The sequence below is a fragment of the Syngnathus floridae genome, chromosome 21 (assembly GCF_059516105.1).
Source record: "Syngnathus floridae isolate MCC-2025c chromosome 21, RoL_Sflo_1.0, whole genome shotgun sequence".
NCBI lineage: Eukaryota > Metazoa > Chordata > Actinopteri > Syngnathiformes > Syngnathidae > Syngnathus > Syngnathus floridae.
This window is the reverse complement of record NC_142433.1, coordinates 8,469,360-8,587,173: the sequence shown is the minus strand read 5'-3', so window position 1 is coordinate 8,587,173 and position 117,814 is coordinate 8,469,360. Positions and strand designations below refer to the sequence as shown.

The following is a 117,814-nucleotide window of genomic DNA, read 5'->3' as shown; positions in this document are numbered from 1 at the left end:
CCATTTCAGCAACACGGATGGACAAGACAGGACTAATATCAAACACTAGGACGATGGACGTATGACGTGACAAACCTGGACTCACCCGACAGGGTGACGCACTATGTGGATGACAACCAAACATTTGAAACTTAAGCTTGCTTGTGGCAAGAGCGAGCTTGGCTTTGTTTTTGTGCATCACTTGACTTATTGCAGCATCAACCCCCAGCCAAGGAGCAGATTGCCGGGTGTTTTATAACTTGTATTAATTTTGCAGGTTGTCGATTGCAGTCTTGGAGAGTTTATGTTGAATTCACGTGAAAATACCCCTTTGATTTTTATGATGACTTTGTCAATGATTGATGAGTGATTGATGATTTTCAGGACAGAATCGCTATGATTCATTGTGTGTCTATTTTTATTTTGATACTCGATGCCTGTGTAGCTTTTGTGAGTACGTCCGCTGTCAGCAGGGCTGTATGCTCACTGGCAGGGGTGCGATGATTTTTGTTTGTGTTGCCGAATGTGGGGTGGACAGTCAATTTTCAGGAACTTGGGGATGACAGTCCTGGATGAGTGAAAAGTTCGACAGGGCTGGCTGCAAGGCATATGATGATGTGGTAGGACATTTTGCCGGTTCCTTTTTGAATGCCTAATGACACATTGGGGGAATGTGTCAAAAGGGGGTGGGGTTACATTTGAATGAGTAAGGATATATAAAATTTAATTGTGACATTCAATGTTTTTTTGGATTCACTTATTTTTTTAGGCTTTAACAGGACGTGCCAGAATTCAACAGGCAGTGATGGAAGGAGCAGAAGAAGCATCTCGAAAGGAAAGGAGTTAATGGGAGACAACAATCTTGAATGGAATGGATGCAAAGCGTGGTAACAATCCAACGACAGTAACGGTTATGGTGTTTCAACGGAAAATCACGAATGATGACAAATCATACAGCTAATAGGGATTAGACTGCGGCACAATAGACAACAAATGTTCGGAAGGTAATTAAATAAAATAGGAAACTGGACCAGAAACAAAGAATAGGGAACATTTCTTAACATATGAATGCATTAAAGCTGCTATTAAAGGGAAAGTATTTAAGAATACATGTTAAGAGAATTAATTTGCATAACAAGTATTGAAAAGAGTTGAATAGTTAAATCATTTAGGGAAGATTACAGGTCCATTGCTTCAAAAGATGGACTGATTTGAAAAGTGAAGTGACTTGAAGGGGAGACAAAGATAATGTACATAGACAAATTGGTTGAACAAAACTGATGGGACTGGGTCCCATTTGACAATACTGAGAAAAAGTTAAATCAAAGAGGAAATTCGGAGTGAAAATTAGTATTTGGACTGGGAAAGAGTGATTGCCGAGACGTGATTGACAGGACTTCAGACAGTGACAGCTGCAGCAGGAAAGGCTAACTTGAACAAGTAGAAGTTACTCTGCAACAGGAGGGATCTTGCAAGACTGACAGCACGACGAGAAATAAGGGGGATAAAATTCATAACTCCTGGGGGGAGTGTTGTTTGTTTGTTTGTTTGTTTGTTTGTTTGTTTGTTTGTTTGTTTGTTTGTTTGTTTGTTTGTTTGTTTCAAGGATCACGTGGGCCTCTGGATCATAGGAGTAGATGCCGGGAGCGCTCGGAGGTTCCACTGAGCACTGAGCTACCAGTCATCCCTGTGCCCCAATCAACCCCAAAGGAGAAGATTTTGTTTGCTGACAACTGGTTATGGAGATGTCGTCTACTAGGGGTGACCGAAGGGGGCCGGGAGGACTTCCGGCCTACGTTGGGCATTGCTGCTTTTTCCATTGCAACTCAAGGTTTTGTGCTGTTGTCATCGTTCAATCCTGGCAGTGGCTCTCAATTATTGCAGAACCCCTGGACGCTGACCGGGGCCTGGAAAGGGACTCTGAGGACGGTGAAGTGGACATAAAGATTGTGGATGGACAGCAGGCCCTGGGCAGTGATCCCGGCGCAATTCACTACTGAGCATTCAGTGGACTGGACTTTGCATCGGCAGTCACTTACATATGCAAGGAGGGCAACACTGAGGGCGCTTCAACGTTGCAGTATGCTGTGATATTGCGTCAATATTATATCCTTCATTACTTTATCTAATAACTACATGCTGCATTACTTTATCTCATTCGTTTACCTCGTCACATATTAACATTATGACGATGCAGTTTGACTGTTTAGCGGTCGGTGGACATGTCATTTCTTTTCCTTACTGTTTTGAGAGCTCATACTGTTTTGTGGATTGTGATATGTGCTAGGACTCCTTGTACCTGGCTGACGCCAGGTGGAGGGAATCACTGGGGATGTTAGAAAGGGCCTCCCTCTTTTTCCTTGTCATTAGACTGGCAGGGTTTTTTCTCGAGGGAGGGCCGGCAACTTTTTGGGGCTTCTAACGGACCACGCCAAATTCCTTACTTCACAAATTATCAACGTTGTTGAGGTATTACCTCAGGGGGGGTGGTTATCGTCATTTGGATAATGTGGACTTCAATTTTCTTTACTTGTGGTTCCTGAGAGGCCTCAGATTGCTGTCAGGGAGCAATTGGATACCTATATAGTTTGAGCTGTCCTAGTTAAAATAACCTTAAGTAGCATGCCTTGAACGTGATTTAGGCTGAGAATTTATAGGCCAAATTGTAGACGTGACCATAAAATTTGGTTGGGGGAAGATTTTTGGATGTTTACCGATGTCATCTCTTGTTGGACTGTTTTCGGGACAATTATAAAGTCCCGAAGGGGGGAATGCGGTAAAATTTGGACTGCATACGTCTTTGTATGTTGCCTTAGATGGTCAACTAGCAGCAGTGAGACTACCATAACCTATTTTTGCTGGACAGAGAGGCTTTAGTTTCAGTAATGTGTTGGTACCATTTGTTGGTGACCAGGGCAGAGCCTAGTACATGCCCTTTTAGGGGCATCGAAAGCAACCAGTAGACTGAGACTCGAACCGCAGCTGTTGTCTTGCCAGGTATAAAAGATGTGGGGCCTCGCAGACAAGAAGGTAGGAGGGGCTGCTAACATCTCTGCTTTTGGGCAACTCGAATATTTGGAGAAACTCTACTCTGACATCGGTTGAATAAAATCTTTTCCCAATCAGCCGTGTGTCACTGGAGTGTTCCTTCTCTGAGCCAGCCATCGTCCACCAAGTATTTTTTGAAGACCAGCGAAGCAACAAAGACAATACACCACACTATCTAATGCAGGGGTCACCAACCTTTCTTAAACCGAGAGCTACTTCCTGGGTACTGATTAAGGCAAAAGGCTACCAGTTTGACACACACTTCTGAAATAGCCAATTTGCTCAATTTGTTATTATTGTCATTTCCAGTTCACATGTAAGTGTGATTTTAACAAGAATAGCAAAAATACAGTCAAACCTTAGTTTTCGACTACAATCCGTTCCAGAAGGCGGTTCGAGAAGTGAATCGGTCGAATTCCGAATCTATCTTTCCCATTACAAATAATGGAAAAAAAATTAATCCGTTTCAAGACCCCCCCCCCCCCCCCCACCCCCCCCCCCAGGTTTGACTGTAAAATATATGATGCAGCTCACTGACAAGTGCCGCTATTTGAGCTAAGTTTAGAAAAGCTCTGCGGGCGACTCATGCGTGTCACGTCGGTTAGTCCTTCTGTTATTTCGTTAAGTCATGTCAGTTTGCCGAGTCTATTAGTTTGTTTTTCTAAATAAACCCTGGTCCAAGCTGCATTTGGTCGCCTTGCTCTATCCGATCCCTGACAGAATGATCCGACCACTTCAGCGACCAGCGCCTGGACCAACCCTCCACCATCAGCACCCGCTGCGACGCCCGATCCACGTCTGTCGTCCGAGCATGTTCCAGCGCCATGGGCTTCGCGGCCGCCATCAGACTTCGCTCCCGCGACGCCGGACCCTCGGCTGCCATCGGAGTGCTTCTGGCGCCAGCGGCTCTGCGGCCGCCGTCGGACTTCACTCCAGCATGTACACTAGCTGTTTCTCTCCACACTGTTTCCACCCTTATCCTCTGAACCCCCATCACTTTCTCCCCATTCATTCATTCATTCATTCATTCATTCATTCATTCATTCATTCATTCATTCATTCATTCATTCATTCATTCATTCATGCCTACCTTTCAGGTGAAAGCTGAAGTGTCATAAATGTTGCCAGAATCAGATGTTGTTTGATAATTTTTTGTTGCAACAAAGTTCTTCTCCGCCATGCCAGTCTTCTTTGTAGTTTCCTCAAATGCTTTTTGTATTCATATGTAACTCTATTTTCACTTGTTTTGTGCGCTAATTTCACCAGAAAACACACCAGTGCAAGCACAGCAGCAGACATTTTGCTCCAACTGAAAACTACCCAGAATGCAGTGCAGTGGGAGTGTGAGAGCTCTAGAGGACCTAGTGTGAACAGAAAGAGGACTGAGGCCCCATCAAGGCTGAACTGAACCAGAAAGAGAACTCGGTCCTCTTTGAAATACACTCACAATGTGAACACAAAAAGAACTGAGTTTGTTTCCTCTTGGTCCACTTTTTGGTCCACTTAAAGAGGCCTGACTTTGGTTCTTTCAAAAGGGTCCAGGTGTGAAAACACCCTTAGTTTGTTTTGCTGAATAAACCCTGGTCCAAGCTGCATTTGGTCACCATCCGATCCGTGACAATGCGGTCCTCACGGGCACCGTGTTGGTGACCCCTGAGCTAATGTATTTAATTCAATCCCCCACATAGTCAGACAATCTACAAGTAGACGTATGGTTAAAATTAATAATGATTGTTTAAAATTCTGTACATTATTTATACAACTTACAGCTGGTTCAGAGTTTTATATTTTGGAATATGATCATATTTGATGGATTTAATTTTGTCGTCTATTTTAGGTTATTCCATAGCCCTAATATCAGGTTGCCGAAATAACCACACTTCACACGGATCAATGGTTAACCATTTAACAAGTTTAAAACAGAGCATCAGAACTTCTGTAAAATATCAATAGTGTATAAATTTATACAACTTCCCATTCCTTTTCAAACAGGTAGGCTCTGCCCATTTTGTGCAGTGGATTTTTTTCTGTTTGTATCTGTTGTTTGTACAGAGTCATAGTTTGAACGACTTTCACCTTGCTTGTGCTTTTGAGTGTATTTGTCTTCATTTGATTGGTTATCAGGGATGAGAATCTTCAGCGGATTCGCAGATTTTCGTGTTTTTTTCCGTCGGGAGTATCATTTTCGTGAATCGTGTAGATCCGTTGAGAAAATTGTTTTTACATATGTGGGCGGGGGTACTGGGACAACAGCCGCCTTATTTTCGGCAGCATTTTGGCGCTACTTCCGTCACATCATTTTCCTACTCATTTGCCTAATTAGCAAAGGTTTTAGCCAGCATGGCAAAAGTTTTAGAGAAAAAAGACGAGGGAAATAGACAAGTCAAACGAGATCAGGAACTGCTTCAGATGGGCATGGCTCAAGAGCAGCGTCATCTTACAACTCGGAACACAGTCCGTAACCACCTGCCTGATGGAACATATCCGTAAATTAGATGTCCCGGGGAAGGTTTTTTTGCATTCTTTGACAAGATGTGATAAGCTATGGAGGTCGCGGCGCTTCGAACATTAACGAGCACATAAAAACACACACACACACACACACGCACACACACACAAAGACACGTTTTTACTTTTACAAGCATGTGGCCTAACATGATGTTACATGTAAGCTAATGTTAGGCTATTGTCATGATATCGTTAAAGAATAAATCGTTAATGATAGATAGATAGATAGATAGATAGATAGATAGATAGATAGATAGATAGATAGATAGATAGATAGATAGATAGATAGATAGATAGATAGATAGATAGAAGTTGGAAAAAATTACCGTATTTGCCGGTGTACAGGTCGACTCGGTGTATAAGTCGACCCCCTAAAATTCGACGGAAATTTACGATTTTATGATATATCCTTTGTATAAGTCGAGCTCAATTGTTGCATTGTATTAAACTTCAAAATTCAATATGCGAAATTTATTGACGAAATGTGTTCAAATTCCGGGAGGCCGTGCGCATGCGGCTGTTTATAAGCACCGCGGAGGAGATCGTGGCCGGCGAGCTCGCGCACGCCGCCCGGCACCAACGGGAGGCCGGAAATAGCTCCAAGCCGAGCGGATCGGCACTTTATAAGCACCGCGGAGGAGATCGCGGCGCCTCATTGGACTTCCAGCGGCCGGCGAGCTCGCGCACCCGCCCGGCACATCCGGGAGGCCGTGCGCACGAGCCAAGTGGCCGAAAATAGCCCCCGCCGAGCGGATCGGCTGTTTATAAGCACCGCGGAGGTGGTCGCGACGCCTCATTCGACTTCCAGCGGCCGGCGAGCTCGCGCACCCGCCCGGCACATCCGGGAGGCCGTGCGCACGAGCCAAGTGGCCGAAAATAGCCCCCGCCGAGCGGATCGGCTGTTTATAAGCACCGCGGAGGTGGTCGCGGCGCCTCATTCGACTTCCAGCGGCCGGCGAGCTCGCGCACCCGCCCGGCACATCCGGGAGGCCGTGCGCACGAGCCAAGTGGCCGAAAATAGCCCCCGCCGAGCGGATCGGCTGTTTATAAGCACCGCGGAGGTGGTCGCGGCGCCTCATTCGACTTCCAGCGGGCCGCGCACTCGCGCACGCCGCCCGGTTCAAATTTTCTAAGTGCAACGCACAATGAGATGCATGAGAAACGGCCTTGGTTACCATCACATTTGAAGCGATGAATACGAAGTTAAATTTTATGACTCGGTGTATAAGTCGAGGTCGATTTTTTTCGGTCGGTTTTGGATCGAAAAAGGTCGACCAATACACCGGCAAATACGGTAACAGTTTTCATCAAAAGGAAAAACTCCAGAATTGATTGTGCTATTTTGATGTATTATATTCACCTTGGTAGCCCACCAAGCAGGATTATCTTTTTAAGAAAACTGTTGAAATTGAGTGATGAAATTAATGGTTTTAGGGTTGCTATACTGCCAAAATCCAGGAGTTTCCAGGGAGCTTTGCCCCCTGAGCCCCCTGCGGCCCCCAATGGGAGCCTGTGGGCCCTGTGGCCCCCAATAGGGGCCTGTGGCCCCTGGAACACTGCGGCCCCCATTGGGGGGGCTGTGGTCCCTGGCCCCCTGTGGCCCCCAGACCCCGTCCACTTTTCTGTGTTTTTTTCATTTGCCGTTCTCATCTCTGGGTTATGAGTGGTTTGCCTGTTTGAAACGAATGAATTCAATTCAATTTTCAGAATGATTTTGGGTTTAATATTTCATATTTGATGGATTTAATTTTGTCGTCTATTTTAGGTCTATGTGTAGACCTAAAATAGACATGTTTAAGAGTCTAATGGTCGTGGGGAAGAAAGAGTTCTTGAAACAGGAGGTTTTACGTTTTACACTTCTGTGCCTCTGACCTGAGGGGAGAAGTGTGAACAGTCCATGTCGGGGGTGGGTGGGGACTTTAAGGATGGACGCCACTCTCCTGTGGACCCTATGGTGGCGGACAATCTGCAGAGAGGGCAGCGGAGTCCGGGTGATTTTCTTGTTGTGTGGATTAATGCATCCAACAATGGAACATCTCTAGACTTATACCTTCGGCATCCTTGAGTTTGGACTACAAAAGTTGTTCCGAGTAATAAAGATGGCGGATTTGCAAAACCGTTTGGCCACACCCATTACCTTGTTTGGCAGTGCTGCCCCAAAGACTGTGACATAATAGTTAAAATTACGCAATAGAAAATGGATAAGATTGAACGGAGTAAAAATTATCCCTCAAACAGATGATAAAATATCTGTGCAGCAACTGGAAGCAATACATTTTTCCACAATCCTGGGGACTCCAGGTGCTCAATAAAATGTATATAAAAGCTCAAAAGGTGGATTTTGTATGACATGTCTCCTTGAAATACATAATAGCCACACACTCATCAAATAGACCTCAGCTTGCTTGCTTCACTGCCACAAAGAGCGCTGCAAAGCTTGCTGAGAAGTTCCGCATTGCTTGAGAAATGGACGCATCATCCATACGCTAGAACACGGGTCTGCAACCTTTATTATCAAAAGAGCCATTTTGCCCCCTCGTCTGCCCTACAAAATAACAGAACTTGTAAACTTTTAAAAGTTCTCATCTTTTTTTTAATTTTAGCTGTTATAACCACTGAATACAACAAAAAGTAGCCCACTTTAAAATAAAACATTTAGCTGAGCTTTAAAAATAAACATAAAATTAGGACCGTCCTTGACAAGTCCATGTCAGTGCTCTCCTGTCCTCTTCTGGATTTTTGCTCAGCCAGCAATAAACTGAAGCATCTGAACATACAAAAAAAATCTACATCAGCTTGGAGTCTGATTTTTTTCCCAGGAAAAGTAATAGCTTATTAAATTATATTTAATTCTTACCTGTTTAATGTGACTTCTGTGTCTGAACTTCACTGCAGATCTTCCCTATGTCAGGGCTGTAGGATGTGACTTTGATCTTCATACAGGCCTGTAGGATCTCATCTACGAGGCGAGAACGGTGTTTGTTCTTTATGAAGTTCATGCTTGAGAACAATTGCTCGCATAAGTATGTTGAGCCAAAGATGGACAAGACTCCGAATGCATACTTTTTCGTGTTAATATACATGTCAGGAATGGCACTCCATGTTTTAAAAACAAGTTTGTCGGGGTGGGGGAGTTTCTCCATATCACTCCATTTGTGCTCTTTAACAAGTGTAGCCTTCTGACGGGCGACTTCTTCAATATCCGCCGTCAGTGATTTGAACTTATTCACCCATAAATCTTTATCCGCTATGTCGGCCAGTTCAATTTCTAGATCAGGCTTACTTACTCCGGTGAATACAACTGTGTTCAGGAGGGATGGGTCGATGTCCAGCGGTGTGACAGGGAAAGAGAGGGTAAGCTTCTCCTTTCTGAAATCACTGAATCTTTCTCCAAATGCAGCTTGCATTGTAATGATGGCACAGTGGAAATAATCATAATTTATTTGATTGTTCGCTTCTTTGAACTCTCTTAGGGAGGGAAAGTGAGAGAGCGTACCTTTTTGTGCATCTCTTGCAAACACTGTCATCTTGCGCTCAAATGCCAAAACATCTTCCAGCATCTGCAGGGCTGTGCTTCCCTTTCCTTGGAGATTTTTATTCAGCGTGTTCAAGTGACTTGTCGTATCCACCATGAAGTAGAACTTACTCAGCCAATCGAGGTCTTCCAGTTCAGGATAGCTGAGGCCTTTGCTTTCCAAGAAGGTTTTCACATGCTCCAGACAGGTAGCAAAGCGTTTTAGCAAGTCAAGTCAAGTCAGGTCAAGTTTATTTGTATAGCCCTAAATCACAAACAGTCTCAAAGGGCTTCACATAGCCAAAATTGACAATTATTCTCAAAGCATCCCCTGATCTTAAGCTCCCAAAAGGGCAAGGAAAAACTCAAAAAAAACCTGCCAGGGGAAAATAAGAAACCTTGAGAAGGGACCACAGATGGAAGGATCCCCCTTTCAGGATCACCAGGTTGTAATGGATGCAGAGAGGGCACAAGTAATACATAATATGAAAATCAATGAAAAAATGGATGTCGGAGGTGCCCTCGATAGTCCTGGCAGTGTCTTCAAGGAGGTTGAGCTGCAGTGCAGGGCTCTCCCCTAGACAGCCACCAGACTTTGTTGTGCAGCAGGAGATCCGAATATGCATGGTCGACTTCTTCTAACAATGAACAAAACTGTCAGTGGCTTAACCCGTTCGCAATTATTTTGTTGACTATCTTGATAACAAGGTTCATCACTTCCACACAGTAAGGGGGGAAAGTTTGTGCGGACAGCGCTTCTTGTTGGAGGATGCAGTGAAACGTCATGAGCTCTTGATCCAGTGACTTTTGAAGCAAATTCACAAAGCCCTTATGAACTCCTCTCATGCTGGGTGCCCCATCAGTAGACACTGACACCAGTTGAGTGGTGTTTATTCCTTTCGCTTCGAGACAACTCAAAACAGCATCACAAATGTCCTGCCCTTGTGTTTGGCCCTTTAGTGGTATGAGTTCAATCAGATCTTCCTGCGGCCCATCAGAGTTTACATATCTGCATAACAGTGCTGTCTGTTCAACATCGTTTACATCACTTGAGTTATCACAGGCAATTGAAAATGCTTGAGCTGAATTGATGTCAACAATTTGCTTACCGCTGATGTTTTCTGCCATTTTAATGGTCCCGTCTCACTTTGCGGAGAGAGGCATTTCTCTAATTTTCTGAATAACTTCCCGTTTGCTTTTAAAGTCGGAGAATAGATGCTCTGATACTGATATTTTCATGAACGACTCCTTCATATACTCTCAATCTGTGAACGGCTTCCCCCTCTTTACGATCTCCAGAGCTGCCACAAAGCTAGCAGTGCTAGTTGACTGTGGAGAACTGATCCACTTCAGCTTTTCGTAGCAGTTCTGAAATTGCTCTCTTTCGCTCAGCCTCGGTTGAGTGTTTTTCAGCGAATGCTAAGTATTTGTTTTGAAAATGTCTTTCAATGTTACATTTTTTGTTGTTCGATATTTTCTCAATACATATCAAGTATACAGGTAAGCCAGCATCGTTGCCGGTGAATGCAAATAAATAAGTCTACGCTGAATTAAACTCTCTATATTCTTCCGAAACTTTCCTTTTTTTTTTTTCATGGCTATTCAGGGTTCACAACTTCACACACAGGTTCTCACGGGTTCACACGTTCTAAAAGCTGCCAGCTGGTAAAGGCGCGGGATGTTGACGTTGATGTTGACAAATTATGAATTACAAATAGGTCTAGCTTTTTAAAAATTGGATTGTATCAACTCAAACTCCAAGATGACTGAGCAACAAAATAAACTGAATACAAATGACTTAAGAAACACTCTTTATTTATGTTCGTTTTTTTTTTTTTTTGTCAAGGCCAAAGGGAGCCGCTGAAGGAGGCTGAAAAGCCGCATGCGGCTCCGGAGCCGCAGGTTGCTGACCCCTGCGCTAGAATCTTCGTTGAATTCCTCATCAAGAGGCACAACTCCAGGATGTATTTTTCTCTTCCGAGGCGAAATAATAAATTCTTGAAACTGTTCCCTGTCAGCCATAGACGTCTATTAGACGTCTGGTCTATGTATAGACCTAATTTGGATGTCTACAATTGGTCTCGGTATAGACCCAAAATAGACGTATAAATTAAAAACATCAAATATGAGCATATTTCGAAATTTTAAAGTCTCAACCAGCTGTGAGTTGTATAAATAATGTACAGAAATTAGTTGGATTTGTGTTTAACAAGCATATTGATCCGTACGTGAATTGGTTATTTCTGTAACTTGATATAGATGTCTATTTTAGGTCATTTAAAAACCTAAAATAGACGTCTAAATTAGGTCTATATATAGACCTAAAATGGACATCTAAATTAGGTCTATATTTAGACCTAAAATGGATAACAAACCCCTCCACCACGGTAAGGTGATGACTCAGTGAGTTGTCACCTTACCGTGGTGGAGGGGTTTGCGTGTCCCAATGATCCTCAGACATTTTGTCTGGGGCTTCATGCCCCTGGTAGGGTCACCCATGGCAAAAGGGTCCTAGGTGAGGGGCCAGACAAAGCACAGCTAAAAAAAAAAAACCTTATGATGAAAAATATATATGGACTCAGATTACCCTCGCCCGGACGCGGGTCACCGGGGCCCCCCTCTGGAGGCGGGGCTCGAAGGCGAGCGTCTGGTGGCCGGGCCTTCGCCCATGGGGCCCGGCCGGGCACAGCCCGAAAAGGAAACATGGGCCCCCCTTCCCATGGGCTCACCACCTCTGGGAGGGGCCAAAGTGGTCGGGTGCAATGTAAGCTGGGCGGCGGCCAAAGGCAGGGACCTTGGCGGTCAGATCCCCAGCTGCAGAAGCTGGCTCTTGGGACATGGAATGTCACCTCTCTGGCTGGAAAGGAGCCCGAGCTGGTGTACGAGGCAGAAAAGTTCCGACTAGACATTGTCGGACTTGCCTCCACACACAGTTTGGGTCCCGGTACAAGCCCTCTCGAGAGGGGCTGGACTCTCTTCCACGATGGAGTTGCCCACGGTGAGAGGCGTCGAGCAGGTGTGGGTATACTCATTGCCCCCCACGGATTGTCAATAATGAACACCGTGTTCAAACATAAGGTTGTCCATGTGTGCACTTGGCACCAGAACACCCTGGGCTGCAGTTCGATGATCGACTTTGTAGTCGTGTCATCGGATTTGCGGCCGCATGTTTTGGAAACTCGGGTGAAGAGAGGGGTGGAGTTGTCAACTGATCACCACCTGGTGGTGGGTTGGCTCCGATGGTGGGGGAAGATGCCGGTCCGACCTGGCAGGCCCAAACGTACTGTGAGGGTCTGCTGGGAACGTCCGGCAGAATCCCCTGTCAGGAAGAGCTTCAACTCCCAACTCCGGCAGAGCTTTTCCCATGTCCCGGAGGAAACCGGGGACATTGAATCGGAGTGGACCATGTTCCGTGCCTCCATTGTTGAGGCAGCCGACCGGAGCTGTGGCCGTAGGTGGTTGGTGCCTGTCGTGGCGGCAATCCCCGAACCCGCTGGTGGACACCGGCGGTAAGGGATGCCGTCAAGCTGAAGAAGGAGTTCTATCGGGCCGTTTTTGCCTGTGGGACTCCGGAGGCAGCTGACAGGTACTGGATGGCCGAGTGGAACGTGGCTCCGGCGGTTGCTGAGGCAAAAACCCGGGCGTGGCAGGAGTTTGGCAAGGCCATGGAGAAAGACTTCCGGACGGCTTCGAGGAAATTCTGGTCCACCATCCAGCGTCTCAGGAAGGGGAAGCAGTGCACCATCAACACTTTTTACAGTGGAGATGGCTTGCTGCTGACCTCGACTCGGGATGTCGTGAGTCGGTGAGGAGAATACTTTGAAGACCTCAATTTCACCTAGACGCCTTCCATTGTGGAATCAGGGCCTGGAGACTCTGAGGCGGACTCTCCAATCTCTGGGGTTGAAGTCACTGAGGTAGTTAAAAAACTCCTCGGGGGCAAGGCCCTGGGGGTGGATGAGATCCGCCCAGAGTTTTTAAAGGCCCTGGATGTTGTGGGGCTGTCATGGCTGACACGCCTCTACAGCATTACGTGGACATCGGGGACGGTGCCTCTGGATTGGCAGACTGGGGTGGTGGTTCCCCTCTTCAAGAAGGGGAACTGGAGGGTGTGTTCCACTTACTGGGTAATCACACTCCTCAGCCTCCCTGGTAAGGTCTATTCAAGGGTGCTGGAGAGGAGGGTCCATCGGGAGGTCAAACCTTGCATTCAGGAGGAACAGTGCGGCTTTCGTCCTGGCCGTGGAACAGCTCTACACCCTCGGCAGGATCCTCGAGGGGGCATGGGAGTTCGCTCAACCAGTCCACATGTGTTTTGTGGACTTGGAGAGAGCGTTGGACCATGTCCCTCGGGAAGTTCTGTGGCGGGTGCTTCGGGAGTACGGGGCGCTGAGCCAACTGATATGGGCGGTTCGGTCCCTGTATCACCGATGCCAGAGTTTGGTCCGTAAGTCGGATGCGTTCCCAGTGAGGGCTTCCCTTTGTCACCGATTCTGTTCATAACTTTTATGGACAGAATTTCTAGGCGCAGCCAAGGCGTTGAGGGTGTCCGGTTTGGGGACCTCAGCATTGTGTCTCTGCTTTTTGCAGACGACGTGGTGCTGTTGGCTTTTTTAAACCGTGATCTCTAGTGCTCACTGGAGCGGTTCACAACCGAGTGTGAAGCGGTCTGGATGAAGGTCAGCACCTCCAAATCCGAGTCCATGGTCCTCGGTCGTAAACAGGTGGAATGCCCTCTCTGGATCGGGGATGAGATCCTGCCCCAAGTGGAGGAGTTCAAGTATCTTGGGGTCTTGTTCACAAGTGAAGGCAGGATGGAGAGCGAGATCGACAGGCGGATCGATGCAGCATCGGCAGTAATGTACCGGTCCGTCGTGGTGAAGAGAAAGCTGAGCTAAAAGGCAAAGCTCTCAATTTACTAGTCGGTCTACGCTCCTACCCTCACCTATGGTCACCAGCTATGGGTCGTGACCGAAAGAACGAGATACAAGTGGCAGAAATGAGTTTCCTCCGCAGGGTGTCCGGGCTCTCCCTTAGAGATAAGGTGAGGGGCTTGGTCATTCGGGAGGGACTCGGAGTAGAGCTGCTGCTCCTCCACGTTGAGAGGAGCCAGATGAGGTGGCTCGGGCATCTCATCAGGCTGCCTTCTGGACGCCTCCCTGGGGAGGTGTTCCGGGCATGTCCCACCGGTAGGAGACCCCGTAGACGACCCAGGAAGACGCGCTGGAGAGACTATGTCTCTCAGCTGGCCTGGGAACCCCTTGGGATTCCCCGGGATGAGCTGGATGAAGTGGCTGGGGAGAGGGAAGTCTGGGAGTCCCTCCTAAAGCTGCTGCCCCCGCAACCCGACCCTGGATAAGCGGAAGAAAATGGATGGATCGATGGCTGGATAGATGACAAATGTAAATCCATTAAATATGAAATATTAAACCCTAAACCAGGTGTAGGTTGTATAAATAATGAACAGAGGTTGCATTGCTTTGTTTTAAACGACCATTCATCCGGGTGAAGTGAGGTTATTTCTGTAACCTGATTGGCGTCTATATTAGGTCTATATGTAGACCTAATTTAGATGTCTATTTTAGGTCTATAGAATGACCTAAAATAGATGTCTATTTTAGGTCTACACATAGACCTAAAATAGACAACAAAATTAAATCCATCAAATATGAAATATTAAACCCAAAACCATTCTGTAAATTGTATACATCAGTGGTCCCCAACCTTTTTTGCGCCACGGACCGGTTACGTGTCAGAAATATTTTCGTGGACTGGCCTTTATATAAATAAATAATACATTTCCATGAAGAGACAATACATTTATAATAAATGTATAAATACGATGAAATAAAATGACACGACTGGCATAAAAACAAGTATAAACGACATAAAAATAAAACTCACCATTACGTTGAATTAGTGGGAGCACTGAGCTTGTTTGTCAGAAAGGAGCCGGTCCCATCTAGGCGTAATCGGAGACAATGACACCCAATGTGGTTAAGGTTTGTCTTTTAATACAGGATGCTTGGTCTCCATGTGCCGAAGCAGTTTTGAAGGCTTCATTGCCTCATTAGCTAGCCTGTCGCCACATATTATGCAGAGTGGGCTTGGCGCGTCAGTCACCTGTGGCGATAAATCCATATTTTAAGTAGGACTCCAGAAATTTTCTTTTAAATGCAGCTTTCCTTTTTCTTAGAAGTCGTAGCCTCTTCTTCCGTCTCCTCATTGGGCTTTTTTCCCTTTCCGAAGAAGCTTTCCAAACATCTGTTTCTTGCTCATATTTGCTTGCTTCGCGGGCTCGACTGAGGTGACCGATACGAGCGTCTTGACCTGAACCGACGGATGTAACTGGGAGAGAATAGCCATTTTTTAAAATATATTTTTCAAAATATATTCTTACTCATTTTTGCTAGCTTTGCGGGCTCGACTGGGAAAACATGTAACGTGACCGGGACGTGCGTCTTGACCTGAATTAATTGATCGTCGATAAAAAAAAAAAACTTTTTTTTTTTTTCTGTGTGGCTTGGCGGCCCGGTACCAAGTGACCCACGGATCGGTACCGGTCCGCGGACTGGGGGTTGGGGACCCCTGCCGTAGACGTTTAAAATACTTTCACATATAGACGTCTAATAGACGTCTAATAGACGACCATCCCGTAGACGGCTATAGTATAGACGTCTACGGCATAGACGTCTATTTTTATTCCACTTTATACATTTTTTTTAGACGTGTTTAGCCGAGACGTCTGGGTAGCATATAGACGTAAAAAAATGATCGCAGAATTCTGGATCGTAATGCTCGTGGCACTAGTTTGACCCTCGCGGTTGCCGTCGTTCTATCAGTCATGTGACCCAGTCAACAGACGAGCCAAACACGGCCGTAGTTTTGCGGTACCTCTAGCGGCATTTACCTCGCCAGCTCACCTTTCAGGCGACATGGACCACCGTCGCGTCGACAGGGTGGGCATCCTGTCTCCCTTGGAGGAGTCGAGCGCTGAAATCAGCAGGGACAGCGGCATCGTGTCACAGAGCGCCAGCAGCTTGTCCATGGTGAGCGACATCCTCAGCAACGGCACGGTGTCGCAGAGCCCCAGCTTCGGCGCGGCGGCTAACGTCGTAGCGTTGCCCAGTCCGAGCCTTTACCAAGCGGCTGCAGCGGCGTCGTCCCAGCACGGCCCAGAACCTCACGACGCGGACCTGATGCACGCAACCCTCGCGTACTCCTCCTACGTGAGGGCAACAGCGGGAGAAGAGGTGATCATCTGACCAAAAAATAAAACAAACAGCTAGCTTTAAACTGGCTACTTGTTTTGTTTATTAATTGCAGCAATGTCTGACAACAATTACGGTTCATGTTAAGTGCAGTTTAAAACAGGGGTTCTTTAACTGCCACTGTTTTGCTTAGCAACGGAGAACTCTCAAACATTTCCTGATTTGAATCAGTTCTGTTTATTTTTTTTTTCTTAAATCGAGGATGATGCACCCTTTTCTTGAAAGGGGTTACAGCTTAGGTTACGGGGTTTTACATAAGATGGTTAATTATGTACATTTCATTTTGACATTCTGTGTTAATAGCGGGAAAGCCCATACTGGATGGAATGAAGCGCAGTATCAGTGTGCAATGTTAAGTGAATGTGAGTGATGCCTGCACGTGTGTAAATGCCTCCGTTTTATGTGGGAAGTCAGACAAAGGCTTTTGTTTGTGTGGCTGTGTGCATTTCATCTTCCTGGAGAAAAATCTAAATGTAATGATTGAATTTCTGCTACTTATCTGACGCAAACTATTTCTCCTCCAGATTCTGTGCTTGGAGAAAAGCCTGGAGGAAATGTTGACCAGAGTGGACGAGTTTGTCGGCATGCTGGATATGGTACGGTAGAGGCACTTCAGGTCAGACCTCACAGATGGGTGTCGTTTCTACTATTTTATTGATTTATGTTTGTATTTGTCTACAGATTCGGAACGACACATCACAGATCGTGAGTGAAAACCTACCTCAGATTCAGCACAAGTCTGAGGAAATGAGACAACTGTATAGGCGCATTGACAAGTTAGAGGTAAGCGATGGCTGTTGTTTAGTATTAGCTTTTTTATTTTATGCATTGTCTCCTTAGATGTGCTAAGATGAGGGCTAAAAAGTTGACTTTAGGGGCAGTGTCCATCAAAATGTTCCAGTGTTAGCATTTGCTCGCAGGGCTTTGTCAAGATGGTGGGAGCCAACGTTGGAGCCATGGAGGAGCAGTTGACCCAGGCGGAAGGAGAACTCGCCACGCTACCGGGTGCCTTCAAGAAGATCTTCCGCACAATGAGTGTGCCCGGCTTCTTAAATGTAAGGCTTGCAATTCAAACCCTAGGGCTGTTTCCTCTTATTTACTTTAGTCATTAAACATTGGCACTTTTGGGTGTATTTGTTTGTATTCTGCCCTCCCTGGACGAAAATGATTTCCACAATTATAGTAATTGGAACATGGAAAATGTTGGTCTTTGAGCCGATTCAGTGATGTAATTTTTTTTTTGGGGGGGGGGGGGGGGGGGGCTTTTGTCATAGAAACCAAACAGCCCACGAAGAACAGCTCTACATCAGCAACATCAAGAAATCCCTCGAGTGTTCAGCACGGACGACTACATAGTCACGTCGCAGCAGGCCAAGCAGTGACACATTGCAGGGGCGTAAAGTCCACAGCCAAGCAATATAGCCAACAAGTCACAGGTGGCCTGTCAGCTGAAACTGGACTGTAGCAAAAAAAAAAAAAAAAAGTGATATTTTTAATAAGTGCCTGAACGCTCTTGTTTTCTGCTGGTTGTTAGCTTTGTAACAAGCCGCCTGATGCATCTTCCCACCCAAGAAACTTCTTTTGGATGGTTTGCTGTGTGGGAAAAAAAAGGCATGCTGTTGTAAGTCGATTAGTCTATTTAATCACCACAAGCAATATGGACCTCAAGTATTACATGTACAAAATACAGCCGTTCAAAATCCAAGCACTTGTTTCCAGGTTGCCTATGCATTTTTGAAGCAAGACTTGTTTATCAGACAGGAATATTGCAGCCAAAATGACTGGGGTGGAAAATACATTCTCATTTCAAAAAGGAAAAAAACAAATTTGCTTTGGTCGCAATAAATTTCTGTAGTCAGAGTAAAAGTAAATTTTTTTCGGGAATATAAATCATTATCTCCAAAATAATGATTAATATTTAAAAGAACTTAAATTCCAATGAAATCAACAGAGATCATATTGTTTAATATTTGTAAAAAGTAAAACACCTGATTTAGCACAGAACTAGCAATCCATATGCATCAAGTCTTCTGCACTTAATACAGCAGGAAAAAAATAGTGTGAAAAATAAATACATACAATAAAATCACATTTCCGTACAGAATTGCACTTGGATAACTGCACGTTTAACAAGACTAAATCAACTCATCCGCCTCTTTTCTTTGGCCACGGGACGCCAACAAAAAACAAACCCCAAACGTACCCCAAAGCCGCGCGCAACGCTTGAAAAACTTAAATATACACATCGGACTATTTACAGGTGCAGGATTGTGGTATCAGGGGACACGAAAGCTTTCACAGTAAGCAGTGAGCGTGCGAGACGTGAGCGAGTGGTGTAGCCAGTGAACGCTGGTGCCCTCCAGTTGAACCCCAAATATACCTGCGGGCGCATATTGTGCAGAGATTTGCTTTGTGAGTTTTGTCCATCCGCCACACCACGTTGGCGTCTCATTAAAAGTCAGTGGCGACAGCGGTCTTCTGCCGTACACCCAAGCCAATCATTTCCCCCGGCACTGCGTTCAGTTGCTCGTAGGCTAGACGGCCCTCCTCGCCTGCAACCCAAAAAAAATGTATTCACTTTCAGAGCATTTCTACACTTGTGTTATCAGCAGTGGAACAAAACGGGTGCACAACATGCAGCTGTTTTTGCCAGTGGAAACTGGGCTGATCTCATATTGAACTATTATGACTGTTGTTATAACTATTGGCATGGACGCCACCTAGTGGTGGTTGTGCTATCAAGTGGCATGGTGGTACAAGATGGTGTATATATGGGTATCGAATTTGGCCTAGGCACATTGGCTTTCCTAAAACATGTACTACAGTCAAACCTCGGTTTTTGAACGTCTCGGTTCTCAAACAAATCGGAATTCGAACAAAAAATTCTAGATTTTTTTGCTTCAGTTGTCGAACAAAATTCGGAGGTCGAACCTCACGAGATGAGCCGGGAGGACCCGAGAAAGCCCGACCGCGCGACCCGGATGCCGACTGACTCCGTTCGTTGTTATTGTGTTTTCGTTACTTTGAGGATTGTATTAATCATGCCTCCAAAGAAAGCAAGTTTTAGCAGTAAAGCCATCCTAAAACACAAAACGCTCTTAAAGCAATGCGACAGTGAGCGCCCGGTGCGCTGCGGTTGCGTGATCTGACCAAATTAAGCTCCCTGCGCACTGAGGTCCACTTAAAATTTTGGAAAGTACATTAGGACTTTAAAAATATTTTATTACTTTAAAAATATTTTCTAAATTTCAGCGACGGCTCTATCACAATAATGCAACCAGCGCGGTGCAGTTGCGCGGTTGGCGGCGCACTACGGTTGCGCGTTCGGCGGTGTGCTGCAGTTGCGCAATCGGACAAAATTAAGCTCCCTGCGCACTGAGGTCCACTTAAATTTTGGAAACAACATCAGGACTTTAATTTTTTTTTTTTAAATTTTAGCGACGGCTCTGTCACAATATTGCGACCAGCGCGGTGCAGTTGTGTGGTCAGCGACGCGCTACGGTTGCGCGTTCAGCGGTGCACTGCAGTTACGCGATCGGATGAAATTGCGCAAATGAAAAAATGCTTTAAAAAGGCGGGGTTTTTGTCTTGGAACGGATTAATTTTTTTTCCATTATTTGTAATGGGAAAAATAGATTTGGAATTCGAACAATTCGCTTCTCGAACCGCCTTCTAGAACGGATTGTGGCCAATAACCGAGGTTTGACTAGTTCCAAAATTCCACCAGGTGCTGGTGTTAAAGCTTGACATGGGTGACCTGATGGAAACTAACAAATCTAATACAGTGGAGCCTCGGTTTTCAAACACAATCCGTTCCAGAAGGCTGTTCGCGAAGTGAATCTTTCGAATTCCGAATCATATTTTCCCGTTACAAGTAATGGGAAAAAAATTAATCCGTTCCAAGCAAAAAAAACTTTAAAAAAATGCCTTTTTTAAGCATTTTTTTAATTTGCGCATTTTTGTCCAATCGGGCAACCGGAGCGCACCGCCGAACGCGCAACTGTAGTGCGTCGGCGACCGCGCACCTGAAATTTAGAAAATATTTTTATAGTCCTGATGTACATTCCAAAATTTAAGTGGACATCAGTGCGAAGGCAGCTTAATTTTGTCCAATCGCGCAACTGCAGCGCACCGCCGTACGCGCAACCGTTGCACCCCGCCAACCGCGCAATGCACCGCGCTGGTCGCATTATTGAGACAGAGTGGTCACTAAAATTTAGAAAATATTTTTAAAGTCCTAATGTACTTTCCTAAATTTAAGTGCACCTCAGTGCGCAGGGAGCTTAATTTGTTCCGATAGCGCAACCGCAGCGCGCCGGGCGCTCAGTGTTTAGGAGCGTTTTTGTGTTTTAGGATGGCTTCACTGCTCCCACTTGCTTCCTTTGGAGGCATGATTAGAGTTGATGCAATCCTTAGAGTAACGAGAACGTAATAACGAACGGAGTCAGTTTGCATGCGGGTCCTCTCGGCTCGTCTCGTGAGGTTCGATAACCTAATTTCGTCCGACATCCGAAGCAAAAAAATCTCGAATTTTTTGTTCGAATACCGATTTGTTCAAGAACCGGGACGTTCAAAAACCGAGGCTCCACTGTAAATTAAATTGTCAGCAATTGGGAGGACGTGACCTGTTGAAACGCGGAGGAACACAATATTGGAATATGATTTTGCTATGCCATAATTTTAACCTACAACAGTTTGAGCAAAATCAATATATATGTTAAAATTAGAAGAACCCATTATTATGGCTAAGTATGATTATATGTTAAGTTGATCATTACTAGACAAGATATATGTTAATAATGTTGCAATGTTTTATCCAACCTACATTTAACATTGGTGTTCCATCTATACATGAATGTATTAAGTTGAGAGGAGACATCAAGGGTTAAAGTGAAAGAACGAGCAAAACAGGAAACAGCTGCAGAGAAGAGTCATGCGCAATGGTTGCTGTTTTGCTTTGGCAACCAGGGTTCCCAGCTGAAAGTCAGGTGAAGAATGCGCAACCCTCACATACAGTGACGTGCGGTGAGGTTCATGACTGGGGAGGCACTAACGTCAGCGGTAAAATTTGTCCGGCACCTAACCATGTCACAAAAAAAGGTTGGGGAACGCTGCTCAAGTGTGGCTTATCCTTTAATTTGAATTATTTTAATTAAAATCTTATATCAGCAGTCTTCATACATAAATACACTCAATAAAGCACACGGAATAAAAAAATTGTTTTCGATCGTGCGTACCACACCGTTCCGAAGTCCTGTTGTCCGAATCAAACCTTTTAACTCCGGAGTTGCTCTTCCTTTACTGATGACCTCCTGCTTCGACCGAAAATCCATAGTTGAAAATTGTTTGGATATATAATCCTCCATTGTAAAACGAAATGTAAAAACTAAAAAAAAAACGAAACAAAACGAATGTAAAACGAAATAAACGGACGACTGCTCCTCAGTTGTTCACTGTAAATCTGAAGTGGAGGTCTCTTATTCTACAGGTAGGAGCATGAAGCATCCCGGGATCACTAGCACCCCCAGCCATAAGGCCGGAGAACCTTTTTTTTCGTAGCCTCCGTAAAGTCTCTTTTCAAAGTCGTTTTGTTAATCTAAAGAAACACGACGTTACGGACAGATGACAAAAAACTCTAGATATTATATACATCAGTTTAACTACAGAAATTAGTTAATATAGCCACAGTGTTTGAACACTTAAATAGGGACATAAAGACAGAGAGCAGTTCTAACTGCATAGCCTGTCAACATAGCCAGCCGCGTGATTACGCAATCCTCAGAGGAGGCGAGACAGGAAGTTGGTTCTTCCGAGCGAATCGTCTTCGGTTTTAAAATAACTATAAAAATTCAGCAATTTTGGTTCAAAAGGATACAAAACTATTGAAATTAAAAGGAAAATGACTTCATAATGAAAACAACTGAATTTGTTTTTCTCCTTTTCATGATGGCAGGGGAGGCGTAGCCGCACGTCCCTGCTCACATATGAGCTGAGAAATCCGCCGAGGCACATTAAAATATCAGCTGGAAAATTAGCTGAGGTCATGCATTCCTAGCATACCAGGCATTCCAGACATTCCACACGTTCCGATGAGGTGATGCCAGAGGAGCTGACGAGCCTATAAAAGCTTGGCTTCGGACGAGAAAAGGGCTCTTCCTGGTCAGGGCGATGGCCCTGACGCTGCCCGGAGTAAAGAACGCCGTTCAGACGAAACGAAGATGGATTTTTCATTATTTTTGAGATTGGACCAAAATCTACTAAGATGAATTTCCAGAGTCTTCGAATTGAACTTTGTCAAATTTTAAGCTTCAAATTAGACTTTGTCAAATTTTAAGCTTCAAGGAAGGCAGAGGAGACAGCCACTTCTGGCAGCTAGGGGAAGACGCCAATGTAACGGCGTTGGCTAATCTCCTCACAGGCAGACCTTTCCTCTTTTTAAATAGAATTCGGATTTTGGAACAAAGGAGAACTGATCACTCGACTTGTTCAATCAAATAGCATTTTAGACCTTTTTTCTCTTCTTTTGTTCTGAGATTGGTGAGTGGAATTATTGTTGTTTGTTCGACTTGTAATTCTTTTTCTTGCCTATTCATTAAATTTCTTCTTAATCCTTAATTCGGCTATTAATTATTTCGTATTAACTATGTTGAGCATGGTTTTATATGCAGTAATTAGAACTTTAAATTTTCTTTATTTCCCTTTCATAGTCATTCTTTAAATCCGTTCAATTCTTTTTAAAATGAAGACAGCTTTAATCCTTAACATCAGGTTTTGTCAGATCTGGTTCAAAATGGTTATCTTAAGGTCAGCTAGGGCGAATGCACGCTAGTGTAAATAACGAATCCCTGAGGTCTTAACAAAGACATCTAAATATATCCAAGATTCAACAAAAGCCCAAAATCAGACAGAAGAGAGTCACCAGTGGAGCGCGGTCTGATGACGTGTCTCGACCTTAGTTACCCTGCACGAGCGTCGCTTGACTAACGGGATTGGCGTCATAAAGAGATTAGATTGATTCCTTCAGAATTAATTTAATAAAGGTGGTTAGCAACTCAGACGAGTCTTTTCACCCTGGCTCATTTAACCCTTTAATGGGAAGCCGATCGCTTAAATATAATAAGTGCGGATTTGACAGTGCATTAAGTTGGAGATTGACACCTCGCCATCCATCCACGTTAAAAAACACAAGCTGATCTGAAATGAAGACTAATAAGCATTTTCCGAGAAATGCAATTGTCAGGTTAAAGAAGCAAGATACGACAATGAGCTCTTTTTTACCCATAAAATGATATGAATAATTCTTTAGGCCACCCGACTGCAAGGGCACCATTGACTCTTGGACTGACCGAAGGTGAGCAGCGTTTCTATGGCGACGTGGCGTAGCTCCTCGTCAGCCGAGTTGCACAGCGCCGCCACAACTCGGACGCTCTCCGCCGCCTGCAAAGTGAAGCACAACTTGCACATTTTTGGCTATGATAATGAAATACGGTCGCAAAACATGGGAGAGAGCCGTCAATGACCTGTAGGCAACCGAGCGCAGCGCACGCCGCTCTCTGGCTGTGGACGCCCGCATCAGACAGCGCCTCCGCGTAACACTCCAGCGCCTGGTGGGACACAAACATTTGGCGTGAACACGCTTCAAACCAAACGACGAATCTGACAAAGACAGAAAAAAAAGCAGACGATAAAAGCAAGTGACAAGAGTGACCTTGTTTCTAAAATGGGCATGCGGCGCGGCGGCTGCGTTAGCAAGGTAGTCGGCGGCCGCCTTGTTCACAACGATGTCGTGGGTGGTGAGCAGCGAGGCCAGCGTCCTCAGGGTGGCGCTGTGGGGCCACAGGGCCCAGGCCGGCACCTCTTCCAGCACCGAAATATCTCCGCCTCCCAGGCGCTCCGCAAATGACTCTGAAGGTGATACGCACACACATTAGTTCTTCCAGACTTGTGTCATATCGTTTTCATGTGTTTGCTTGTGCTCGTTTTTTTCCCCCTAAAATGTGTGTTTTTTCCTGCATTTTAATGTTTGCAGAATTTGTCCAGTTTTTATTTGTAGAAATTATTTTGAAAAATATCTGGATTCATAAAAGGCATTTTTCCTCATGAAATTTATTACGTTATCTAAATCGATTGCAATTGTCAGCACATCATGAGCTAAAGCAACTGACCTTCTGCGGCCAAGTGCAGCAGGTGCGCCTCCATGTCGCCAACTTGATGTTTCACCACGTACGCGTGAAACTGGAAAACGGTCATGACCTCCTGCCTCGGGATGTTTGACTCGGGAAGGTCGTTTGCGTCCACCATCTCGCGCGCCACCAAAGCGATCACTGCAACGTGATGACAAAAACGCTCCATGAGGGGGTGGGGCAACATCTTATGCAAGTCAAAAAGAAAAAAAAATGACATGAACAATATAGCCTCGTTATGACATTCTATTTGACTGCAACAAGAACAAACTGTGACCTGCTTGGCAGTTTTGCGGGTATTTCTCTGATAGCGTTTGCTGGTAGCGCCGCGTCATGTGACCGGCCACTCGTTCCAGCGTGGTGTGGAAGAGTCCAGAAGAACCGCTGCACTCTGTCCACAGCGCCAGCACCCCGTTGTGCTCTGCCAGGCCCAGCGCCACTGCAATGGCATGGGAGCGTCATGCGCTCCGCCAACGGAGCATCAGATGTCGCAGCTTGGGCACGCACCCTTTGCTGGAGACGACAGCGCCCCCGGGTGGTCTGCGATGCTCTCGGCCAGCTCCTCCAGGAGGGCCGTTTGAGACGCCATCTTGATAAGGATGCCGCGACGGCGCCACGGGCTCACGCTGTTGCTCAACACCTGCACAACAAAAAACCAAAGTGTTTCTATGCGTCACTTTATGGCCGGGCACTCGACGTCCGTGCCTGGACAAGTCGTCGGCAGTAGCGCAGGTGCGTGGCGAGGGCGGTGTCCAGGCTGTCGTTGGTGGTGGTGAGCGGTAGGGGGCTACCGGCCACGCTGTTCCCCACCCCCGTGTCCTCCGTCAGCGCCTCACTGAAGTGGCCTCGCGCCTCCGCCTGCTGCTGCTCCCTGTTGACACACAAAAATAACAGGTCGAGAGAGAAAAATGAAATCTAAAAAAAAAAAACGGACAACTTCGCATCATTGATTTATAATTATCTGCAATTCAAAAATTATTCTTGCAACTAACCTGACACAATAGAGGAACACATGAGAAGATTTCAACCTCACCCGATTGGGCCAGCGTCGATGTCAAACGGCGGCGGCATGGCGAGGACAACGGCAACCGTGTCGTCATCGTCAAAATCGGACGTGTTGAGGAAGTCAAAGCTCTCCAGTGCGCTCTCCACCGTCAGGCTGAGACTGGACGAGCGTCTCCTGTGGCCCGACAGGCGGCACTAATGGCGGCAGCACACCCCCAAAAAAATAAAGGTTGGGGGGGGCAGCATAATTCAAATGAGAGGCTGGGGCTCACCTTTAAGAGGTCCTCCAGCCGCATAACCACCTGCTCCAGGTCCTGCAGCTCTCGGCATCGGTGCGTCAGCACCTCCAGCGTCAGCAGCAGCCCGTGGATGGCTTCCTCCAGGCCGCCCTCCGCCAGCAGCCCTTGGTCTGCCTCCGCACCACCCCCGTCCGCCTCTGACGTCAGACGCTTAACCAGCTGCCATGTTAGGTTGCCGCCGCCGTCCTCGTCCTCTGTGGTCATTCATTGTTGGATTAACAGTGATTCTTTTGATTATTTCTGGGCTTGTGAAAGTGCCATTGTGAGAAAGAAAAAGAAAAGTTTGGATTCCAAAAAAAATTGTCACTTTACTGTGCTGTATGAGAAAGATCAGTTTACAAGTAAAATCCATCCATCCATTTTCTGAACCGCTTAGTCCCCACGGGGGTCGCGGGCGTGCTGGAGCCTATCCCAGCCGTCATCGGGCAGTAGGCGGGGGACACCCTGAAGTGGTTGCCAGCCAATCGCAGGGCACACAGAGACAGACAACCAATCGCACTCACACTCACACCTAGGGACAATTTGGAGTCTTCAATCGGCCTACCAAGCATGTTTTTGGAATGTGGGAGGAAACCGGAGTGCCCGGAGAAAACCCACGCGGGCCCGGGGAGAACATGCAAACTCCACACAGGGAGGGCCGGAGGTGGAATCGAACCCGCACCCTCCTAACTGTGAGGCGGACGTGCTACCCAGTGCGCCACCGAGCCGCCTACAAGTAAAATATTGAAAATAATTTTTTTTGGGAGGCGAAAAAAATCTGTTCACAAAAAATACTTGTTTTTGGGGAAAAAACATGATTTCCTAGAAAAAAAACGTGTTTTTTGCTCGAGAAACTAAAAAACTGAAGCAAAAAACTGAAAAAAATAAACATGCCAACTGACAAAAAATGCTGAAAACAGATTAACTTAGTGTTGAAGTGTTGCAACCTTGTTCTAGCTGGACAGGCTTGAGGTGCTCAGCGTGGTCCAGGAAGACGTCCTCTGGCGCCACTGTGGGCGGGCGTACGATGCGCTGAGACTCGGTACGTTCCCACTCAGAGTCCTCCAGGCTGCCGCTCGTCCCACTGCCTGTCTCCTCGCCGCTGCCACCGTCTCCCTGATTATCCTCGTCCTCCTCTGCAATGGAGCCGTCCCGCATCCTGGAGGGCGAGGCGCACGTGTCCGTGTCGGGCGGCGTGACAGTGATCTCCGGATTGGACAGTGCCGGCGAGTGGGAGCTGGGGGCCGGGCTGGGGCTGGACGCGTCCGAGAAGGCGAAGGACAGACGCTTGCCGTTTTCAAACACATCGTCCGCGAGAGTCGACTGAGGGAATGAAGAGGAAAGGGGGCAAGTGGGGAGGTGGGCCAGGGTCAGAACTACTCTGAAAAACGTTGCCGTTTGACAGGCAATGAATACACTTCAGGAAAATTAGGAATTTTTTGTCAAGTTATTTAATTTAAAAAAAAATTTCATGCCAATATATTTTAGGAAATATTCTTGATATGAATATTTATCCATCCATCCATTTTCTGTACCGCTCTGTCCCCAGAGGGGTCACGGGCGTGCTGGAGCCTAACCCAGCTGTCATCGGGCAGGAGGCGGAGGACACCCTGAACTGGTTACCAGGCAATCGCAGGGCACACAGAGACGAACAACCATCCGCAATCGCACTCACACCTAGGGGCAATTTGGAATGCTCAATTGGCCTACCAAGCATGTTTTAGGAATGTGGGAGGAAACCGGAGTGCCCGGAGAAAACCCACGCGGACACGGGGAGAACATGCAAACAGGGAGGGCCGGAGGTGGAATCGAACCCGCACCCTCCTAATTGTGAGGCGGCCGTGCTACCCAGTGCGCCACCGATATATGAACACAGACAAACCTCGGTTTTCGAACGTCCCGGTTCTCGAACAAATGGGAATTCGAACAAAAAATTCAAGATTTTTTTGCTTCGGTTGTCGAACAAAATTTGGAGGTCGAACTTCGCGAGATGAGCCGGGAGGACCGGATGCCGACTGACTCCGTTCGTTGTTATTGTATTTTCGTTACTTTGAGGATTGTATTAACCCTTAATGTTGCCTCCAAAGAAAGCAAGTGGGAGCAGTAAAGCCATCCTAAAACACAAAGACGCACTTAAAGCAATGCGATAGTGAGTGCCCGGCGCGCTGCGGTTGCGCGATCGGACGAAATTAAGCTCCCTGCGCACTGAGGTCCACTTATATTTTGGAAAGTACATCAGGACTTTAAAAATATTTACTAAATTTCAGCGACGGTTGTGTCACAATAATGCGACCAGCGCGGTGCAGTTGCGCGGTCGGCGTCGCGCAACGGTTGCGCCTTTGGCGGTGCGCTGCAGTTGCGCGATCGGACAAAATTAAGCTCCCTGCGCAATGCGGTCCACTTAAATTTTAGAAACTACATCAGGACTTTAAAAATATTTCCTAAGTTTCAGCGTCGGCTCTGTCACAATAATGCGACCAGCGTGGTGCAGTTGCGTGATCGGCGACGCGCTACGGTTGCGCATTCGGCGGTGCGCTGCAGTTGCGCGATCGGACAAAAATGCGCAAATGCTTAAAAAAGGCGTTTTTTTTAGTCTTGGAACGGATTTTCCATTATTTGTATTGAGAAAAATAGATTCGGAATTCGCAAGATTCGCTTCTCGAACCGCCTTCTGGAACGGATTGTGGTCGAAAACCGAGGTTTGACTGTATCTAACTGTCCAAAAATGTATTGAATTAAGTTGAAAAATGGTTTTGTTTTGAGTGTGAAATAAAACACCACACATTTTATCCATCCATTTTCTGAACCGCTTAGTCCCCACGGGGGTCGCGGGTGTGCTGGAGCCTATCCCAGGCGTCAACGGGCAGTAGGCGGGGGACACCCTGAACCGGTTACCAGCCAATCGCAGGGCACACAGAGACAAACAACCATTTGCACTCGCACTCACACCTAGGGACAATTTGGAGTGCTCAACCAGCCTACCAAGCATGGTTTTTTGGGGGGATGTGGGAGGAAACCGGAGTGCCCGGAGAAACCCCAAGCGGGCCCGGGGAGAACATGCAAACTCCACACAGGGAGGGCCGGAGGTGGAATCGAACCCGCACCCTCCCAACTGTGAGGCGGACGTGCGACCCAGTGCTCCACCAAGCCAAAAATCTATTTGGAGAAAAATGTTTTTTTGGCAAAAGAAACATTTAAGGAAAACCCGTTTCACTTCAACTCAAAAATTAATTTGTACTCATAACAATGAAACTTTATTTTCTAGATGTACAAGATTTCTAAGTTGGGGAAACAGTTGCCATTTTGTGAGAGCAAAGCACAGCGAAGAATGAAATGCGGAAATTTGGAGCCATTTGCGCAGCGCATGCAGATACACCGAAGCGATGGAGGAAGTTGCTGCCAAAAGTGGGCGGACTTTGCAAGGGGGGTACGGGGGACAGGACCAAATGCCACGCCAGGCCACACGCACTCACGTAGACCTCCAGGCTGGACTTGGGCCTGGGTGCAGACGGGTCGCCGAAGGAGCGCGCGCGCCGGAAGGTCTCCAGCAATGCGTCTTGAAGTGCGTGCAGAAAGGACAGAGGGTGGCGCTCCGCGGGGGGGCGGCGCCATGTCTTTGGGGGCCGCAGGCGTGCAAGCGGTCAAGGGTGGGCGGGGTTAGTCAGGGGGACAGGTGTGCAGCAGATCGAGGAGGTGACATACTCAACATGCAACGACGCCATCCGGCGTTGCTATTGAAGCCCTGGCAAGCGCTACTCACAAAGAACGAGGCATCCTGGAAGGTGGGCGTGTCGGGGGTACCCTGGCTGTAGATGGACACCCGTCTCTGCAGCGCTGCTGCCTTGCTCACGTTGCCCGACGAGAGTGTCAGGTCCTCCACGTCGAAGGGCCTGCGGAACACAAAAAACATCACTGCTTCCCACCACCATAGCATCAAGGGGACACTCGATTAGGCATGCCAGAATGCAATTGGGTCTTTATGAAAGAAAAATGTTGGAGAGCCACTGACAAGACATTCAACTACAACTGAGGGAAAAAACAAATGCCTTTCAGTCAAAAATAAAACAGTTTTAAAAATGCTCCAAAAGCAAGGAAATATATTGTAAATTAAAGTATATACATGAAGAAAATTCAATCAACATTAAACTAAATTTAAAAAAATAAAATGTTGTACAAATTCAATCAGATGACAATAAAAAAAAAATGTGACCTCAAAAAATATGTCATCCCATATTCAATAAAAATTATGATGCAAGTACTTACGACCAGGTGACCTCCAGGTTGAGTTTGATGGTGGCCAGGTCATTGATGTCCACGGCCACCACCTGCGGCATGGCGGTGAACAGCTCCTTGGTCTCGCAGATGACGCTACCCACCAGCAGGTGGGTGGCCAGACCCTTCAGCTCCGTCACCTGCCGCGGCGCCCAAAAGCAATCAACCAACCTGCCTTTTCGCAGTCTTCCCGCAGGACAAACCGCTACCTTGATGTTAATCAGCTCGCTAATGAGTGGCACGAAGATCATCTGATCGCTGTCCCAACTCTGGCGGGAGTTGACCTCGATCCTCCCCTTCAGTTTCCATCGCTGCCGACCGTAACGCATGAAGATCTGCCACACAGCGTGGATACGTGGAAACATACAAACAGACCATAATTCAAAATACTTGTCAGAGTTGGAAAGGGCACTTAAAAACACTTTTATTACAAAATATGCACACTGTATGTATTTTGTGACTAATACAATGACTTTTACATTTAAAAAAAAAAAAAGGGGGGGGGGGTGACTTGCCTCGTACTGGTCTCCCGGGCAGAGACGGGCAAAGCCTGCCAAACCTGACAGAGAACAAGAAGACAAGAATTCAAATTGATGAAAGGGGGGGCCTGGCTTCACTTTCAAGTTCACATAGTCGCTACAGCCAAGTAAAAAATAAAAAAAGTCATACTCACCTTTCATCTTGATGTGAAATTCCCCAAGCAGGTTCTCCAGATCGCCCTCAAACGCGCTCATGTTCTGAAAGACAACTGTGCTGATGAAACCTCAAATTCCTCCATCTATTGTACCTAAAAATGGCCACCTCAAAACAAAATGGCAGACTTGCCATGCCTTTTTTGCAACGGCTCCTAAGAGCAGCCTAAAATTCAAAGTTAGAAAGAATGTGAGCACCTCTGTGTATTCTTTGTACCGGCGGTTGACTTCGGCGATGCTCTCCTTGGTGGCCTTGGTGGAGGGCGAGCAGGTGAAGGCCCGCTTCATGCGGCTGGCTCCTTCCCGCAGCCGACTCTGAATGCAGAAGGCCTCGTACAACTCGTCCACCTGCGCACGCACAAGATTTCACTTTCAACTATGGTGATGATGGAAGCCTTTCATGGAGGTGCTAAAGTGATGACTCAGTGCTTATGTAAGAAAAAGAAAATAAAGTGGCTAACCCCCTAGCCTGGATGGCAGCTGCTGTTCGGCTGCCATGTCAAAAAATGAACATTAGCACTTCATTAACTTTGATTTGGACTTTATTTTTTTTAACTCAAGTCCAAATTTTATTTAACTATTTTTTTGGCTACTTTATTTTGTAGAACTTGGGAACGTTTCACGACCGAAACTTCGCACAAGTTGTCATTGTTTTATTTTTGTGCGCCGCAAAAAACAGACAACGATTAATTGGCGGGCATTACAAAGCCTTTCAGTGTTTGTTTTAACACTGGCTGCCACCTTGTGACCACACACACACACACACACACACGTTCTCAGAGCGCCTCCAAGAACTCAATTTGGTCCTGACTCACATCCTCAGGAAGCCTGTGTGTGCGTGTGCGTAGGTGTGCGTAGGTGTGTGTAGGTGTGTGTAGGTGTGTGCGCGCGTGTGTTTATATTGGCTGCCGGGTGCTCATTGGACGTCTCCATTGGTGCGATGGCCTCTTGTAACCATGGCAACGTGGGGAGCAGCACGAGTGCGCTACGGTCACATGTGATTGGACGTGCGGCGACAACGCGCAGGAAGAGAATTTGCACGACCTTGAAGATGACGAACGCACATTGTCGAAGAAGACGAGAGAAAAACAAAAGAAAGAAAACAAGACAACCAGAGCATCCTCAGTGGGAGTCTTTTTTTTTTTATCATCTAACAGGAGTTGGGAGCCTGATTTCCTTTTGGGCCAAGTGGGGAGCAGTTGTAATTGACTTAAATTGGGGGATTTAATTAACAATGTTGACATATCTAAAGGCATTTCTCGAAATGAGCCATAAAAAACACAAAAGGTCCAAAACGAGAAAATAGTTTGGCTGCGTTTCTGTTTGCTTACCTTGCTGATGTGAAACTCCAGCCGTCTCATGTACCTCTCGATGGCTTTGATTTGCTGCAGAGAGCAAGGCGGGGATTACACGTGACACGCCTCGGCAAATGAGTAGTTACACCAAGCGCTGCATACATGTCATTTTACAAAATATACTTCAAATCTTCTTCTGCTTTCATCGTCCGCCCAGCATTTTTTCCCCCTCCCTTGCACGCCGTCCTCACTCACCTTGTCCAGATCGTAGAGAACGCCCTGCACACCAAGAAACAAACAGAAGAAATCATTTTTGTTCCTTGTGCACTTGAGCCATCATCGTGTTTAGAATTTCTTGGAACTCACCAGACGAGAGTTCCTCTTCATGTCCTTCATGAGCAAGGTCAGCTTGTCCAACTCGGCCTGGTGCACTTCCAGATATTCGCTGACAAGTATACAACGTTAGGCACATCATCACTACACTTAAATGTGAAAAATGACATGTTACAACACTGAAGGCGCGCAAATCTTGCTCTGAAAGAGCCATAAAGAGAAAGACTGAGTGTGAATTAGCGCGGCTCAACTTTCAAACTCACTCTAGGCCTTGTTTGAGTGCGGTGTAGATCTCCTCCAGTCTTCCGGGCTGAGGGTCTCTGGAGCTGGCGCTGCCGCCGCCGCTCCCCTTGTACCCGGACAGGTGAGGCTTTTTGGGCTTGGACACTGGCTTCTTCTGCGCCACTGAGTTGCCCATGAACGAGTTACACCTATGCAAAAAAACACACACGTGTGCGCACATGTTGAAATTTGGCAGATACTCGATCAAAAAGCTACTTGAGGCTAGTGACGAGTCTGACGCCTAAACGGCGCAATTGTGCGTTGCGTTATGGCCATTTTGGAGGCTCTCCGTGTGAAGAAGTGAGGCCGGTATGCATGGCGTGTTGTGCACGTGTGCTGACAGCGAAATACGATGTGTGCGTGATCCCCTCAAGGCCGACCTACATTTGAGGCAGCTCGGACCGAGTCAAGAGCACGTCCACACTGCCGCCTCCTGACTAGTTTAAGGTGTCGGAACGGCTCTCGTCAACGCTTTAGGAAATGTCAGCTCCAACGGAAATGAGCGCGAGGGGAAGGGAGATGAGCGTGACCTAAAACGCGACGATGAGAGGAAGGGAATAATATTTCAATATTCATGTCTCTGCCAGGAAAAAAAAAACAAAAAACATGCGCGAGATATAGATTTCATTTAGATAATATTTAAAAAAAAATAGATTTTTATGTTTTGTTTATAGGAGGTATCAGGAGGTATCAGGACATATTTTTGGGATTCATCATCATTGCTACCTTGAGCTCCCGGTCGGCCGGGATGAACGAGCGTGGGCGATTTGAGCCTTACCGCGAGCGACGCTCCTGTAAGGTGCTGAAGCCGGCGAATGACTGACTGCGGATGATCCCATTGGGCCCTCCCGGTGAGTGCATCCCGGCGGCCATGATCTCCGGCTTGCGCGGTGACACACCTGCCGACAGACGCATCGTCACAGTTGAGACATTCTAAGCAACGGCCCAAAGATTTTTTGCATGATGGTCTCCTCCTATAAATAAAGCACCGGTCGCTCCGGATTTAGCTGCAAGCGACTATTTTAAGAAAGCGCAACCCAAAGCCGATGACACTTGAGCAAACATGCTGAAAATAGATGAGAGACTTGAACTCGCTTTGCAGCAAAGGACTGCAGAATCTTCAGGAACATCCGAGAGTGATCGGTTATTCAATCGTTGAACTAGTTTCCCAATTAGTCGTCAATTGCCTTGATGAAGCATTCAAGAAATCTTAGTCCAACAGTCTGCAATTTTTTTACTGTCTCGGATTGTAAAAGAAAAGTGAGAGCAAAGACCTTTTGCCTCCGTGCCCTTTATCGATTTAACTCATTCATTTATGTTCATTTCTCATTGAAATTAACTTTGTCCTTTTCCAATATCGAATCAAGGAGCCATTTTTATACGGCATCATCAAATTTGGGTTGTTGGCTGCACTAAAAGCGCTGAAGCGCAAGTGTGTGTGCGTGTGGGTCAGCGTTCTTTTTACATAAGCTGCCTCATCCCATTTTGTCTCTGGTTGCCATGGCGAGGCTAATTCATACAGGCAGAAAGATTTAGCAGCCTTGTTCAAGCGTGCGGGTGCGCGTGCGCACACACATACGCGCGTGCGCGCGTGCGCACGCACACACACACGCGCACACCCACCCACACGTGCACATATACACACACACGCACATGCACATACACACGCGCACACGCACACGCACGCACACACACACACACACACACACACACACACACACACACACACACACACACACACACAGGATGACTTGAGGACGCATCTTTCAGTTTGTTTCACTTTTGGCCCTCCACCATGTTCTGTAGGGAAGAAGGTAGAAGCCCAAAGGCGGCGATCGCTCTCCCAAATTGAGAATCCGGGTCTTTTGCTTGGCCCCGGAGAAACAAGCGATGGCTGCGTAAAACCTGCTCGCTAGTCCCCCACGGAGCCAGGAAGAAACTCTCGTCACACCTCCTTGGAGGCTGTCTCAGGACGCCTTTGTGCACCGGCGGCCCTGAAAGGACTGACTAGCAGCCTCATTCAGCCGCGTGAAAGGCCGCCGGCCGACGGGAACGCCGAACGAGAGCGCGCCGCCATTGTTGAGGCGAGGGTGCGACGTGGTCGGCATTGCCAGGACTCCATCTTAGTTTGGAGACCATGGGAAATGCGCCTTTCTAAACAACACACTCATAAATATATTCTAAATATTGGACCAAATTAATCATAATCACTGCAATCAATATCGTGTCGATACAGTATTAGCTACATGGAGATAATGACACCCCCCCCCCCCCCCGACACATGTGTGTGTGCAATTGTGTTTCAATTGTAGGTCACGTCACGAGCGTCAGCATTAGTGCTGGCCATGCGCTGCCGGCTGAGCAGATCCAGTCAGGCGTGGCCGGACCACGACCGCTTATGACATTTTCCTGCCTGCCATCGTTCCTTTTAAAACAGCAAAATGGAGCTCGGGTCAAAGTATGGTGGACGGAATGAACGCAAAAATCAGGGCTGCATACGGGTCGGCTACCCGCTGGTGGAAAGACCTGTGGCTACGCTGGAATGCGGCCACTACGCAAACAGGGATCAGATCGGTTGTTTCGGCCTCTTTTTTAGCCAGAGAACACGAGCATTCCTTTCACTGATAGCGGCCAGTGCTTGTGCCACACGTAGCATGCCTGACATTTTGCTTCACTGTTAGCTCAATGCATTCCTCGCCAAAGTCATTGTACGTGCAAGGTTCAATTAAATTGGTTGAAAGTGACTCTGAATCATTTGCATCTGAAAAATACTTGGTCGGCAACACGTATAGTCTCTCCCAGCTGCTGCAAAAGGGAAGAAAATAGCAAAACAGACAGATTATCAGCTTAGGCCCCTAAAACGCTTATGGCATTCGTGGTCGGCCAGCTGCTGCTCGCCAGAGGTGCGCCTCAAAGTATCATGTGACGGCAGGGGAGTGGTGGACCATGTGCCATGTGGCACATGCCACACTCGCCCCCCCCACGCCCTCATACTGTAAAAGCGAGCTGGCGGGGGGGGGGTTGAATAGCCTCCGTAGTTTTGCTAGGAGATAACAGGAGGAAGGGTGAGGGAGGGTTCAAGCGCACCCCTTCCTGTCCAACACCCCCTCGGGGGCCAAACAGAAGGGGAGGGGCGGCAGATAGCCCAGTATGGAAGGAATGGGGAAATAGAAAGTAGGCCAAAATCACGACAGACTGGAATGGCACTCAAGTGAGAGCAGACCTCCAAAGAGGCTGAAGAATCTGACCTCCACAAAGTTAGACTATATGTCCTTTTAGCAAGTGTTCTATCAAAGGTTTAAACAGTTCAAAAAACATTTTGGGAATAAAAAGAGAACACAAGCACTCCATTAAAGATAAATCACGCAATTATCAGGGATGAGAACGGCAAATGAAAAAAAAAAACACTGAAAAGTAGCCGGGGTCTGGGGGCTGCATGCCCCACGGGGGGGGGGGGGGGGGGGGGGACGAAGGCCCCACGAAGGCCCCCATTGGTAGGCCCACTTGCAGCAGTGGGCCAGGGGCTGCAAGGCTCACAGGCCCCCATTGGGGGCCGCAGGGGGCCAGGGGCAACGCTCAGGGGAAAAAGCTCCCTGGAAACTCCTGGATTTGGGCAGTATAGCAACCCCAAAACTATTAATCACTCAATTTCAACAGTTTTGTTAAAAAAATATTCCTGCTTGGTGGGGTACCAAGGTAAATATAATACAGTCAAGCCTCGGTTTTCGACCACAATCCGTTCCAGGGGGCGGTTCCAAAAGCGAATCGGTCGAATTACGAATCTATTTTTCCCATTACAAATAATATATTTTTCTAATCCGTTCCAAGACTTTTTAACGCATTTTTTAATTTGCGCATTTTTGTCCGATCGCGCAACTGCAGCGCACCGCTGAACGCGTAACCCTAGTGCGTCGCCGACCGCGCAACTGCACAGCGCTGGCTGCATTATTGTGATAGAGCCGTTGCTGAAATTTAGAAAATATTTTTACACTCCTGATATACTTTCCAAAATTCAAGCGGACCTAAATGCGCAGGGAGCTTAATTTTGTCCGATCGCGCAACTGCACCGCTCTGATCGCATTATTGTGACAGAGCCACCGCTGAAATTTAGAAAATATTTCTAAAGTCCTGATATACTTTCCAAAATTTATTTAGACCTCAGTGTGCAGGGAGCTTAATTTAGTCCGATCGCGCAACCGCAGCAAGCCGGGCGCTCACTGTCGCATTGCTTTAAGAGGGTCTTTGTGTTCCGAGTTGTAAGATGACGCTGCTCTCGAGCCATGCCCATCTGAAGCAGTTCCTGATCCCGTTCAACTTATCTATTTCCCTGGCACGATTCTCGTCTTTTTTCTCTAAAACTTTCGCCATGCTGGCTTAAACCTTTGCTAATTAGGCAAATGAGTAGGCAAATGATGTGACAAAAATGCGCCAAAACGCTGCCGAAAATAAGGTCGGCAATACTGCTGCCAGCCCCCCCCCTATAAAAACAATTTCCTCAACGTAGCTACACGATTCACGAAAATGATACTCCCGACGGAAAAAAACACGGAAATCCGCGGATCCGCAGAAGATTCTCATCCCTGAATTATCCATCCATCCATCCATCCATCCATCCATCCATCCATCCATCCATCCATCCATCCATCCATCCATCCATCCATCCATCCATCCATCCATCCATTCTCTACTGCTGAGCCGGAGTCGGATCCCGGGGGCGACCGGTTAGCATTTCACTTTGTTTTATCATTCAAGTTTACTTTAGTCAAAAATGTGTGCATATGTTTTTAAGACGGTTTTATGATATATTTTGCCCCCCTCACCCCCACCCCCAATTCACTTGAAAGTCATTTTGGAGACTGTAGCAAAACGAGCTGTTTTGACGATTCAAAGACAAGCATTCATTGCCCACTCACAATTTGGAGTAGTGTTAAAGCGACTTTTCCAAGGAGCCAAACCTACCCCCAAAAAACAACAACAACAAAAAAGGTGGCTGAATTTCCTTCTAAGCATGCTGTGGGCATAATTCCTTTAATGAGACTTGGGTGAAAAGCTTGTGTGGAAATGAGCATGTGGGCTACATGCCAGGGGATGAAAGGACTGTTCCGGAAAACGCAGAGCAAGCCAGCCACAGAAAGAGAGTCTGGGAACAGAGTCTGCTTTGCATCCCGACTCGGCCTCTTTCTAAAGCCACTTCAGCGCAGCCCAAACAAGCTGGCAGGAGAGGCAATGCGCAGCCACTTAACCATATCAAACCCGGCCGGTCAGCCAGCCGGCTTGCTGCTACATTCTCAGAAACATTTTGCCTCCAACATTTTGTGTTGTCCTCCTGTCGACCAGTCTGCCCTGAGCGCGCAATTTACACAAAAGCCATAGATGGGCAGCATAGCAGCTACTTTTCCAAAATTTACCGGCAAAGGTGACTTTTGGGGCGCGCCGGCTTATCTCTACAGCAGACACATCCACTATGGGTGGTATCACAACACACAGCGACCTTTCGCCTTTCCCCAGCACAGTGGTCACTTTACGGACACAATGGAATGAAATTAGCTTTTTTTCTTTCTTTATCCAAACAAAAACGTGCCACGGGATCCCAAATGCAACGCCATCCAAAGTATGTGACTCAAGAGGAACACAAAACCACCTCAAAGGATGTCAGCCATTCAATACATAATCATGTCACAACTCCTGCCTTCAGGGGGGGAAGCGCACAAAACTAACAGTAAGAAAAGACCGTTGTCTTTGTTGTTGCTTTCAAATCATGACCAGAAAATAATTATTTTGATATTTGCTTGTGCACCTGCTAGCTAGCAAGCTTTGACATTTCTATGACGTAACTGATCAAAATGGATACTATGTTCAAGTTTCAGTGGCAATGAGGCCACTGAGCACTAACTAGTGGGCCTTCCAAATCCTTTGTTATTAAATCAACCAAACTTTAGGGTGCACATATGACTTTGTCCAGAAAGTGCTTCCATCTGCACCTGCTTGCTTTTAACATTTGGAAAACAGGTGTCTAACGTTTTAGTGTGTTTGCTCACCAGAATGTCATGGGAATCGAACCTTAAAAATGACTAGTCCACGTTTGAAAACGTGACAATACCAGAAAGACACGCCAAGTAAAGCCCATAATCGCCGTGTCGTATGGAGCCACACACCTCCTCCATAACTAAACGTACATACACGCACACACCATGACCTCATGTCACTTGTCGTTTGACATTTGAAGACACAAAGGGAGGGGGGGGTGGCCCTCAAGATAAAAATAGAAAGCGGAATTCGTGTGTAACTCGTGTCCTCAAACGCACCATCATAGTGATACAAGTGAAAATGCTGCTTGCTTTCGCCCGCGCGTCTCTGAATGCCACCGTGGTCCACTGACCCACTGTGAAAAAACACAGCCATCGCAGTCATTTTCAAGACCAAATAAATGTCTGCAACTCACCTCTGCCAATGTCTATGTCTGTTTGACGTGACCTAAAGTCAATACAGCGATATTTTTTAGGCTCGTCTACCTGCTCCCCTCACTGCATCCACCCGCTCATTCATTCATGGGTCACAAAAAGATACTTGGCCCCCAGGCTCGGACGCCGCCATCCGAATGATTTTAAAAAGTGCAAAATACGATAAAAATTGTGGTTAAAATGACTAAATCTCAAGTGTACATCCGTCGAGCGTGTCGTTCCGACGTTGAGCGTCCGCTACTAGTGCCCACTCTCATGCATCGCAGTGAGCGATCGCTCGCTCCTCCTGGGAGACTGCCAGCCAATAGGAGGGCGAAGGGGGCAGGGCTAGACAGAATTGGCTTCTGGGATTTGGACGGCAAACGAGATGGAACAAAGTAATTCAAGACGTATTTTATTTAGGAACGTCATCACAGAAAATGTATATAAAATCTGCTGGACCTTCAAAATTCGAAACTCTCTGCACGCATCATAAAATTTTGCGAATATACATGATTAGTATTAAAAAAATAAAACCCAACCCAACTTTTATCCTGTACTCAACATATCTTAGTTGACATGAACTAATACACAAAGGGAAAAAAAACTAGCACGTCCAAGAAGTCCTAAATAAAGGTAACTTGCCATGTTTAAAAAAAAATTAAACAATGTCACTGATACGGATTCATGTGAGGGAATTATTTAGAGGGAATGATTATTTTGAGATACATTGCGTTCCACATTTAAATTAATTTGGAAGACCGTTGAATTCTGCTGTTTTGGTTAGTAAAGAGGTTAAGAATTCAATACATTTTGTGAACTGACTAAATGATTCGAAAACCATTCAAAGAGAAATAACCTTATATGTTCCTAATCAATGACTTTTCAAGTACATTCCTCTTCGTGCGAGGGACGCCATGGTCACGGTAATTGGCCTGCGTAAGTGGACCTGCTGTTCCACCCGGTGCGTCCAAATCCAATTGTGTGCGTCCTTCCAAGAAGCAAAGGGAGCAGAAAATGCTTTTGTCCTTTTTCATCCATCACTCGACATTAGAAACGCCGGGAAGAAAAGGGATCCCGTTAGCAACATTCTTATTTACGCAAGGACGAAGAAGATTTCGTTTTCAAGCAGTCACCTTTGAGCTTTCATCCCCAGAAAAGAGAAGCCCCACAAAAAGCCTGCCGTAATTTGGGATTAGTACCTGTAGTAGTGCCACACATTAACCAGCAGATGGCCCTATGATGAAAAAGTTTGAAATTGTTAAAATTAATATTGTGTACAAATCATGACATAGATATTTTTGTAAGGTATTGCTGAAATCCAGAACTATTTTTGGGTGAGCAGTTAGTCAGACTCAGAAGGGCTCGGGCTTGCCCAGCTGCTGTAAACTTGATCCTGTAATTACGTCTGTCATCGACGTCAGGCCCCAACTGCTGGCTGTATTTCCCACCGTGCACGTACATGTAGATGTAAAAATACGTGTTTGGCATGTCTCACCTACTCGTCCTTTTTTGTTAGATTTGTATGGCTTTTTTTTGGGGTGGTTTTTTTTTGGAGGGGGGGTCTTCCTGGTGTAAAAGAAAGTCTGACGTCAGAGCGGCGTCAGCTTCCTGCAAGTGGCCTCCAAACGTGACCCCGCTGAGGTTTGTAATGACAGCTTGTTGCTGTTGTTAAGTTCCTCACAAGAGACCTGCGGGAAAGTGTCTGGCCTGCGGAATGGAATCGAGAGCCAACCAGTCTGACTCATTTGGCAAATTCCGCTCGTGTTTGGCGTTTTTAGAATCGTTCAGCTTCAGTGCCATCATTGGAATGCAAGTTCTGCAAGACAAACACACAGATGGGGTGCGCTAAGTCCCTACTGGGGATGCGCCGGGATCAAAGAGTGAGAAAGAGTCCACTAGCAAACTTCAGATTGAAGAAAAACAAGAAAGTTAGATGAAACATATGCACTGCATCTGATTAAAATTGAGGGCTTCACCCTTCAGAAGGTAATGCAAAGAGGCGACGAACGCAAATAGAACCATCTTCAAAGTGGAAGAGAAAAAAATATGATATAACAGGAAAACGGTGTGCACCATCTTCCTCAAGCAGGATTCCCCAAATGCTGTTGGTGTATCAGGATAGTCATTGGAATTGAGTGGGGAGCACAAGGTGGGAAAAGATGCAACAGGAGAAAAACAAGATGTGATGACATAAGGAGAAGAGGTGCAAAGCCTGTTTAAAGCATGCAAAAACCAACTGGGAGAGAATGCTCATGTGACATTTGCCAATGCCCCCCCCCCCGCACTACTTTGATAGCAACCTATTTAAGGAAATATGCAACCCTGAAACTGAGAGCAAGACATTTAAAAAAAAAAAAAACATCTGCTTAAAAAAACAACAATGGCCCACATGAGCAAATTTCTGCTCAAAGTGTTACACAACTGTGTTTCTTTTTTTTGTGCTTCCTCTTTAACTTTAAATAATCAGTCACCATGTCTAATGTTAGGCTTCCATCCCCAAAAGCGCCGCAATGGACGCCCACTCATGGGATCACAGGAACACGCGCAGAGTGAAGGCGTGCCACTTGCTAACACTATTTTCTCTCACACAGTCAAACAAATGGCCAAACTCTCCACCAAATTGGGCACACACACTTAATTTCAACTCCTTGCATACTAGTTTCTTCCACAAAGACAAATGCATGGCAAAAGCCTCTGACAGATTTGGGGTCCAACTTCAACTCAAACCCTTCTTACCAAAATAGCCCATATTCTGAAGTTACACCACTTTTGCAAAATTGGTTCAAAAGCAACAAATGCTGTATGATTCACAAACCCATCAACGAATGACAACACGTTCACCAGCACGCATACAGCCGATCGCATCTCCGCCCAACATGCAGGTCACCCGGCACATCCCCGACTGGCCTACCACCCTCGTGGAAAACATCCTCAGCCTCCTCGAGCATCATCATCATATCGTCCGGGTCATAATCCATGGCGGCCATCACTCACTCTTCTTCTTCCTCTTCTGGCAGTGCGATGGTATCTCAAGGCCAGCAGAAAAGATAAAGCGAGCGTGTGCTGACTGCCATGCAGTGCGCGCAAGCCAGCCAGCAACCCTTTGCTAAGTTTCACCAACTGGGCGGATCGTTTCGTAACATCCTGTGCAAAGATGAAGTGAGACTGGGCGTGTGTGTATGTGAGTGTGTGTTGCTGAGAGCACTTGTACAAGTAAGTGTGTGTGAGTCAGTGAGTGGAGGGGCGAATAGGAATAATTAGTGTTTGAAATCAGGCACAGATGCTGTCAAAGTGTGCAGGTGTCATTCCTTCGCGGTTGACATGGATTTTTTTTTCTAATCTTCTGCATTTCACTCGGCCTAAATCGAAAGGCCTCAGTGCAGCGGCTATTAATATCTCACGTGGTCGCCATGGCACCCATCTCGAAATAGTACACCAACAGACACTTGATTAGGTACACGTACGTGCACATGCGCAAAAAAGGAAACATGAAGAAAATGCTCATTTGTGGGATTGGTACATTTTTGTTTTCACAATATTTTTTTCAAAATTCACTTTTATTTTGTAAATGTTTTGGTTGCGCTGAAATTATTTAGTTGGGGGTTAATAATTTGGTTAATCATTTATGTACAGTCTTTAGGTTTTTGCTCAACAAAATGTATATACTTTTTAAACAAAATATAATAATTTAGAAAAGAAATCATTTTTATGAATTGTTTTGGGTTTTTGGTGGGCTGGAAAGGGGGTAAGCATTAGATTTAGTTTTTCATCAATATGATACATATAAAAAGGATACTTTTGGGGATAAATTAGTTTCTGATTTGGTATTGCCAATATTTGGAGGTTTGTTTTTGCTTTTTTAACCTTGAACTTGTTCTATCTTGCATCATTGTGTGGTTTCCTGAGTCATTTCCTATTTACCAAAATGGAAATAGAAAGTAGGGCTGGTGTGGATTCATTAGCACTTTTCCTTCAGACTTCCTCTCAGGGGTTTCCCCCTGAGGACAAACTCATTTCCGCCTCCTCTAACATGCATGGATAAAAGTATTGCGTCATCCACGTTCCTTCAAATAAATCTCATTTTGAAATGCATCCATTAAACAACATTGGGAGGGATTGAGCAATGCGAGCAACTTTCCCACCCCAAAAAGGGAAATTGCAACAAAAGTGGCGAAACTCTAACTATGATGTTAAGCCAAACCCATTTACAATGCGACGTTAGACAAATTCTTGTTGCTCAAAGCAAAAGAGAAAGGGGGTGCAACTTCCAATGGCATCCCATTGCTAAGGTTGCCTGGTTACCGTAGCAACAATAATGGGGACATGGGATCCTTAATCGCATTTGTCACGCCAATCCATTGCGCATTCTGTGCGTGCATCACCTAACACAAACTTCGGTCAGCACACAAATGATCAAGCGCAGATAAACTTCAACTGTTCTAGCAAAAAGTACATCTCAAGCAGCATTTGATTTCAAATCAAGGAAAGTAATACGTACTGTAGTAGTAGCCATATCGTTTTATCCATACATGGCTTAAAGTCTTAACTCGACACTCCATTTTGAAGAAGAATGCCGACAAGAGTTCCTCAAATGACAGATTTCTCATCAAGCACTCGTTTTCCCCAATTGCCTTTGTCTTTTATCTCGCCCCTCCCACAATTGTCTTTTTGTCTCCAAAGAGGGCACAGCGGGCATGAGACAATGGCGACTGGCACCATACACAATTGATTGATTATTAAAGGTTTGTCTCTCAGCAAGAGAGTTTTGTTTTAGGGTGGAGACGGGTTGCAGGACAAAAATGGTAACCAAATATTGGGTGGCAATATGGTTTGTTTTTGTTATTTTTTTTGGGAGAAGGACAAATAACTTTTGTTTTAGAAATTGTCTCATTTTTGAGTGGTTGAAATGAATTCATGATTCAGCTCACTTCCTGTTTTGTGCTGTACACGAGTACTAATTGGTGTTGGCCAAGCTTCCTTCCGTGTCGGCCAAGCTTCCTTCCGTGTCGGCCGAGGGGTAATAAAATAGGCCACTTCTCACTTTCTTTCACTTTCTCCAGGTGATGGGATGCGTTTGGGTGGCGCGAGACAGGAAATTGTTTGTTTTCCGGCCCCACCCTGCTGCCGGGCATGATTACATCATTGCCAGCAACTCGTTTATCGGCTCTCATTCACAAAATGTTTGACGGAATTCTCTTTGGTTTGAGGCCTGACCCCTACGCTATAAACAATAAAGCGACAATAACGATTCATGTAAGTAGACATTTTACATTAAATGAAGTGCGATACGACTCAGCTAAGACGTTTAGCCAGTTTTCCTTTCGCACAATTGTGACATTGCTTCCTGGCTCATCTGCGCCTGTCATTGGCGGAAGACCCCGTGAGCTTTCGCCAGCATCTTTCTTTCTGTTCACGCCAGATGACACGCACAGACTTCCAGACCACCGGCGTGAACACTCAAAGGCAAAAACTGGCAACGGTGACGTGGGAATGAGTTAAAAGAGCCGAGTCAGCCATTTCCAGCTTGACAACCTCATGTTACCATGCTAGAATTAGTTGCCGACAATCACATTAGCATTTTTTTTTTCATCCTCTGGGCGCTCTTAAAGACCGTAGTGGTTTTTGCCGTTCTGCTGCAGAGAGAGAAGAAAAAATGCTTGCGGGAAAAGCAGCTAATGTGCTTAGCCGTTGGGCTGATGCACTTCCATTCATCTTGAGACGATAAACCAGCAGACATTACGGCCGTGATAAAATGCAGATGCTTTTTTAACCAATTAGCAAGTGATCTTGAGGATATTTGATTGCACTTTTGTTTGGTGATGACAGCCGCCTGCTCTGATGGACTTTTAAAGGGAAGCAATCTTTTACAAGTTGTGTACAATTCGGGGGGGGGGGGGGGGGGGGGGGGGGGCGTCAGCCAAGTTGTCTGAAACACGCCTATCCCTACCGGGTGAAACGATCATGTACAAGCCAACAGAGTAAGCAGGCATGTTGGAAGTACTGATTAGCGAAGGCTAAAAGTATTAGCTTCGGCAAAGTCTTGTCGACTAAATTTTTGATGATGGAACTTTATTTATCCCACAGCGGGGAAATTTACTTGTCTTTGTACTCACAAAAGAAAAAAAAAATTTTTTTTTCGTCATTCTGGCTCACTGACAGGTCACGCATGGCCTTTTTTCTCAATGAAATGCTACCGAAATGAAAGTGATAAAAAGACTTGTTACACTACATTTTTAGAATGAGCTGCCATCAACCTCAAAAAGCCCCCCCCCCCCCCCGAATTGTTTTGTTCCAACCAGCAGCCCGCACGGACACGGATGCGCGCACCCACGCAAGCAGCCTTTTATTCTTGAAAGCTTCCAGCTGAGCCAGAAAATTAAGAGGCGAGGCAATGTACGATTTTGCCGTTGCTATGGAGTGAGAAGATGTCACGTGCTAGTAAAGGTTCTTCTCAACACACGGAGAGCGGATTTTATAGAAAGGCAAACTGATGTCACCATAATAACAACACTAAAATTGATAATACGACCATCGGAAAAGTCACACTGGGTTTGACATGTGGGGGAGGTAAAGAGAGCCTGTTATATCAAGTTTTGGAGGACCCCTTTTGGTCACTGCTGGGATAACCAGGATCAAATCGAATAAATCAATCAATTCTAAAACTAAAAGAAATAATACGAGTGTTACATCAAAGAGTGATATGAACGGTAAAGATTCATAATGATAAATACATTAAAAAAATGTTTACTACTTGTATGGTATAGTTGTATTCTTTTAAAATGACAAAATTCAATCAGACTAAAACCAAAACTCTGATAAATTGTACTAAGTGAAAAGTTAGTAGCGAAAAACTTTAGCGTGACTCTTCAGCTGTGAGTACGTGTGCGCGCATCACAGAACATGACACAGGAGATGGAGCTTCTTTTTTTTTGACTGCCTGTGTCAAACAGACAAAGAAATAATGCATCCATTTTATTTTCCCTTTGCGTACCTTAAGAGAGAAGATGGTGTGAAAGGTTGAACCGATGCGTTCGGAATTTACTGACAGCAAAGCCTGTAGAGAGTAAAGAACGCCACACTTACGGTTGAACTCTCGACGACGTACGTGAGGCTTTCGGGGTCGCTTCCGGAACCAGTTGAGACGCCCTGGCAACTCCATGCTTGCTTGACGACCACCACCGAAAGCGTCAGCCGCCGCTACAATCTGTATCCATGCATTGTGGGGATCAGAGCATTGGTGGGCGAGGGGCAAGCAGGGTCCCCCTCACCTTGGGCGCCCTGCCGAGAGACATGGTACAGGGCTGCCTTCATATTTTATTCAGGACTGAGTTAGTGCAACTAAACTCCTGTATGTGTAACTTGCCTGCTCGGGGAGGAGAACCAATCACAAGGAAGCTTGTGTGTAATATGATGCCCCCCCATGCATCAGGATCCTTAAGGGGGGGTTCAGTACATTATACATCTGGGACTATGGGGGGATTCCACCCGTGGGTAAATAAAATCAAATGTACACAAGTGTAATACTAAAATGTACTAAAATCAGAGGCAAAAAAAGGGCATGAGCACAGACGTCACCGCTGCAAAAAAGAACGCAACTTTATTCACATTTATAGCTATAAAAACAAACAGCACACGCGGTCGGTTTGTTCTTAATAAAAACATTTGGCACACACACAACCCCGACTATACAAACGCATGTTTGGTGTCAACAAGGAAATACATTAGATGGACAAGCAAATTAAAACTCTTGAATTGTAAATTCAGCTCTTGGAAGAGGAACAAAATATTACATATAGTAGATATATTTCTATACCAATTTTACTCACCCAGGATAATTATACACGCCAACAGCTACGTGTGATATTTCATGATCTTATTTTGTGTGGTTCTGCTGGCTAGTGGTACTTGAACAACATTAAACGACAGAACTAGCCTTGCAAAAGGGGTAGGAAAAAAAAATCCAATTACATTTTTCGAAATTCTCAGTTGAATTTCCAATGCAAGTTCCTGTTGAATTTTGAAAATACTGAATTCCAATGCAGAACATTCCCATGTAATTTTGTTTTGAAGTTCCTTATTGAGAGCCAACCTGCCATTTGATAAATTTAGTCGTATAAAATTCCGTCAGTTCCCATGGAAAGTGGCCAACCTTCGAAATTGAAGGAATTTTGCATACCTATCTAACTTTGACAATCCCAAAATGTACTCTGATAAACATTAAGGCGAGCACAAACTTGGCAGTAAGGCACACGATATGATTCATGAAGCGCGTTAAAAGCCAATGCGTTTGAGCGCCCATCCCCTTCCCATGGCACGCTGAGAATGTGCAATGTCAACTAGCCCCCCCCCCCCAAAAAATCAGCATTATGTCTTTTTTTTCTGAGAAATAAAGACTTGTTAAGTATAACACCATAATATTACAGGGGGATACTATTTTAACAATATTTGAATTTTTGGCATGGATAAAAGTAATCACAAAAGAATGAAGTATGATTTTTTTTTAAAAACAAATAAAGATGCAATGCTATGAGTCTATTTTTGTAATTTTGTACAATTTTAAAATGGAAAAAATACTGATGCCATGATTTGATTTTACATCCGTATTTGTGCACCATTTTGGACCTTCATGTGAAGAAAGTAAGCAAGTTCCGAGACACCATTTGAGCAGTACAGGAGACTCATCCAAACCATGTGATCAAGTGACGCCAGTACAATCTAAAATGAAACCTGATGTAACAGTTTTTGGCGATCAATAGGGGACGCTACAAACCAAACTTGTTCCCAGTGGTACATTCATTATGGCTCGCGGCCTCAATGGCAGCAACGATATGAGGTGTGAACCAGTCAAACAATCCCAACTCGCATGGAGGGGGGAAAAAAAAGACCATAACAATGTAAGATGTGCAACTTGAAGGCTTGTGGCCATTTTTCACAAAATGGCGGCGGGCCGTGTAGAGGCAACATGTGTCGAGTGTGCCGGTATTACTTTCTTTTTTATCCTCCTCTTCAGAGTAATATCACCCAAAAAATAAGGGATTGTCTTGAGCAGAGGTCCTTCGGTACGTTTTGTCGTTCTTTCACTCCATCTTGTCAGGGTCGATGTTGTCCAGGTCAATGTCAGGCGAGGCCACACAGCAGTAGCACAATTTTTGGGTCCAAGACGACAGCGTGTCTAAGAGGGAAAACAAGCACATTCGGCCACTGATGGACACTAACAAAGTACAAAACAAGTACAAGCATGCTTTGGTGCTTCTCACTGTGACTTTAAGCACATATGAGCCAGCCGATGCAAAAAAGACAAATAGAGAGAAACTCCGGCCATAAGCAAAATAAGTACATCTCTCACAGATGATTTTGTTGAGGAAGGCAGGCCTGGAGTTACGCGGCAGGTGGAGACATAGGAAGTAGACTGGCACGCCGGACAGCGCCACGCCGATGCCCACCAGTGAGTTGATGGTGTCGCTGTACAGCGGCACCACCACCAAGAAGATGCTGCACAGGCTGTACACGATGGGGAAGAACAAAGACAGCTGTGGGGGAAACAAAGGGAAAGAGTTGGCTATTCAAATCGGGGATGGGGGCACTGGAATGGGCAAAGGGAACGCCGACCTTGATGGGTCGATGCAAGTCAGGGGCCTTGAAGCGAAGGTAGATGAGGCTGACAATGGACAGGCCAATGAAGAGCCAGTAGTTGAAGCTGAAGTAGTTGATCAGGCGAAAGACGTCAGGCACCGACAAATACACCAGAGACATGACTCCCTAGGGGGAAAAAAAAAGAAAAACTCCATCAATTGCAAACATAAGAAATAGGCTCAAAATGATCCATTTGCTCACTTCAAAAGTTATCATGTGCATGCTGTTCTGAACTTGAGGTCTCACGCTTTGTTTTGAAGGTGACACTAACGTTAAAAAGCAGAGCGGGGATGGGGGTGAAGCGCTCGACGTGGATCATGGACAGGACGTTGGGGAGGTGGCCTTCCCGGGAGCCCACAAAAAACAACCTGAGGAAAAAAAAAAACAACAACATTATTCAATTGAGTAAATAATATACAGCGAGTGAAGAACACCATCCATCCATCCATCCATCCATCCATCCATCCTTCCATCCATCCTTCCATCCATCATCTTCCGCTTATCCGGGGTCGGGTCGCGGGGGCAGCAGCTTTAGGAGGGACTCACAGACTTCCCTCTCCCCAGCCACTTCATCCAGCTCATCCAGGGGGATCCCAAGGCGTTCCCAGGCCAGCTGAGAGACAATCTCTCCCGCGCGTCCTGGGTCGTCCCTGGGGTCTCCTACCGGTGGGACATGCCTGGAACACCTCCCCAGGGAGGCATTCTGATGAGATGCCCGAGCCACCTCATCTGGCTCCTCTCAACGTGGAGGAGCAGCGGCTCTACTCCGAGTCTCTCCCAGATGACCGAGCTTCTCACCTTATCTCTAAGGGAGAGTCCGGACATCCTGCGGAGGAAACTCATTTCGGCCACTTGTATCCTGGATCTCGGTCTTTCGGTCACGACCCATAGCTCATGACCATAGGGGAGGGTAGGAGCATAGATTGACCGATAAATCGAGAGCTTTGCCTTTTGGCTCAGCTCTCTCTTTACCACGACGGACCGGTACAGAGTCCACATTACTGCAGACGCTGCACCGATCAGCCTGTCGATCTCGCGCTCCATCCTGCCCTCACTCGTGAACAAGACCCAAAGATACTTGAACTCCTTCACTTGGGGCAGGATCTCATCCCCGATCCGGAGAGGGCATTCCACCCTTTTCTGATCGAGGACAATGGACTCGGATTTGGAGGTGCTGACCCTCATCCCGACCGCTTCACACTCGGCTGCGAACCGCTCCAGTGAGAGCTGGAGATCACGGCCTGAAGAAGCCAACAGCACCACGTCGTCTCCAAAACGCAGAGACGCGATGCTGAGGTCCCCAAACCGGACACCCTCAACGCCTCAGCTGCACCTAGAACTTCTGTCCATAAAAATTACGAACAGAATCGGTGACAAAGGGCAGCCTTGGCGGAGTCCAACCCTCACTGGGAACGAATCCGACTTACTGCCGGAAATGTGGACCAAACTCTGGCATCGGTGATACAGGGACCGAACCGCCCTTTATCAGTTGGCTCAGCACCCCGTACTGCCGAAGCACCTTCCACAGAACCTCCCGAGGGACACAGTCGAACGCCATCTCCAAGTCCACAAAACACATGTGGACTGGTTGGGCGAACTCCCATGCACCCTCGAGGATCCTGCCGAGGGTGTAGAGCTGGTCCACTGTTCCACGGCCAGGACGAACGCCACACTGCTCCTCCTGAATCCGAGGTTTGACGTCCCGACAGACCCTCCTCTCCAGCACCCCTGAATAGACCTTACCAGGGAGGCTGAGGAGTGTGATTCCCCTGTAATTGGAACACACCCTCCGGTCCCCCTTCTTAAAGAGGGGAACCACCACCCCAGTCTGCGAATCCAGAGGCACCGTCCCCGATGTCCACCCAATGTTATAGAGGCGTGTCAGCCATGACAGCCCCACAACATCCAGAGCCTTTAAGAACTCTGGGCGGATCTCATCCACCCCCAGGGCCTTGCCACCAAGGAGTTTTTTAACTACCTCAGTGACTTCGACCCCAGAGATTGGAGAGTCCGCCTCAGAGCCTCCAGGCCCTGCTTCCACAATGGAAGGCGTGTAGGTGGAATTGAGGAGGTCTTCGAAGTATTCTCCCCACCAACTCACGACGTCCCGAGTCGAGGTCGAGGTGAAGAACACCATGTTACACTTAATAATTTTCATAGAAAAATAAATCTAAGAACCAAAACACAAACTGTATTGTTTGGACTTGATTTATGCATCTTAGCCACCGCCCCTTTTTTTTATTGTTTTTACAGAATAATGATATGAATGTTACGGCACTTGAGAAAGTTTATCTTTCGACTTTTGGAATTTGTGAGTTCAATTCAGTCAAAACGTTTGACTGTGTCTGAACTCTTGGCCACCTGGGGGCAGTATATATGAGCCAATCAAGACTGCTCGGTAAGGATAAAAGTCTCTTACCACGGAGGAAGAACAACATGCCTGTAAGTATTGTTATATTGTCTGCCCACGTGCGCTGCTGCACCTCCTTTGCTCACAAAGAAAACAAAGTCAAATGAAATGTCCTAAACAAGTGTATCAATGAGCTCATCAAACTGTGACCTGGAGGCAGCGATGATGGAGGAGTTGAGCCCGCCGTAGCAGGAAATGGCCACAGACAGTGGGATTAGCCAGCGGGCCCAGCCCAGAACCTCGTCTGCAAACGTCTGAGGAGAGAATGGTGGCGCCATTTGTATTTGCGGTCAAAAGGAAGGCAGCAGCTGGCCATGTGCAAACAATTACGGTGCACTAATCGCATGGCCGGGGCCGCGAAAGTAATTAAGTTGACCGGCAGACTTTTCGATTGGAAGTTGAGCGGACCGGCTGCAATACTAAGTACACCTGCGCCTCCGGCGGCATCCAGACCGAGAACAAGATTCAAAAGCTCCGCTTTGATTGTGGAAAACGTTGCGCGAGCGGCGTGTGAAGTACTGACCACGGCGACGGCGTCGCTGGCGAGCACCTGGTCAACATCCATGACCACGTAGTAGGCCACGTTGGTCAAGATGTAGATGATGGTGACGATGGGCATGGAAATGGCGATGCTCAAGGGGAGATTCCTGCCAGGAGAAAATCAAGTGCTAATAATTTGAGGACGAGCGGGCGACATGACATGGTTTACTCGCTTTTCTTTCTACCTCTCCGGGTCCTTGATCTCCTCTGTGATGAAGTTGAGCGTGTCCCAGCCGGAGTAGGAGTAGAGCGCCGAGTAGAGCGCCAGTGCCATGTCGCCGCCGTTCAGCTTGGAGCCTCGGAACGAGTCCTCAAAGTTTTGATTGAAACCTGTCGGCAAAGCAAGCGCAGGCGGATGACGGATGGAAGCAGATGGAGCGAAGGAAGGCGATACGTCGCCGTCCAATTGTAGACTTGAGCGAACGCACTCGACAACTCGTACCTTGGCCCAGCTTTACAAAGCCGGCGATGATGATAACAATGAGCGCCAGCACTTTGGCCACAGTGGAGATGACCTGAAGAACGGCTCCCCACTTCACCTTCAAACAGTTCACGCACGTCAGCAGGCCTGAGGAAAAGGCGGGTGGGCGGAAGGCATCAGGGCAAAGGAGGTCACTGGGGCAAAAGTGAACTTTCACAGTGCGTTTGTCAGGCACATAGCAGGTACATGCCTGCTTGAATCAAACCAGACATACAAGCCATGTTGGCAGCAACATGTGCCCCGTGAAAATTATCCATCCATCCATCCATCCATTTTCTGAACCGCTTAGTCCCCACAGGGGTCGCGGGCGTGCTGGAGCCTATCCCAGCCGTCATTGGGCAGTAGGCGGGGGACACCCTGAACCGGTTGCCAGCCAATCGCAGGGCACACAGAGACAGACAACCATTCGCACCCACACTCATACCTAGGGACAATTTGGAGCCAAATTAGCCAACAAAATTTGACTCCCGAGGTTAGCAAGTGCAAAAGCCTCCTCGGAGAGCGGTCACACAAATGCGGCTGAGCTCGGGGAAGATCGACCCGTTGGAGTTAGCGACGGGGGTCGGCCGGCTTGATTTCGCAAGGTCCGCGTACATTTAACGAGGCCTGACCCGCCCGGTTGGAGGTGTTATCAGCTCTGAGCAAACAAGCGCTTTGGTCTTAACACACTCCAACCCAGACGAGATCAGATGAACGGGGGGAAATGTTACTTGGCACTTGACTGGACATTTGTAAAGCGCTGCAGTGCTACACTAAACTATGAACAAGGAACAGAACCCGTCACTAACCATCAGAACCATTTTGAAATACAATCTAATTGTGATTTTTTTTCCTTAAGCATTTTAACCTTCATAGGTAAAAAAAAATCTGAATTTTCAATCAGATATTTATTTACAAAAAAACAGTGAATATTTTGCAAAATTCTGTCATGGGGATTTCGTCGAAACAAATTTTATAAAGCAGAGAATCATTTTTTCACTACTGAAGTGTTTTAAGAGAAATTTTCGTGACGTCTCACCTGAGTTTTAAAAGACTGACACATGAGAGGACGGAGGTTTGAAAACATTTTCCAGTGAAGTTTGACTCTGCTGCAAAACTCACAAATAATGGCAGCGGCGATGAGGCGCACGGCGTAATAGGGGGCGGAGCATGTGGTGAAAAAGGGCTGCACCAGGTAACTGGAGAAGGTCAAGGCAATCACCGCCTGGCATGCCGGTTCCACAATCAACAGTGACGTCCACAGCCTGCCAAGGAAGAAGAAGAAAAACCAGACGGGACGCGTGAGTGACGGGAGGCGTGTGCTGCCGAGGCCGTCGGACAGGTTAGCGTACCGGATGAATGCCAGGAAGCTCCCGAAGGCCTCCAAGATGTACGCATAGGAGGCTCCTGACTTGCGGATGGTGGTGCCCAGCTCAGCGTAACACAAGGCGCCGAAAACGGAGAAGACCCCTCCGACCGCCCAGATGACCAGCGACATGCCGAAGGAGCCGGTGTACAGGAGCACCCCCTGCGATGGTGGAGAAACACGTTGGGTCAAGATAACAGGCATTCATTGGATTTTTTTGTATGAAAATTACAACGTTGCAAATTGGTTGCAGTTGGTTTCTTTTTTTTTGGTGTGCTCTTGACCTGCATTTGCCTTTTGTTTGAACAAAGTTGAAGTTAATGTGTAATTGTTGGACTCCAAAATTGTCATCTCAAAAGGAACAAGTTGCAGTATCAGCTTAGCAATCTTTGCGCTAGCAACGCAAGCATAGTCTGACGCAATCACGAGCCCCCACCGCTCCTCTTACGTCACCTTGGGCGACACGAAGATGCCGGAGCCGATCATGTTGCCCACGATGAGGCAGACACCGTGCAGCAGGGAGATCTCCTGCTTCAGGCGTACGCCGCCGCTGCCTTGCGACGTCGGGTGCGCCTCCTCCGCGACCATGCTGATGGGCTCCTGGCTACCACCTCCAATAAGCACAGAGTAAAAACGCAGCCAGGAGAGCTGGAGGGAAGAGAAGAGTGGGTTGGGACTAGAGAGAGGGTGTGGGACAGGGAGGGAAAGAGAGACACGTGAGCGAGCGAGCGAGCGAGCTTGTTGCTCATATATAATGGCAGTTGACAAGCAGTTCCACTCAAGAGTGATACGAGAAACGTTGTGGCGTGGCAATCATTCAAATTCACAGCCGCGCGCAATCACGACAACTGAAATGTCTCACAATTTAGTGTTAGCAATTTCTTTAGTAGACATTGTTGCAATTGGTAAGCAAGAGTTTGCTTTTGAAATTAAAAAAAGGCAACACGAGTTCTTGGCATTTTTTGGGTGCTGCGTTTGGCCTGAGGTCTTTGTTGACTAGTTAGGATTTGCAACAAGGCGAGACCTCAACGAGGCATGAAGTGCAAATTTGAGCTCGTGCACTTGCGTGCCAAGAGTACATCACGGAGAGAGTGACAGAAGGTGGTACCAGGCGTTGTGAGTGTGTGTGTGTGTGTGTGTGTGGGGGGGGGGGGGGGTATGAGGTCTCAGACTTTCACGTGTCATTTCCATACAGTCACATTCCTGAGGCTGGGGGGTTAAAACAAGAAATGGGATTAAAATCCGGTGGTCACCTGATGCCGTCTGCTTAAAACGCTTATCTTGAAAACCAGCATTTTGCTTTTACTTTGCATACCAAATGATTTTACCAAAGAGGCGTTAAACAGTGTGTAGGTCAAAATGCTGGCATGAATGTTATCTGGCAGCTATGTCAACCATCTAGACAGGGATGAGAATGGCAAATGTGAAAAGGCACGGAAAAGTAGCGGGGATAGATATAGTGTATATCAGGGGTCACCAACACGGTGCCCGCGGGCACCAGGTCGCCCGTGAGGACCGCATGAGTCGCCCGCAGAACTGTTCTAAAATTAGCTCAAAATAGCGGCACTTGTCAGTGAGCTGCATCTATTTATTTTACAGTCAAACCTCGGCTTTCGAACGTCCCGGTTCTCGAAATAATTGGAATTCGAACCAAAAAAATTCGAGATATTTTTGCTTCGGTTGTCAAACAAAATTCGGAGGTCGAACCTCGCGAGATGAGCCGGGAAGACCCGAGAAAACCCGACCGCGCGGCCTGGATGCCGACTGAGTCCGTTGTTATTGTATTTTCGTTACTTTGAGGATTGTATTAACCCCTAATCATGCCTCCAAAGAAAGCAAGTGGAAGCAGTAAAGCCATCCTAAAACAAAAAGACGCTCTTAAAGCAATGCTACAGTGGGCGCCCGGCGTGCGGCGGTTGCGCGATCGGACCAAATTAAGAGCCCTGCGCAATGAGTTCCACTTAAATTTTGGAAAGTACATCAGGACTTTAAAAATATCTAGTAAATTTTAGCGACGGCTCTGTCACAATAATGCGACCAACGCGGTGCAGTTGCGCGGTCGGCGACGCGCTACGGTTGCGCGTTCGGCGGTGCGCTGCGGTTGCGCGATCGGACCAAATTAAGCTCCCTGCGCCCTGAGGTCCACTTAAAAGTTTAAAAGTACATCAGGACTTTAGAAATATTTTCTAAATTATAGCGACCTCTCTGTGACAATAATGCGACCAGGGCGGGGCAGTTGCGCGGTCGGCGACGCGCTACTGTTGCGCTTCGGCGGTGCGCTGCAGTTGCGCGATTGGACAAAATTAAGCTCCCTGCACACTTAGGTCCACTTAAATTTGGGGAAGTACATTAGGACTTTAAAAATATTTTCTAAATTTCAGCGACGGCTCTGTCACAATAATGCGACCTGCGCGGTGGGCGACGCGCGACGGTTGCGCGTTCGGCGGTGCGCTGCAGTTTCGCGATCCGACAAATATGCGCAAATGAAAAACTGCTTAAAAAAGGCGGGGTTTTTTTTGTCTTGAAACGGATTTAAAAAAACAAAAACATTATTTGTAATGGGAAAACCAGATTCGGAATTCGACCAATTCGCTTCTCGAACCGCCTTCTGGAACGGATTGTGGTCAAAAACCAAGGTTTGACTGTATTTTTGCTATTCTTGTTAAAATCACACTTACATGTGAACTGGAAATGACAATAATAACACATAGTAAAAGCCAAATTAAGCAAATTGGCTATTTCAGAATTGTGTGTCAAACTGGTAGCCCTTTGCCTTAATCAGTACCCAGGAAGTAGCTCTCGGATTAAGAAAGGTTGGTGACCCATGGTGTATATAGATATATCTACCCCCCCCCACACACACACACACACTTAATTAATTTCAGACAATTTAGGCACTGCGTTTCCTTCACGTGTGTGCAAGAACAATCATTGTTGCAGATGTTCTTGCAGCCATTTATTGAACAGGACAAACGGTCAAAGGTACGATACAAAATACAATTAAATGCGCTTGCAAGAAGATCGGCCACAACTCACACCTCAATATAATTGTCATTGGCTTGGTCGCAGAACGAATGAAACTTTTAAAGCAGGAAGCACTTTTAGTTATACCCTAAAACCGCTCCCAAATGTGAACTATCATCAGCTCTGTGCTTTAATTTGCATTGCTCCAAATAATAGTGAAATGAAATCCGGTGACGACGACCTCCCCTAATCATCGTTGGTCAATGACGTCACGGGCAGCGTTTTCTTCCACTACTTGAAAATGTTTGCAGTCGTCGATGAGAAAAATACGACTGTTGCTCACACTGGCCGATAAGAACTATCAAGGAGGAAAACGGGTGTCGTGCCGCAGTGACCAGTCAACACGTCTTTGGAAAGCTAACGAGAAGCACAAGCATGTTGCTCGTGCTAACGTTTAGCATGAGGTGACGCCATATGCTAATGTAAAAGGATGCTGCTGATGCTAGCCTGCCAAATGCCCGCCTCGCTGTCTCCCACTTGGCTTCTTTTGCATTGCTCCCATCCCCTCCCTGGCTAATAATCAATTACAAAGGGGAAACGTGTAGGGTGGGAAGGGAGAAAGAGGAAGACATGTTTAAGGGTAAAAAAAAACGAACATGCATACCGGCGTGTGCAGCCACCAGGAAGAATGCGTGAGGCGAGACGCGCGGCTTCTTCGGGGCGGTTGAATGAACTAGCCTGCCCACATCTGTCGTTAGCTAGCCGGCTAAGCTCCTCCTCCCCAATTCAAAAGTCACCAAGGATGCTTCCGTGGTCGATTGCAAACTTGTCTGTCCGGCCGACACATTCACAGCTGCACCATTCATAAACCGTGACATGGTTTTCTTGTTTTTTCATTTCCAGCGGAACCCCGTAGTAGTGACTTCGCGCAGGAATTTAGTGCAGCCGGAGGGGTATGAGTCGCCATGTCATCAGGTAATTAGGATCCCTCCGCCCGAGGTGAGGTTAGTCCATTCACTCGGGTATTAAATACCCACGTTGTAGCCTCCTGTGATAATAAGACATCAAATAAATCATTGTGCCCTCAATTTGCATCATAGGTACTATCTGTCAGCACCATTGATTCAATAAAATAGGAACCCAAATGGCACCCAATTAGGTCCAAATGCAGCAATTTTTGGAGGTTTCATATGGAGCATTGTGGCTTTCATTTGGAGCATTATTTTACCAGCCGCATTGGTGTTTCATTCATGGATTTTATCGAGGGCCATTTGGGGTCCTTAGTTTGATTTTATTCTGAAGGGCCAGGCGGCACACGCACACCCCTGCCACCTGCTTCCTGTAGCTCATAACGAAGTAGCAGGCGGACCGGCAGCCCCCTTTTAGCTTTGCTGACTCAGTGCCTTGGCAGCAGTTGTGCCCATCCCTGAGAACGAGCAGCAGCAGCAGCCCCGCACCGTGCAAATGGCCAAGACCGCAATTGGTGAGCTTTGGATTTTTCTCACCATCATTATCACCACCATTCAGATTCTCAGGACGATGAGCATTGCATGTCTGCATGAGGATGCTGGGAAGGGATGCGGCGACAGCCAACGCACAAAATGCTGAGGACAGACAGGTTAAGTAGGAGCGGCTCTGCATGTTCTGCGCACCCAAAACCCAAATGTTCATATTGTGTGTGTGTGTGCGCGCGCGCGCGCGTGTGTGTGTGTGTGTGTGTGTGTGTGTGTGTGTGTGTGTGTGTGTGTGTGTGTGTGTGTGTGTGTGTGTGTGTGTGTGTGTGTGTGTGTGTGTGTGTGTGTGTGTGTGTGTGTGTGTGTGTGTGTGTGTGTGTGTGTGTGTGTGTGTGTGTGTGTATGTGTGTGTGTGTGTGTGTGTGTGTGTGTGTGTGTATGTGTGTGTGTATGTATGCATGTATGTATGTATATAGGGGGGCAAATTCATATTTTGGATGCAAAACCTTTTTTCTCCTCCTGAATCAGAACCCTTATGAAGCACGGCTCCGTTTGCGAGCCACGTTTGATTAATTGTCTAACAAATCAAGTTTTTTTTTCTCCGCTTACACGGGCGTTGCAGTAGTGGCTGCGCCTGACTCACGGCCACGCAGCATAATGCAGAGCCAGCGACCCCACCCAACATCGTTGGTGGCCCTCCTCAGCCGCCACTCCCCACCCTCCTGCTCTTTCTCCTCCTTCACCCTGCCATCTTCATTGCAAATTTGCTCTTTTTAGGTCACCGTGCGTTTTCCGTTTTGCCGGGAGCAATTTCTATTGTGCATGGGTGTCATCGTTTTGTGGCTGACTGGCGAGAAGGTGATGAGATTATTGGCAACGTGCGAAAATGTGCAAAATGGAATACAAGGGCATGCGTTTTCGGCCTCTGCATTGGTTTTGGTCTGAGCATTAGCAGCACAGATTTATTGTCAAAGCGGCAGTCTTGTTTGTGTTCTGCTCAAAGAAGTGCTTGATGGATGGGGTGTGCGCGCAGACAAACAGTGAGGAGGGGGGCACCGGCGTCCATGGCAATTTATATATTTATTTGCGACCACCGCCCTCCATTTTGCCCCATTTCTTGGCCAAAAATGAAAAGGGCAAGGCAGGTTTCTAGCTGCTCCTCATTATTTCACACAAGTCCTCTTGAGGCTCAACTGTAAAGCGGTGTGCCGTCTTGCACCACTTTCAGCATGGCTACAGAGTGTCGACTAGAAAGTGATTTGCCAGAATTAAAACACTCGAAAATGTCCATGTTCATCTCCTGAACAAATCCTCCAAAGTGACTCTGAAGTAAAGCCTTTGACTTCCCAACAGCATGTAGACAAGAAAGTGTGGCGCCTCCCACCAGACTGCAAATGAGAAAGTAACACGTCCATCCCAACCAAGCAAACAAGCGTGTGGCCCTTGCAGCCCCGCCACTTCAAGTCATGTTGTCCCTTTATTGGGCGACAAAGCGGCACGATGATGGTGGCCTCTTCATGGCGGCACATCCGGCGTCTGCCCTTGCCCAAGGGAAATCGGGCCCACACTCGGGCGCCTTTTTCTCGTCTATTGTCCAAATACGTGTGGCCGGCACCCCCCCCCCCCCCCCCCCCCTGTTTCCCTTCTGTCACCGTGCATTTGTCAGCGAGGCGCACCGCTCAAATGGCTCGGATGGCTCAGATGACGATTGCTCTTTAAAAGCAACCTGAGAGGAACAAATGACATCAGATGATGAGCGGGATGTCAACCAGCACCCCACCCCACCCATCAAGGTCCCCTAAGTAACACCTTTTTGTTTTTGACAGTGCTTACAGTAATTTAGATAATGGACCAGTTCTAAGTACGACTATATTTGTAGTGGTGATAGAATAAGTAAAATAAATGACCACAGACCAAGGTTTGAATTGAACTGCCGGCTTATTTTAGTAGAGAAAATAGTTGACATACAAATTACAAACAATAGACATACAATTTACATTTAAACTCAACATTAGTTGAAGAAAATAATTTCCCTTTCAGTTAAACTTTTCAGTTTAAGGAATTTTAGTTTCAACCCGGGTTGTTTTATTAACTCTAAGGTTCAATCTGTTTAGTTACCTCACTTTGTGTTGTTTGAATAACATTCAGTACAGGTAAGTAATTCGAAAGTCATAGTAAATCTAATTTGAGTTCAGTTAAAGCCACTTTTAAATTACCACCATTTCACTAATTTTGTTCAAACCAATCAATATTTCAATAACACCCTTACAGCATCATCACATATATAGTTAACAAAAATAAAAGTGACAAAATGTACAAAACTCAAAACAATTCAGCAAAAGACTGAAAAACTTTCAATATCCAAATGTGTCTATATCCCTTCACTTGGCTTCTCCTGATTTTCCTGAATAGACAGTCAATCCTTTCCGTATCCACTTCGGTGTAGCACAGGAAAAAAATAGATAGATCCTACCAGGTTCGATAAACAACGTCCAGCGAGTGCTCTCCGCACCTGCGTGAGAGACCATTCAAAGGCCTCTTTGGTGGCTCGCCATCTTGCGACTCGCACAAGAAAATCAGCTTCGTTATTAGTTCAGATGTTTCTGAACCAACTCTCGTGAATCAAGTCCCGTTCCGCACTTAGTGCATTACCAAGGTGAAAAGAAAGTTTAAAAACTGAAAAATATGTTCATCAAATACAAAAAAACTTTATATAATCCTGTTTCACTCTCTCTCTTCCCTTTAGTTTAACGTCCCGTGTTTAGGGCACCTTCGTCGTCATCCCGAAAAAGAACGGCGGGAAAAAAAAAAAAGTAGAGTTTGCATTTTTGGTCACATGGGTCTTTTCATTACGTTATCATGTCTCCTCCAAAATAAAAGTGCATGTTCACACTTTTATCATTTTAACAAATACAAAACATGAATAAAATAATGAATTTGTATTGCTTTAATTTAAATGCTTTTAATCTGTGTTGGTCTGTTTAGAAGATATTTACAATGTACTTTCTTTATGACTGTTTTTATTAACAGGCTCTTATTTTACAAGGCTATGTTAACCTGGGTTACACCCTCCCTGGTTAAATCTATGCAAGTCCTTTTGCATAATGCATAGTTTAGAGTACTTTGATCTCATGGTTCTCCTCATGGTTCTCGGTGTAATTTGTTACTTAAGCTCTGGAACAAAGATTGAACTATGCTCACAAGAGGGGTTCCTAACTGAGGGTAGGTTAACCTTTTGGGTTTTGTTCTCTCTCGAGAAGATCTTCTGACAACTTGGTCAGATTCTGGGACATTTTCTTCATTGTCATCTGTCACAGTTTCAGTGTCATTTACTTAAGTTTTTCTTGTTTCCTCATTGTCAGTCTGGTTTAAATCCGGAGAATTTCCCTTTTCACTCAGGTGAGTACTTGATTCTCCTTCCTTTTCAGGTGATTTTTCCAGTTCCGGCAATTTTTCAGTTTCAATTGAATCCTTTGGAGCATTATCAGACAACATCAAAGGCTCTGGAATTACATCATTATCTGGTTTAGTCTGTTCATCACCAAGATTGGAATGTGGTCTGGGAAGAACTACCTTATATTCCTCAAGTGACCTTGAGATCTCCAGTGGAGGACCTGAAGAGTAGTATAAAGGGTAGTGTTGGATTTTGTCCACAATTTAGGGAGCGCGTTATCTGCGCCTCACGGCAAAAGCCTTTGCCAATCACCTGTTATTCAATTTACTCACTGCGTGCTCGTTTGATTTCTTCAGATTTAGGAAAATGCAAAGACACTGAAGCAGAAATTAGACTTAGACAGCTTGGTTGAGTTCAATCACAATTCTTGTTCAAAAAGCTCTGTTTTCAGGAAAGTGCAATACAGCGCTGGGCCCTTCAAGAGCGGAAAGTCTCCATTCAGAAAAGGGCCCGGTCCAAGGTTGTTAGATCAGTTTTATATTCAGTAGCACATTGTGGGCCGGGATTGATGGGCGATGAGTCTTCGGGGTGGGGCAAGTTCGAAGGAGAGTCTGCTTCCATGCGAGTGGTGCTGGTTATGGGCGATTCGGTGTGTTGGTGGGGGCTGTTGGTGTGTGTGTGTGGAGGGGGTTGTTGTCTTCCATCCCGTATCTCGGCCTTGGCGATCATCTTTGGCCGAGTTCTCGGGTGGCTCCTTCTGGCACCAGCTGGTTTTATCTCCACGTGACCTTCCTGTGAACATTCTCCTCCAATCTCGGACATACACTGTCGTACCGCATTCAACCGTATCTTTTTCTTTGTGAGGCCAAGATATTTCCCTCTGTGCAGAACGTTCAGTAGTAATCAAAAACTGGCGTCTAGCATTAGTCAAAACATAAGATACAATCAAGTACTGAACGGTCAAGACGACTGTGGCCGTGTCCATGATTCAGAGAAAAAACATCAGGCATGCATTCCACAGTTCCTTAAGGGTCATCAAGGTATTTAGGCAATATATCAAAAGTCATTTGTTATTTCAAAGTCCTCAGAAATATATATATCAGATCATAAAGTTATAAAAACCTTTCTCATCACCACTTATCAAAAATGTCTAGTTATGTCTTCTTTATTGATTTGGTGTGTAGGTATAATTATATGCTTCAAATGTTTCTTTTATTTATTTAATATGTGAATATACTTGTCTGCTTATGTACTTTATTCAATGAGGTTTGAGCATATCTGTTTTTGTAGCGAGGCAGGACTTTTTGTATTTCGACCTCATTCCTTCAGTAGTTATCCTCTTCCTCAGAGTTGTAGTCAGGTTCAGGTTCTTCAGAGTCTGGTATTGGATGTTGTCGTGTGATTGATCGACGGGGCTTCTCTTGTACTGCAGGAGAATTTACAGGGACAGATGGCAGAAATCCGCATGGTAACAAAAGGTCTCTGTGCAAGGTTCTAGTAGGACCATTTTGATGTTCTGGTCTTACTATATACACAGGTAAGTTGTCCGTTTGACTCACAACCACATGAACCGTGGACTCCCATCTATCAGCCAACTTGTGTTTCCCCCTTATTCGGATATTCTTCACAAGCACACGATCACCAACAGTTAAGGCAGATTCAGTTACATGTTTGTCATATCTGCTTTTGTTTTGTTCAGCAGCTTTAGCAGCATTTGTGATAGCCAGTTGGTAACTCTCTTGGAGGTGAGATTTGAGAGCTTTGACATACTGTGAATGAGATTGTCGCTGACGTTGGTTCCGAGGAAGATTTAAGGCAAGGTCTATTGGTAGTCGAGGTTGTCTTCCAAACATTAATTCGTAAGGTGTAAACCCTGTGCTATCGTGTCTGGCACAGTTATACGCATGCACAGGTGGTTTTACAAAGTCATGCCAATGCCTCTTGTCTTCATCTTTGAGTGTACCTAACATGTTTAGTAAGGTACGATTGAATCGTTCTACAGGGTTTCCCCTGGGATGATAAGGTGAAGTCCTAACTTTTTGTATTCCAGCCAAGTTACATAGTTCTTTGATAGTTTTTGATTCAAAGTCCGCTCCTTGATCACTATGCAACTTCTCAGGAAAACCATAGTGGATGAAGAAGTTTTCCCACAGGGCCTTCGCTACAGTTCGAGCTTTTTGGTTAGGCGTTGGAGTTGCAACAGCGTACTTTGTAAAGAAGTCTGTGATTACAAGGACATCTTTTGTAGAACTGCGGTCTGGTTCGATCGACAAAAAGTCAGTACATACTAACTCCAGGGGTCTGGTAACTTGTATGTTTACCAAGGGTGCTGCCTTCTCTGGCAATGTTTTTCGGCAGACGCACCTTTGACAACTTTTGATCTTTTGCTCTATGTCTGCGGCCATTTTTGGCCAGAAGAATCTGGCTCTGATGAGGTCAAGGGTACGGTCAAACCCAAGATGGCCTATGTCATCATGGAGACTTTTCAACGCCATGGGTCTGAGACTTTCAGGAAGGGCAAGTTGATACTGGGTTTCACCAAGTTTCCTCTTCCGGTACAAAACACCATTCTGCATCACAAGTTTGTTTAGTTCACGCAGAAAGATGGAAAGTTGTGGAAGGTCTTTCCGTAGCGTAGGAGAAGATGTTTCAGCCGTTTCAAGCTGGTGTATGATTTCATTTATGACAGGATCATTTCTTTGACTTTGTCTTAACTCCTCTTCCGGGATGCTTGGAATTTCAGGGAGAATGTCACACTGGTGGAAGCTATCAGGAACAGCATCAGCGGACATGGACAAAGACGTTACAAGTGGATATGTAAGAGCATCGTGGTCTGAGTCGAGAGATTGGAGGACTCGGTGTTTTTCACAGATTGCTCTCACTGCATGAGGAGGACCATGAGTGAAAAGATGGGCTCCAGGTAAGTGATGTTGGACAAACTGGCGAATTCTCTCTTGTTCTTTTAGGGAAACACGGTCATTTATTGGCTCTGTGTGTGGACGGCGTGATAATCCGTCTGCATCAGCATTTTGGTTTCCTGCTCTGTACCGGAGGTTGAACTCGAAAGTAGAGAGGGCAGACAACCAGCGATAGCTCGTTGCATCTAACTTAGCGGTGGTCAAAATGTAAGTTAGAGGGTTGCTGTCAGTTATTACAGTGAAAGGACTGCCATAAAGGTAATCACAACATTTTTCCGTGACAGCCCACTTGAGGGCAAGAAACTCAAGTTTGTGAGCGGAGTAACTGCTTTCACTTTTTGATAGTCCTCTGCTCGCGTATGCAATTACACGCATCTCTCCATCCTGCTCTTGATAAAGAGCTGCCCCCAGCCCGGTTGTACTTGCATCTGTATGTAATACATACGGCAGCCTGGAGTTGGCAAAGGCCAAAACTGGGGCAGAAGTCAGTTTGTTTATTATTGTTTTGAATGTGTTAGGTTACGGATTCTAGTTATTGATCTGACTCCAAATTGCGATCAACACTTAACACATAAATTGCTATGTCCTAATCCACACACTGGCGCACCTAACAATTTTGCGAGTTCGTTCTGTCAAAGAGAAGACCAGTAGATCAATCAGACCAAATTTACCAATTGTTTATTCCTGACAAAGCGCACTAATACAGGCCTGGGTCCCGGGTCCCTCACACTAAAACTCGTGCGTTTTTGTGACCACCAAAAGACGACACATTCTTCCGGGTTGCCCAGTTTTAAAGAAACACAATATGAATATTAAAGCATGCAAAATATTGTGAGATGATTGGTCGATGGCCATCTCCTCCCCGGTCCAGGTGTCGCTGAGGTCAGACGGTTGGGTTTTCCCCTCGAAGCCGTGTCTCATAGACGTGCTGTTGTTCTTGTTCCTCACCGACCTTGAGGTGGTCTCCTCCGGTACTCCCTATCCGGGCCTATTCCACAACACTTCGAAGAAAACAAGTTCATGCAGTTTGCCTGCACATTCCTCGGCCCCCACCAATCCACACGAGCACTCCAATACTAGATATTAATATGATTATAAGTTTAACACAACCTTAAAAATATGTTTGCAAACTCCCAAAAGCACATTTCCCTTTAAATGCTTGCTGGCAACATTCTGTCCATCTTTCCCCAAAAGGAGATTTCGGCTGAAAGTACTGGATTTTATTCGACTTTGAGACATTTTTCTTCCTCAGCGGTGGATATCCAGCAAGACCAGTAAGACTGGTAAGAGGTTTGACAATTTTAGAGAAGTCTTTGGTAAATCGCCTGTAGTATCCTGCGAATCCTAAGAAAGAATGTAGCTCTTTCAAATCTTTGGGACTTGGCCATGTTTTTAAAGCTTTAACTTTCTCAGGGTCTTTTAACACCATGTTGGGAAACGATGTGGCCCAAGTACTTCATGGATGTTTGGAAGAACATGCATTTTTTCAAGCGAAAGTTTTAGGCCATATCCTTTGAGACGATTGAGTACATGGAGAAGTCGGGTTTCATGTTGTTCGAGTGTTTCTGAAAACACTATGAGGTCATCTAGAAAGATGAGGACTTCTTTCAGATTGATGTTGCCCATACATTTCTCCATCAGCCTTTGGAATGTGCTGGGCGCATTTGTAACACCCTGAGGCATCCTGTTATATTAAAAAAATCCCATCGGGCATGTAAAGGCTGTCTTGTGCTTGTCTGTCTCATCGACTTCGATTTGGTAGTATCCGCTGTTGAGATCAAGGACCGAGAACCATTTCGATCCTGTGAGTGCAGAAAAGGTTTCTTCCAAATTAGGAAGTGCATAGGCGTTGTTGGATTTTGTCCACAATTTAGGGAGCGCGCTATCTGCGCCTCACGGCAAAAGCCATAGCCAATCACCTGTTATCCAATTTACTCACTGCGTGCTCGTTTGATTTCTTCAGATTTAGGAAAATGCTAAGACACTGAAGCAGAAATTAGACTTAGACAGGTTGGTTGAGTTCAATCACAATTCTTGTTCAGAAAGCTCTGTTTTCAGGAAAGTACAATACAGCGCTGGGCCTTTCAAGAGCGGAAAGTCTCCATTCAGAAAAGGCAATGTTCAAGGTTCTTTGGTCAGCTTATATTCAGTTGCACATGCCAGTGTGGGCCGAGTTTGATGGGTGATGAGTCTTTCGGGCGGGGCAAGTTCACAGGAGAGTCTGATTCCATGGGAGTGGGTGCTGGTTCGTTGAGAGCTGGTTCCGTAGGGTTGGGTGCTGATTATGGGCGATTCGATGTGTGGGGGCTGTTGTTTTCCTTTCCGTCTTTCAGCCTTGACGATCATCTTTGGCTGGGCTGTCTCCCTCTGGCACCTGCTGGTTTTATCTCCAAGTGACCTTCCTGTAAACATTCTCCTCCATTCTTGCACATACACTGTTCCACCTCATCCATTCATCATTCTTTCAATTTTGTCATTTTGTACGGAATTATGTGAGTTTTTGGCTGTGACATCATCTACATATTTATTAATGTTCCCTGACTATGCAAAGTTTGTACTCACCACTTACCATGTTTTTGTTTGTTTGTTCTTTTGATCTCCATGTAGTTGCTTACGTCATCATATTCTTAGTTTAATCACGCTTTCAACCATATCTTTTCTTTGTTAGGCAAAATATTTCCCTCTGTCCAAAACGTTCAGTAGTAATCGAAAACTGGCGTCTAGCATTAGTCAAAACATAAGATACAATCAAGTACTGAACATTTTTAGACGACTTTGGCAGTGTCCGTGATTTAGAAAATCATCAGGCATGCATTAAACAGTTCCTTAAGGGTCATTAAGCTATTCAGGCAATATATCAAAAAACATTTGTTATTTCAAAGTGCTCAGAAATATATATTAGATCATAAAGTTATAAAAACCTTTCTCATTACCACTTATCAAAAATGTCTAGTTATGTCTTCTTTATGGATTTGGTGTGTAGGTATAATTATATGCTTAAAATGTTTCTTTTATTTATTTAATATGTGAATATACTTGTCTGCTTATGTACTTTATGTTAGAGATTTGCTCACTCAAACAATATTTTGCAAGAACCACACGGGAGACAAGCAAGTTCTTTTTGGACACCTGCAGGTGGAGAGTTCACTCGCTCCAGAATGAAGTCTCCCCCTTCGTTCCTGCGATGGGATATTTATTAAGAGAAACAGAGTGGGGGTTTGGGTAAACTGGCTAAAGCCCTTGTCCTCTAGTCTAAACATGTCAGGGGATGTTTTACGACCTTGTGATAAGGAGGACAAGGTAAGGTATTTATTACCTGTTGCATTCCAACATAATCCTATGATAAAGATAACCTGGAAAACCCTAACATCTCCCTCCTGTTTTATCATATGATTATGCTACCCCAAACAACAAAGACAAGTAAAAAAAAAACATATATACGTATAACGAAAGTAGAATGGTAAAAATAAAAACAACAAACAATGATAGCAACACTTTCCAGTGAAGATGAGGCATTACCTCAATACCCCAAATCAAACTTATTGTGTAAGCAAAAAACCTGCTGGCCAGATGCTATTAGCAGGAAAATTCTTACACGGTCCCTTTGGCCTAGGCGACCAGAATGCTATCAATAAAAAAGAAAAAAGAAAAACAAAGAAACAGTACATCAGCGTATCCATTACTTGCGAAGCATATTTGATGGTCAAATCAACAAGATTCCGTAAAACATGCTCAACAGAACAGCATCTACGCAATCCACGTCTCATTATCATTATCACATCTGACACGTCTAAGAAGTTGTATATGTGCTCGTGTTTTCGTCAGCTGATGATGTTCTAGTCTGTAGGTGTGTTCCGTCACACACACTGGCGCACACGCTCGTGTCCAGTGGGCAGGCAGCATCGGACAACTCGTGTGACCACAAAACCACGATCCGTACTGAACAGGCACGTGCACTCATAGGATGCAGGTGAGGCAGTGCCTCTGAACTTCTGGATGAAGTAGGTCCCGTCCGATGGTGCAGCCATGTTGGTAGTAGAGCCCTTACACCTTGAAAACGGCTCTCTCATCCTGGCACACAGCGGTGATGTCCAAAGCTCCCATCCAGTTTCCTCCTGGAGAGCAGTCGTCGTTAATGCATTTGTGGGTGCTGCAACCTTGGATGCAACATGTGTAGTCAGCAAGACTTGGAATGGTCCCTCCCGTCGTGGCTGGCCCAGTTCCTTCTTTTGATGACCTCGATGTAGACCCAGTCTCCTGGATTGATGGGGTTGTCGACCTGTGAGGAGGAAAGATCAGGCAGCAGTAAATTTGTCTTTGACACAGTTTGAGCGTCCTGATCATATAATCTGCCAAGGACTGCTCTTTATCTGTTGCTTGCAACTCTCATAGTCAATTGTAGTGCCCATTTAACTGGTAAATAGGAGTGTTTGCAGGAAGAGTTTGAACACCTCCTAATGATTCCCTTTAACCAAAAACTATTTATGACAGGGGCGTTCCCATTTATTGCCTCCTGGTTTGAAAGAGATTGTCTTACCCATGCCTTCTTTCTCCTCACACGCTCGCACCCACACAGGGTGTGAACACACACACACACAGACAAATGGATTCTAATCCATCTCTCATGTAGCTTCTTTTGATAGAATCTCCTATTGGTAACTGTATAGCAGACGTTTTAGCATATAATCCCATACTCTGCTCTCTCGCTTCTACTTTTTCCTGTCGGTGCAGTCGTAGGTGGCCCCTATTGCAGTCATTGTCTTGTTAACTGTCACCGTGTGACTCCTATGCATGATTGTGTGAATGTCAAAAATTGAACGTACCTAACTTTCTGACCATCAGACCTCCACTGTGGTACAAAAAACCTTACTGTTGTATTGAGTAGGTACATTGAGCAACCTAGCTCCCTCCTGACTGCCAAATGTCCTGTTCTAAAATTTATATAACTCGACCTCTACGTCTTAAGCTTGATGAGCCAAAATATCAGATCTTGCTCTTGTTTCCTACCGTTTTAGCCTATTTGTTTTATCCAAATCCGTTCAATCTCTGATTATAATGCTTTTCTCTGTAGCCCTACGTATTTTTCAAATTTTTATTTATTTATTTATCAAATCTCCTCAGTTCTGTCAAACTCAGTGCACAATGAACCTCCCTTCCACTTTGAACCAAGCTTCACCAAATTTGGTAACGCCGTAGCAAGGAGTGCGATTTGGTTGTCGGACACTCCAAGTCCATATCTTTTTGCCGCACTTCACCCTCTCAAGTTGAGCGACCCCATCCATCACTCTTGAATGAGTCCATTGTTCAAATGAGTCAATTTTCATCATTGTGAGTTCCTCCGCTTTTCACTGTCTTTTCCGTCCCCGAGGATGTTGTCTGTCCTCCGGAGTGTACTTGTCGCCCTCCAAGCACAACAGCAGTCTTTTCTTGTCCTTCGCCAAAGGTCAAAGGTGCTTCAGAGCCAGGCACCATTTTGTAGTTGTTCACGGCTGCAGGCGAAGTCTCGGATTGGGTTTCAGGGACCCTGACACTGAGAATGACAGGCTGGGACATCAAACTTGTAAGACTATCTCCAAATGTAGCTGCTTCCATCAATTTGCTGGTAACGTTTGTTTACCAAACTTCAAATTCTTCTAATAACAGCGGTCTCGTTTTTATATCGTAAATCCTGCAACTCATCCTATTTTTGAGCTACATTTTATCTATAGTTCCAATTTAATCGGACAGTATGTTGTCTTCAGTATCATTATTGAAAATCAACTCATCGAGGTCTGCTTTCCACATCAAGCCCTGATTTGTATGTCTTGACCTCTCACATGTTATTGTCATGCTTGCTCAAAAATGTGACTTAGAGTATGGTGCTGTGAATTCTCAATCTCCCCAATGAAATTGGATCCCACCTCGTAGTTCTTATCATTCTCATGTTCCTGTTAGCCTGCAATTGTCCAAATCAAAAATGTTTTCTTTTAACTGTCTTTCTTTTGAACCTCTAAATCTCTCGTGTTGCTAACCTATCTACACCAGAACAAAAAATTTTTTACCACAGTATAACACCAAATGTATTCGAAAATTCATTGTCATAAAGTGTTGTATTCTTACTATCTTCCACTATCTGTCCTACTCACTCCCTCCCTTTGAGGCTTGGCAACGCCCATGCCTCACACCTTGACAAACTTTTTGGGAGAACGCGTTCTGTACTACATACGATTCCATCATCATTTAATTTCCAAAACGCTTCTCAAGTTCTCAGTTCACACATCTTCTACATGTGTTACTGGTTCTCCAGTTTTTTTTCTAGTTAATTATCAATCCAAAAGCTACGTGTTTCTTTCTAACATTCAACCTGCTCAAAATCACTCTTTCATCAAAGTTGTTCTACTAATTTTCCATAGTAGTCGCCAACGACTTCAACCATTCAACCTTTCATTCAGGCAATCATTCATCAATGCTCATCATATGCATCTCACACAGTCTCTAAAAAGGAGTCATACTATCACATTGGTCCCAATTCATCCAAGCTCACCACACAACATTCATATATCATTTTCAACTCAGGTTTCCTGGTAGAACAATCCACCAGTCCAAAAAAACTTAAGTAAAACAAACAACTGGCAAATTAATCTGAATTTTTTCTTTGTTTTTAAATTTGAAGAACTCAATCTCTCAGATTTAGCTTGCATTTAGAAGTTTGTATAATCTTATAACACAACCAATCAATTATTCCTATTAAATGTAGCATTGCAAAATCTTAAATTCACAATTTAGCTTCTTCCAATTCCTGAAAGCATGTTCTGTCAGGCAATCATTCATCAATGCTCATCATATGCATCTCACACAGTCTCTAAAAATGAGTCATACTATCACATTGGTCCCAATTCATCCAAGCTCACCACACAACATTCATATATCATTTTCAACTCAGGTTTCCTGGTAGAACAATCCACCAGTCCAAAAAAACTTAAGTAAAACAAACAACTGGCAAATTAATCTGAATTTTTTCTTTGTTTTTAAATTTGAAGAACTCAATCTCTCAGATTTAGCTTGCATTTAGAAGTTTGTATAATCTTATAACACAACCAATCAATTATTCCTATTAAATGTAGCATTGCAAAATCTTAAATTCACAATTTAGCTTCTTCCAATTCCTGAAAGCATGTTCTGTCGTTTTTTTTTTTTTTTTCTTCATCGAATTTCTCATGTGAGCTCGACACTTAACATGCACTAGTGTGGATTAGTTTCTGCTCGCAAACAGACTTCTCTCTTTTCTTCTCATTTTTATCTGCCAAAATTGTTTCTGTTCTGCGGTGTAAATTGAATAGACAACAGTCTAGCAAATTTCTTTATACTAAAAGTTTAGCCAATCTTCATCAATTTGGGACTTTAACTTTAACACATACGCACACACATGCACAGTTTTCGCGTGCGGAAGGTAGGTCTCAGCAACAATGATTCGTCACAGGCTGGCCATTTCCTGTGGTCGATCATGAGCTGGTCCCTCCCATGCACACGAGGACAGCACATTCTAATTTATTTATCTACTAGAAGCAAGTTGCATTTCTTTACCACGTGATTTGTATATTTTAACTTTAGTGTAACACAATTTGAGCTCTAGTCATTTGTAATTTGGGCATACAAACAGCATTGTCATACTTCTTGGATGGACAAGACTTCTAATAATCTAAAAAAAATTCTAATAATCTGACAATGACATGTTTTGCTGTCATATGGGCATCTATTCTTTCTTTCTCTGTATGAGCATAAGCGGTCAAAGAGGAGGAAGCTTGTCATGCTAAAAATTTGGCTTTTCCTCTGCCCCTTCCTGCACCCTTTGATTGATATTGCTTTGCAGAACGACACTCTCGTGCAAAGTGTCCTCGTCTCCCACAGTTCCAACAGTTGTCTGAATCTGATGGGGGTTTTGATTTGATTGGTGGCTTGCGACGTTGTTGGTATCTAACTCTTCCTCTGCCTCTTTGGGAACTTTGGTAGAAGATTGTTGTATCTTCATTTAGATCATTATCATCATCTAGATGAAATACATCAAAACTTCTGCCTTTCTCAATCCCTTTGTCAGCGTCTCTGGGCCACTGCATGTTTTTTGTAAACCAAGCAGTGTCCGCTTCCACCAAGTGTTTTCTCACCCAACTGCCCAAGTCAGGGGGGAAACCAGTGAGGAGCGGAATTTTAAGATGTTGCTGATAAGCACTCTCATCTGCATCATTGAATGGGATGCCACTATGTACCCAGAATTCTTTTTCAAATCTCAATTGAATGGCGGCTTCATCACTTTTCAACTTTCTATCTTTTGTCTTTTGGATTTGTTCTCTTCTTTCTTGTGAAGCTTTCAACCACATTTTAGCACAATCCAATTCTCTCTCTTTTCTTTTCTTTTTCAGCCCATTTTTCTTTTTATTCACACTCTCTTCTAAAACATCAACTACTTCCACACTTCAACTCTCAACTTCCCTTCTACTCCTCTACTCCGGCATATATTGCATACAATTAAGAAATCTACTCGCCATGTACTTCTCATCTCCGTCAAGAGGTAGAGATTTACCGTTTTTATTTCCCATCTTAATTCTAGTAGTTTAAGGTTTTACAATTTTTCTTTCAAAATTTTTTTCTTTGAGGATCCTCAATGCAGGTTTAAATTGACCTTTCAACAGATTACTAGCCTGTTTTATTGCCGTGGATCAACGCTAGAACTGCTTTTTAGTCAATTTATCCTACCAGTCACACACTCAATCACACTAACTCCAGCGCTTTTTTAGGCCTCATGGCTCGGACAAACCAAAGCCGTATCCCATAGCTCGGACAAACCAAAGCCGTATCTCATAGCTCGGACAAACCAAAGCCGTATCTCATAGCTCGGACAAACCAAAGCCGTATCTCATAGCTCGGACAAACCAAAGCCGTATCTCATAGCTCGGACAAACCAAAGCCATATCTCATAGCTCGGACAAACCAAAGCCGTATCTCATGGCTCGGACAAACCAAAGCCGTATCTCTCGTGCACACAACTTAAGGCCTTTAACTTACTTGTTCCCTTGGTTCGTTGCACTGCCGGGTCCCGTCAATCCACCTCTGTCAGACGAAGGCAGACCTAAGATGCTGGCCCAGCGAAGAATTCTCTTCCCAGGACTTTCTTCTCCAGGTCCTCCTAATGGACACTGGCTTGTCGACAATGCAGCACGTCCTCCTTCGTCAGCCAGATAGCGGGTATGAGAGGTCCCGGGTTTCGGCACCAAAATGTTAGAGATTTGCTCACTCAAACAATATTTTGCAAGAACCACACGGGAGACAAGCAAGTTCTTTTTGGACACCTGCAGGTGGAGAGTTCACTCGCTCCAGAATGAAGTCTCCCCCTTCGTTCCTGCGATGGGATATTTATTAAGAGAAACAGAGTGGGGGTTTGGGTAAACTGGCTAAAGCCCTTGTCCTCTAGTCTAAACATGTCAGGGGATGTTTTACGACCTTGTGATAAGGAGGACAAGGTAAGGTATTTATTACCTGTTGCATTCCAACATAATCCTATGATAAAGATAACCTGGAAAACCCTAACACTTTATTCAATGAGGTTTGATCATATCTTTTTTTGTAGCTAGGCAGGACTTTTTGTATTTCGACCCCATTCCTTCAGCGTCTTTGATCGTGTTTAAATTCAGCTTCCGGTAATCGACACAAAGTCCCAGTTTTTCTTCCTCATCACAACTATTGGCGAGGAAAACGGTGATTCGGACTCGCAGATTATTCCTGTTTCCATCAGCTCTTGCAAATGCTGACGTACTGCATCGATGTCTTGTGGTCGTATTGGTCGGGGTCTGTGTTTGAAAGGAGTTTCATCACTTGATTTGATTTGGTGCTTGACTTTGTTAGTGCAACCGAAATCTGTGTCATGTAGTGCAAATACTTCTGGCATAGCACTCAGCTTCTGCATGATTCGCTCCTTCCATTCAGCAGAAATTGGAGAATCAGAAAATTTAGATTTAGCTCCGTGGACTTCAAGTTGGATTTCTGCTTGGTTTGCATCACATCTTGCACAGCATGCATTTCTGCAATGACACTTTTTGCAGGAATACTTATGTCATGTTCACTTCCATTCCTTAGGACTACTGCAAGCTTTTGTGAGCGGTTTTCAGGAAGGGTAAGTAAACAATTGGTGATTACGACACCACCAGGCAAGGAGATGAGGAAGGTGACTGGACCACTATCCACTTCCCTGGCATTTCAGTGTTCACATGGACTACTCCCTCCAAAACTCGACTTTGACCAGCAGGAAGTAATTCAGGTTCTTTTCCCGACAGTGTGACAAGACCAAGACTGCCGTCATCTTTCATTTTGTGTCTCTGTTGTAACATGCTCAAGACCACTCTGTAACCATGTGGGAGGACACGGACATCTGTATCAGTCAAGGGAAGGCTTTCAAAAAGAGGGTCAAGCGTGTTAGTGCCAATCAGGAGAGAAGACAATTAGTGCAAGGGAGGACACAGTGAGTTCAGTTCCAAAACAGTCTTTTGGAAAAGTGATATCAACACCAATGTAGCCTGAATATGGAACATTTTCACCATTTGCAGCTTCGACTTCCAACAGATCTTGTATTGGATGGATTGTCAGGTGGGAGAAATAGCTTTTGTAGAAAGACTGGGACACTGTGGTTACTTGCAATCCGGTATCAAGAAGACAATGGCAAGCTTGTCCGTTGATTTGTACTTGAGCAGTGTATTTAGCTCCAATCAGACCTTTGTGAATTTTCACAGTGGCGAAGCGGTTGTGGAAGAATTGTCTTTTGACTTTTCGTGAATGTTCAGTGGGACTAGTTTCCGTTTCAGCACTCATTTGTCCCGCCATGAGCGCTACTTTCAGTTTAAAGGTTGGGTCTGGTTGTTTTGCTTATCCCAAAGTGACTGTTTCTCTCTCAGCTGTTTCTTTTTTTTAGCAACTAAGGATGGATTTGGCTCAATAGTATATGTCGAGATGATGTGACCATCTTCCCCGCAAAGGAAGCAGTACCAAGGCTTTGGTCTTTTACTTGCAGCTTGAGGTGGCAAGGGAGCTTGTTCGGATACTTTGTGTTCAGGGTTTGTCTTAGTATCAGATGACGGTTGATTACCGTAATTTCCGGACTATAAGTCGCGTTTTTTTTTCATAGTTTGGGTGGGGGGGCGACTTATACTCAGGAGCGACTTATATATGTTTTTTTTCACAAATTTTTACTTGATCATTAAGACATCACTTACAAGTATAGTTGACCACTTCCCATGTTATTTTTAGTATAGTTGATCACTTCACATGCTTTTATATCTTTATCTTGAACATATTCAAAACATAAAAAATAGAGAAAACATCAAATAAAGCAATTAACACTTTAAAGCACCATATCCAAGTCCACTGTCTGCTGTATGTACACTTGCTCCATTTTTGCTCCTATTATATTTATTATTATTATTTATTATTATTTGTTTATTTGTCATTTATTCAACACTCTTATTTATTCATTGTTTGTGCCTTCTTGTTTTTTTTGTGTTGCTTGTATGCACATGTGTACTATCTCACCAAGGGATAGTGGAAACGTAACTTCAATCTCTTTGCGTGTCTTAGTACATAAAAAAAAAAAAATCAACGATAAAGCAGACTTTGACTTTGATAAAACAACCAAAAAAAATTATATTTTCAGACGAAACTGGATGAGGGCGCTCTAAATTTCACCGTTGGCCGTGACTCATCAACTGGGTGGGCTTAAGAAAAATGGCACCAAAAAGAAACTCATATTTTGCACGTTCCAAACTTCAAGTTGTAAAATATGCAGCTGAAAACAGTAATCGAGCAGCAGAAAGAAAGTTTGGAGAACCGTGATGTACCAATGGATTACTATTTCAAGTGACGTCAGTAGCACGGCGCGGCGGTTGTTTACATACAAACGTGCCCACACAAGGACATCATTAGCGGTGATCATTTCTAAGTGACACGGAGGACAAAGAGTTTGAAGGAATTAAGGATTTGGAGTGACATAGAAGGTTTGAAAAACTATTATGGCTTTTACGCACGCCCGGTCCGACTCTACTGAGTCGGGGGCCGGCGCTCGGCCGAGTGGTTGTCCGCGAACGGTGCGCGGGGCTTGGACATGGCCATTACGCACGCCCGGTCTGTCTGGAAGTCCACGCCGCCACACGCTTGGAAGTTTGTTTTGTTTAATAAAGAGCCGTTTACCAAACCCACGTCTATCCTTGTACTTTGTTAACGCTACAATATAGTTATATAGTAGATCTGTGGAATAAAGACGAGGCTGACGTCAGGGCGCACGCGCGGCGATGTTGACAAAGGACGAGGAATTTGATCGATGGATTTAATGGAATTAAAATGCACGGATGGTTTGATAATATTATTGGCTTGTATTATAGTTATTTGAAATATAGTTTATCTATCGTTATATGAGCCTGTGGAATATGTGGAATATTTTGAAATGCAAGCGTCCTCAGCCGTGCGCACCCATTGTTGACAAAGAACGATCGATGGATTTAATGAATTGAAGTGACACCGATGGTTTTATAAACATGTTATTCATGTAATAGTTGTCCTTAATCACTCTATATGTTACGTCAGGCCCGTTCTCAGCTCTTTGTTTGTGTTTGTCACGTTAGCACACCTATCGTTTAGCCTGTTGTTGCTATTTAATGAATTGGAGTGACATCGATGGTTTTATAAACATGTTATTCATGTAATAGTTGTCCTTAATCACTCTATATGTTACGTCAGGCCCGTTCTCAGCTCTTTGTTTGAGTTTGTCACGTTAGCATACCTATCGTTTAGCCTGTTGTTGCTATTTAATGAATTGGAGTGACACCGATGGTTTTATAAACATGTTATTCACGTAATAGTTGTCCTTAATCACTCTATATGTTACGTCAGGCCCGTTCTCAGCTCTTTGTTTGAGTTTGTCACGTTAGCATACCTATCGTTTAGCCTGTTGTTGCTATTTAATGAATTGGAGTGACACTGATGGTTTTATAAACATGTTATTTATGTAATAGTTGTCCTTAATCACTCTATATGTTACGTCAGGCCCGTTCTCAGCTCTTTGTTTGTGTTTGTCACGTTAGCATACCTATCGTTTAGCCTGTTGTTGCTATCGTTTAGCCTGTTGTTGCTCGTTCATGACTGTTTTTGGTGTGGGATTTTGTCGAATAAATTGCCCCCAAAATGCGACTTATACTCCGGAGCGACTTATATATCTTTTTTTTTCACTTTTTGGGGCATTTTATGGCTGGTGCGACTTATACTCCGGAGCGACTTATAGTCCGGAAAATACGGTAAGTCTTTTCTTGCTTCTTTGTGGCTTTAGCTTAGTGATGTGGCTCTGGAGTTCAGGGATTTGTGCTCTTAATTCTTTGAAGATGTCATTTTGTGGAATTTCCGTTGGTTGTCCTTTTTGAGGTTTCAGTCGTGTCAGTTGAGTTTGTAGTTCAGCTATCTGGGTTTGCATTTCAGCAAGGTCAGTTTGCATTGGAGGATCTGAGATGTTCGCGCGAGCAGCAATAGACTGTGCTGTTACTTTTGGTCTGGTTGCAACAAAATGTTGTTTCATCCTACTTTCCTTTGCAATATGGTTGTCTTCTTCTACTCTCAACTGTAGAAGTAGATTAGTGAATGTAGGTGGTTTGTCTTTCAATTTTTCGAGCTGAAGGTCTGTTAACAGGGCATTATTCCAACAGCCGCAGCAGAATTGACGCAGAAGGTGTCGGTCAGCTTCACCGGCTACGACTCCACCTCTGTTCAAGGCTTTGGAGAGCGCTGTTTGCAAACGAAGGAGATAGTGTGAAGGCTTTTCACCTGGGTCTTGAAATGTGTTGAGAAATTTGGCAAAGAGCTCATCGCCGTCTTCCACTGTGCCAAAAGCTGAGTTCAGCAGTTCAAGATAGGCAGATGGTAAGGCATTAGGCCAAACCTGGGCAAATTACGGCCCGCGGGCCACATCCGGCCCTTTGTGCATCCCTGTCCGGCCCGCATGAGGCCAATCGTAATTTTAAATAAATAAATTAGTGTCGTGCGTACAATACAACTGTTTCGCTTTTATTTTGAAAGGCGTCGCACTTCCGTGTAGCGTACGTGTATGTGAGCTGTGCGTGAAGGTGAGCAGTGCGAAGTAATGCTGCCCGAGAAACGTGTGCTGACCCTCAGAAAAGAAAAGTTGACAAGGAGCGCCGTGTTTTCAACAAGACATGGACTGCCAAGTATTTCTTTACAGAAATGAAAGGTAAAGCCATGTGCCTGATTTGTGGTACACAGGTCGCTGTGTTTAAAGAATATAATTTGAGTCGCCACTACACGACCAAGCATGAGAAAAAATACATCTGTCTTATAAACAGGGCGCATCAGAGGCTGATGCGTTGCTAGCAAAACTGCAAGCCCAACAAGGACTTTTTATCAAACTTCACACCCAGAGATGGAGCGGCTTTGTCATTTGAGGAAACGTTAAAGAAGTTAAGAATAAATTGTACTGATTAATAATTATTTTTTTATTTGACCTTCACACCAGAATTTCACATAGCTTAATATAAATATAAACAGAATAATTGTATTCTTCTAATTACCAGTACCAACTATTTAAAATAAATAATTTAGTGCATTTTACAATGGAAGAAAATTGAGCAGGTTTAAGTTATCGTAGGTGTGGCCCTCTGACACGACTCAGGTTTTTCATGTGGCCCCTTGGAAAAATTAATTGCCCACCCCTGCATTAGGCCCAAGAGGTTTCACCAAATTTGCAGCAGGTGATACAAGACTGTCTAAGATCTTCCGTGAACGATGCAAATCAGATAAATCAGGATCTTGCAGTATGAGCTCAACACTGTGACGCCATGTATCAAAATCAACCTCATGACTGGGATAAGGTATTTTATCTGAAAACTGTCTGAGGCGGAAAGAATAATTTATCTGTGAGGCAGAAGCTTCACTTCGCACTATGTGTTCCACAACAACTTTTTGAACCTCTGGATGAGTTAAAAAGCGTGCTGGTATGTGAGATGGTTGATCACTTTGTGGTTGGTTAACTGTTACAGGAGAACTGAAGCTTATATTCGGATTAATTGGTTTCATAGTTTCATTTTGAGATTGGTCAGTGACTTCTGGTGGTCTTTCAACAGTGGTTGTTGGCTCATTTTGGTTCTCTGAGACGGAACTCATATCTTTGGGTGTTTCTGGGTTGCTTACAATTGACTGAGCACATTTGGAAAAGTGTTCATGCAAAACATCTTCGAAAGATTAGCCACTTATTTTGCCAATTTTCTGCAGTTCACTGAAAAAGCTGTGGGTGGCGCTGTTCATAACAGTTGATAGGTACTCAGTTGACAGAGCTCTGATGTGGTAGGAGACTTCATTGGAGCATTCAAGTGTATGGGGCAGTAAAGGTTCAAGTGCGGTCAAGGCAGCGCTGCTCTCATATTCCACAATGACATTTTTGTGGTAGGAAGACTGGGGTTCATCTATTTGAATTGTTATAGCAATCTGCCCGTACCTACTCAGGAAGTCAGTGGGATCACTGACACTGATGTTGATGAATAATTAACTAACTATAACTGAGTTTGGGGTTTTAATATTTTCTTTATCAATGACCTCCATTTTTTTCCGGCTTGGTCTATTTTAAGGTCTGGGTCAGGTAATAATATTTGAATTAACCACCACTCCTGGCTGGCTCACCACTTCTGTAACACCTTTTTGTTTTTGACAGTGCTTACAGTAATTTAGATAATGGACCAGTTCTAAGTTCGACTATATTTGTAGTGGTGATAGAATCAGTAAAATAAATGACCACAGACCAACGTTTGAATTGAACTGCCGGCTTATTTTAGTAGAGAAAATAGTTGACATACAATTTACAAACAATAGACATACAATTTACATTTAAACTCAACATTAGTTGAAGAAAATAATTTCCCTTTCAGTTAAACTTTTCAGTTTAAGGAATTTTAGTTTCAACCCGGGTTGTTTTATTAATTCTAAGGTTCAATTTGTTTAGTTACCTCACTTTGTGTTGTTTGAATAACATTCAGTACAGGTATGTAATTCGAAAGTAATAGTAAATCTAATTTGAGTTCAGTTAAAGCCACTTTTAAATTCCCACCATTTCACTGATTTTGTTCAAACCAATCAATATTTCAATAACACCCTTACAGCATCATCACATACGTACCGTAATTTCCGGACTATAAGCCGCGACTTTTTTCCAAAATTTTGGACCCTGCGGCTTATAGTCAGGTGCGGCTTATATAAGATTTTTTTCGTGATTTTTGTGATGACTTGATCACTTTTACTCTTAACACTATTATATACAGTAAAAGCTACAAAACAAACTGACAAATAACTCGTTTTCAAATCAGACGAGTAAAAACTGGTCAAATATTTTAAAAAAAGATATTATTAAAAGTGAAGACAATTTGCAATTCTAGTAATGACACACGAATTTGATGCACAATTTGTCTTCACGGGCCACATAGAATGATGTGGCGGGCCGTATCTGGCCCTCGGGCCTTGAGTTTGACACCTGTGCTCAAAACCCTTTCTCTTACTCTGCCATATTACTCAGAGATTACACAAAGCAGTGGCGCTGTTTGGACCATCTGCATTGTATTAAAACCCAATCAATCAGCATTTAAATTCAATTCTTCTGACATTTTGCTCACCAAAAACAAGTTGTAATGAATGTGAACTTTTAATGCATTTTATTCAGAAGGTTACTTTGAACCTTAAACGGCGGCACGGCGTACTTATGGATTTTTTACGGCCTCCGGCCTCCAGGGGGCGCTCCAGCAGGAAGCAAGAGCGAGACAGGCGAAGAAGAGATAATGCGCCGAAGAAGACGCGCTAGTTTGTGTTTACATTTCGCGCATCACGCAGAACGCGATCATGACGGACATTACTGAAAGGAAGCCTTTATACACAAACCGTCATTATGGGGGACAAAAGAAATGCATATGATGCCGCTTTTAAGCCAAAGACAGTCGATGTTGATGACATTATCTTGTGTCTACTCTGGAGCGTACTTATGGATTTTTACGGCCTCCGGTCTCCAGGGAGCGCTCTAGCAGGAAGCAAGAGCGAGACAGACGAAGAAGAGATAATGCGCCGAAGAAGACGGTCTCGCGCATCACGCACACACCCGCATTCACACAAAGACAGGAAGCTTTTATACACAAACCGTCATTATGGGGGATAAAAGAAATGCATATGATGCCGCTTTTAAGCTATACGTGTCGCTCGCTAGTTTAATGTAATTTAGCGCTTCGTGCATGAATAAGATTAGCATGAACAGACCCTCTTCACACTCGAAGAAATGCATAAAAGCGACGACGAAAGAGAGACTGAGAAAGTGTGAGGCGAAGGATATCTAACGCTATTCCAATCGGACACAAAGGAGGAAGACTTCGATGGTTTCAGTGCACAGGAGGAAGATGAAGACGGCTCTTTTTTTTACTTTTACCGGTATGTTTTTTTTAACCAGCCCTGTTAGTGCTGTGCTACCGTGTAGCTGCTTTGTTGCTGCTGTGTTACCGCCGCGTCTCAGTGACTTTGCTGTGTTACTTCCGTGTTGCTGCGGTATTACTGCCGCGTCACAGGCAGTGTTTGGAAAGAAATGTTAAGGTATGTTATTAAAGCTTTAAAAAAACTTTGTGTCCAGTCTTTCTTTGCTAATAACTTGCGTGCACACTTCCGCGTTGTTGCGGTACTACTGCTGCGTCACAGGCAATGTTTAGAAAGACATGTTCAAGTATGTTATTAAAACGTTAAAAAGGCTTTCTATGTACTGGCTTTCTTTGTATAAAACTCGTGTGCACGTGAGGCTTATAGTCTGGTGTGGCTTATGTAAGAAAACAATTGAAATATCCCCGAATTTTAGCTGGTGCGGCTTATAATCCGGTGCGGTTTATAGTCCGGCAATTAAAAAAAGTCAAAGTCAGCTTTATTGTCAATTTCTCCACATGCCAAAGACACACAAAAAAACTGAAATTTCGTTCCCCGCTATCCCACGGTGACAAGACACGGCTCACAATAGACAATCAAGTAACAAGTAAACAACAGCGTGCTGAATAAATAACACAACAAATAAATAACTAAGAGGAGCAAAAAAGGAGCAAGTGAGCGTACAGCAGACATTCCAGCAAATAGCGCAACAGTGCCGCACGCTACGCAGAAGGTGGTAGCGAGTTCAGGGTCCTAACAGCCTGGAGAAAGAAGCTGTTGGCGAGTCTGGTGGTGCGGGAGCGCAGGCTCCTGTACCTCTTCCCAGAGGGCAGAAGGTCAAACAAAGAGTGAGCTGGGTGACTCACATCACTCGCAATCGTGGTTGCCTTGCGGGCGAGATGGGAGGTGTAAATGTCCTTCAGGGAGGGGAGCGAAGCACCAATAATCTTACCAGCCGTATTCACTATGCGCTGCAGGGCCTTCAAGTTCTGTTCAGTGCAGCTACCACCACAGACAGCGATGCAACTGGTGAGGACGCTCTCAATTACGGTATATAGTTCACAAAAATAAAAGTGACAAAATGTACAAAACTCAAAACAATTCAGCAAAAGACTGAAACACTTTCAATATCCAAATATCTCTATATGCCTTCAGTTGGCTTCTGATTTTCCTGAATAGACAGTCAATCCTTTCCGAATCCACTTCGGTGTAGCACAGGAAAAAAATAGATAGATCCTACCAGGTTTCGATGAACAACGTCCAGCGAGTGCTGTCCGCTCCTGCATGAGAGACAATTCAAAGGCCTCTTTAGTGGATCGCCATCTTGCGACTCGCACAATAATATCAGCTTCGTTATTCGTTCAGATGTTTCAGAACCAACTCTCGTGAATCAAGTCCCGTTACGCACTTAGTGCATTACCAAGGTGAAAAGAAAGTTTAAAAATGGAAAAATAAGTCCATCAAATACAAAAAAAACTTTATATAATCCTGTTTCACTCTCTCTCTTCCCTTTAGTTTAACGTATTTACTCCCGTATTTAGCGCACCTTCGTCGTCATCCCGAAAAAGAACGGCGGGAAAAAGAAAAAAAAGTAGAGTTTGCATTTTTGGTCACATGGGTCTTTTCATTACGTCATCATGTCTCCTTCAAAATAAAAGTGCATGTTCACACTTATCATTTTAACAAATACAAAACATTAATAAAATAATTACTTTGTATTGTTTTAATAATTTAATTGCTTTTAATCTGTGTTGGTCTGTTTAGAAGATATTTACAATGTACTTTCTTTATGACTGTTTTTATTAACAGGCTCTTATTTTACAAGGCTATGTTAACCTGGGTTACAGAAGCCTTTTCCAATGGCAACTAGCAGACCTCACTTTCTTGACACGTGTGCAGCCAGCACTTTTGTACGCACTGAAGCTAACAGCTAGCTCATTTAACGCCCAAGTGTCACGGTAATAAATTCTACTGTTTTACGGTTTAATAATTTAGTTGTGGTCCACATAACAGTCATGCTTTTGTCTGAATTCCTCGTTCTGATACCATTACAGGTCCCTATTTTCCACTTGTTCTGAGGTGCAGCTCAGAGCAAGCGGTTTTGGTGCGGTCTCTTTAAATGCAAATGAGATACTTCACACCGCACCCTTTTGGCCGCAAGATCTACGCCTCCCTTTCCGGTCGACATTTGTAGTTTTTTTTAGACTAGGTAGTGTTAATTTTTAAACGTTTACTTGCGCCGCAAATGTGTGTGCGTGTATGTGTGTGTGTGTGTGTGTGTGTGTGCGCGTTTGTGCGCGTGTGTGCGTGCGTGTGTGTGCGTGTTTGTGCGTGTCGTGTCCGCCGTCTGTGCCCATGTGTACTGGGAGGCCAAAAAGCTCTGGGTGCTGTATCCGTGTTCTGATTGAGCAGTTATGTTTATGTAAAATAATAAGAGGATTTGCACACATATGAACATGAAAAAGTATGAGTTTGTCTAACTTAACAAAATATGTACACGTTGCTGTTTTTCCCACTTTACTACGAAGTAGGGTGGGCTGGCCAGTCTCCACTGAGTGTTTACGAGCAATGCCAAAACGAAAATGCACGTTCACAGAAGAGTTGAATAAAAAATGTCCATGCTTTCGCCAGAGTTGTGATCCTTTTGAAGCTGAGTGCTTGACATGCAAGGTAGGCACTTATGTGTCTGTGGCAAGTAAAGGTGCCAACGCACCCCGCAAGAGGAGGACTGAAGAAAAGCCCTTTTTTTTTTTTTTTAAATGCACCGATGGCCGTATTTCTTTTGTCTTTTTTTACTTAGTGTACTACTACAAAACTAGAAGATGTCGGTGTACACATATGTTTTTGTTAGTGTAAATATATTTTCATCATTGTATTTATGTTGTTTTGTGTTATTCGGGCCAATAAATGGAATTGCTATACCATGTCATTTGTGTCATAACATGACACAAATGCCCCCCCCCCAAAAAAAAAAAAAAAAAAATGACTGCGCCCCCTCCAAAAAATGACCGCGCCCCCCTCCAAAAAAAAGGTGCCCTCTTTTTCAGAAACCCAAATCTGGTCACTCTAGAGAAGCTAACGAATGCATTGAACATATTAGTGTTCCCCAAGAATTAGGGTGACCAGATTTAGGTTTCTGAAAAAGAGGACAACTTTTTGGGGGGATGTAATTTTTTTGGGAGGGGGGGGGTCATTCTTTTGTTTTGTTTTTTGCGGGGGGTTCATTTGTGTTATGACACAAATGACATGGGGTCTGTATAGCAATTGCATTTATTGGCCCGAATAACACAAAACAACATATATACAGTAACAAAAACATATTCACACTAACTAGTTTTATAGTGGTACACTAAGTATAAAAAGATATGGAAATACGGCCATCGGTGCACCATTTGAAGAAGAAAAAAGGACTCCTCTTCAGTTCTCCTCTTGCGGGATGCGTTGGCACTTTTATTTGCCACAGACACTTACGTGCCTGCCTTGCATGTCAAGCACTCAGCTTCATAACGAGCAAATTAGCAAAAAAAATTTTTCTTTCATAAATAAGCCGCACCACATTAAAAGCCGCATGTGCACGCGAGTTATTTACAAAGAAAGATGGTACACAGAGAGCCTTTGTAAAGTTTTAATAACATACCTTAACATTTCTTTCCAAACAGTGCCTGTGACGTGGTAGTAATACCGCAGCAACACGGAAGTAACACAGCACTAATAGGGCTGGATACAAAAAAACATACCAGTAAAAGTCACTGAGACGCAGCGGTAACAAAGCAGCAACACAGTAGCACAGCACTAACAGGGCTGGTTAATAAAATATACCAGCTAAAGGCACTGAGAGCCGTCTTCATCTTCCTCCTGTGCACTGAAACCATCGAAGTCTTCCTCCTCAGTGTCCGATTGGAATAGCGTCAGATATACTTCGCCACACACTTTCTCAGTCTCTCCCGTTGTCGCTTTTATGCATTTCTTCTAGCATTTTTCATGATGAGGGTCTGTTCATGTTAATCAAGATGACCGTTCCAATCGCTCATTCGAGACCGCCGATTACCGGCGCTGACGATCATGCAATAACGCTATCAAATTTTAAAAGTGTGTCCCTTGAAAGGCTTACGCAATTGGTTAGTGCGGCTAAACAAACAACATGTTTACTCGACCCGCTTCTATTTAAAGAATTATTTCAAATTTTAGGACTGTCCGTCTTAAATATAATTAATCTGTCTGTCTCCTCTGGTATAGTGCCAACAGACTTTAAAACCGCTATCATTAAACAGCTACTTAAGCGACCAAATCTCAACCCGGACTGTCTCAGTAATTACCGTAATTTCCGGACTATAAGTCGCGGTTTTTTTCATAGTTTGGGTGGGGGGGCGACTTATACTCAGGAGCGACTTATGTTTTTTTTCACAAATGTTTACTTGATCATTAAGACATTACTTACAAGTATAGTTGACCACTTCCCATGTTATTTTTAGTATAGTTGATCACTTCACATGCTTTTATATCTTTATCTTTAACATATTCAAAACATAAAAAATAGAGAAAACATCAAATAAAGCAATTAACACTTTAAAGCACCATATCCAAGTCCACTGTCTGCTGTATGTACACTTGCTCCATTTTTGCTCCTCTTATATTTATTATTATTATTTATTATTATTTGTTTATTTATCATTTATTCAACACTCTTATTTATTCATTGTTTGTGCCTTCTTGTTTTTTTTTGTGTTGCTTGTATGCATATGTGTACTATCTCACCGAGGGATAGTGGAAACGTAATTTCAATCTCTTTGTGTGTCTTAGTATATAAAAAAATAAAAAATAAAAAAATCGACGATAAAGCAGACTTTGACTTTGATAAAACAACCAAAAAAAATTATATTTTCAGACGACACTGGATGAGGGCGCTCTAAATTTCACCGTTGGCCGTGACTCATCAACTGGGTGGGCTTAAGAAAAATGGCACCAAAAAGAAACTCATATTTTGCAGGTTACAAACTTCAAGTTGTAAAATATGCCGCTGAAAACAGTAATCGAGCAGCAGAAAGAAAGTTTGGAGAACCGTGATGTACCAATGGATTACTATTTCAAGTGACGTCAGTAGCGCGGCGCGGCGGTTGTTTACATACAAACATTCCCACATAAGGACTACCGGCATCATTAGCGGTGATCATTTCTAAGTGACACGGAGGACAAAGAGTTTGAAGGAATTAAGGATTTGGAGTGACATAGAAGGTTTGAAAAACTATTATGGCTTTTGCGCACGCCCGGTCCTACTCTACTGAGTCGGGGGCCGGCGCTCGGCCGAGTGGCTGTCCGCGAACGGTGCGCGGGGCTCGGACATGGCCATTACACACGCCCGGTCTGTCTGGAAGTCCACGCCGCCACACGGTTGGAAGTTTGTTTTGTTTAATAAAGAGCCGTTTACCAAACCCACGTCTATCCTTGTACTTTGTTAACGCTACAATATAGTTATATAGTAGATCTGTGGAATAAAGACGAGGCTGACGTCAGGGCGCACGCGCGGCGATGTTGACAAAGGACGAGGAATTTGATCGATGGATTTAATGGAATTAAAGTGCACGGATGGTTTGATAATATTATTGGCTTGTATTATAGTTATTTGAAATATAGTTTATCTATCGTTATATGAGCCTGTGGAATATTTTGAAGTGCAAGCACCCTCAGCCGTGCGCACCCATTGTTGACAAAGAACGATCGATGGATTTAATGAATTGGAGTGACACCGATGGTTTTATAAAAATGTTATTCATGTAATAGTTGTCCTTAATCACTCTATATGTTACGTCAGGCCCGTTCTCAGCTCTTTGTTTGTGTTTGTCACGTTAGCATACCTATCGTTTAGCCTGTTGTTGCTATTTAATGAATTGGAGTGACACCGATGGTTTTATAAACATGTTATTCATGTAATAGTTGTCCTTAATCACTCTATATGTTACGTCAGGCCCGTTCTCAGCTCTTTGTTTAAGTTTTTCACGTTAGCATACCTATCGATTAGCCTGTTGTTGCTATTTAATGAATTGGAGTGACACCGATGGTTTTATAAACATGTTATTCATGTAATAGTTGTCCTTAATCACTCTATATGTTACGTCAGGCCCGTTCTCAGCTCTTTGTTTGAGTTTGTCACGTTAGCATACCTATCGTTTGGCCTGTTGTTGCTATTTAATGAATTGGAGTGACACTGATGGTTTTATAAATGTCAGGCAGGGAACAAGGCGGAGGACTCGGATGCAGTCTTTCTTTTCACGGATTTATTCCAACAAAAAGATGACCAAAAATACAACTCAAGGCGCCTCTTGCGAGGGAAACACGCGGCAAAAAGTCCAAACAAAAAGCGTCGCACTCGGGCGAGACAAAAAGGGCTATGGGGAACAAGGCACTAACAAAAAGCGTCACTCGGTGGCGAGACAGAAAGAAGGAATCTTACTAGGAATTCGGACGTCAAGGAATCGCTGGTGGTCGGGACGAGGCAAGACACACTGGCACAAGACAAGGGGAAGACACTCAAATACACACAAAAGGGCTGGGACGCAGGTGCTGACAATTAGCGTCAACCACACAGGTGCACACAATCGGGATCAGGGAATACAAGACAACAGAAACAGAGGAAGGAACCACGAACTGAAACGGAAGGGATGACAAAATAAAACAGGAAGTGAAGTTACGGCACAGACAAGACAGAAATCCGAAAAATAAACGTGACCGCATGACAATAAACATGTTATTCATGTAATAGTTGTCCTTAATCACTCTATATGTTACGTCAGGCCCGTTCTCAGCTCTTTGTTTGTGTTTGTCACGTTAGCATACCTATCGTTTAGCCTCTTGTTGCTATCGTTTAGCCTGTTGTTGCTCGTTCATGACTGGTTTTGGTGTGGGATTTTTGTCGAATAAATTGCCCCCAAAATGCGACTTATACTCCGGAGCGACTTATATATGTTTTTTTTCACTTTTTGGGGCATTTTATGGCTGGTGCGATTTATACTCCGGAGCGACTTATAGTCCGGAAAATACGGTATAGGCCTTTTTCAAATCTCCCATTCATAGCAAAACTTCTTGAAAAAGCAGTAGCGCAGCAGCTTATTGATTACATGGTCGCCAATAATCGATTTGAATCTTTTCAGTCTGGTTTTAGAGCTAATCATTCCACCGAGACAGCACTTGCTAAAGTAACTACTGATCTCCTCATAGCTATGGATTCTAACACTTCATCGGTATTATTATTACTCGATCTTAGTGCTGCCTTCGACACTGTAGACTTCGATATTTTATTAAAGCGCCTTAAAAGCTGTGTTGGTATTTCAGGGTCAGCACAACGCTGGTTCTATTCCTATCTATCAGACAGGACTCACCGAGTAGTCCATGGTAATGTGACCTCTGAGCTTTATAACGTTACGTGTGGTGTCCCGCAGGGATCAGTCCTTGGACCAATTCTATTTAATATTTATATGATTCCGCTTGGGGACATAATACATAAATATAACATTAGTTTTCAATGTTATGCGGACGACACTCAATTATATATGCCGTTATCGATGACAAATCCGCGGGACTGTTGTAATCTTGAGACGTGCCTTGCGGAGATCAAGCACTGGATGTCATTCAATTTCCTCCGTCTTAACCCAGATAAAACTGAGATGTTGATAATTGTTCCAGCGCGTTATCACCACTTATTTAAGGAAACCACTATAACTATGGATAACTGTACTATCACTCAGAGCGATACTATAACTAATCCCGGAGTAATATTTGACCAAACGCTCTTCTTTCAAAAGCATATTAAGAACATAACTAGAATTGCATTTTTTCACCTCCGTAATATTGCTAAGATTCATCCGATTCTCTCGGCCGGTGATGCGGAAACTACAGTCAAGCCTCGGTTTTCGACCACAATCCGTTCCAGAAGGCGGTTCGAGAAGTGAATCGGTCGAATTCCAAATCTATTTTTTCCATTACAAATAATGGAAAAAAATTTAAGCCGTTCCAAGACAAAAAAAAACGCCCTTTTTAAGCATTTTTTTCATTTGCGCATTTTTGTCCGATCGCGCAACTGCCGCACACCGCCGAACGCACAACCGTAGCGCGCCGCCGACCACGCAACTGCACCGCGCTGGTCGCATTATTGTGACAGAGCCGTCGCTGAAATTTAGAAAATATTATTAAAGTCCTGATGTACTTTCCAAAATTTAAGTGGACCTCAGTGCGCAGGGAGCTTAATTTGGTCCAATTGAGCAACCGCAGCGCGCCGGGCGCTCACTGTCACATTGCTTTAAGAGCGTCTTTGTGTTTTAGGATGGCTTTACTGCTCCCACTTGCTTTCTTTGGAGGCATGATTAGGGGTTAACGAAAATACAATAACGAATGAAGTCAGTCAGCATCCGGACTGCACGGTCGGGTTTTCCTGGGTCCTTTCTGCTCATCTCACGAGGTTCGACGTCCGAATTTTGTTCGACAACCGAAGCAAAAAAATCTCGAATTTTTCTTTCGAATTCCCATTTGTTCAAGAACCGAGACGTTTGAAAACCGAGGTTTGACTGTATTATACATGCGTTTATTACTACGTCGCTCCTGGACTACTGTAACGCATTATTATCTGGTCTTCCTAAATCCAGTATCAAAAGTCTACAGTTAGTACAAAATGCTGCTGCGAGGCTGCTCTCACGAAGAAGAAAATTTGATCACATTACCCCAATATTAGCCAACTTACATTGGCTCCCGGTCCATTTAATATGTGACCTCAAGGTTCTCCTATTAACCTTTAAATCATTGCATGGCTTAGCACCTTCATATCTCATCGACTTAGTTGTTCCTTACGTTCCGTCCCATAACCTCCGCTCGCAAAACGCTAGTCTTTTAGTGACCCCGAGAGCCCAAAAAAGTCTGCAGGGTCTAGAGCATTTTCTATTCGGGCTCCAGAGCTTTGGAATGCCTGACCAATGGATATTAGAACTGCTACCTCAGTAGAAACATTTAAGACACGTTTAAAGACACATTTTTATGATATGGCCTTTAATTAACCTGTAGTGGCTGATTCGGCTGGAGTTTATGTTTTCGCTCCCTCCTAACCACCCCCCCCCCCCCCCCAACCCCACCGCACCGCTCCCCGGCTGGGGAGGTGGTTAAGTGACACCCAAACTGACAGCGGCTGTCTGGATTCTCGTGAACCAATCAAGATGAGGGAACTGCAGCGGATTACACCCCTCAAAGAAACTGCCAGGATAATCGAGGGCACCTCCTGCAGCTCTTCACTCTAAATTGGACATCCACTTTTTCTTTGAGTTTTTTATATTATGTATTCCATGTGCCCTCTCTGCATCCATTGCAGCCTGGTCATCCTGGAAGGGGGATCCTCCCATCTGTGGTCCCTTCTCAAGGTTTCTCATTTTTTTCCTGATAGGGGTTTTTTGAGTTTTTTTCTTGCCCTCCTGGGAGTTTAAGATCAGGGGATGTTTGAGAATAATTGTCAATTTGTTGTATATGGGAAGCTCTTTGAGACTTGTTTGTGATTTAGGGCCATATAAATAAACTTGACTTGACTTGTTAATTTTATTCACGCACATAGCGTCAAGTTACATTAAACTAGCGAGCCTCACATATAGCTCCAGAGTAGACATGACCAGGAAATAAATTAAGAAAAGGGTGACGCAACAAAATCAACAATAGCCCAGTACTCCCTAGTGACCGGAAGAAACCTCAACAGCACATATGTCTGAGTTACGTCCAGCGGGCCAGATCCGGCCCGCGAATTGATTATCTATGGCCCCCTGGATGAAATTTAATCACTATTAGAACCGGCCCACAGGCCACAGCCGCCCGCTGGTGTTTTACACGCACCAACACTACATTTCCCACAATGCAACTGTAGCCCGCGATGTCACTGCAGCTCGCACAAGCGGCTGGCTTCATTATTCATCAGTAGTCAGAGTAGAGTTCAACTTTCTGATATCCCCTCCTCAAAAATGGCCAAACGTAAGGTGGACGCTGAAAACAGGGGGTTTCGAGCCAGGTGGGAGGCAAAGTACATGTTTACGGAGGTAAGAGGTAAATCTGTGTGTCTTCTGTGTGGAGAAAATGTGGCTGTAATGAAAGAATTTAATTTAAGAAGGCACTATCAAACGTCTAAGAAACACACAGACAAAGACAAGAATATGGAATATGAACAAAAACTACAGAAGGTGGAAGAATTAAAACGAGGCCTTAAGTCCAGACAGGCTATGTCTGCTAAATTACAAAGCGAGGCTGCTGTCAAGGCTAGCTTTATTGTGGCTAAAGAGATCGCTAAATCAGCCCGGCCCTTTGCAGAAGGAGAGTTTATCAAAAACGGGTTTTGAGCCTCAGAGCCTAACCCCGAACATTGATGAACTTGTACAAAAGATGAGGCACCTCCAAGTATCAGGCTCAGCCTCAGACAAGTGAGCATCACAGAGCAGTAACGTATTTTCCGTTTTTTAATTCAGTTGCATTCTTACATTTGTTTCTACAAGACGTGATTTTTCTTTGAAGAAAGTATTGTGTTGTCTGTGTGCCATAATTTTTTGTATTTTATTTATTCATATTTATTTTTCAGTTGAATGGACTAAGGGAAAATTGCAGATAAGAGCCATGAGAAAGAATACAACTGATTTGATAAATTTTTTATTTTACGATTTGAAAGCAGTGATCGGTAGATCATAGAGCAGCACAATAATAAATTTTCAGTTAATAATGCATGCACTTTTATTTATGCATTTATCTTGATATTAAGAAACACATTTTGTTTTTAAAAACAATTTAATTTTTTTGCTGTTTGGCTGTTGAAAATGTTTTCCCTTGAAGTTACTGACAGAGCCATAACAAAATATTGCCATATTCATTTAATCATTAAATAATGTACACTGTGTTAGGTCTTAGTTCAATAGGCTATGTGCAATCATTTCGATATATTTTAACAAACATTGAACCAGTCCGGCCCTCGGCTTGTAGCAAATTTGTTTTTTTGGCCCTCGGTGTGTTTGACTTTGACATCCCTGCTCTACAGTGCATGTTAAGAGCCAAATCGACTGCCTTCAACTTAAAAGTGGCATCATATTCATTTCTTTTGTCCCCCAAAATGAGGGTGGTGTGTATAAAAGCTTCCTTTCGTCAGTAATGTCAGTCTTGATCTCGTTCTGTCTCTTCTTTGTGTGAATTATATGGCACTATTTGGCTGGCGGATGGACATGCGATCAACACACCACTCTTCTCCCCAATGACCGTGTCACATATCCCTCCGCCCAGCAAAGCGGTGATGCACAACAGCGGACAACAGCCTTTTTACGAGGGTATAAGGGATCAAGTCATCACAAAAATCACGGAAAATCCATAGATACGCCGCACCGAACGACAAGCCGCGGGGTTCAAAACTTGAGCAAAAAGTAGCGACTTATAGTCCAGAAAATACGGTATTCAAAATACACCCACAAGAAGTGAAAACATAGAGTGCACAGCTCCAAAATCAGCAGAAAGACTGACGCTAATGCTATGAAAACGAGTGCAGACACAATATTATTAAAGCGAAATGCAGTTCATTATTTTTGTGTCATCTCAAATTTACCGCTTTATTGTGTCCGTCATTTCCATAGGTTGAAGGAACGGAACCATCAACGAAATGAAGTCTTTTGGCAAACCTTTCTCTATACTGACAAAAGATTTCTGAAACACTCCTTAAAAAGCAGGACTTTGCCCACAGACGTGGGAACACTGCTTGAAAAATGAAATTTGACCAGGCACTTCTTTGAGTTTCTGATGTTGTGCAATGATTTGTGTGGATTGATGCATCCAACAACGGAACATTTTGATCTCTCCACTTTGGCATCCTTGAGTTGTTTGGACTTCAAAAGTCTCACAGAGTAATAAACAAAGCGAATTCATCTTAGACATGGCGGATTTGCGAATCTCGGATTTTCGTTTGGCAACACCCATTGCCTTGTTTGGTTTATCCCGCCCCAACGGATTTGATGTAATAGATTAAAAAACATAATAGAAAACTGAAAAATCTGAAAAGAGTAAAAAATAGCGCTCAAAACGATCATAACAGTATCTCTGCAGCACCTGGAGTGTCAGGCGCAGAGCAGGAAGAGGACTCGAATGCAGAGATTCCAAGGTTCAAAAAGATGTTTATTGTCTCCACTGATGGTCGAACAAAAAACGCCTCACTAGGAGGGAAAAAAGGGGAAACTAAGGCGCCTCGAACCGAGGGAGAAAAAGGGGAAATCAAAGCGCCTCGAACCGAGGGAAATACAAAAACAAGGGAGCGATGTAACCTAATTAACATCGGTGATCAAAAATGTTCAGACAAGGCTTCTACGTGGAACTCGAGGGTTTCGTGGTCGCTAGTGTTCTCAACAAGGGAAGACGCACTGGCACTGGATACGAGGAAGGACGCGGGTTATATGGACACAGGAGGGAAACCCAGGTGAAGACAATTGGACATTGACGCAGGTGCACACACTTGGAATCAGGGTTTCACGTGACCGGACGCACAGGGGAAGGACACACCGACTGGAACGAGAGAAAATCACACAATAAAACAGGAAATGAACCGGACGACACATGACAGCATGACATGGAGGGATATATTACACTTACACTACACTCCTGGATACTCCAGATACACAAGAAAATGAATTTAAAAGAAAAAAAGTTGATTTTCCATGATATGTGTCCTTTAAATAAGCGCTTGGGAAGATGACTGACAAGAAAAAATGTCACCTTCATCCAAACTGTGGATTTGAGATGATTTTGCGCCTCCCGTCATGGTAATGTATTGGGTGGTTGTCAAGTGAAATCCCTCGAGTGAACCAGTTCAGGTATCCGATTGACTTTTTCCATTCTTCGTGTGCAACAGTAGGGGTGGGCAACCTACAGCCTTCAAGTGCATTTAATCCAACCCGCCGCGTAACTGCAAAAACAAAGGGACTGTTATTAAAACACAGCTAAACCGCCGACCCACAAATTCTCAACAGACATTATTTACTGCACTACTTTTCAGAAAACTACTGCATGTCAACCACTTTTAGTGCAGAATGAAACTTTTTTATAAACAATGTGGTCTGGGCAGTGCCGCAAAGCTCTCTCACGTTTCCCTAATAAAGCTTCTCTCTTGGCTGATCAAATAAGAGAGACGGTAGACACAAAAAAAGAGCCTCATGATTATGCAGAAGCCACTTCACAGTGTTGCTATTTGTAGAACAACTGAGCTGCAAAATAATCACCCACAGGTGTTCCAGTGGCCTCAAAAGTGGGTCAGTGAAATATCATGTTTTTGTCTCTGCAGCTTACAAGGAGAAGATGAAGGAGATTTCCGTCTTCTCGCTCATCTGCTCCTGTCTGTACCCCGACAGCCACAAGAACCCCCTGGGAGACTTTGAAGGTAACTTGCAACGCCGCCAGTGATGGATGCATGAGTCAGTACAGTGAACACTTACCGACGCGAGCTGTGTTGTTTGCCAGAGCTGGACATCAAGCCGATCAGCAAGCGTGCGTCAGGCCAGGCCTTCGAAGTCTTCCTGAAGCCGACATCGCCCGTGTCGGACGCTGCCTACAGCGTCACCACGCCCCCCAAGAGGGACATCTCCCTGGACGACATCCAGAAGAAGCTGGAGGCCGCTGAGGACCGCAGGAGAGTAAGCTCAAAGGCTCAAATTTGCCTTTGTGACTTGGACTGTTTTGTTGTTAGCACGGCTCCTAGCTTAGCGCCGCTACTTGTGATGGCCATCAGTCCCAGGAGGCGCAGGTGCTGCGGGCGCTGGCGGAGAAGCGCGAGCACGAGCGCTACGTGCTGCTGAAGGCCATGGAGGAGAACAGCAACTTCAGCCGCATGGCTGAGGAGAAGCTGCAGCTGAAGATGGGGCAGATCCAGGAGAACCGTCAGGCCTACATCGACGCCCTCATGGAGCGCCTGCAACAGAGGGTGAGTGCCCGCTGCCTGCCCACAGCCAGCAGTCTTCGTCTCTCTCAGCATTTTCATTTTATAACGATTCAATATGACACGAGGGCAGCTCTGAAAATGCTTCGTGGCCTCAGTTTGGCCCTGACACGGATGAATCTACTTTGATGCAAATTACTTTGGTCCGGACTAATACGTGCTGACTTGTTTTGTTTTTTCCCAGGAGAGGCACGCTCAGGAGCGCAAATCACTTTGGTTCGTACTGATATGTGCTGACTTGTTTTGTTTTTTCCCAGGAGAGGCACGCTCAAGAGGTGCGCAGGAACAAGGAGTTGAGAGAAGAGGTGACAGCGTGAGGAAATCTCTTCCCAATCCCTTCTCCTCCCCAGGGTCTTGGTGTCCACTCAACTGGGATAAACAGTCACCTGAACGCCTCTTGTTCCCTGCTCCTTTCCATACATCTTGAGACAGTGGCACACACACATGGGAGGGTTTGGGATGGTGTCCTTAATCATAAGAAAAACATAAATCGCCACAATTCTCAACAACAACAGCAAACATGGAATCTGATCGCCAGAAAGCGACAGTGGAGGTGTAAATACTTTTTTTTTTCTTATGACTAGTACAAAAAGTATCGATTGCAGTGTGACATTTGTCATGATCTTTATTTTGGTGGTCGCTTAGTGGCTTTGATGTTTTGGTGGTGCGTTTGCAAGCTCCCCCTTTCCGTCCCACCCATTGGCATTCAATGCGAAGCTAATGCATTGCATCCCTTATCTCTTTCTTGTTCAGCCACACAAGTTTAGCATAGCACACGGCTAACTAGCTATTAGCGATGCTGCAAAAGACAAAACCCAGAGGTTTCCCACCCATCTTCGTAACCCACTTTTAGCAGGGAGGAGCCACGCCTGAGGTTGAACCCCATGGTGCCGTGTCATGTCACTCTTTCCATTTGTGTGTGTGTGTGTGTCTGAGATCCGCTCTCTCTTTCTGCATTACTGTATACCTTTGTCAACAAGCAAGCTGTAGTTAATAAAGATTTGGGGTTCATTGAAGACATGGCCTCTCGGCGATGATAATGATGTGGGATGCTTTGGATCATTAGCCAGCTATTCATCACAAAATATGACAATTTTTTTTCAATTAAATTATCTCAAATTCATTTTCCTGGCGTTTATAATAATCTTCACTTTAAGTTCTTGCAGTACTAAGTTAAGCCGCATGAAGACGACAAAAGTGCAGTTTTTCAATATGATCCCTTAACACAACCTACCGCATTTTACACGTCCAGTACTTTAAGTTGTTGCAGTACTACGTTTAGCCAAATGATGACGGCAAAAGTGCTTTTTTTTCAAGATAAATCGTAAACGACAAGGAAAGCTGGAAAGTTGAAGAGTTTGGAGGGAAATGCGCCACCTTGTGGCTACTTGCCCAGTCATACATACACAGTTATGAATAATGCTCAGCATAAGATACAATCCTATCTGCAGGCTTGGCGAACACTGGAAACTGACAGCTGCGAGGACAAAAAACAAGAATAGAAGAGGATAAACCACTGCCGAGATAGAGCCTGACAACAACAAACCAATATGTAATTAAAACAATAGTCTAAAAGTCATAATTATATGCTCATTACAGCAGTGTATGTTTTTGTTGTGTAGTTTTCATTATACTGAGCAAATTGGTAAATAACGGAATTGTTGTAAGTGTACCTAATGAGTTGGCTGGTCAGATCTCTTCAACTTGTTCCCACGCCGTGCTCAGGCAGGGAGGCTTGATGGGCCGCCAGGATATCCCCTCCTAGCTAATGGCTTCCTGTGTGCCAAACACACACAAAAACGAGTACACTCCTCAACGGCGTGCATCTATTCAAAGAAGTTGTCGTGACCTACCGGCAACAATGATGGTGCACCATACGGGGGGTGCCCGAGAAAGCCCGTCATGATATTGAAGGGGGAGTGCGGCAAAAAAGGCTTTCAGAGACGCCACGGGTGATTCATCAGAGCTTGTTTATTTTAGGATGCTTGCAATGAGCAACAAGACAAACATCAAAACGGAGGTGTGAACAACCCCAGCAGGTAGGCAAGATATACAATGTGATAGTGGTCTAGAGTATTGAATTAGTTTTGACATTTTTTTTAGGGACTGTGAGAGGAAGAGGGGTGCGGCATCTCTGTCGGGATGACGAAGGAGGCGTGTTGGTGAAGACGGGTGAAAGAAGGATGAGCTGAGAAACTTCATCATAAGGAAAAAAGGAGAGACGGGAAGGCAAAGCAATCAATCAACGTGTTGACTCACTCTGGTTGCACACCTCTCCTGATGTGGCCCTACACAAGGATGTGACAAAGTCTTGAAGAGTCCAGCTCATTGCGAGTCTCAAGTGTAGATGAAACGGGTCGAGGGTTTCAGTGTGGATGGGTGCTGGGTGGAGGTTACAGATGACAAGTTGGAGGGACAAGTGAAGGTCTGAAAGGATGGCAGACGAGAAGGGAACATGTCACAGGTGTAGAGTGGCACAAGGTACAAATGAAAAACAAAAACATTTTGGACGAGTCCAGCTCATTTGCGAGTCTTTTTGGGCCAGTCAAAAAGCTCCAATTTCCATCCCCCAGGGTCTGTACGGTTTGCCCACAGCAGAAAGTATCGGGGTCGGCGTGCAGAGGGCAGCGGCCGCGACGGGAGACATGAGCGGGAAGGCTCCCAAAGGGAAGGGGAATGCTGAGAGGAGGTGCTTGGCCATTGATGAGGACACCAGAGCGGGTTGCAAGATGGGTGTGGCGGTGGCAGAGGGCCCACACACACCGGGCGGCAACTGTTCCAGGTGAGGGGTGGCGGTGTCACTTCGCCTCTCTGCAGATGGTGGCGACGAAGCGGAAGAGGACGAGGACTGGGGGCTGCCGCTGCGGGGCAACCCGGCCACGAGTGGCGGGTGGGGCATGCGGGGCACCGTTGGCGAGGCGAAAGCAGAACCCCACGCCGCCAGCTGGCCCAGCCCCGTGTGGACCTCGCGCTGGCTGGCGTAGTTGTTAAGGTGCGACACCAGCCGGATCCTCAGGGGGTCGGCGTTGTCCAAACCCTCCACCACGCTGAGGTAGTGTGACGTCTCCGCCAGGCACTCCCGGAAACCCAGACTTCGGTAGTCCATTGCCAGGGCGTGCGCGTCCAAAAACCCTAAAGGGAGCGGGGAGGTACATCCATTAACCTCCACTGGTGCAGATGAATAGAGGGGCGTCCGCATTCAAAACATGTTCAGCCAGAAGCCGTTTTGGTCTTTGATGCAATGCTACAAGGACCCATTTTTTAATTTTTTAAGACACAAATAAACTGTAGCTTTGCCACCTGCAGCATGGAGCATCTTCAGATGGTCCACAGTCATCTGCAGAATTTCAGCTTTCTCCAACTTGGCTGAACCCTTCAAAGTGCGCATAGAGCATCAATAAGTACATTTGTTAAGTTGAAAAGCGCAAGCGCGCACACACCTGCTTCTCGAAGGCGCTCGGCACCAGCCTGCGGAGTTCACTCAAGCTGTTGTTGATTCGGTCACGACGACGTTTCTCAATGATCTAGGAACGAGAGAGAAACGCACTGCTTGAATCAACGGTTGACTTTTGGCTTTGTTTTCAAACAGTGCGTTGCACTCACTCCTCGCCGCCTCTTCCTCGCCTGCACCTGAATAGAAGCGCTTGGAGATGCCAAACAGAGGGGAGAGCGAATGTTGCTGCATCATAACCAATAAAAAAAGACATGATTGAGGTTTTTTTCTAAAGTGGTCCCCACTCAGTAGAGGATGGCAGAAAGCAACGCACCCGCTCTCATCTGCGCTCTCCTTCTCTACCTCGATGGCTTCGTCCAGCTCGCTGTCCGACGAGCTGAAATCGTGGCTCCTCTTCATCTTGTCCTCTCGGCCAGGGTGAGCGTGCGAGTTGCGTATGGCTGGAGTGGCGTTCTCACAGTGTCATTTGAAGGCGCGGGAGGCGGGGCCGAGCGCGAGGGCATATTTCCCCCTGCGGGCAGCCAATGAGGCATCGACCTGCCGCTTTGATTGACGGAAACACTGTGCACCAGCCTCCGCCATGCAGTCAGAGGCAGGAGAGGAATTTGCAAACTTTGGAGGTCTCACTGTGATGGACAGCGTGAGACTCGCGGGCGCCAAGCCTGACGTCAAGGGGTTTGCGTTGCGCTGCGCTCTTCAGTATCCATTTACATCAGTTCATATTTAGTCTACAATTCGCTTCATGACTTAATTATTTTTGACTTGCAATAAAGAGCCCGGAGTTGTCATCTGGACATTCAGGCAATTTCCTGGTGGGCCAGGCCGCGACAAGTGCTACTCCCAACTGCTATGGGTTACAGGCGGAGAAGAAGATGAGGGTAGCTCGAGGAGACTCCAACTCAACTCCACAATTGAATATTAAGCAGCTGGGACGAAGGGCCCTGACCAGTGATGCATCATCTCCTAAATAGATAATCTTGGGAGCAACTGAGCGCGGTCCTGCCCTCAGCGTCTGCGTGCTTGCGGGTCCCGGTGGCCGCGACAGCGGTTGGCCGGCTGTCAGCACTCGTTCGGCCGTGGGAAAGTTCCCCCCGGCCGGCGCTGATAACCAATCAGAAGCCGGCGGCCGTCTCCTCCGGCTCCGCTCTGAATGAAGCAATTGGTCGGCGGGGCGACGGGCCGTCTGCGAGCGAGCGTGTGAACGTGTAATCCAATACACACTCACACACACACGCGCGCGCGCACACGCACACGCAGGCAGGCAGAGACGGGAGCGCCGATGCAACCGGAGGAAGCCGGCACGTCCCGGACTCAGCCCCCCCCCCACCCCCACCCCCCCCCCCACCCACTGGAACTCAATGATGCCTCGTTGTCTAACAGCGACTTTGCGGTGTTTGTACACAAGACGGGGGCCTCGTGTCCCCACGGGGGGGGGGGGGGGCATTGGTCCCTGAATTTGAAAACAATCCATAGCAGAGTTTGCACAGGTTGGTGGTTGGGATCGTAAAAAATGCGCACGCTTGTCACAATCAACACAGGTGTGTGCGTGAGCGAGCGGGACGGGGGAAGAAGTAGCGGAATGTTTTGAGGGAGGGGCTCATTTGTTGTATTTCAAGTTCAGCCAGAGTTCCCACGCTGTTATTTTCTGCCCCTCCACCCTTTGTTCTGGCGCCTCGTCACATATCGTGATTAGTCGGGCTGCCCTTAGAAGGTGAGGGACACCCCCTTCGGCCTCGGCCTCCCCATGCCTCTGTCTGCAAATCAGGCCACCAACCCAAATTGCACTCCAAACAATAGCGGTTTCTGTGACGTTTGGGCGTCTGGATCTAATCTTGGCCTTCTTTTATTTTGTACGCTTCAAGGCAACCTGAGACACGTAATGAGCTTTTATTATGAAAGGTCGTCAGGTTGCACTTTGAAGGGGTAACAAACGTCCATATTCAATAAAACAGGCTTACTCAAAGGCAACTACATATTTTCACAAAAAAACATCCCGACTTTCAATCTTGAGGTGACGTAATACCGCATGACTCCCGCAGTGTTTCACAATAGAGAGTTCAATATTTGTTCTCACTGCTAATTTCCGTTTAACTTTTTACAGCTCTTTAGATGTATGCTAGCAAAATGCTACCAAGCGCAGCTTGTTTGTTTTGCTTCGGACTTCCGAGCAAAAAGCAACAGGGTCTTGACGAGGACGACGGATGACAAGTGATGCCGATGACTGACCTTCAGGAAGTCGCCCTAACCTTAAAAACGCCGAATGCTAATTGAAGCGTCTGAGAGGCGAGCACTGACGTTTTCCTGCCGTTTCGCCAGAGGAAATACGACGTCTGACACTTAGTTTGTGCAACCGGTTTCTGTGACGACAGCCCCTTTCACACATCTCACCGCCCATATTGCTATTCTGGAGACGCTTGATTATTTGTCAAAGGCAAGCGATCATTTTTAGGGTTTCAAAGGTATATACTATATAGCATCAGAGTGGCAACAAAGGCTGGACTCCAGCAGTTTAGCATTTACGCATAACCCGAGCATTTTTACCCTGGGTGCTCATCAACCAACAAAAATGTAGTGAAGCAATAAGTGGCTGACAAATGCTAACATGCTAATGCTAAGGTGGCAGCAGCAATGGCGTCTGCAGGCAGATGTTGCTTGCCAGCAAACAATACGTGGAAGTTCCTTATTGTTTCGCAAGCTCGCTTGTTCCTCCTAAAGAAAGCGGCGCCTAATTCTGCTCTAGACGTGTGTGACACCACACCATTGCGCGTCTATGTGACTCGTATTGTCCTTTGTAAGGTTGGGTGCTGAGGGGTCATTGTTCAATTTGTCGTTTCCCTATTGGCACTGTTAGCTGGTGGCCTAATATTAACACACGCACGCACGCACGCACATACGCACACACACACACATGCACACACTCACAAATGCTGCTATTGAGGAAGTGGCACTTTTTTAAAAATTTGAATTGGTTTTCAAATGGATTATATTCATGATAATTTCTTGGGTGGAAAACTCAAAATGTTTTTTAAGGCTAGTATGGCGGGGTTTTCCCAATGGCATGTGCGTGTTGACGTCTAACCCGTCATGTTGAGCCGCTAATTCAGCCTGAACAGCGGCTGCAGCTTTTAGCGTTTGACACTTGGCCTGCTGGCCTTGGTGGGAACGGCGGCAGAGGGAGGCGGGAGAAGAAGAGAAAAATGCCACCGGGGCAACAGCGGGGGTCGTCACTCCTTCTGACCTCGGTAATGGCGGCGGCTCAGGAGTCAGCTGCCGTGATGGCGTGACAAGCGCCTGGGAGCCAAAACATTGCCCGTCAAATTCTGTGTTGCGTGTGTTCGATATGAATGCGATTACATGTCACGTCGTGTTATTTATTTATTTTTTATACCAGCCACAAAAGAAAAGCTCCGCATATGCTGTCTGGAGCCATTCTCAATTCTTCCAGATTTGAGGAGGCCGCAGACCTCGTGAGGACCTGGTATGCTTTTTTTTCTTCTTCTCCTTCTAAACTTTCGAAGCGTCTTCCATCAGTCTTGATTGTCTCCCCCGCCTCATCCCCCTTTTCTCTCCAGAGGCTTTGCGTAGACATTTCCCAACAATGGCGATGATTAGCGTAGGATTGTGATGTCTGATCCCACCTCGCCGTGTCCCCTCATCCCCCCGTCCGTGGGGGTAAAGGCGGGTAAATCCCGTCTGATTCTGATTGGTGTGTGACGTGTCAAACCGCTTTTGGCTTCTCTTGAAATGACATGTGCTCCCCACATGGACAAACATGCCACGCACACACTCATACACTTTCCCACAATCAAGCAGGGGCACACAAGCACGACACTCGAAATAAAGGGAGTCATGTCAGGCGTTGTCCCCATACAGCAAAAGACAAAAAAATGCACGCACGCAAACACACACACGCACGCACACACACACACACGCACACGCACGCATGCACGCACACACACACGCACGCACACGCACACACGCACGCACGCGCACACACACACACACACATACACACACACACACAAACACACACACACACACTGAACAGCGACACGTCCGGAGTGCATTGGTGACAAGAAGACACCAAACACACACCCAAAGACAGACGCTTGACTGCTTGAGCCTTTGTGCCAACAAGCGTGGAAAGACAGGAACACACACACATACTCGTGAGAATATCGGGGGAGGTGGCATGCTGCATGTACGTGTGTGTGCGCACAGAACAACGGCTGGCAGCTATCGGCACAGCTGTCCGCTACACACACACGCACGCGCATGCACACACACATACACACACACACACACACACACACACACACACGCACACGCACACACGTGTGCACGCACACACACAGGCACGCACACACACACACGCTTGTAGTAGGACAGTGTGCGTCTGTGAGAGAGCCCCCCCACGACTGTTTCCCATGCAAGGAAAACTAAGAGCAACATACACACATACGCACACGCACGCACACACATCAGCTGACCTTGCACAGATGAAGCTAACTTGTGTCATGTTTGTGTCTAGCAAGGCTGCCAACAAACACAACTCAAACAACAATTTCAAAGTGATACGGTTTTGTTGTGCCAAGATACAAATCAGTTGAATTTAAATCGAATCTTTTACGATTCGCTCCAACCTCGACACATTTTTCAAAAGCAAAAACACGGAGCGGGTCTCAGCCTGGTTTTCCTAGAAGTGTTTGCCGCTATGACGTTATTAGGCCGCATGTGCTGGCCTCGCAGGCTTTCATGTTTGCGATCCCACATTTGAAGCTGCGGCAAATGACAGAAAGTCACGTGACGGCCGTACGAGAAATGCTTTGACGTGACTCGGCCGACGACCGCACATACTTGCTTTGTTCGCGCCGTGCACGCTTGCGGTTATCAATGCGTGCTTGCGATGAGGCACGCCGCTTGCGCAACACACACGCCCCTGTGTGTGTGTGTGTGTGTGTGTGTATGTGTGTGTGTGTGTGCGTGTGCGTGTGTGTGTGTGAGGAGTGTGACGGCCCAGAAAAAGGAGATCATCAGCCAGTCCAAATGGAAGGACAGCAACAAACATCAGTACAATTTCCGTACTCAAGTGGAAATGGTCAACGACGTTGTGTGTCTGTTACGTGTCAATTTCAGTCAAGGTCAGCAAGAACCTAAGTCGTGCATTTTTGTCGATTGACAGGCCAAGGTCGGGCTCTGGCTCACCCGCCACTTGATGCACCATGACTCGTCATTGTGAGGACCCTCGCGTGGGGACGCCCTGTCGCCCACCACCCCCTCGCCCAAGTTGCACAGATGTTCCTTCTCGGCACCTCGACGGGTTGCAGTTGGGGTGACCTGTGGCTTTTTCTCGGGGTTTGGAAATAATTTTTTTTTTTTTTTTTTTTGCGGCGTGGCGGGGCCCCCGAAGCCGGGATGAGGGCTTCCTTTGTGGGACACAAAGCATTGTTTGTGCTGGGAAAGGCCACCGCCGATGTTGAAAGTATGGCAAATTCCAATAATGATTCAAGTTCAGTAGTCACGGCATGATTGGAAATGTCACAGTAACCTGAACTGAACGTGCATTTTCACCTCACATTGCAACATCTTGCGCAGCCCGATGAGGCGTTCGTTGAGTGACCACGATGCAAACTTGCTGATAAGTTGTCAATGAATCAGGGGTGTCCAAACTTTTTGCAAGGAGGGCCAGATTTGATAAAGTGAAGGGGCCCGGGGGCCAATAGTTTTTTCGGAGGTCGCTTAACTACAAAAATTTCATGCAAATGCAAACTGTTATAAAACAAATTTCACTGTCCCAACTGTCTTTATTTTTTAAATGACAAAATAACCAAATACAAGACACTCAGGCAGATGTGAACAACTCTAAAAACACAAATTCTGCCTTTCATTCATATCTGAAGAGTCAGATAACATTGAACAAACTGTATAAAATACCCTAAATTTACATGACTTTAAAATTCTTTTTGCCTCATGAACATTTTAAACAAGAGTTATAAGTAATGCAAAGTTGTCTGTTATTATTAAAACTTAAAAGAAGTGAATTTTGCTCTTGTCATTTACAATATCTTTCAGAAAGTAATAGTTTGTGTCACGTCTACAGGTTCATAACATCAACAGTACCATGGCCACTTCGAATTATTTAATATTAAGTAATATCCATCCATCCATCCATCCATCTTCTTCCGCTTATCCGGGGTCGGGTCGCGGGGGCAGCAGCTTTAGGAGGGACTCCCAGACTTCCCTCTCCCCAGCCACCTCATCCAGCTCATCCCGGGGGATCCCAAGGCGTTCCCAGGCCAGCTGAGAGACATAGTCTCTCCAGCGCGTCCTGGGTCGTCCCCGGGGTCTCCTACCGGTGGGACATGCCCGGAACACCTCCCCAGGTGATAAGATGCCCGAGCCACCTCATCTGGCTCCTCTCAACGTGGAGGAGTAGCGACTCTACTCCGAGTCTCTCCCGGATGGCCGAGCTTCTCACCCTATCTCTAAGGGAGAGCCCGGACATCCTGCGGAGAAAACTCATTTCGGCCGCTTGTATCCGAGATCTCGTTCTTTCGGTCACGACCCATAGCTCGTGACCATAGGTGAGGGTAGGAGCGTAAATCGACCGGTAAATTGAGAGCTTTGCCTTTTGGCTCAGCTCTCTCTTCACCACAACGGACCGGTACAGGGTCCGCATTACTGCCGACGCTGCACCGATCCGCCTGTCGATCTCACGCTCCATCCTCCCCTCACTCGTGAACAAGACTCCAAGATACTTGAACTCCTCCACTTGGGGCAGGATCTCATCCCCGATCCGGAGAGGGCATTCCACCCTTTTCCGATCGAGGACCATGGACTCGGATTTGGAGGTGCTGACCCTCATCCCGACCGCTTCACACTCGGCTGCGAATCGTTCCAGCGAGAGCTGGAGATCACGGCCTGAAGAAGCCAACAGCACCACGTCATCTGCAAAAAGCAGAGACGCGATGCTGAGGTTCCCAAACCGGACCCCCTCAACGCCTCGGCTGCGCCTAGAAATTCTGTCCATAAAAATTATGAACAGAATCGGTGACAAAGGGCAGCCTTGGCGGAGTCCAACCCTCACTGGGAACGAATCCGTCTTACTGCCGGAAATGCGGACCAGACTCTGGCATCGGTGATACAGGGACCGAACCGCCCTTATCAGTTGGCTCGGCACCCCGTACTCCCGAAGCACCCTCCACAGAACCTCCCGAGGGACACGGTCGAATGCCTTCTCCAAGTCCACAAAACACATGTGGACTGGTTGGGCGAACTCCCATGCACCCTCGAGGAGAAGTAATATCCATCCATCCATTTTCTGAACCGCTTAGTCCCCACGGGGGTCGCGGGTGTGCTGGAGCCTATCCCAGCCGTCATCGGGCAGTAGGCAGGGGACACCCTGAACCAGTTGCCAGCCAATCGCAGGGCACACAGAGACAAACAACCATTTGCACTCGCACTCACACCTAGGGACAATTTGGAGTCTCCAATCGGCCTACCCAGCATGTTTATGGGATGTGGGAGGAAACCAGAGTGCCCGGAGAAAACCCACGCGGGCCCGAGGAGAACATGCAAACTCCGCACAGGGAGGGCCGGAGGTGGAATCGAACCCGCATCCTCCTGTGAGGCGGACGTGCTACCCAGTGCACCACCGAGCTGCCCAGATTAAGTAATATTTACTTTTGATTTACTTTTGACTCACAGCCCCGCATGAAGAATCACTGTTGTGATCCCAGTTCAGCTTGGAGCTGCTTCACCTTATCAGCTCGGTTACTCCCTGTTAGCTTATCGCATGTGTTAGCATGTTTAGTCTAGACTCTAGTGTCTCTTTAGGTTGAAATCCTTAAACAAGACAACTGTCTCTTTACAAATTGCCTTGATTTTCAGTTAAGAAGTATTGTAATTCCCATTTCTCTTGAAAGCGACGGCCTTCAATATCAACTTGACTCCTTTTCTTTACAGTCGCCATGGCAGAAATGAGCAGAGAGGGGTGGTGCTGCCAACTTTTGGTAATAGGATGAATTATAGTTTCAAGTTTCATGATTTTTCGTTTTCGATTTGACAGTGCAGGCGGGCCATAAATAATACATTATAAGACCGTAGCTGCGGGCTGTATGAAATCTGACCGGGGGCCGGATTTGGCCCGCGGGCCGGACTTTGGACATGCTGCAATAAACAAAACATCGCCATCTATTTTCAAGGCTTTGTGAATTGTCCTCTTCGGGGGGAGTGGGTCTCTTTGATTTTCAGTTTTTTTTCATGTCAATCTGGACATTGTGGGCATCTTTGCATTTTTGTTCGTGTGTTCCCGCCAAGCGGCACAGTGGAAATCCCCGCCGCCAGCCGGCCACCGCCTCTCGTAAGGCCGCGATGGCCGCTGCGCAATCTCACAGCTATTTCTGTGCGAGTCTTATTTGGGACGTTGAGAAAAGAAAACGAGGCGGCCCCAAGAGAAACGCGGGTGCCCTGGGAGAGGTCCTTTGCTTTCAATTCTGCCTGCTGACGTTTTCCTAACATTTCCTACAAAATCACAACAAAGTGTCATTATTTATGAATTTGGCAGTGTCTGCAGGCCGGCTCGCAACCCGACTCTTCGATACGTGACAGGCGAGCGCCTTGGGCCTGAACGCCATGCGCGGGTGCCGCCGCCTGTCTCGGAAAGGCCCGCGCCATAAAAGTGTCGCAAAGAAACAAACACGGCTAGTATGAACTTGATATTTTTTTTTATCTGCAAGAAAAGCAGGAAGCGTTTAAATTTTTAATGCCAACACTTGAAACGTGTGCACACACAAAGACGGCAAATTGGCACAGTGAAACAAACAGGAGGCCTCACAAGGCTATCGAGTCTGACTGAGGCCACCACACACGCACGCACACGCATGTTTGGTCATTGTTGTGTCACACTAACACAACCATGCGCACGGAATTCCCCCTGGTGGCCTCTCCTGTTTCAACACATACGAGTAGTGCACCGTTGTGGACAACACATACACACACACAGAACAGACTGTGTGTGTGCGTGCGACAACTGCGCCCACAACCTTTGACCTGTGACAGCATGGGAAAGTAGGTGAAGTGTACTCAGCTGTCAGGAGGCAGAGTTAGCCACCAATGCTAACAATTTGGGACCAATGAAGATGTGCTCGCGACAACAAGAGTGATGTCATACTGCATCCAGCACGCTCTGCACACTTCCACATGATTTGGCCGGCGCACCTTGGTAGAATTGAACACGCTGAATTTGTGCTGGACAGCTCTAACGTCCATTATTAACTGCAGAGTGCTGCGGGGGACTTTTGAAGACATCTTTCTCACAGTCTCCCAGCCAGCGCAGGAATGTCAAGTATCCTGTTGGCCTCCTGGGCCGCGCTCCCACGTCATGCGGCAGGCGGCGGCTCAACGTTCCCACCGGGCGGTGGTCACGCGGCGCCCCGCCTCGCACTGAATGGCGGACGGCGCAGACAGCGTGTTTGCCTTTGAAGCGGAGCAAACGGACGTCGGACGTAAATCAGAGCGCGCCATCTATTTGATGTTTTGCGTAATCGAGACTAATGGATAGCAACTCAGTAATTAGTTGGCGGGCTTCGGGCTGTGTGATCAAAGTAGGGAGGGGCGGACCTGATAAGCGAGGACAGGAATTGCATAATTGATCTTGAAAAGTCACGTTGATGGTTTTTAACAGAGCTTTGAGGGTGTCGATGGGGGTGCACAAGATGATCAAAAGCTAACGAAGCTCTGCTATAACACACCTTTAGTTGGACATTTTAATTTTGAACAGACCGCCATTATCCCTCCTCAGATCTGACGAGGGCGTCGACGTACACCTGCAGAAGGATGCGCCGACATTCTAAATCGGCGCACCCCCACTCATTTCTGACTTCTCGTGGCTGAACTAAGTCCCACATTTTAATCATTTTGTTTGACCTCTGAAGGCCAACAAAAATCTTTCCGTGTTTGCCTCACGCCAGCTGTCTCCGCATTCGCTGATAAACACGCCTACACATTTGAATACGCAGACACTTGATAGCTGAGGTGCGCCCACGCACATCTACGTGCTTAAACACAGGTACAGGCATGCACATACACATTCACAAAAACATACACAATAACAGAAAAATACAGATAAACCAAAAGCACATTAATACACAGCACCCCATAACGTCATGTTCTATACATGGTGTCGTGTGTGTGTGTGTGTGTGTAAGTGTGTGTGTGTGTGTGTGTGTGTGTGTGTGTGTGTGTGTGTGTGTGTGTGTGTGTGTGTGTGTGTGTGTGTGTGTGTGTGTGTGTGTGTGTGTGTGTGTGTGCGCACGTGCGGTTGCTGCTGCTGTCCATCCCCTGGTGTTGACATGGTAAACTGATCCTGAGGGGTCTGTGAGGGTAAATATCGCACACAGTCACACACAACAGAGGGAGCGGAGCGTCACTCACACGGAGATTGGGTTACAGACAAATTATAGCTCAACTGTGGGAACCGCCACCTTCTCCCGACACCACACACACACGCGCACACGCACATACGCACACATTCATGTTGCCACTTGTGGACACGACACTTCCAAGGGGATGCGTGTGCACACCCGTGCACCCACACGCGTTGACATTCTCTCATACAGTCAGTCAGGCACGCAGGCATAAACCCAAAAAGAAACATATAGACATGCACCCAAATATGCAAACACACACTCTTAAATACACAAACAAGAACTGATAAAGGCAAAACTACGAAGAGACACAAACACATAAACACGGGCGAAAATAATACACGCGTGTAGCAACACGATAAACTCAAAACAAACACGCACACACACACATGCACACAACACATACACGCACACAACACGTCCAGAAAACCCGCGTAGACAAAAAGCCTCCGCGAAACAAGCACTAAAAACACGCACACACAACTGACTTGTATGTGCGGGTGTTGCCACCTGCTGGTAAATGTGACAAGCGCCATGAAAAAGAAGTAGATAGCAATGGGCAAGCACTCTGGTGTCAATGCTTCTTTTTTACTAAATGAAAAATACATTATTTATGACATTTGCAAGCAGTGCTTCTCAATTATTTTCCGTGGTGCCCCCCCTCGGGAGAAGAAAACATTTCGCGCCCCCCATGCTTGTAACCTTATTAACATTAAAGAAAACAAAAAAGAACACAAACTACAGCCAAATCGGCCACCACAGGTTAATTAAAGGCCATTGCATAAAAATGTGTCTTTAATCGTGTCTTAAATGTTTCTACTGAGGTAGCAGTTCTGATATCTATATCTGTAGGGCATTCCAAAGCTCTGGAGCCCGAATAGAAAATGCTCTAGAGTCTGCGGACTTCTTTTTGGCCCTCGGGGTCACTAAAAGACTAGCGTTTTGCGAGTGGAGGTTACATGACGGAACGTAAGGCACAACTCGGTCAACGAGATACGACGGCCCTAAGCCATGCAGTGACAAAAGAACCTTGAAGTCGCAACATAATTGGACCAGGAGCCAATGTAAGTTGGCTAATATTGGGGTAATGTGATCAAAACGTCTACTTCGTCCTAACACTAGAAACTACTGCACCGCCCACTCACAGTGATCGCAAACAATGGATTATTATTTTGTTGTAATGAAGTACCGTATTTGCCGGTGTATTAGGCGACCTTTTTCGATCCAAAATCGACCGAAAAAAATCGACCTCGACTTATACACCGAGTCATAAAATTTAACTTCGTATTCATCGCTTCAAATGTGATGGTAACCAAGGCCGTTTCTCATGCATCTCATTGTGCGTGGGTGTGCGTCCGTCAGGCTCATCAAACAGCGAGAAACTGAATCATTATAAAGCGTTCGTCGCATTAACACGCATCCTCAGCAACAATTTCAAATATTCTCACCTCAATAACGGACATAGAAAGCCAGGCAGCGACGATGACTGCTAGGGGGGAAGTACTGGGTATTGAGCGAATGTGCGAGTCATCGCGCGTCAAGCAACGACAATAACTACCGGTACGTAAACATTCAATTGCCATGTCTAAATGAATGTCGTTGGCACTTAGAAAATATTTGCCAAACTTGGCCAGACTTCAAGGGGAAGAGGCCGAATTTTCACTTGTTCTGGCCGACCGGAGGAACCAGCCGAGACGGACACTTTACGGCGGTTGAGTCGTTGGCACTTAGAAAATATTCGCCAAACTTGGCCGGACTTCCAGGGGAAGAGGCCGAATTTTCACTTGTGGTGGCCGACACGGGGAACCAGCCGAGGCGGACACTTTACGGCGGTTGAGTTGTTCGCACTTTGAAAATATTTGCCAAACTTGGCCAGACTTCCAGGGGAAGAGGCCGAATTTTCACTTGTGGTGGCCGACATGGGGAACCAGCCGAGGCGGACACTTTACGGTGGTTGAGTCGTTGGCACTTAGAAAATATTCGCCAAACTTGGCCAGACTTCCAAGGGAAGAGGCCGAATTTTCACTTGTTCTGGCCGACATGGGGAACCAGCCGAGGTGGACTCTTTATGGCGCAAGAGCCGTTGGCACTTAGAAAATATTCGCCAAACGCTCTCGATGGGACAGAAGACGACCTTATCTGGGAAGATAAGATTATGACGACAAACTAAACGAAAATGAATGGAACGAGCTTTTCGGAAATAGTGACGATGAAGACGAATTTTGAACTCTATGTACCGGCAATCACTTTATAATTATAATTTGTTGTTTCTTAACTAAAAATAAACCAGTTTCTAAGAGTGTTCATTGTTGTTAGTCTCTCTCGGCGCGTAATATCACAGGGTCATGAAGTAAATAATATTTAAAATGGCGTATAGATCGCTCGCTACAAACTCGCGAATTTGAACACATTTCGTCAATAAATTTCGCATATTTCTGATTGAATTTTGAAGTTTAATATAATGCAACGATTGAGCTCGACTTATACAAAGTATATATCATAAAATCGTAAATTTCCGTCGAATTTTAGGCGGTCGACTTATACACCGAGTCGACTTATACACCGGCAAATACGGTAATTTGTTGTGTATGAAATTGAAATAGTGGCTCGGTGGCGCACTGGTTAGCATGTTCGCCTCACAGTTAGGAGGGTGCGGGTTCGATTCCTCCTCCGGCCTTCCCTGTGTGGAGTTTGCAAGTTCTCCCGGTCTCCGCGTGGTTTTTTACGGGCACTCCGGTTTCCTCCCACATCCCAAAAACATGCTTGGTAGGCCGATTTAGCACTCCAAATTGCCCCTAGGTGCGAGTGCGGATGGTTGTTCGTCTCTGTGCGCCCTGCGATTGGCTGGCAACCAGTTCAGGGTGTCCCCTGTCTACTGCCCGATGACAGCTGGGATAGGCTCCAGCACGCCCTCGACCCCCATGGGGACAAAGCGGTACAGAAAATGGATGGATGGATGGATGAAGTTGAAATAAAAAAGATAAAATGGAAAACGATTTTATTTGGATTAAAAATCTGACATGATGCAACCTGGCCTGTTTACTGTCGAAACACCAATATCACCCTTCTCATTAATACAACAATAACAATAATAAAACAAACTTAATAAATCTAATAAAAAATTCAGTCAACTTTCATAAAATTGTTCATTAGTATTTAATTTGTTATCATTTTAATCTTTGACTTTTCTGGTAGTGCAATTGACAACAGAATCTCATTTGCAATATCAACCTATCTGAAGACAGCAAAGGATATAGTTACATATTTACAAGTTCATTTACAATGGTAATGGTTCGAGGAATGTCGGTGCGAATGGCTCCTATACATTTTCATCGAACCAAATCTGGCCCGCTTTGCAAAAAGTTTGGACACCCCTTGGAGTGTGCGCAAGGAGTATTTGATCTATAGTGTAGAGTCTACACCAGAAATGGGCAACATCCGGCCCACGGAGCCGTTTAATCCGGCCCGCCAAACCTGAATAAATTGTATTATTAAACTTTTTGGGGGTTATTTTCCTTGCAATTGCTATGTTTCCACAATAGATGGGGAAGCGGCCGCCCGCATTTACTACCGGAAGCCGTGTCAGAAAGCTGGTGCACAGTCATAAGTGCGTGTACGCACTAAGTAGTACGGACCAGGCGCACTCCGCGCTCTATTTCCATCAGTGCCGAATTTCGAGTGTAGGCTGTGACGTCAGCATTCTCGTAAATCGCGCGCTGAGCTTTCAGATACAGTTTTACGCTAATGCCACCCACAAACCTTCCCCTGGAATCCTTCCATTAAAATGAGTGGCCCGAGGAAAAGAAAGGTGGACACTGAGTGCCGAGTGTAAAAATAGAGTGGACAATTTGGCTCGACCTACGTGTGTGACCAGACGTTCAGCCACATGAACGTCAACAAAGCCCGGACTTTAACTTTTTTAACTTTAAGATGATGTATTTGGTCAGAATGTTTGCCGTTCGATGTGATTTCGCCTCATTAGTTAAACATATTTCATAAATCTGACCTGCAGGCGCTGAAGTGATGGAAACTATTATTCATAATAACAGTGTCGTATATAATGAGAATCACTGATAGTAGTTTTTTGGTGAAATATTTTTTTAATGCTTTTAATAAATGCATTTGTTTTCACAAAGCTTTTTTTTTTTGAATATTCATGCTTTACTACCTACTAAAAGTACAAACTTTTTATGCAATGACCTTTACATGTCATTTCTCTTACTTCACACAAACACTACATCCATCTGCTCCTGGTTCGGCCCACCCGGTCTAAATTTAGAACCAAATTCAGCCCGCCAGTCAAAAAGTTTGCCCACCCCTTGTCTACACTATAGAGCGAATACTCCTTGCGCCACTCCCACCTACTGCAGTGGATGTCTAATTAGCCTTTAATCTAGTACAGCCAAGAAAAGCATGTTTCCTGGTGTCACACACACCCCTTGGCATCTCACCGTGCCCCCCACGGGGGCGCGCCCCACTATTTGAGAAGGACTGAGTTAGGGCAATAAAAATCATACAAGCAAAGATGTTGTTTTGTGTGTATGTAATGGCTTGACTGGAATAAAATCCTCGCAGCAAATCAACAAAAAATACTGTTTGTGTCACAAGCCCTGCCATCTGTGACTCTGCCGGTAACCTCTGAAAAGGGAGCAACAGCAATGTCTAAATATTCTTATTAATTTATACAAACATAGTTGCTCCATCAGAGCACAGACTGGAAACTTTTCCATTACACATAAGGCAGAGCTCATTAACGTCATGACACGTTGATACAAAACATTCAGTAGATAAGACATTCTTATGAGGATATGTTTTTCCTTCTTTTCCCCTCCCTTTTCTTCCCTTTCGTATTCCTGCTTGCGGACAGTATAAAACCTTCTGATCTGGAGTCTGACCTTGTTGTTTCATCTGCTGAAGTGCATCGTGTACTGACTGCCGTGAAGCAACCCAAGTTCTTGCAAATAAAGAACCAACTATTACTCCACGTCTTTATTTTCTTTGCTCAACGACGGACATCTTGAACAAAACCCAACAATTGGTGACCCCAACGCGATGTCCAGTTGAGCAGTTTTAAGACTTCCGAGGGGTAGAGCTTCTTCTGTGGTCTGGAGGCCCGAGGCCTCACCTTTAGAAGGTAAGAATAAACTGTGGCCTCCGCACCGTAGAGGAATTGTTTTTCCCGACCCCAAATTCGATACTTCAATGATTTATGTGGAGGTGGTTGCTTCTTTGTGGTTTTCTTTTTTATTGTGTTAAAACTTTCGAGGTGGAATCCGGGCTTTTCTTTTTATTGTGTTAAAACTTCCGAGGTGGAATACGGGGTTTTCTTTTCTATTATGTTAAAACTTCCGAGGTGGAATCTGGGGTTTTCTTTTTTATTGCGTTAAAACTTCCGAGGCAAAATCCGGGGTTTTCTTTTTATTGTGTTAAAACTTCCAAGGTGGAATCCGGGCTTTTCATTTCCATTGTGTTAAAACTTCTAAGGTGAAATCCGGGGTTTTCTTTTTATTGTGTTAAAACTTCCGAGGTGGAATCCAGGGTTTTCTTTTTTATTGTGTTAAAACTTCCGAGGTGGAATCCAAGGTTTTCTTTTCTATTGTGTTAAAACTTCCGAGGTGGAATCTGGGGTTTTCTTTTTTATTGGGTTAAAACTTCAGAGGTGGAATCAGGGGTTTTCTTTTATGCTTCATTTGTGAGTGTTTTTGTGCTGTTGTGCTCGTGTATTGTCTTTATTGTGGAGGGCTGGTGATAGGGCGTTGGCTCTGTTGCAGAGCAGACATATTTAGGGCGTTGGCCCTTGACTGTCTGGTTGTAATATTGTTGAAGTTGTCTATACATAATTGTTACTGTTGTTGTTATTACTGTTACATATTATTATTAATTCGTAATTCGGATTAATTATGAAAATGGTAGGTGAATTTGATCGCGGGAAAAGATTGGTTTGATTTGAAAGCACTCCCATTGGCAGATTAGAGTACGCGAGCTCAACTGAGTTCTGCTGTTGCAATTCAAGTGGAAAATTTTCCGCCAAAAGAGCGCGATGAAAAACGAAAAGAAATGACTGATTGGATAAAGAACTTTCAAAGATTTGTACACTTCCCTACTGATGATCACAAAACTGATGTGTGGCATTGTTACAAAAAACTGAAGCTAAATATCAGATTGGAAGAATTGACTGCTGTTCTGTGTTTGTGCATGATGTCTGTGAAATTTTAATGTCCGTCTGTTGTCGTCCTTCTGTGTGTTTGTGCATGCGTGTGAAGAAGTTGGGGATCCCCGTGTGTGTTTATTTGAATGAGGGTTTGGCACCTGCGTGAAGCTGGCCCCCCACCCCACGCAAAATTTAAAGAAAATAGTCTGTTTCGTTTGTGCTTCGTTTGTGCTGGTTTGTGCAGCAAACATTTTCGTTTGTGCTGCTTCAGTTTTTTAGTATGAAAGATTATTTTATAGGTCATCCAGAGTTCACCCAGCCCCCCATCTGCTCCAAATGGACCCAAAATGGTACTGTTCGTTTGTGCTTTGTTTGTGCTGGTTTGTGCAGAAATGTTTTCGTTTGTGCTGCTACGGTTTCGTAGATATTACACATTTTTTATAGCGATGACGTCACGTAGCCCCGCCTCCTATTTACTTCCAAATGAATCAGCCCCCATTTAACACCTCCAAATGGACCCAAAATGGTACCGATTGTTTGTGCCGCAAAAAAATTAGTTTGCGCTCAGTGAATCATTCAATTTGTCATTTATTTAATATTAATTTATTTTCTAGAGATGTCAAATCCTTGCTACATGGATCGTTAATTAACCATTTGTTTGTGCCATTGCAATTTTCGTTATTAAAATCATTCATCTTCATTAACCCCCTGTCATGTATTTTATTCTAACAATTTTTCACTTGACATCATGATAACTCCTCAATTCTTACACATGTATTATCCAACTAATTACCATGCAAAGTGACCTCTGCAGACAGGTGGTGTGCTCGATTTGGTTCCCCCGTGAGATTTTGTTCTCCCTGCCGCGGGAGCGCGCACGCCTTGTTTGGAAAGCGAAAAACCGATGCCGTACGGCGTCGTACGGCGTCAGCACTATGTTGTTTTCAATAAAAACATGAAGAACTCACGTTTGCGTCAGTCAATTTTAATTTTTATAAAGAATTATTCTCATTTGATGTCTTTAAGTTCATCCGCGTTCTGCCATTGAAGCCGGGTGGATTCAAAGACCAGTCGTACAGACGGAACACTCATTCACTTCACCAAAAAGCAACGATATAATTACGTGAGCTCTTTGCATAAACCTCGATGCAAAGAAACTCCTCCTTTTGGGTACCGTTACATGCTACAAGGAGTATATATTACAAATTGTGATCATCATTCATCCATCCATTTTATTACTCAGGTATTTTCAAAGCAAATTAATATTGTTGCATCTATTAATTTGCTTTAAAATATAATTAAAAGCTGACACTATCCCAATGTCAAACATTTAAGAAAAAAAGAAAAAGAAAGAAAATTTGTGCCCCCCTCCCATTTCGAGAACGGTGAGTCCTGGACATCGACTGGCTTTTTTTCTATCTGTTCAGGTTGTGTAGCAAATTTGAACAGAATCCCTCATTCATATCCTCACGGGGCCGCCATGAGGATGTGTTTCCCCCTGTAATTTGGCCTAGGAATGAGGGATTCTGTTCAAACTTGCTACACAACCTTAACAGACCCCCAGGAAGATAGAAAAAAAAAAAGCCAGTAGATGTCCAGGACTTACCGTTCTCGAAATGGGAGGGGGGCACAAATTCTCACGGCTTGACATTTTCTATAGAGTTCCTGTTACAATTTTTATCCCCCCTCCCCACCTGTCACTTTGCTTGGGACAAAAGGAGGCTTCAGAACTGAAATTTCTTCTCAATTATTCATTCAAATCAATTCACTCAAATCATTCTCGTTATGAAAGATTTGATCACAAAACGTGTGTGGCTTTTTCTTAAATGTTTGACATTGCTATAGTGTCAGCTTTTAATTATATTGCGCTGTCATTTTAAAGCAAATTAATAGATGCAACAATATTAATTTGCTTTGAAAATACCTGAGTAATAAAATGGATGGATGAATGATGATCACAATTTGTTATATATACTCCTTGTAGCATGTAACGGTACCCAAAAGGAGGAGTTTCTTTGCATCGAGGTTTATGCAAAGAGCTCACGTAATTATATCGTTGCTTTTTGGTGAAGTGAATGAGTGTTCCGTCTGTACGACTGGTCTTTGAATGCACCCCGCTT

At 45.2% G+C, this 117,814-nt stretch overlaps 5 protein-coding genes across 23 annotated transcripts; 2 read left to right on the top strand and 3 right to left on the bottom strand.

Annotated features, from left to right (window-relative positions):
- The first annotated feature begins 15,880 nt into the window (after nt 1-15,880).
- Nucleotides 15,881-18,025, top strand: bloc1s4 (biogenesis of lysosomal organelles complex 1 subunit 4). The gene is made up of 5 exons (XM_088365411.1): nt 15,881-16,302; nt 16,845-16,916; nt 17,002-17,103; nt 17,241-17,375; nt 17,595-18,025. Exons 1-5 carry the CDS (start codon nt 15,985-15,987, stop codon nt 17,700-17,702), a joined length of 735 nt encoding a protein of 244 aa, XP_088221537.1. The 5' UTR covers nt 15,881-15,984; the 3' UTR covers nt 17,703-18,025.
- On the bottom strand, nt 17,940-46,425 carry ripor2 (RHO family interacting cell polarization regulator 2). 9 transcript variants are annotated; one of them, XM_088365404.1, is made up of 24 exons: nt 46,187-46,425; nt 33,439-33,559; nt 32,642-32,809; nt 32,412-32,490; nt 32,301-32,324; nt 32,082-32,135; nt 30,949-31,098; nt 30,732-30,795; nt 30,574-30,617; nt 30,268-30,393; nt 30,050-30,198; nt 29,547-29,676; nt 29,260-29,400; nt 26,734-27,109; nt 25,781-26,001; nt 25,537-25,703; nt 25,209-25,374; nt 25,011-25,143; nt 24,781-24,942; nt 24,486-24,644; nt 24,029-24,225; nt 23,841-23,924; nt 23,667-23,757; nt 17,940-18,872 (listed from the first exon to the last, which is right to left on the bottom strand). In XM_088365404.1, exons 1-24 carry the CDS (start codon nt 46,260-46,262, stop codon nt 18,772-18,774), a joined length of 3,183 nt encoding a protein of 1,060 aa, XP_088221530.1. In that variant the 5' UTR covers nt 46,263-46,425; the 3' UTR covers nt 17,940-18,771. The 9 variants fall into 9 exon arrangements, with proteins under 9 accessions (XP_088221530.1, XP_088221523.1, XP_088221525.1 ...); XM_088365397.1 differs by lacking the exon at nt 29,260-29,400 and having other exon boundaries at nt 46,187-46,424; XM_088365399.1 differs by lacking the exons at nt 29,260-29,400; nt 46,187-46,425 and adding an exon at nt 43,602-43,737 and having other exon boundaries at nt 23,599-23,757.
- A 249-nt stretch (nt 46,426-46,674) lies between these two features.
- On the bottom strand, nt 46,675-57,444 carry LOC148380490 (Y+L amino acid transporter 2). The gene is made up of 12 exons (XM_088365405.1): nt 57,141-57,444; nt 53,966-54,188; nt 53,499-53,674; nt 53,269-53,411; nt 52,129-52,254; nt 51,872-52,016; nt 51,670-51,793; nt 51,297-51,400; nt 49,008-49,104; nt 48,713-48,862; nt 48,450-48,633; nt 46,675-48,275 (listed from the first exon to the last, which is right to left on the bottom strand). Exons 2-12 carry the CDS (start codon nt 54,098-54,100, stop codon nt 48,181-48,183), a joined length of 1,479 nt encoding a protein of 492 aa, XP_088221531.1. The 5' UTR covers nt 54,101-54,188; nt 57,141-57,444; the 3' UTR covers nt 46,675-48,180.
- Nucleotides 57,307-96,678, top strand: stmn2b (stathmin 2b). Of its 7 annotated transcripts, none has more exons than XM_088365419.1 (5): nt 57,782-57,959; nt 74,350-74,386; nt 95,012-95,107; nt 95,188-95,360; nt 95,456-95,806. In XM_088365419.1, exons 3-5 carry the CDS (start codon nt 95,026-95,028, stop codon nt 95,789-95,791), a joined length of 591 nt encoding a protein of 196 aa, XP_088221545.1. In that variant the 5' UTR covers nt 57,782-57,959; nt 74,350-74,386; nt 95,012-95,025; the 3' UTR covers nt 95,792-95,806. The 7 variants fall into 7 exon arrangements, with proteins under 7 accessions (XP_088221542.1, XP_088221545.1, XP_088221541.1 ...); XM_088365414.1 differs by lacking the exons at nt 57,782-57,959; nt 74,350-74,386 and adding exons at nt 61,020-61,152; nt 95,920-96,678 and having other exon boundaries at nt 95,456-95,647; XM_088365416.1 differs by lacking the exons at nt 57,782-57,959; nt 74,350-74,386 and adding an exon at nt 57,307-57,451.
- hey1 (hes-related family bHLH transcription factor with YRPW motif 1) lies at nt 93,832-99,633 on the bottom strand. 5 transcript variants are annotated; one of them, XM_088365409.1, is made up of 10 exons: nt 99,430-99,620; nt 99,266-99,341; nt 99,103-99,186; nt 98,963-99,035; nt 97,922-98,794; nt 97,516-97,646; nt 97,336-97,438; nt 97,069-97,139; nt 95,163-96,129; nt 93,832-94,636 (listed from the first exon to the last, which is right to left on the bottom strand). In XM_088365409.1, the coding sequence occupies exons 1-5, from the start codon at nt 99,513-99,515 to the stop codon at nt 98,208-98,210; spliced, it is 906 nt and encodes a 301-aa protein (XP_088221535.1). In that variant the 5' UTR covers nt 99,516-99,620; the 3' UTR covers nt 93,832-94,636; nt 95,163-96,129; nt 97,069-97,139; nt 97,336-97,438; nt 97,516-97,646; nt 97,922-98,207. The 5 variants fall into 5 exon arrangements, with proteins under 5 accessions (XP_088221535.1, XP_088221534.1, XP_088221533.1 ...); XM_088365408.1 differs by lacking the exon at nt 97,516-97,646 and having other exon boundaries at nt 93,832-94,236; nt 94,324-94,636; XM_088365407.1 differs by lacking the exon at nt 97,516-97,646 and having other exon boundaries at nt 93,832-94,236; nt 94,447-94,636.
- Between the last annotated feature and the right edge of the window lie 18,181 nt (nt 99,634-117,814).

What these genes read in the sequence shown, in the direction of transcription:
- bloc1s4 (XM_088365411.1), top strand. Translation starts at nt 15,985, where the DNA reads ATGGACCACCGTCGCGTCGACAGGGTGGGCATCCTGTCTCCCTTGGAG. An exon ending in TTGTCGGCATGCTGGATATG is followed by an intron (nt 16,917 to 17,001) that starts GTACGGTAGAGG and finishes ATTTGTCTACAG; the next exon opens with ATTCGGAACGACACATCACA. An exon ending in GGCGCATTGACAAGTTAGAG is followed by an intron (nt 17,104 to 17,240) that starts GTAAGCGATGGC and finishes ATTTGCTCGCAG; the next exon opens with GGCTTTGTCAAGATGGTGGG.
- ripor2 (XM_088365404.1), bottom strand. Translation starts at nt 46,262, where the DNA reads ATGGAGTTGCCAGGGCGTCTCAACTGGTTCCGGAAGCGACCCCGAAAG. An exon ending in TTCTCTACGATCTGGACAAG is followed by an intron (nt 32,136 to 32,300) that starts GTGAGTGAGGAC and finishes TGCTCTCTGCAG; the next exon opens with CAAATCAAAGCCATCGAGAG. An exon ending in GCCCGGGAGACCAGTACGAG is followed by an intron (nt 30,394 to 30,573) that starts GCAAGTCACCCC and finishes GCTGTGTGGCAG; the next exon opens with ATCTTCATGCGTTACGGTCG.
- LOC148380490 (XM_088365405.1), bottom strand. Translation starts at nt 54,100, where the DNA reads ATGGTCGCGGAGGAGGCGCACCCGACGTCGCAAGGCAGCGGCGGCGTA. An exon ending in CTTTGTAAAGCTGGGCCAAG is followed by an intron (nt 52,017 to 52,128) that starts GTACGAGTTGTC and finishes CTTTGCCGACAG; the next exon opens with GTTTCAATCAAAACTTTGAG. An exon ending in TCCCCGCTCTGCTTTTTAAC is followed by an intron (nt 48,863 to 49,007) that starts GTTAGTGTCACC and finishes TTTTCCCCCTAG; the next exon opens with GGAGTCATGTCTCTGGTGTA.
- stmn2b (XM_088365413.1), top strand. Translation starts at nt 61,035, where the DNA reads ATGCATAGTTTAGAGTACTTTGATCTCATGGTTCTCCTCATGGTTCTC. An exon ending in AGAGGGGTTCCTAACTGAGG is followed by an intron (nt 61,153 to 95,011) that starts GTAGGTTAACCT and finishes TTGTCTCTGCAG; the next exon opens with CTTACAAGGAGAAGATGAAG. An exon ending in CCGCTGAGGACCGCAGGAGA is followed by an intron (nt 95,361 to 95,455) that starts GTAAGCTCAAAG and finishes GATGGCCATCAG; the next exon opens with TCCCAGGAGGCGCAGGTGCT.
- hey1 (XM_088365409.1), bottom strand. Translation starts at nt 99,515, where the DNA reads ATGAAGAGGAGCCACGATTTCAGCTCGTCGGACAGCGAGCTGGACGAA. An exon ending in CGAGGAAGAGGCGGCGAGGA is followed by an intron (nt 99,187 to 99,265) that starts GTGAGTGCAACG and finishes TCTCGTTCCTAG; the next exon opens with ATCATTGAGAAACGTCGTCG. An exon ending in CGAGCGCCTTCGAGAAGCAG is followed by an intron (nt 99,036 to 99,102) that starts GTGTGTGCGCGC and finishes CGCACTTTGAAG; the next exon opens with GGTTCAGCCAAGTTGGAGAA.